A 134890-nucleotide genomic window follows, 5' to 3' on the forward strand; every position below is an offset into this window, starting at 1 on the left:
TACAATTTTTTGTCTGTTTGTTCTTGATAATATCAGAAACGTCTGGACGGATGTTGACGGGACTTGTCTCGCAGATAGCTAATGTTATAAGGAGTAACTTATTATAGAAAACTTATTTTCATTATCGAAATATTATTTCTTTTACGAAAAAAATTCAATTCCATACAGACGAAGGCACAGGTAACAGCTAGTGTTGAATATTTAAACAATATGTAATATGTATGCATAATTCCAGTTTTAAACATTGTACTTAGGATTCCTCGTAAACTGGTGATCAGTCGCGCCATTGGGTCAATGTTGGTAATAAAGTCGCGCAGTAATAAAGGGTTAACTCTTTCGCAATAGACTCCTCTTCAAGAGATATTATGTGTGGAAAAAACATTAGATTCCTATAAGGATGCACATTTCGTCGATGGTTCTCGCCTACGACCACTAGGTACTCACAAAACTGTCTAATTAGTATTCATCTGAGCGCGTGTAGTTCTCTTCGCGGTGGGGACGGGTTAATAGCCGACGCCGCCTCCGCGCCCAGGCATAATGTACCGAGTTGTGACCAGCGAGTGCCGTACGCTCGCCCGCCAAACTTTAATACGCTCTGTCAATATTTGAACTGCATTTACCGCTCCGCCGATTTCACCGTTGCAAGCCGAGCCGGTGGCTGGGGAGGCAAGAAGTCGGCATAGCTGTTTGACTTCGTATACGGCTGTGTCACTTCGAGCCAGCTCAATCCACCGGCTTTCTGCGCTACGAGACAATTTGAAGATGCGCGGATGCTCCCGTAAAGATAGAGACAGCCGGATCGCTCCCGTAGCGAACGCAGCGCCGTGCCGGGAGATCGCGTTTGACAGCTGTCATTTTCGCGCTTTTCTTTTCATGGTCGGACGTGGGAGGGATGAAAATCTTTATTTATATCACACACGACGATGTACCCGTAGAGTGCGACTGCCTGTTTACGTGAGTGACGAAACGATACGAAAAACACGACTGCAGAATGGCGAACGAGGAGGTGTTAGGTCCACGAAAGACAATGTTCGTACTAGTGATTGTTGTGGGATGTTTCGCAGTGTTGTGGCCCAGGATACTGTCTCCGTTGATCTTGGGCCACACGCAGGACCAGTTAAAGCCGAACAAGTTCGACCGGGAGGCAGGTAAAGTTGGTATTTTTAACACAAACTCAATGTCAATAGCGCTGGTCGCGGCGGCCGCTGTTCCGTCGGGCGGGCGCCTTATGATGTTTTTAATCTAATTATACGCTACTTACGGGTGTAAGTTGTAATTGACGACCATTTTAGCCGCCAGTTGTCGTGATTTCCATTGCAATGCTATGTATTAACGATTGGATTTCAACGTAAACAGTTACGTAGGTGTATTTGCAATTCGCAAGAGCGAGATATTGCTGTACAAATAGACTGGACCAGTTGTTGACTTTGGGCTATATGTTTACAAGACCATTCAAGCCGCGGTACTCGCGTATGAAATTAAAATATAAACATGATTGCATAATTTTCTTATTGTTGACTCTACTATTGGAAAACTGGACACCTTCACCTAAAAATGTATACAAATACGTATCTCGCATACGAAGGTTTCTAGAAAAGTCAAATATAAATAAAACATTACTTATCCTTCTGGAAACTTGTTTCACACCCAAGTGTAAATGACAGTTTAGACGAAGTTTTTTTATGGCGAGTTACAGAACAATATTCAAATATTGCTTGTTGCCTTCAAACCAATTATGTGTTAATTTTTTTTATTTATTCATGTGCATTATATAATATCATTTATTCTGACATATTATAAGAGCACTAGGGACCATGCAGCAGTTAAAAGCACCAAAAGTCAGGCTTTAACAAACTAATATCCATCTATATAAAAAATTATGTAGTCTATCAATATTTACTATAAATATTTGGTCTGCAGCGTTTAATTAGTAACTAGTTATGTTTCAAGGTAAAACAGTTTAATTTTAATACCTTAAGTACTTAACATTATTTAAAACGGATATAATTGTATAAAATTGATAGCAATTATATGTACATCCACAGGCAATATATATACCTGTAAATGTACTACTAATTACTACTGAAATGTACTACTAGTACTAATTTAACATTTAATAGATACTCATTAAAAAAGAAAAAATACATTTCTATGGTAATTTTCATATAAAATTTCATTTTGCAATAAATTAATCAAATATTAGATTCACAAAACACATAAAATATGTTCCATTATTTACAGAAAAAACAATAAAATACATATTCTTTTATTCATGTGTTGAATTTCCAGCCTAATATTGTTAGAATTTCATTACTAGTAAAATTATAAAATATTGTTTATTTCTCTAAACACAAACATTACACTGATCCCTGTGCAATGTTTTTAGACGCAAACATTACACAGATCCATATGCAATGTTTTTAGAGAAATAAAAATTATTTTATAATTTTACTAGTAATGAAATTATTACTTAAGTAATCATATTTTTAATGTTAGATATTATTAACACAAGTTGATTAGTAAATAATCATTAATAGGAAAATACAATTTTAATGAATTGCTTTGATAAAAATGTACAATCAATAAATAATGTATTATCAAGTAGAAAAATGGTGAATGGTTTTGTATGGCATTAGGTTAAATTATGAGTATATGACAATATTTGAAGGCTTCAGTGGTCTAGAGATTTAGCACACTGTTTACAGGTTCAATTCTTCGCACTATACAAAAATTTATTCATTAGTATGATTGTTTGTATTGCTCTTGGTGTTTTCTGTGTTTATAGTATGTATGTAAAATGTATCTATGTATTTATATCAGTTGTCTAGTGCCATAACACAAGGTTTGCCTTAACTTGAGACTAGATGGTGCTCTGTGAATTGTTCTCAGATATTAATATTGTAATTTTAAAATTATGACTATATTTTTATGTAAATCAAACCTTCCTTAATTGAACTACATGTAGAATGTTTCTCTTGTTTCTACCCTTCATGGTTTCTTGGTAGGTTCATTACTGTTATATATTGGCAGAATTCTTATATATGTTACCATTTCAATAAAAATAATTGGTTTATTACCTGACTACACAATTACACTAAACATTAAAATTAACATCTAAAACTCCATTTTCCAGTACTTGTAATTTATTAATTACTGCAGTGATATTATTAAGCATGTGAATACACACATATTTCATAATAAATATTATTGTCGTTGCTGGAATTCAAACCTAAATCATATACCAATGTCGACTCAAATTGATGTTTTCACACTCAAATAGCAATCAGTGAACACTGCCAACTGGATGTTGTACATAATTTTAAAGTGTGTTATATTCTTTACATATGTATTTACATGGGCAAAATATATATATAAATACATCTTTATATATAAAAATTATGTGTCAAATTATTCCTTCATGATGGACTCCTAAACTACTGGACCGATTGCAAATTTGATTTCTACATTGTGTGCAATTTGATCCAGCTTTAAAGATAGGATAGCTTACATCTCAATTTATAGTATTTTATTCAAGAACCTTAGCCACAGCAACACTTGGCCGGGTCTGCTAGTAATATATAAATAAAATTATGAATCCATTTTTTTATATCCATAATAGTTTATTAACTTGTTTGATTGTATTTCTGACAACTTCTTCTTTATTTTAAATAGCTGCCACCAATTTTGATCGGTGATTTTGCCAACATGGTTTGAGAGACACAGTGTAATTTTGTAACTGTGGCTTATTTCAATTAGCTCAGTAAGACTTGACAATTTCATTCGGGTGCTGTATATTATATTCTGATAACTTTCTTTAATAATGTAACTAGTAAATTTTGTTAAATATTTTATCAAGTGTCTATGACAATATCATTACATTTGCTTATGAAAAAGCATAAAAATTTGGCAATCTTTTTTATATATAACTGAAATGGTAGACAAACTGATTACCCACCTGATGGTAAGTTGTAATCACCACCTATATCTCTGTCATTCTTCATTCCAAGCTCATAATTCATGGGATTCTCAAACTTGGTTCCGTAGAATAGTCATCAGTGCTCCTAGTTCAGGGTATTATACTATCAAATAGTACCATAGTTACAAATATTATTTTGTAATAGTCTTTTGTACAAACTAAAACTACATGGCAGTCCCTTTGTACCCTAAAATTAATAACTACTTCATTTCACCAGTGAGCATTCCTTTATTTATTTAGTTCAGGCTACTGGGTCCATATTATAAATACCTTATAGACATGTGGGTAAATATCATACTACTATATTGAAATTCTCTTTGTGGCCACGGCACGGACGACGGTAATCTGCCACGTTAGCGCCGATACACCACCCCCTTCGGCCAGTAGTCCTCCTTCATGAAGGTGGTCAGCATGTTTGCCTTGAAACTCGCTTTATAACTCGATTTAAGTTCCGTCACCATCAATATCAGCTTACTCCTGGTCCGTATATAGTCGACAATGTCCTGCTCTACAGTATCTGAAGGATCGGCTAAAACACTTTCACACCAACATCGAATATATTTGTTTTATGGTCTGACGTTATTCTACGTCGTATACCTACTCTCTTTCCTGACACACTCCATCAGCAAATGATATACATCCTCTGTGGTACCATATACTTTACAAGTGAAGTTCTTAATCTTAAATTGATATATTATCTCACCCTACTTTGGCTGGAAATCTTCCAAATCTATATCCAATGTTATTATGTAGCCAATTTAGTTGCTTCAGAGACAATGCTTTACGGAGATTGTAAAGTGTATTAGAAATGTACTAAAATTTATTACATTGCAATTCATTAGTGTTTCCATGCATATCCATGTAGAGAATGGAACAATAATCATATTTGGTTATTATAACAGACTAGCAGGAGTCTTTATTTATTTATTTATGTAATTCAGACTACTAATGGCCTTTACAGACTAAAATACATATGAATGATATTAAAATTAATATAAAGTATATATATATATAAATTGTCTGTGTGATCACGGCACTTAAGACGGCAATCGGCCACGGTAGCGCAGATACACCACTCCCTTCGGCCAGTAGTCCTCCTTCATGAAGGTGGTCAGCATGTTGGTGACGACTTGGGCCACAAACGCCTTGAATACGCGTTATGACACGATTCACTGCGTCACCCTCAAAAACCCTGCGTTCTTTGTTGAAAGGACCCAACCAAAACTTAGTTTTGCCTTTAATTAAAACACTAGTGTGTATGTTTTCCAGCAATAGTTTATTTGCCTCTTCAATTGGCCTCTCAGCAGTCATACCTACCTCTCCTTTTACTGATATTCAGTATCTTAATTTTCAATTATTTTTTTTATTAAAAGTTTTGCACTCTTTCTTGGTGCTAAAGAGATCTGTAGCACTGAGACTTGCACAAATCTATTGTGTTCGCTCATTTTTTAGAGTTCGCTGCCTAGGCCCGTCAGAGACAACAATTGAAGGAGGTTCTTAGGAGCGATGGTTTTTCTCTCCTTCAATCACTTCCGCTTTTTACTTCCAAAGAAGATATTTCGTTTATGAGTGGGCTACAACCACATGGGGTCCTAAGGGTACTAGTAAACCAAATCGCTATTTACGTATATACAACGGTTTATTGAATTATTTCAAATTCTGTTAAACCAATAGTCAATAGAACTATACAAAATTCTACGATAATATTAACATAAAAAATACCTTATATATTTTGCCAAAAAGAAACCATAACTCGTATTACTTTTAGAACAACGCCAGTAGTACAATTTCCTTACGTTTCTAATACATCACATTATTATCTTCACTTCTCTTCATTCGTTCTCTACCTTTACTTTTAAGTACTTACAAAACTTACTGGAATTGTAACTTACGTTTTTGGAGTTTAACCAAATTCCATAACTTTACACCATTTGCACATGAAAACACCTTTACAATCATCCAATACCGATCAATGTAGTTCCCCAACAGGATGCTGTGACGTGATATTCGAGGCCCACATGGCCGTCCTGGAACTCATCAACGAGGTATGCAGCTCAGTGATATCCAAAGACGGGAAGCTGTCACCCCACGACGCCGCCGAGTGCAGGAAGTCCGTAAACGAAACGTGCGGCGTGGACATCGTAGCGTTCCTCAAAAGGAACGAGAACGTTGGGAAGACGACGAAAATGCTGCTGGAAACGTTGAAGAGCAGCAACAGTTCCTGTTTGAAAGAACATTTTGGGGTGCCAGCGTGGAGCGTGAGCACTCACACGGCGCTGAACTCGTGGACACTCCAAGATAGTTAGTGCCGTTGAAAGTTGACTAACACGCATGGTTTTGAAGGAATTGCTGCTTTGATTAACCTGGAATTTATTTAGACCTTAGCTAATTATAATCTCGTGAAAAATCAAAGTTAAGAATATAGATTTTTTTCGTTATGATAATGGTATAGTGCATCTACTTGCACTATCGGTATACGCTAGCGGGGTAGTAAAGTATGGCAAGATGAGAATGAGGCCAGGTCAATTAGCATATCGTGACGAATATACTAGGAATTAGACTTTGGTTTCCAAGGAGACTGCGTGGAGGTGGACCTTACTTGGTTAATTGATAGCAAAGGAGTCACTATTCTCTTAAAAATATAGATAGAAAACTTAGGAATATAGAACTATAAGTTAGGACTACAGTTATTGAAGTATGCTAGTTACATTAAAATCTACTTAGTTTTAAAAAGCTTGGAGTTCAACTTGAAATTATTGTATGAAAGGCCAATTAGTTAATTAAACACAAAATCAAATTAAAAATGTACTTTCTAATTTACATATATATATTATAAACGCGATGTTTGAGAGTATGGATGGATGTTTGTTACTCTTTCACGGAAAAACTACAGAACGGGTTTTGATGTAACTTTACAGCAATATAGCTTATATATCAGTATAACATATAGGCTATAATTTAATTTTTTTTTTGTAAATAGGCCGAAATATAGTGATAAAAGTCGAGTAATAGGGGTCAGCTTATATGTTTAAAAAGACTTTTGTCTGTGTAACGCTAAAAATATGTTTGTGTTCTCTTAGTTGTATATCTATTTGTATTGATTTTGTTATACTTAAATAAAAAATAGGGGTCAGATAGTATATACATATATATAATGGCAGAAAGTTAAGCAACCGATGTGAGAATACCCGGTAACGCAAGCTATGTATTACACCTGCTTAAAATGAACTTGTTGATGGAATATATCACAACACTATTTTTATGTAATGTACCAACACTATTTTAAACCTGTTTTGCTGTACAGGAGTGATCTATAATATTATTATGCGCTTGCGCAAATAACTTTGTTGACATGACATATCCAGCCGGGCTACGATGTGTTTATGACTGTTCGTACCAAAATTTGGCGACGTCTATATTATCTTATTTTTGACTAGTAATTCCCGAGACTTCGTCTATATGTATTTGTGACAAACCAAACGCCTATAATAGAAAAAGCGTCCATATAGCGCCATCTATGAGTTTGTTAGTTAACTAATTTACACAATTGTAAAAAATTAATTATTTTGTCGCTTTGGGGGTATTTTTTAGTTTTTTTTTTGTTAGTTTTCTTTAGTCTATATATTGATGCATTATTAATAATAACATATTCTGTAATTTTATTCTAATTTCTCTGTTTAACTGGTCATATATATATATTTTTTTATTTATTTTAGGAAGATTAACGGTGTAATTTTACATGTTACTTGTCATATCAAATTGTCCTATACCAATTAATAATCTTCGCCAATAGTAAATGGACAAACAGACAGTTGTTCCGTCGTCACGATTTTGTTATATGTAGAGATGTTTTGCAAAAATATTAATACTATAGCTTTCTTAACTCTAAACTTCTTTACAATGAGTTTAGGAATTGTTATTGTTAGTTGTGAGTATGTTTGTTACTCTTTCATGCAAAAACTACTGAACGGATTTTGATAAAATTTTAATAAATAAGTATTATACCTGTACCAGTAATATTCCTTATACATCAGAATAACACAGGCTATATTTTATATTGAAATTAATGCAGGTGAAACCACGGGTACAGCAATTCACAAACCAACCAACATGGCATCATACTGTATATACAAATACATGTAAATACAGTATGATGCCATGTTAGCTGTATGCTCTGTAGGCTTCAATACAAATAGACACATTAGCTTTCACAATGCAGCGTTTCAAGTAAGACCCGTTTCTAAGTAGCCCCGCCAAGAACAAAAGTTTTAACGCCACCTCGTCACCTCGTTAAGGTCACACGACCTAAGTGACAGGCGGCAGCGATTTCTGAAGAACTGAAAATTTATTGTTGAATAACATTTATTGTAAAGAGCTATACGCAAGTTCGATGCTCGTTTTTGTGTAGGTATAGGAGTGGTAGAAGAAAATAAATTTAATTATTAACAAATTATACAAAATACTTACCTAAATAAGTTTATTTTAATAATAATTATAATAACATATTTCTGCTTCTATTTCGTGCATCAGAAATTAATTTTATTTATTACATAATTGTCATTTTTTTTCAAAAAAAAGAAACAAAGAACCCCCGCAAAGAACAAAAGTTTAATTAGATAGAGAGATATATAGATAATTGATTTGTTTATGTCACATCAGCCCAAGTGGAAGGCGGTAGCGTTTTGTAAACGGCAACGCGTTTATTTGTAACAATTAAAATCAATTTTAACCGTTGCAGTATATAAATTTTGTTATTTCATTTATTTGTCTAAATTAAAAAATTTTTTCTAAAATAAAAGTAGCCTAAGTTACTCCTTATTACATCCATATTACAGCTACCTGCCAATGAAAGTCCCGTAAATCGGTCAACCCATTTGAGAGTTTGCCGGACCAAACAGACAGACAGATAAAAATTGTAAAAAATATTATTTTGGTGTATGTACCGCATTTATATTCATATGCATGTAGTAAAAAACGATTATTTCAATATTACAAACAGACACTCTAATTTTATTTATATGCATAGATGAATATTTTCTCACGATACAACATCATGGGGTTTTTCAAAGAAGGGTATATTAAGGATCGGTAACGTATACATTTCAAGCGTCCATAGGCTACGGTAACCGTTTACCTTCAGCTGTGCCGTATGCTTGTTTGCGGTGGTAAAAAAAATCGGACGCTCATAAAAACCTTTTATATTGTGTAGGATCAAAACAGCGAACATTAATAGCGAGACTATTGTGTTTAACCGCGCACCACTAAGCACTGAAACTGACGGATCGAACCAGCGACCGTTGGTGGATGAAGCGGTAGTTTAACTGCTAAACCACAACTCGTTTAAAACTGACAAGCCCATTCATTGAAATTGTAAATTGTTCACTCAACGCTAAACGGTTACACATGTGTTTAGCGGCTCTGAATATTGTTTCGTTTTGTTTATACAACTTAGTAACATTAATAGTGCACGGTGTTGCCATCTTTTCAGTTAAATTATTAATATTTATAAAAAAAATGTAACAAAAATTCATTCCCGTACCGGGAATCGAACCCGAGCCTCCTGGGTGAAAGCCAGGTATCCTAGCCACTAGACCATACGGGATATATTTTTATATTCGAAATTGTCGAGGTATTGACATCAATTGCTATTGTTAAGTATGGTTTATAACAGATGAATTTTTCCAAACGTTTTTTTTTCTTACAAAAAGATGGTACCAAAAAATTTTCCCGTACCGGGAATCGAACCCGAGCCTCCTGGGTGAAAGCCAGGTATCCTAGCCACTAGACCATACGGGATATATCTTTACAATCGAAATTGTCGATGTACTGGCACAATCGACTATCTGTAAGTATTTAATAGTTTAATACTGTTATAAATATATTAAAATGATTATCAAATTATCATAAACAACACTAATGTATATCCTAATTCTAATAAAAATACGATAATACGATAATGAATGGCAGGAGATATGGTATAAGAAATATATACCTTTTTCTGTCATTTGATAATAGTAATGTTTATTTATTTATTATACTTGCTGACCCCGCAAAAGTTCTTTTGCCATATAAATCAAAATCGATATTAAAAAATTAGAGTTCATACTTTATACGGAAATTTAGAGTTGCACTTTTCAATGCTAATTCATCATTACATAGTATAAAATAAAGTCGCTGTCGCTGTCTGTCCCTATATATGCTTATATCTTTAAAACTACGCAACGGATTTTGAAACGGTTTTTTAATAGATAGTTTTTTTATGGTTGGTAATGGAATGGTGCACCACTACGCTAACGGTTTACGCTGGCGGGGCACCAGTGGAGGATGATAAGTATGAGGTCAGGTCAGATAGCTTATCGTGGTAAATTCATGGTGAATTTTCACGATGGTTTCAAGGGGGTACCTTTGAGGTCAACCTGACGTGGTACATTGCTAGCAATAAAATCATCAATCCACATTACTAACAATTCCTTTTCACCTTGTCTACTGTTTCATTACGATCAAAAATGTTTTATATTAGTTGGCAACACTGATAGTACAGAAATGGCCTGTGAACTGCCATATCGAGTCCTTGGCCACATATGGCTTTTTAAAATAAATTAGATGCCGTATCTAACAATTGACAAATAGGGTGTTTATTCCATAAGTGTAAGTCATGCGTGGTGGTTAGTTAGGCTTTTTTTTTCGGACTACTCTAATGCTGTTGGCCGTAGCTGGCCTTTACAGCTTCACAAAAAAAATTATCTATATATTTGTATCAGTTGTCTAGGACCCATAACAGAAGCTTTAGCTAGCTTAACTTGGGTCTAGATGGCGCTGTGTGAATTGTCCTGAGATTATTATTATTATTATTATTATTTATTCTTTATTTATGGTCCCTTGTTCAATTTCTCCATTCTTTGGTTGACAGATAGGTATAGGAGCAGTTGAGCGGGGCAGTCTATATTCTGTGTATAACTAAAACTATTTCACAACTAGACATATCAATCAAATGCTGAGTCATCAGCGAACCCTGGAATGTGAATTAGGAAGTGACCATTCACAACAACCTCGGGTATTGTTCACTGCATGCATGTGTTTTAATCTATTTAATTATCTGTTACCATCCGCGCGTATATATACATGTATGTATATGTACTGACTGCGGTTTCATCTGCGTTAAATTTCAATATAAAATATAGGCTATGTTATTCTGATGCATAAGCTATATTACTGTAAAGTTTCATTAAAATCCGTTCAGTAGTTTTTGCGTGAAAGAATAAAAAACGTCCATACTTACAAACTATATTTTCGCGTTTATAATAGTACTAGCTCCTCGCCCCGACTTCGCACGAGTGTACATGTATTATACATATAAACCTTCCTCCAGAATCACTATCTATTAAAAAACACCGTCTCAAAATCCGTTGCGTAGTTTTAAATATTTAAGCATACATAGATTAGGGATAGATAGATAGGTTAAACACCGACAGCAACTTTGTTTTATAGTACACTAGCTACTCGCCCCGGTACATGTATAATATATATATATATATATACCTTCCTCTTGAATCACTATGTATTAAAAAAAAACGCTTCAAAATCCGTTGCGTAGTTTTAAAGATTTAAGCATACATAGGGACAGACAGCGACAGCGACTTTATTTTATACTATGTAATAATAATGAAGTATAGATTATCCAAAATACGTCAAAAGTAAATCACATGATACTGGCTGAAATTATTAGAAAACGTGCCGTAATAAGGTACAAAGGTGAAACGAATGTTTAAATGAGAATCAATCCGCCGAGTTCTGGGTAATGTCGTAACGAGTTCCGTTTTTAAATTTTGAATTTAGATTTACAATTCCACGAACTTTTATTCATACTTCTTTTTTTAAATATGTAGTATTTTTTTTTTAATTGTATAGGAAAATATAGCGGCTCAGGTCGGTAAGTTGCCGCGTTGTCGACAAGATCACTTTTAATTTTAAGATTTGAATGATAATACTTTTTATATGTATATGGTTCATATATTTTGAAACATGTATTGTATAGAGCAGGTTTTATATGGATGTCTAGCTGTTACCAGCGACATCGTCTACTTTTTTTTTTAGGTAATAAATAGTTTAGGAGCGTCCCCGTATACCTACAAACTATCTTTACGATAAATTTCTTTAAATTTGTTTCAGTCGTTTAGTCGTGAAAAGGCAAAAGACAGACAGACTTTCACATTTATAATATTTGTATGGGTAGTTTTGTATTTATAAAACAAACTTTTTAGCTACCCCGACTCGGATTAGTGAGTAGTGAGATTATATATGTGTGTATACATAATTCTGTTAGATATAGATATCGTACAGACCAGTGAAACCGACTAGACTACAAGATCACGCCTTCGGTAAACGAGTTCGAGGCTTGGTCTCGTATTTGCACACTCATTGTATGTAAATAACTTTCTTTTTTGACATCATATGTCATTACCGTAGCGCATGCGGCTCACTTGCATTCGTCACTCGGTAATCAATGAGGTTAAGCAATATTAGGATACGCCATTTCATGGATGGGTGACCGTTTAGTGGTTGCCACTCCAGCATTCCAAACTTCGATAACTTTTTTTTAAGCTGTGGTAAATCTACCTTTTGAATTGGAATTCTGTAAATCTTTTGAAACAATATGAGTAATGTATATCCCATCAAAAACATAAATGTGAAATGATAGCCGAGTTTAATATTATGATATATGCCTTGATTGTTGACTTCTACGACAAAAGAGATGAGATCTAAATGGGTGCCAAGTTCAATGGTCTGTCCTGAAATGTATTTATAACAATATAAAATATCATTTCTTCTTATAACTTAGGATAATATACTGTAGCCTAAGGTCTAACTTGGCCAGTTCTCATATACCAATTATTACTTTCGATTGCTAGTTACTATTAATATTAAAATAGGAACCTACAAGTAACATGTTTAGAACTTGCGAAGGCTACAGTATATTTCGTATATGAAAACTAGCCAAGTTAGACCTTAGGCTACAGTATATTATCCTAAGTTATAAGAAGAAATGATATTTTATATTGTTATAAATACATTTCAGGACAGACCATTGAACTTGGCACCCATTTAGATCTCATCTCTTTTGTCGTAGAAGTCAACAATCAAGGCATATATCATAATATTAAACTCGGCTATCATTTCACATTTATGTTTTTGATGGGATATCATTACTTTTTGTACATAAATTATACTAGGTACATATTTATAACTAAATTAATACCAAATTATTTTTGATAAATTACTGTATTTTCGTATATTTACGGGGTATAATTGTCTTTTTTTTGTGTTATTTTCTATATTTTCTTGTAACTTTCAAATGTTGAAGTCCAAAGCTAATTCAGTATCAGGAATTTTTGGGCAAATCGGGGCGGTATAACGTCCACAGATGGTTGTACTCTACAATAGAGCTCTCGTGACTTGGATCTAAATTGTTAAGACGTACCCCATCTAAGGTTTTAACTCTGGAGAGTCCAACGTAAACCTGCCCTTTATTAAATATGGAGGAGCCTATGTTAAGAAGAGGACTGCCAAAACTAAGGCCTTGTGATTTGTGGATAGTAATAGCATATGTTAAGCAAATACGGAATTGTTCTCTTTCAACATATACATTATTTAATATCTGAAACTTCGTATTGACACGTTATAGTTCGTAAAGACGATTATGTAACAAATTGACTGTTATATATTGAATTCTCAAGAAAACAATTTGTTACCAATGAGTTCTCATTCTCGAGTTAACTATACATTCCTACTTATAACTATACTAAAATTGTTATTAATTTTTGGTTTAAACTATTGTCTATACCATACGTATTTACTAAAATAATGTAATAATAATATAACCACAAATATATAAGTATAATTTAAGAAAGCTATAAATTTCGTAGCATAAATCGCAACCTTATAGGTTAGATATCGAGAAACAAAACATTGAGACATATGAGGGCGGCTGCCATTCGCTCGGACAGGTTCGCGTCAACGTTTTATCGCACCGCTCCCACACGTCGCCGCGGCGCCCTATACCGAAATGTCTATTATTTAATAATTATTTATAAAAATAATGATTTTACACTATCCATGTGCGCTAAATATTGAAATTATAATTAATACCAAATCTCAGTTAATAACATAATAAATACGAAATTCGACTATACTCCTAGTTATAAGTACGAGTATATTTTAGACAGAATCTAAATTATAGCAACTAGTGTTTACCGCTCAATGCAATATTTGAAGTTTGCTAGTTATCGACACTGATGTGAAGGGGTCAACGTAAATTGGTAATGATCGACGTTTTCATACAATATTAGTTTCAGTCCAGTACAAGATGAGATTTTTCGCCAGGGATCAATGTCAATTGGTGGCTATCGACGTTTTCATAGAATTTTAGTATTCGTCCAGTATAAGTTGAAATATAATCAATTAAAGTGAAAAATTGTAGTAAAATGATAACAATTTACCAGTTTCAGATTTTTTCCTTTATATTCACCTAATTACCTATCTGCATGCCAAATTTGAACTTCCTAGGTCATCTGGAAGTGGGTTATAATTTTGATCTATAGTTGATCAGTGATAAAAATGACGATTTTTGGACATTAATATCTAAATAACCGTTTGAGATATGTTTATGAAATTTGGAACACATATTTATCTCGCAGGTCTCAATATATGAACCAAATTTGACAGGTTTGTGTGATAGAGTTTTTGAGTTATGAGGGGGTCAAAAGTGGCTCCAAATGGTTCGTGTAAATATACACACGGTGCTGCAGGCCAGTTTACTTGAAACTCGGCTTGACACGCTGCCGCGTGTCTAGATTGAACATGAAAATTTTAGAGAAAAATCGAGGGTTGAAGGTGAGTAGTTTAAGGGAGCCCCTTACATCAACATACGTCGGTAAGGTGCTCCCTTAAACCTACACCCGGGTCACAATTCCTGGTAACTGCACGGAGTTTCCCTCTCTGACACGCAATGGACCTAAACACTCGCACGGTCAAACCATAGAATGCTAAGAAATATTAAGCACATTGATTTTAAAAAAATCTAATCCATCACATTCAATGCTACGTTTACATTCAGCCGCTTCCCCTGCCACTCGCGCTGCCGGAAACACTGCGACTACTGAGCGAGAGAGCTGAATGTAAGAACACGCAGCCACTCGCGCTGCCAGTCCTTTGACTCGCGCACGAACAACCGACAATTGAGTGAGCGCCGGGCAGCGCGAGTGGCAGCGTCAATGGCATGGGAAGTGTTTCCACTCGTGTTTACACTCTCTCATCACTGTAAATTGGGTATAAAATAAGTAATCATGGTGCTAAATAACAGTTGATATGTAACGTGTAAACGTGTATGTAAACTGTATCAGATCGAGAATAAGTTATATTTGCTGTTGTATATAATCCACTGAATATCTCCATCAAGAAGGTCTTATCTCTCTTTCAAAAAGTGTTTTAATTTTTCCATGACGTGTATATATTTAAATTACAGTGAAACGCATGAAGTATGTTATTTTGTTGAGAGTTAAAAGAAACGTGTATAACTAATTTGTTTTATATTATTTAGCACAAATTTTTATTAACACCTATTTAATAAGTGTTGATTGATGTGTTTTTGAAAGTATTAATAATTTTTTTTTATGGTTGATAATGGAATGTGTACCTTTCAACAAAAATAAACAATACCATGCAATAAAACAAAAAATCTTAGGAATTCACATACAGGATAATAATAATAATTAATAAAAAAAAACTTAAGATTTTTTTTTATTTATCTGTCATGCTGCAATCTTCCATGTTGATTATATAGATGAATATATAGGAAGATATAACAGATACCGTATTTTTTATGCATGATAATGGAATGATGCACCCGCCTGCGCTAACGGTTTACGCTGTCACCAGTGGAGGATGATAAGATGAACATGAGGTCAGGTCAGTTAGCTCATCGTGACAAATTCACCATGAATTTATTACGATGGTTTCCAGGGGGAACCGCGTGGAGGTTCATGGTACATTGCTAGTAATGGGGTCATGAGTCCTCATTACTAACAATCCCCTTCCCCCCATAATTATTAATTAATTTAATGTTAATTATGTCACATGTTATTAATAAAAATTGCATGGTTTGCTATTGAAATAATCTTCATGGAACTAAGTGTTTAAGGTAGCGTCTCAATGCATACGTTTGGTTATTAATATTAAAAGTAGTAGTGAAGTTATTATTTTTTTATATTTACGAACTATTCTAATGTTATTAGCCGCAGCTGGCATATACAGCTTCACCGGACGATAGAGGGCGAGTGCAGATGACACTCCAAACCCGCGGAAGGACTTATGGAGCGGCTGAAGGCCAACTCCCGCCTGACGGATACGACTTTAGTCTGAGGGCACCTAACCTCGGCCCAGGCCGTCAATTGCCTGATCTTCATCGCAGCCCGGAAGACGTCCACTGCTAGACATAGGCCTACCCCAAAGATCTCCACGACTATCGGTCCTGCGCTGCTCGCATCCAATGCCTTCCAGCGATCTTGACCAGATCGTCGGTCCACCTTGCTGGAAGGCCCACGCTGCGTCTTCCGGTCCGTGGTCGCCACTCGAGGACTTTACCCCAACGGCCATCTGTCCTACGAGCTATGTGCCCTGCCCATTACCACTTCAGAGTCGCAATTCTTCGGGCTATGATTGCCTGATCTTGCCGGATACAAATTTAGTTTGAGACTAGGAGTTCGAATCTCAGCACAGGCCGTTGTAATTTCGATCCCCGTTTGATTTGAACGGGGAATCGATCGGAGGGGCGACCGGAGGCGCCGGTGTGGACCGCCCTGTTGGAGTTACTTAAGTAGTACCATTTATAAAGTCGTTTGCATGAATACCTCAGTCTAGACTCAATCTTATATTATAGTCGCTTAGCAGTTTGTTTAGCCAACTCTGTTCCTGGTTATGGGTGAGGTATGGCAGTAACATTACAGAGTACGCAGGCATATCATTCCACAGGTTCCACAGGATCCATAACGAATATTGTGATATCTATGGTTCTTTATATGTACATACTTTACTTTCCATCAAAGTAAGAATGTATCGAACCGCACGTAAGCATTGAGACACTACCTTAATACGTTATAATAAAGTTATATTTACAATGTATACTTTTACAGCACTAAAGCAAGAGCGATCACCCATCCGAGGCGCTGGTCCGCATCCTGCCCTCCGCGAGAGAGGCCGAGCGATCCCCGCGGGAACGCCGCCGCCTCCAGCGAGGGCCCCCGTGCCGCTGCCCCCCCACGTCAGGGTACGATCCTCCCCCCTATCGGTCTACTTTGAGTTGGATATCAAGGTCAGTTGACTGAGTGGTAGAGTGATGGTGTGAGGCTTCTGCGATATGGCACATGGCTTCTAATACTGACGCTGATCTTCGTATTCAAAAGGTATTCATATCTGACGGACTTTTGTTTTAAAGGCGTACTATGTTAGAATATAAATTATTTAAAGAGACATTTTTAAAATTAAGGTTTGCCTGATATAAAGAAATGTACTTGCATTTAAATCAAATCCTCGATTTTTTACAGTATACAATCTTAATAGACTTGTAAGAATATTATTGATAGCTTTAATATAAGTATTTAAATTTTCTTAAAGTTACGAGTGCTATGGATAATGGACAAACATGCAAAAGAACCAAGCAGGGTTGGTCAGTTCATAATAACTTGTGAAGTAAGCGCATTAAATTAGACTAATATATCGTCTACTAAAAAAAAAACCTTTGCAGTCTGTTAAATTCATATTACATTTAAAAAATAAAACACGTATCTTTTTCATATAATTTTTTAGTCCATGCGGAGCCGGATAACTTTATTGAAATAATAAAGGTTACTAACGTTACAACAATATTTCTTTATAAAACTTTATTGTACCATTAAAATGACATACAAAAAACTAAATTTATAATTTATATTTATGAATTAAGAACATACAAATATCATATTTTGCTCAGAATTTTTACTCATTTTTCTAATTCATTCGTGTTTTTGAAAGACTTATGGAACAAGGCTATCTAATATGTTGGTACTTCGTTATCCATTTTATTCTTGTTCTTTCTAAATCATTTTCTTTTATTTTACATCAAATATTTTCTAATTTATATTAAACCTGACTTTACATATGTCAGTTATTGACACAAAGACTGTTTTGAACGCAGTTCTATATATTTTTAATCTTCAATTTTTTTATTCGCCAGTACGGTTTCCTCCCGCGTACACTTACAGTGTGGAATGAACTTTACCAAGGTTTTCTTACGACACTACAGCACGGGTTTTTTCAAGAGTATATTAAGGTTTCTTAAGGGTCGGTAACATGGACGGTACACCCCTGGTGTTACAGGCGTCGATAGGCTACGGTAACAGTTTACCATCAGATAGGCCGTATGCTTAATTGTCACCATAATTGTATAAAAAAAATCTTCGTCAGCTATTGTGAATTCGTCTAATATTTCTAACTCATAAAGCGGCTTATCAGCTTCGCCAGATCTAACAACTTGTGTGAGCATGGTATAATGTTAATTTCATTATTTTTAATTTGTATTAACAAAAAACATTTCCATATCCAATGTGATAACATAATTATTAAAAATAATTAGGTAATTGCTAGTTTTTATTCACACATTTCAACTTAAAAATGTAAAGGTACAAGAAAGAAAGAAAAAATATTTATACAGTGCTTTTCAACAATGTTACAATATATAAAAAATCAAACAAAAAAGTAAATAAAATCTCTATATAATTAAACTTATATACTGTTTAAATGTGACGCGGTCAGTATTTATATGTATAATTAGTAAAAATCACGAGATCTTACCACGTTTTATATTTATTGAGTTCCCGATATTTCGGCAGTGTTTCAACCGCCATGATCACGGGTAAACCGTGATCAGTTTACATATAAAACATGGTAAGATCCCGTGATTTTTACTAATTATACGTATAATTGAACATAATTTGACATGTTATCTACATTTAAATAAACATAAAAGAATCATTTTTTTCCTTCCACAAGCACAGAAATGGCTCCACTCAGCTTTATTGTATATCCTATGTGAACATACAGCTGGTTTTCAGTGGCACCAAAACGAGAAAAATAAATATATATAAAAAAGGGGAGAGAGATGGCACTATTTAAAATATTAATGATAATAATTAAAATAAAATTAGCACTAAAAATACAAACCCATTTTTTCTTTCTTTTATATGTAATAAAAGAAAAAATGAAATAACATAAATAAATATAAACATTAAACAGATATACAACTACTACAACAATTATTTGAAAGAGCAATACGCAAGTTGCTCGTTCTTGTGATTTCCGAATCAGCGGTAGATATTCTCTATTCTGATGTGGGCGCCATACAAAGCAATTTGCTTGCTGGTGAAGTGATGTAGTTTATAAGTTTTAGGGTACAGTGAAACTGCCATCTACTTTTAGTTTTTAAAGTCCCTAAATTACATAGAAATTAGAAAAAAAATCAATTCTAAGTTCACATACACACAGATATGCCGCTGCAGGTACAACTCGGTTAAGTGGGGTGCCGCTTCAAGGGAGGCTTATGACTGCGGAGCGCCATCCCAGACCATAACACACTTATTGACTTGTCCTTTGTGCCCTACACAAAGGAAGACCTACATAATACGACGGAATGCGCAAGGGTCCTCGCGGCGTTCTGGGGAAAATATATTTAAATATATGTATTTAGTTGCCGTTGAAACGAAAGAAGATACAGTAGTGAGCTAGCAAGTACTATGAGTAATAGGGTTATTACATCATCTCTCATATTGTTTGACATTTTTATATTTCTAAAACGATCCTCTCAGACGTGCATCATTATGTTAACGTATAGACCTGACTTGCAAATGAAAACTAATGTAGTACTATGTTCTCTCCATTTCTTTTAAAATGACATATTATGCGCATGCTATGAAGCAATTGTAACGTAATGTACATAACTAAACATTGTCCTATTTGAAGCAGGCGACTGTTCGTACGAATCAGCTGACGTGCTCTTCGACTGTGGTACAAGGGATAGGCGGGTTCAGTAAAATTGAACCTACGCGAATTTTATCTATACATATAAATAAAATGGAATGTCTGTTTGTAATATTGAAAGAATCGTTTTTTACTAGATGCATATGAATATAAATACAGTACGTACACCAAAATAACATTTTTTTTAGCTGTTATTATATAGTCTAAGCTGTTACACGCAAGCTCAAATAATGCCTATTCACACTTTGACTTGAAAGACCCAATGTTGTAAGAAGCAGGAAAAATAGACGCTGGTAGAGAGTTCCACTCTTTAACTGCTCTCAGTGTCTGTCTGTCTGTTTGTTCCGGCAAATCTCTGAAATGGGTGGACCGATTTTGACAGAACTTATTGGTAGGTAGCTGATGTAATAAGGAGTAACTTAGGATACTTTTAACTTAAAAATCTTATATTTTAGAATAATAAAGTTACAATTCCACGCGGACGACGTCGCGAATAAAGCTAGTATATTAATATATCCGTTATACTTGTGAACGGGTGCTGCTTGGGACTGGTCTGTTTTGGTTATGGCCACTATTTAGATAGACTATTTCCGTTTGACAAAGTTGCAATAGCATATGCTGGTGGTGGGGTGGTGCACTGCCAACTGACGGTAGATTTTGACATGGCATAAGAGTGTAATAATAATATTTCAGGACAATTCACACAGCGCCATCTAGTCCCAAGCTAAGCAGAGCTTGTGTTATGGGTACTAGACAACTGATATAAATACAGGAAACATTTTTTTGTAAATAAATACATAATATACATAGAAAACACCCAGACCTATACAAACAATCATACTCATGAATACAAATGTTTGTACCGTGCGAGAAATCGAACCCAAAATCAAATAGAATCAAATAGTAAAGCGGTGTGCTAAATCACTAGACCACCGAGGCTGTCGATGTAATAGAGCTATGTATAGTATGTAGCTCGAGCTACATGAATAAAGACTTTTGCAATATTTTGATGCAATTTGATAATATATGATGAGTAAAACCTCTTTTTACGAAAATTGCGAGAATATAGGAGTTTAAAATTTCATTCACTTTCAGTTTATATAGAGATGTAATTTTAATAAAATATTGGCATTCTGCACTTTATCTATAGAGATTAAAATTATACATTAAACATATATTAAAATAATAATAAATACATTATAGTCCCAAGCTAAACAGAACTTGTGTTATGGGTAACACAAGCTCTTCTGAGCTTGGGACTAGATGGCGCTGTGTGCATTGTACTGGATCATTATTATTATTTTCTTAGACTCTGATGGTATGCCTTTTTGAATATCGCCGAGGTTTTCTCACGAGACTATAGCATGGGGTTTTTCAAGAATGGTGTATTAAGGTTTCTGAAGAGTCGGCAACGCGCGCGTGTCACCCCTGATGTTCCAGGCGTGCATAGGCTACGGTAACCATCAGGCCGTATGCTTGCTTTGCCACCATAGTATAAATAAATATCGCGTATGCTTTTTTGCCACCATAGTATAAATAAATATCTCAAGATCTGCTTAGCTTGGGACAAGATTATTATTATTTTCTTATCATCGAATGGCACGTCCATTTTTAATATTACTGCATATTCAGCTGATGACTTGCGCCGCGTCTAGTTAGAAAGAGTCAACTGTTACGCGATGATGTCATATTCATTATTTTTGGGGCACCGTGATCTTGTGCCAGTGAGCGTACAGATGTGTCAACTCGAGTTAACTCGAGTTGAATTCTGGCAACTCGAGTTGGATGAATTCAACTTGTAAATGAATGAATCAAGTAAAAGAGCGAGAACGTGATTCTGTCATCCAACCGACAATGACATGAAATTTTCTGTTTTCATATCATACAATTTTCACTCGTCACAAATATTTCAGTATTGATTTGAGGTTGTTCTCATTGTTTTTCGCATATTCGTCCGATTATGTTATCATTAAAATGATTATGCGTTCTATAAGTTCTTCTGCGGATTTAAAGTGCCATTTCTACTGGCCTCCTTTAGTTCGGTAAAGCTTTCAAGGCTAGCTGCACCCAAAAACATTAGATTTGTTCGAAATAATAAAAAAAATATTTTTATTCCAGGTAACTCGAGTCAACTCGAGTTACCTGAATTTCAACTCGAGTCATGTTTATTACGAGGTAGCACATCTCTAATTGAGCGCTCTGCACGGCTCTTATCTTGAATCGCGGCTTCAAATCCCTTTATGGAGTAATAAGGGTCAAAAATGAGTTCATGTGCATTCTATTTTTAGTATTGTATAACAAATTAATTTTTTTTATTAACAAACTAAATCTACCTATTGTCCTATTTTTTTATGCAAACATACTTCGATACCTATAAATATATATTTTTTATTTCAAAAATGGAATAGTGCACACGTCTGTGCGGGACGAGTAGCCCAAACCTTTCAATAATAAAAAAAAATCAGAATAGACCAGTCTCTAATAAAAACTACGTACGATTGTTAGGAGCCGGAGTCTTGTTAGTACTTGCATTCTATTTTTAGTATTGTATAACAGATTAAATGTATTTTTAGTTTTTTTTATTCAAACACTTCGATATCTATAAATATACATATATTTTTTATTGATAAAAATGGAATAGTGCACACGTCTGTGCGGACGGGTAGCCCAAATAGATATAGAAATAATCTTTATTCAAATAAACTTAATATAAGCACTTTTAAATAGTCCAGTTTTTTTATTCTACCGGTCATTCGGAATGCAGACTCATCACAAGAAGAATGAGCAAGAAACTTGTGTGTTGCTCTCCACACATCTCAATAATAAAAAAAACAAATCAGAGCAGACCAGTCCCTAATAAAAACTACGTATGATTGTTAGGAGCCAGAGGGAAGGGACGTGTTAGTAATGTGGACTAATAACCACATTGCTATCAATGTACCATGTCAGATTGACCTCCACGTGGTTTCTGGGTACCATCGTGATAAATTCATGGTGAATTTACCACGATGGGCTAACTGACCTGACCTCATGCTCATCTTATCATCCTCCACTGGTGCCCTCAAGCGTAAACCGTTAGCGCAGGCGAGTACACCATTCTATAATCTATATCATTCATAAGACTGTTAGGAGTTGAATAAAAAGAAAAAGACTGAATAAACGTTCAGCTACAAAGAAACAGGAGCACGGGCGGGTTTTTTTTATGGATGATAATGAAATGGTTCACCCGCCTGCACTAACGGTTTACGCTGACGGGACACCAGTGGAGGATGATAAGATGAACATGAGTTCAGGCCAGTTAGCCCACCGTGGCAATTTCACCAGAAATTTAACACTGGTTTTCAGGGGGAATCACGTGGAGGTCAACCTGACATGGTACATTGCTAACAATGGGGTTAGCAACCCACATTACTCACAATCCCCTCCCCCCCTCGCACGGGCGGGTTTGGCAATGCAATTCGGTGGGTCGAGTCGAGGGGATGTGACCGCCATTTCATCTAAATGAAATGGCAGGTGAAACCGCGTGGTATGGCTAGGCTGTTTGTTATTCAAACGACTGAATTATATTTGAAGTTTGGGCTCTATCACATTGATGATTGATGTCACTTTTGTTTAATTTTAAAATTGCCGCCCAGCGGTCAGACAGGGCTACTCTGTACCAATAATTCAAATGATAAGCTCTATAGTGAGGAAAAATTATCATTACATAGTATAAAACAAAGTCGCTGTCGCTGTCTGTCCGTATGTATGCTTAAATCTTTAAAACTACGCAACGCATTTTGAAGCGGTTTTTTTTTTAATAAATAGAGAATTCAATTCACAATATTTTGCTAATAGAATGATTCAAGAGGAAGGTTATATATATGTATGTATAATAGATGTACACCCGTGCAAAGCTGGGGGAGTAGCTAGTTATTTTATAAATTATAAATTAAAATATCTTTATTCATGTAGGTCTATTACAGACTTATATATGTCAAATCTACCGTCAGTTTGGAGTGCGTTCAAGCTAAGACCAATTGACAAGAAACTCAGCTCTTATTCTTTTTAAATGAGTTTGTATATGTTTAAAAAATACAGATTGATTTTTAAATTCAAATCAGAGAGAATAGTGACTACCAGAATATGCTATTTCAATATTATCGTAAAATATTGACATCTCCCTTTCTCCTATTGGAATGGACGAGAAAACCACATAGTTTCAGTTTACTGTTTCCTCCTACAATGGTCTGATTGTTCAAGAGATTTCCAATTTGCGACGTGCTAGCAAGTGTAAAGACAAACATACTCCAACCGGTGGCATTGGGTGCGACCCACATCCGCGGCCTAGACATACAGCGTCAGAAATAACTAGGCAGTGACACTCCCGCGCATCTAGCTCATCTGTACGCATAGATAATGTATAATAGAAATCGTATGCGTCCTTTGCCTCAGGCTAATATTAAAAAAAAAGTAGATTAAAAACAAAGAACATCCTCTGTTCTCTTATAAAAAAGAATAAATTATTTTTTTTAAGTTTATTCTAAATACGAGTAGGTATTTGAAAATAGAACAATTGATATAAGAATGTAGCTCATCTACACATTTGAATATATTAATCAGAACTCGTCGGTGTCCTATGCTTTATGGTATTAAAAAAATAATAAAGTCGATTATTAAAAACACAGAACATCCCCTGTCCTCTGATAAAAAATAATAAATTCTTTTTTTGAAGTTTATTCGAAATATGAGTAGGTATTTGAAAATAGAACAATTTATATACGATCAATTGATATACGAATGCAGCTCATTTTTACGTTTGAATATATTAATCAGAACTCGTCGTTGTCCTATGCTTTATACTGGTATTAAAAAATAAAAAAGTCGATTATTAAAAACAGAACATTCTCTGTTCACTGATAAAAAAAAAACTTTTTTTGAAGTTCATTCGAATGATGAGTAGGTATTTGAAAATAGAACAAGCTCACTTGAAAAGAATAAGTGCTGAGTTTCGTGTCAGTACTTCAAAATCTAACGTCATTCTATCTACTCCCACGGCAAGCAGAGCTTGTGTTATGGGTACTAGACAACTGATATAAATAGTCATACTCATAAATATAAATGTTAGTACTGTGCAAGGAATCGAATCCGCGACCATCAGAATTTAAGCGGTATGCTAAACCGACCACCAAAGTCGTCAAATAACAAATAACAACATGACAGAAATAAATAAATGTAATAGCTACTTGATTAACTATAGTTATCAGAACAGACCAGTCCCTACAAGCAAACTAGTTTCTACCCAGCAATAGTTTGACGGCCTCAGTGGTCTAGCGGTTTAACACACCGCTTTACTTCCGACGGTCGCGGGTTCGATTCCTGACACGTTACAAAAATTTGTTCTTATGAGTATGATTGTTTGTATCAGTCTGGCTGTTTTCTGTATATATTATGTATGTATTTACAAAAAATATCTAAGTATTCATCAGTTGTCTAGTATCCATAACACAAGCTCTGCTTACCGTGGGACTAAATGGCGATGTTTGTACCTTGCAAGGAATCGAACCAGCGACCGTCGGAATTAAAGCGGTGTTAAACCGCTAGACCACCGAGGTCGTCAAATAGCAAGAATGACTGAAGTAAATACATAAATATAATAGTTACTTGAGTAACCATATTTATCAGAGCAGGCCAGTTCCTACAAGCAAACTAGTTTCTACCCAGCATATTTTTTTCTTATGAATGATAATGGTGGTGCTCCAGCCTGCGCTAACGGTTTACGCACGCGGGGCACCAGTGGAGGATGATAGGATGAACACGAAGTCAGGTCAGTTAGCCCATAGTGGTAAATTCACCAGGAATTTACCACCGCGGAGAGAACCTTATGAAGGTCAACCTGATTTGGTACATTGCTAGCAATGGGCTTATTAGACCACAGACAGCTTTCCGAATAAGCGGTAGATTAAAAAAAATGTTGACTATTCAAAAGTGCTTAAATTAAGTTTATTTGAATAAATGATTTTCTATTCTATTCTATTCTATTCTATTTACATTACTAACAAAATATTTCCCCCACCCAGCATATAGACTGGCCGTTACTAGTTTATACTGAAAAATGTTTGTCTAAACAGCACATCACGTAGAATCAATTTGCATTTTTCTTCACATATAAAGCGAGTACGTACCTGCGTCTCAGTTATGTAAATTACCAGATATTTTGTGACGGTCAACAGTTGTACGAGTTAACTGCACCTTGTATTATCACCAATTCACTTAGAAATGCTCTGAATAAAGAAAGGAAACCATTATTAACACACATACATACATGTATGACATGAAATGTATTTATTTGCATGAAATGTGATATAAATATTAAAAGAATGTCAGTATTAATAAAATTGTCCACATATTTCGCTATTGTTTTGGTAATATACAAATTATAAAATAGAATTATTAAATTTACATTTAATAATTATATTATATGTCAAATATAGGTAGATACGTAACATTTATTTTCGTTAGGTGACACCTAAAGATCAATATTATTCAAATATATCAAATAATACTATTAATTTTATTATCTAATAATTCTAAATAAATATAACTATATATATATATATATATATATATATATATGCACAGCTATCCTCAACGAGTTATATAAGATTTTGTTCTACAAAAGACACACCATCATTCATTCATAATTTAAGAGCCACGCTCTTGTCGGTGGAGCTCTTGCCACTTTCCGCGATCTTCCATCATGCTCTTTAATTCTTGATACTACACGACTCCCATTTTGTCCTCAATTCGTTTGACGTAGCTATTCCTTGGTCTTCCCCTCCCCATCTTTTTCTTCTATTTTCTCCTCAATAATAATTTTCATGAAATCATCGTGCCGTATCAAGTGTCCTAACATTTTTCCTCGTAAGACACACCGACGAACAATAATAAAAAAAAATTATTCATGTAGGTCTATTACAGAATCTTATGATATAAAATCAACAGCAGTTCAGGGTGCTTTAGACTTGTGCGATGAGTCGAAAGAAGTGAGATAATATAACTCACGCAAATAGACACGTATTATATACTTGTATTATGTATATTGGAAATCAGTCACCTTCATGATTCTAATTGGTGTTTAGAAGTTTCCAGGGCCGTCAAAATACTTAATAAAAAAAAAAGGTATTTAGATAAAAAACGAGGCCGAAAATTTATACAAAGAAGTATTTGAAAATGGAACTGATTTAAAATAAGCTATACGTATGCATAATTGAGAAAACTTTTTCATTCTCTCGGGTGACAACAGTTTCGCCAAGCTCCGTATATTAAAAATCTTTGATGGCCTGTCCTTTAGACTGGTATTAATAAATAAAAGATGATTGAAAGATTTATAAAAAGAACACTGTTTTGCATCTTATTCGAATTAGGAGTATTTGAAAATAGTAAAACTGAAACACGAACAAATGGTGTTCATGTAAATCATCTATACGTATATATAGTATACTTATATTAGAAATCTTATACGTTCTAGTGTTTAGACCAGAGGTTCCCAAACTTTTTTATGTCGTAGACCCCTTGCAGTTTGTCCCCCAGGGGTCTATATAGACCACTTTGGGATTCACTGGTTTAGACTGTTTGATCACTTTAATTTTAATAACACTTCTTCCAAATAGAAGTATTTGAAAATAGAAAACATTTGAAACACAAATTAATTACTTATTTTTCTTATGAATCTGTAAAATAAATGATTTTAGTGTTTGTTCGTACAATTAGAATACAGTAATTAACACTACGTTTTATCTATGTAACAACCTGTAATGCATCCAAAAAAATTTTGTATAATTGATGCAACCCTACAAAAATGCCGAAAATTGTTACACAGATTCGTACAAAAAATATTCTGTTCTATAGTCTATGGTCCACAGAGGTCATTCGTAGCTGCGTTTGTTTTTCTGTCGCCAATCATATTTGTATACTAACAATGCAAAAATAGTTTATCGCATCCGATTCAAAGCGTCATAAAAATACCATCATATTTTGATAAACGTCAAGTTTTGGCGAATTACGCAGTTCTGTATGAAAACAGCACTGGACGCAATGAAGGTTACCTAACGAGACCGATACGATGTAGACTCGCTTCTAAATTGTAGATACAAGAAATGAAATAAATTTATTTGCAGAAAACAGTTAGATAATGCTAAATTATCCAGGTACTAATATTATGGGTAACTGTTTAATTGCCACAATTTATGGGCATACAAATTTTAAATATGTTACAATTTTAAAGTAATTTTAATTAAGATTGTAGAAAATTTCTGAATTTCCGCTAATAATATTCAGTTCTATGGCAAATTTATTAATTTCTACCATTGGCCCTAATAACAATTTAGGGCAAATTTCTTAACTTCTGTCAAAAGTCCTTATATTCAATTATATGGAACATTTCTTAATTTCTATCATAAGTCCTAAAATTCGACTTTCTGGCAAATGTCTTAATTTCTCTCGAAACGCCATAATATTAAATTTTATAGCAAATTTCTTTATTGCAACCAAAAGGCCCCAATACTAATTTTAATGATGAATTTCTTTATTTCTGCCAAGAGCCCTAATATTAAATTTTTGGACAATAAAACTTAATTTCGGCCAAGAGTACGGCTCTATATTCAATTTTTGGACAAATTTCTTAAATTCTGCAAAAAGGCCCTAATATTCAATTTGAAACCTTTGTCTGATCGATTAGTCGTAAGTCGCAGTCGTCAGTTTGTCTGCAACGCACATCGCACACACAGGAAACCATCAAGCGCGATGTCGTAAATGGTGCGGACAGTATTTATAAACTCAATCAATCCAGTCTATCCGTCGGCGTTGTGTCGATCGATCGTCTCATTAACTATACTATTGTTTAATTAAAATTCATTCAAAACGAGCTTAGTTTTGTGATTTCTTGTAGATGCTTTTGTAACCATATTTATATGAACTTAGTGAATGGCATTTTTTACTTAAGTGTGTAAAGTCTTTACCAGAGGCTAAAGAGTGTTCATCAGAGTTAGACTGTAAGACGTCTGCGTCCCCAGTCTCACCTATTTCAGCTGCCAAGCAGCTTGCTTTGTAAGATATATTATATTTGGATTGTAGGGTGCAGAATAGGCAGTGAAATTACAGGATAAGAAGCACGACATCCTCGTCTTTTGAACTGAGAACGCATGAGTGGTATCGCGGGTGGCACACGATAACATAGTGTCCGTAGTGTTACCACGTACTATAATAGTGCGAAAGAGAGATTATCTATAAATCAAAATATTTGTCATCTAGCATTTAAGATAGACATTGCAATTTTTGTCCGAATCAGTCATGGTGACGTGGACGAAGAAATAGACCGAACTACCGAGCTAGTAATATATTAAACTACAAATAAAGGTGCACATGATGGACCTGATATTTTCCCCCAGTTAATCATTAGGATTGCGGAAGTTGTTTTAATACTACAACGTTGGCAAACAAGCATATGATCTGATGGTAAACGGTTACCGTAGCCTATGAAACATTAGGGCTGTCACGTGCGAGTTGCCGCATTTTCGTAACTCTTGCAAAAGGTCAAGAAAAGGAACGCTTTAGAGTTTTTAGCTGGTAAGAGACCGACAGTACCCGTCTACCTTTAAGGGGTCGGATCGGTCGGTCGGATCTCCATGAGGATTTTTGCCAAATTACAAAAAAATGGCCAAAAATATTTATGATAACTAGCTTATCCGCTTAACTAGGAGGATATTCTCCAATTTTTTTAAATGCCGAGATTTATGATAACTTCTAGCTTACGCAACTTTGTCTGCATCACACTTATCATTACTTGACATTTAGCATTGTATTTCGTCCAATTTACATACTATGTTTCTAAAATGTAGTCTATGTGTTATTCTGATGTATAAGCTATATTATTGTAAAGTTTCATCAAAATCCGTTCTGTAGTTTTTGCCTGAAAGAGTAACAATCATCCCATCCATCCATCCATACATACTCTAGAACTTTAGCGTTTATAATATTAGTAAGATGTACTGTTTCTATGCAGCCTCCTCCGATACCTGGTATGCGCCCGCCGTTGGGCTCCCCTGGAGGACCCGTGCCAGCACCCAAGTCTTCGATGGGCTTCGTGATGCCGATCTATACCATTTGCATCATCGTCTTCTTCGTCTATACACTTAGCAAGGTAAGTTGCTTTTTGCAAGAACCTTCTTTTATTGGGGGTTTTTGCAATTGTCAGGTGGTTAGACCTATAGCACTGCGTCCTACATAGATGTATTGTGCTCGCATTTTATCAAAGTTCGCTACACTATATGAACTGAAGAATCCTTCAAGGATATTCTTAGGAGTGATGGTTTTTATCTCCTAAGAGAATAGAGTATAAGAATCTTAGTTTATACCTTTAATGGGCGTTGATAATACCAGAGGTAGACTGTACAAAGTGGTCTGCGTAGTGTTTAGCAGACTGCTTTACTTCCAATGGTCTTGGGTTGGATTCTCAACCGTCAAATATTTGTATTCTTGAGTATGATTGTTTGTATCTGTCTGAGTATTTTCTATGTATTTACAAAAAAAAGTATTTGTATCAATTGAGTACCCATAACACAATCTCTGCTTACCTTGGGACTAGCTAGCGCTATGTTTTAATTGCCCAGGGTTATTATTGTTTAATGTGCTTTAACAAAATCTATCCCAAGGGATAAATATAGAAATAATATAATTTCTATTCTATTCTGTACTTTCAGATACTGTTCAAGCGTACAGCGACCGTGCCATATGAATCAGTGTCACCGGACCCCCAGTTCCGGCGGCGGGTGTTCCGAGACGACTCCAGGACCACGCCTGATAAACTAGGTACCGGTTCCACGTACATATACGTTCTATGCAGACGTCGGATTTGCGTATTGATTTTCGCCCTTAACGTGAATGTCGTAAAGTCCAATTTTCTTCCACAAAATTTTTCAAATATTGTGTAGAGATATGTGGCATAAGAATATGCCATGAATTAGTTCCGGTTTCGAGTGTTCCGAGAGGACTCCAGGACAAGTGCATTAAGACCACAGAAAAAGATTCTCTGCATATGTCGGCTCTGCAAATTGATTTTCGACTTTAATCTAAACATTGTAAGGTCCTATTTTCCGTCATGAAATTTCCAATCAGGATAATTTTACGAATTTTTGTAGAGATTTTATGAATATGCCATGAATCCGTTCCGGCGACGAGTGAACCGAGACGACTCCAGGACCTCGCCTGATAAACTAGGTACTGGTTCCACGCACTCATATGTTCGCTTCAGACGTCGGATTTGCGAATTGATTTTCGACCTTAATGTAGACGTCGTAAAGTCCAAATTTCTTTCACGAAATTTTTAATCAGCTTTATGAATTTCGTATAGTTAGATATAGGATATACGTATATTCCTTCCATCTGTTGCCTTCGACTTCGTATCCTATATATTACAAACTTTTATCCGTATTATTTTTATGAATTGGCTAGTTACAGACGCATTTTTATATCTCTGAACGACAAATGTCTTTGCGTTCAGATTTTGTTTCAAATACTCGAAACGAAGTTGGCAATACTGCACAGACAGTTATCATATGTCGAGTCACATACAAAAAATTGTTAACGGTAAATAATATTAATAATTTTAATTAGTTACCTTTAGTACTCATTACTTAATTCTATGATATAGCAAAACTTGCGGCCTAAATCTACCGCTAGCAGCTTGCTTTGCAGGCATCCATAGGCCGTATCTTATGGACGCCTGAAACGCCAGGCCACCATTCTGCCCATCTGATGATAAACGGTTACGTTACAATTTTTTTAAAGTAGTACCGTTTACCATTAAAATGTCCGAATGTCCATAAAAGTATATCATGTTTTTGTTTATTCTTGCATGCAGGCCCTAAAGAACGGGACACAAGTAAGTATATTTTATGATTTGATTATAAAAACAGGAAAACAATCTACTAGTAATAACGTTATCAAAACCGTATGATATTATTTCTGTGCCCGTTCCGCGTGCGATAAAAAAGTTTGTAATAATAAAAAAAGTATTGATAAAGTTGTCGCGATTTCAAAATTGGAACTGTACAATAGAAATGGACGCGGTTTGTATTGAATCCGCCTCGAATGACTGAATGAAATTTCTGATGCTCGTAGTGGATAATAATTTTAGAAAATCTATATAAATAAAAATGAATCGCTAAAAGTGTTGCTAACCACAAAATTTAAGACGCCAGATCGATTTAGATTTTGTTATATTTTGAAATTTGATGAAGATTCTGTTATATTAATATAAAAATTGTTAGGACAAACATAAACTCTATTTTTCTTTTTCACATACAAATAGTTAATTTAAATATGTATATACATTTCATAGTACGAATCTAGTAAAAGGAGGTTGCTGAGGTATGAGGTAGAATGGGGTTGATAAATCATTTCTATTAATAAGTATCTGTGGTTTATATAAATATGCACTCATTTCAAAATAACGTAATACGTAACAATTTACACTAAAAATAAAAACACTTTGTTATCTATGGAACCACGTGCAGTATTATAATATTATTCTAAAATATATATTATTCAAAATATTTCATATTTCTGAGAAAATTGTGCTAATCTAAGTAACTAAACCTTCAATATTTATCTATATAAAGAATACCAAATACGAAATTAAAAAAACGCAGTTGCAAACTGCTAAGTGAATATCCATGCAATAAAAGAGTAACTACACAGAGTGTAAACAATAACCTTGTATAGGGGACATCGAGTTGGAAGTGTTGAGAGCGCGCTTGGCGGAGACAGAGCAAGCGATGCAAAGGATCGTCGGTCAACTGGCGCAGCGTGACGCGGTACTGCCTCCCGGGGCTCGATCCACTCGCATTCTATCTCTCACTCACTCTTTACATAAAAAAAAACTACACAGCTACAAATTTATCTGGCCCGGTAGCTGAAACTGCAATTAATGAAAACTGGATTTCCATTTAATGGCAACACTAAATTTAGCAACAGCGACGCTGTCAAAGGCTTAGATGTGTTTGAGGAGCTGTGGATGGTTAATCGGAAGGGTATACCAACCGGAAACAATATAATATTATGCTATATACTTAATAGAAACCGCAGTCACGTGATCGTTTCGAGTTAATTTAAATTTCTTCTATTGATTATGTTCTTTAGGAAAATTGTCCAGTTTAATTATAGAATTTCAGGTTGGTACCTACAACATTTCCAACTCATCTTATTGTATTTGATATCATGTAAACTTGTATAACAGTCTTTAAGACAAATTATACATTTGCTTTAAAATTAAAGCAAATGTATAATAGATTATACATTTGAACTGAAATGTGCTAAGTGAACACACGTTTTCCTGAGGATATAGAAGAGTGAGTGAGGGATATATTGTGAATAGTATTGATTCCGTCTTAAATGCCAGTTCGAGACAACTTCAAATAAATTTGAGGTGTGATGTTTAGTGTAGCAGCTTGCGGCATGGTGTCGGTTACGTCTTTTTACGTTGATACATTTAATTTGCACGCACGAACAAAGTTATAGCATCCGGATGAGTGGGTTGTTAGACATTTAGTTATATGTTAGCGCAATGGAACTGTACGAGAAATGTGATTTTGTTTTAGAGAAAGTGTATTTTAATTTATACTAATTTAATTAAATTTAAACATAAGAACAGTATGCCCGTTTCTAACAATCTATATTGTAATAAAATATCATCGTGATCGAGGTAGAGTTTGTACAAAGTGATCTGCGTTGGTATCATTATCTCATTTATATAATTTTCACTGGCATAACCCTACCAGGTATTCCAGGGGACTTACAGGGGACAGATGCTGACCTTAGCCATCTGGAACGGCAACGCATGAGTGGTAACTCGCCACACAATGTTATGATGTTGTTCACCTATATGCAAGGCGACGGTTACCACTTACCATTTGGTGGGCCGTCAGATTATTTACCATTCCAGTTATCAACCTACAACCGTAACACATCCCAAAATAAGCTACTTGGTGGCTGACATAAAAAAATATTTCAGGACAAATCATACAGCGCCATCTAGTCCCAAGCTACGCAGTGCTTCTATTATGGGTACTGAACAAGTCATATAAATACATTTTAATACATATGAAAACACTCAGACAATACAAACTATTATACTCATAAATACAATTGTTTGTACCGTGCGAGGAATCGAACCCGGAAATGACTTTGTACAAGGTCTATTTCTATCATAATGATATATTGAATTTTTTTATTAATTTACTTTTTTTTTTATAAATGAAATTATTTTCTAAACAGTATCCTGGTTTGTGCTATCTATATTCTGTTTGCCACCCCCTAATGGGTTTTTTAACGGCCCCAATAATATTTGAATATGTTTGTTTAATATATTCGTTTAATTAATAGCAAATGTCTGGTAGAGAATGCCATCAGGCATTAAGTCACGTATACAATTTTGTGTGTAAAAGAATAAATCAACCAGATGATGATTTCTGTCGTGTGGATTTACCTTAACAACGTTTGGACCAAATTACAAAATGCATTAACTAAGATAGATTGTTTTTGGAAACTCGACTTTAAAGATAAATCTTTAAAATCGGTTTTGAAATATTTATTCATTTAGTTACACTAATTAAGCTCTTGTTAAGTCCGCCACATATACAATTTTGTGTGCAAAAGAATAAATCAACCAGATGATGATTTCTGTCGTGTGGATTTACCTTAACAACGTTTGGACCAAATTACAAAATGCATTAACTAAGATAGATTGTTTTTGGAAACTCGACTTTAAAGATAAAACTTTAAAGTGGATTTTGAAATATTTATTTATTTAGTTACTAATTAAGCTTTAGTTATGGGAATAAACTCTCCGGTAGAACGTTAACGGGTCATCACTACATAGTATAAAACAATGCTATGTATGCTTAATTCTTTAAAACTACGCAACGGATTTTGAAGCGGTTTTTTTAATAGATAGAGTGATTCAAGAGGAAGATTTATATATATAATACATGCATAATATTGTATAGAAACACTGATAAATTTAGATAGGAGAGCGATGTTGGAAATAAACATTTTTTTTTGTGCTTACATTGCAAACGTTGGCTGAACCCCACGAGATAAATCAAAATAATGTAGTACAGTATTGTACATCTTAAAAAGGTCAACAAAAAAGTCCACGATGGTATATGTCTATCTCTTAAGGATAACCCACAATAACCATTTGTTATCCTTTACATTTTACGGGAAAAAATGGCTTATTTACGAAGTGATTTTCAGTAATACAGCATTAATTTTTATACAATTAAGTACGTTAACATTGTCCATTTAATATAGATCAATATGGCCATTTACAGCATGTAATTTAAATGAATATTTCCGAAGATATTACAGCCAATTAAGTACGTTAACTTTGTCCATTTAATATATATCAAAATGGCCCTTTACAGCATGTAATTTAAATGAATATTTCCGAAGATATTACAGCCAATTAAGTACGTTAACATTATCCATTTAATATAGATCAAAATGGCCCTTTACAGCATGTAATTTAAATGAATATTTCCGAAGATATTACAGCCAATTAAGTACGTTAACATTGTCCATTTAATGTATATCAAAATGGCCCTTTACAGCATGTAATTTAAATGAATATTTCCGAAGATATTACAGCCAATTAAGTACGTTAACATTGTCTATTTAATATATATCAAAATGGCCCTTTACAGCATGTAATTTAAATGAATATTTCCGAAGATATTACAGATTTAAAATGCAGGGACATAACGGTGCGGCGGTACTGGCCCGGCCGGCGGCGCTAAACAAAACATGTTTGTACTGTCTAATGACAAAAAAGCTCTAAACGTTGTTTATAAGGACTGTAGTAGGTAGGTATATTTAGTATCAGCATAGCACCTGTGCGAAGTCGGGGCGGGTCGCTAGTATGTTATAAATGAAAAGACAAATATTCAGTGTGGAACAAAGTTCCACATATTTAGTTTCAGTTCATATCTAGTTGTGTAAGCTATACTTTTTTTTACACACACTTAGGTGGCAAACAAGCATACGGTCCATCTGATGGTAAACGGTTACCGTAGCCTATGGACGTCTGAAACACCAGGGGTGTCACATACGCGTTACCGACCCTTAAGAAACCTTAATATACCCTTCTTGAAAAACCCCATGCTGTAGTCTCTCGAGAAAACCTCGGCAGGTAGTTCATTCCACAATCTAAGTGTACGCGGGAGGTAGCTCCTCTGAAACCGCACTGTCCGAGACCACTTAGGTTGTTATACATATACGTTATACATTTCATCTCATAATTTTTACACTGCACTGAATAAAATATTTTTCTGTCTTTCTTCTTTCTTTCTAATTACATAAAAAAAACCATTGTCTACGGAACTCGTAGTTAAATTGGCTGAGGTCCAGTATACGCACGTGCGTTACATGAAATAAACTGATGCTACGGTCTATTTTGATGCGTCCTTCGTGTTGTGTTGATGACTATTTTTGTTTACTTTTTTTTTAAGAGCTTTGGGTATCTGTAATTGAAAGTTTTTTTTTGTAACCTTTTGCAGTGTCGTCTTTTAAGGTTGTTGAGAAATGTAACGTTTTTTGATTATCTTTATCACTGTAAGAAATAAAGTTCTGGGTTAGTTGCTATAGTTTTTCAAAACGGCTTTACTGTTTTAATGATATTTTATATGTACGTTCGGTAGATTTGAGAATGGGTTGTAATCTATTCTTTATACCCCAAAATAAGGCTACTGTAATGGATCGGTGGACTGTATAGGTGTCTAAATTATGAAAACACGTAGTTTATATAATAACTAGCTTTTGCCTGCGGCTTCGCTCGCGTTAATAAGTATTATTATTAGGTATAGTTTTTGCGGCTTTACAGTACTTTCATACAAATTTTCATCGTCTATTTTATCCCCTTAGGGGTGGAGTTTATCAAAATCCTTTCTTAGGGGATGCCTACGTCATAGTAGCTTTATGAATGCAAAGTCTCAGCCCGATGGGTTTATAATTGACAAAGTTTCATACAAACTTTTATCCCCTTGGGGGTAGAATTGATCAAAATCCTTTCTTAGCGGATGCCTACGTCATAACATGTACCTGCATGCCAAATTTCAGCCCGATCCGTCCAGTGGTTTGGGCTGTGCGTTGATAGATCACTATGTCAGTCACCTTTGAGTTATATATATTTAGATAGTATATTATTGTGCAGATGCGAAACTATCAAGAGACAATAATAGAATAATTGAAATGTATCAAAAAATATGACGTATAAAAAGAACTGTTCTAAAAATGTAGATTTAAAAATAATAAAAATCAAAATGGGCTTCGACGGCCAACAGCTACCACACCGTATTTTTTTTAAATTTAATCAACCAGCAATTCAAGTAGGTTTTAAGTCTTTACATAGTATAAAAAAATTAGTCGCCACTGCCTATTCGCTGATATCTTTTAAATTACAACGGATTGCAATTGCAACGGGTTTTAATGCAGTTGTCTGCAATAGATAGAGCAACTCAAGAGCAAGGTTTATTATACGTATAATTAGTAAAAAACACGGGATCTTACCACGTTTTATATTTATTTGCTGAGTTCCCGATATTTCGGTAGTGTTTCAACCACCATGATCACGGGTAAACTGAAGAGCAGCGGGTAGATGGAAAATGAAATCTTTTTATGGGCAGACATATGCGTCTACCTTCACACGTCTTCGTTTGTTGCTACTACTGGAACTCGCTCGATTCATCTCGGCAAACTGTACTCACAGTATCTTTACGTACATTTAATACACTTTTTGATCGCGTTTTTTGTTTTTGTTTAATTAAACCAATCACTGGATTCCAGGCATTAGAGAGCCTATAGCCGTCTTCTCGATTGAAATCTTTATATTTCTGTATTTAAATGGCCTCTCTAACCATTCTTGGGATATAATGCCGTTCTGATGTTAATACTTTTGGTTGGTGTAGTTCAATCCAGTGATTGGGTCCCGATCCCAACAAGTGTTCCGCTATGGCTGAGTTGAAACACTACCGAAATATCGGGAACTCAGCAAATAAATATAAAACGTGGTAAGATCCCGTGATTTTTACTAATTATACGTATAAATAATGACCGCGTCAAATTTAAAACAGTATATAAGGTTTATTATATGTATAATACATGTGTGTTATAGTATAGAACAAGCCGAGAAATTCAAATATTTGTAAAGCATGGGTCGGGTCGTTAGTTTATATTCTTCGACAAATATAAATATAAGTACAAATAAAAAAGATACTCCATAAGCATAGTTTATTGGAATTAATCAACCGTAGTTGATTCTCAGCAAGTATAATTTACTCTATAACATGCTAATCCAATATTATCTGTTATATTAAGTAATAAATAAGTTAAGTATAAAGTATCATATACAGAGTGGTTTTGTTTGCCACATCTAATCAAATCAAATCAATATATCTTTATTCATGTAAGCCTATTACAGACTCTTATGCTATGTCAAAATCTATCGTCAGTTCTGAATGCATTCAGGCTAAGAAGAACTGACAATAAACTCAGATTTTATGCTTTTGAAAATGTATGTACATTTTCAAAACATGTTTATTCTTCACATTCACAAAAATACAGATTTATTAATAAACTATTACCCGCGACTTCGTCCGCGTAAATAATGAAAAAATATTTAATGACCTAGCCCAATAAAAGCCGAATAAAAAAGTTTCATCGTATAATTAGTAAAAATCACGGGATCTTACCACGTTTTATATTTATTTGCTGAGTTCCCGATAGTGTTTCAACCACCATGATCACGGGTAAACACGGGTTACCCGTGATCATGGTGGTTGAAACACTACCGAAATATCGGGAACTCAGCAAATTATACGTATAAATAATGACCGCGTCAAGTTTAAAACAGTATATAAGTTTCATCGTTTTAGCTTCAAAAATGACGATACAAAATTCCATACAATTCCATCAACAGCCTCAAAAATAAGTTTCAAGCATTACATTCATTTTACCCCCTTATGGATATTTTTCTTTACTTACTTCGAATGTCATATATATTTATATTTAATCAACAGCCTCAAAAATAAGTTTCAAGCTTCTAGCTTCAAAGATGACTGTTCTGATTCTTCCATACAATCTTTCATTCCCCTTTCAACCCAATTTTCGCATTAAAAAGTAGCCTATATCCTTTCTCTAGACTATCTGTGTTCCAAATTTCATTTAAATCAGTAGTTTTGACGTGAAAGCGAGACAGATAGACAGACAGAGTTACTTTCGCATTTATAATATTAGAAAGGATATGATTAATTCAAATTCAAAAACCCGGCGGATGTTGATAAACTATTGAGTGTAATTTAATTAATTAAGAAATAACTAACTATGCCGATAATGTTTGGTATGATAAAGTTATTAAAATTCTCACTAATTGTAGATATTTTAATCCTTAACAATTGGCAAGCATTCTTACATCTATGAATAAAGATATACGTAGGTATAAAAATCGTGGGAAGGCCTCCAGCAAGGTGGACCGACGACTGGTCAAGATCGCTGGAAGGCATTGGATGCGAGCAGCGCAGGACCGATTGTCGTGGAGATCTTTGGGGGAGGCCTATGTCCAGCAGTGGACGTCTTCCGAGCTGCGATGATGATTATGATGATAGATATCTTCTAGAGGGAAATATTTTTAATGGTAAATGTAATGGTGCACCTACTAGTGCTGACGGTTGACAAAAAAAATTCAACTCACTGAAATAATGACATAAAAAATGTATAAGTTGAGTTTCTCTGTTATTCTCAACTGTAGTAGCTAGCAGAACTGGACGGTAGGGACAGTAATTAAAATTAGGCGTACACAATGGATTGAAAGGTCTTATGTGAATAAATGATTTTTGTTTAAAAAAATATATCGGATTAATTTCGTTTATCGACTATTACCATCAACGGAAAGTTAGAACTGATATTATAATGACGTCACAATGTCGTCGTCTCTCAGACTGTCATCAAAACGTTATAATAAATTTCAACATCTCTCCGATTAATTTCGGTGTTTACCATCAGCGGAGAGGTGATGACTAATGTTGTAATTGTGGCGTGCAGTTGTCACGGCCATATCGGGCCTGGTAGCGGAGGTGCAGCAGCAGATGGACGCGAGCTACGCACAGAACCAGCAGAGACAGGTCACTGCATGCACTCCTCACGCCTTCTGCCTCATCCATTCTCCTTACCTCTCATATTTTTACGTAACTGGAATGCTAGTCAAATTGATGGTATGTGGCAACCGTCGCCCATACAGGATACTTATCCTGTATCCTGTAAGACTTCTTAAAGAGGTTAGTCCAAGTTAGGAATACTCATGAAAGTCAAGTTTGACTGATAAATATAGAGGAAATTTAACAATAACACTGGACAATTCACACAGCGCTATCTAGTCCCAAGCTAAGCTGAGCTTGTGTTATGGGTACTAGACCACTTATAAATATATATAGATAATTTAAAAAATATGTATCCTTACAAAGAAGAAATTTACCATTCCATTAAACAACATTAGCAGATATACACACAAGATTATTCTTAAAGCGCAACGCCGATACGCAGTGAGCATTTATGATACTGAATAAATATTCTCAAGCAATAAATTGGAACAAATGAAAATAATTTTGAGAATGTTCATACAAAATTCGAAATTATTATTCTGGATTTCCACTTTATTTCTAATAATGACAGTACTTCAGTTTCATGGGTATTCAACCTGACTTTCGGCTTGGGCATGAGTTACCCAATTTGTCTATCATTCATACCTCCTTCTCATATTGCCTTCCTCCAAGTTGCCTCGAGTTTTATTTTCGTTTCGCCTTTCTTTTCTATCTTTACTATTATGATTTCGTTCCATAACGCATGGATTGTTTGTTTATGATCGTGTCTGTCTGCCTGTACCTAAGTTACTACGCCTTGACTAACCTGTGTCACTAAAATAGCGAAAATCACTCTCAATGAATAAATTTCAAATTATTGGCTTCTGCTGTAGGACACAGTACAATGTAATAGTTACTTGCACCTATATTCTTATCGCTTTTAGATAAATAGATTGAATAATAAATATCTTTATATTTTGATTTAAATGTAAAGATATTTATTGTTATTAAACAGACATTTAAAATAATATTTAAGATAAGGCTTATCGATACTTGTTAAACAGTTGGATTCGTGGTCGGATCCAGAATGCAATACTTCTTTCTTTATTTTTCAGTTTCATAGGATTTTCTTGACTCACCTGCCGATAGCTTAACTTACTCTTGACTTGTGTTTTTTATAATATATGTATGTAGGTATAGATTTCAACCGTAGGTAGATTAAAAATTCACTGTAAAATGCCGTCCGTGCGAGTCCCCCAGTCTCACCTATTTCAGCCAAGCAGCTTGCTTTGAAACTGTATTTCGGTTGTAGCGTGCAAATCGACTAGTGAAATTACGTTAGAAGTGTCATGATATCTTAGTTATCTGGAATAGCAACGCATACGTGGTACTACGAGTGTCACATGATAACGTGATGTCCATAGTGCTGTTCAGAATACAAGCGTCGGTTTTCGCTTACCATTAGGTAGACCGTCAGTATATTTGATATAGGAACTTTGGTAGCAATTTATAAAGTAGTTGCTAACAAATCTCATTTGAATGAATCCATTAAACATTTTTATTCTTTCGTATACATGATGTGCAAAAAGAGGTTCGTTCGTATATGACGTTACAAAGAGGCCATAAGGTCTTATGTTATAAATGTAAATGATAAAAATATAAGTAGTTCGATTTTCGATATTCATACGAATGAAATATCGCGACGTGATATTAGGTAGGTAACTGCACATCTGAATTGAAAATACTGTCTTTCTAAACAGAAACGTATATTATCTATACCAAAATGTATTAGTAACTGGAAGAGAACTTTGGAAACTATTGAATTATATACCGCAAAGAAATGGTAACAATGAAAGCTAAGGAAAAATAACATAGTTGTATCTTACATCCAGTACATGATGGAATTACTCAAACATTTAATTTTTGAAATTAGATTTTAACGTGATAACTTTAGAGTGGATTTTACAAAGTTTGTAACTTTGGAGTTAATCGAGTATAGCAATGAATATAAAACATCGATTATGTATCAATTGTACATCGAACACAATACCATTATTATCACTACTTAAAATACAAAATAATCTAATCAAATCTAATATTATTTTGTTTAATTCCGCGCAAGATTGTAATGGAATTAACAAAATAATGTAAAGTTTAAGTAGTAATGAAACGGACTTCCGGCAAATAAAACCTAATTCGATAAAATGGTATATAACCATTACATTACTTAAATAACATACTGAGAATATTGATTGTTATTCAATAATTGTTTTTTTATACCATTACATTACTTAAATTAAATACTGAGAATATTGATTGTTATTCAATAATTGTTTTTTTTATACCATTACATTACTTAAATTAAATACTGAGAATATTGATTGTTATTCAATAATTGTTTTTTTTATACCATTACATTACTTAAATTAAATACTGAGAATATTTATTGTTATTGAATAATTGTTTTTCTTCTTAATTAGTATATTTAATTTTTATTTTACAGCGTGCTGTAGTGCTTGGTTTGTCGTTATTATTTTTAATCAGCAACAACCTTGGTGTGTACAATGTAACGCATGAGTAACCATGCTTTAGTGTTAATTTTAGTGGACTTTTTATAGATATTAGTTTTCAATTAAATTAGGTTGTGTGTAGTTTGTTGACAGTTTGAATTTTTCAAAATGTTTATGTATAGCAAGCTTAAAAATAATATGCATATAATAAATTACATTTTTGGAAAATTAACTTTACTTTTTTAAATTTAAAGTCGATTTTCCAAGTTTTTGTGTGACATTTTATTATTAAGCGTGATACAGAATTCGCTTTTTTTTTCACTTAACACTGTTATAAACTTTTTTCACCGTTGTTACCAATTGTATGACAAGATAAATAAAATACAATGATATTTTTTATACCCTAATAAGCTTACATTTTATTTCTGACATTAGTACTCGTGACTGTAACAAAAATAACTTTAGGCTATAAAGAATATTACAAGAAACAGAACTCAAAAACTAAAATATAAAAGTAAATATATCTCCTTATAAGCAGAACTGTGAAAAAAGAGTGTTGTTGTTGGCTTTGATAATGATTATAATGCAAGTTTTTACTTAATACACTACTACTATTTTACTAATAACTTCTTTCGGTTTACAGGAAGTGCAGGATAATCATGCTCGTCCATACACCAACGGAACTATATTACACAATAGTGGGCCAGTTCATATTGTAGCTAGTGAATATAGAGAGGCAACCAAAGAAAAGAGCCCCGAAACTCAGAAAGAATCTTCACCAGATTTGAAATCCACGCCAGACCCGGAAGAATCTAGTCCACAACCAATACCAGAATCAAACGAATCTACTCCAGAACCTAAAGAATCTTCTACAAAATCCAGTGATTCTATACCTGAGCTAGAATCAAAAGAACTCACTCCAGAACCAAACGAACTTATTACAAATACTAATGTCTCTAGTTCCGAAATATTACAAAAACCAGACATTACAGAACAAGAAGTAGATTTCACAACGAAAGTAGATTCAGATCTTGTCAAACTAACGGAGGACATAGTTGAAAAAGAAATAGATTCGCTTAAGAGAGCTACAGAACAGTTCTTGGAAAATGTAAAAGAGGGTGATATTTTGGCAGTTTCTGAAAATAAACAAGAGAAACGGTCAACACCGGAACTTCTCGAGGAAGCTCTTAAAGAAGATTCTCCGATAAAGAGGCTTGAGGATGAAGAAGAAATTGAGGAAGAGGAAGTGGAGGAAGAAGAGGTGGAGGAGGAGGAGGAGGAAGAAGAAGAGAATGTTGAACCGGAGAATGCTAGCGTCAAGGTAAGAATCTACAAGATATTTTTATCAGTCGAAATTAATGTTACAAAGATGAAAGATTTATTTATCGTTCCTAATAGAAAAACTCAAAAATATTAATCCGATTATAAAACATAATTCATGTATTAAAATTTGTAATAACTGAGGGTATATTTTTCTCTAGCGGCGTTGTTGATGCATTTAATAAACAACAACAGACAAATAGGACAACCAGACTCATTTATAAACTATTTATTGAAAGTTGTAATTATTTGTGTATTTTTTATGATAGAGACATCCATTTAGGTATAATAGAATTTTCTGGAAAGTAATGGAAGGGCAAAGCTTCTATAATCTGATCTTTAAGAAAAAGAGCTATGATAGAGCTTTGACAAGGAAATTTGAACTGGGATTTAGAAGTACAGAAGTACAATGCCATTTTATTTGATGTGGTTGATGAAGTTAGTCTTCACATTGGAGTTACATTATATTATAAAAGGAAATGGCTTTCACAATGATGCAAAGAGTCTTGTGTTAACTTTTTCTTTTCTTTCCAAGAAAGGAAATCTTTGAAATTCGATTATGTTATATTTGTTAATATAATTTTGAGATTTGTTTAGCCTACGCTAAAGATAATTGTCGCATAAGCTTTTGTCACTATCAGAGTCGTGGCGAATGGCGAGCTTACGAATGTATGGTGATGCATTTATTATATACACGTTGCAATCTTTTCTATTTTTTATATTAGATGTAAATATATAATTTGTAGTTTAAATTGGAATAACATGTTTATATTTTCTTACATTATTTTGATATTTCACATTACTTTAAATAAAAATTGGACTCTTGAAACCTTCAAAGATTTCTCGTTTTAAATTTCAATTTTATAAAATTACAATTTTATATTCAGTTGGCTTTGATTCTAAAATACCATCAATTGACTATAATTTTGTGTCCAAATTTTGTACAGAAATACTTTTATATAAAAAAAGAGTTATGATATTTTAGTTGCTAAATATATTTAGAAAAGATTGACGATGTATCCTTTTTCAGAACTTGCTTCTTCAGCTTTAAATGACTACCGTATACAACAATATAAAGTTACAGTTCTGCTCTATGATATATCCAACAGATTCACTATACTTGATTTTAAATAAATTCAATCATGAAACTATTTGCACACTGCTGCTTTCCCGCCGTTTTAGTTTTTTAAATCAGCGTCATTTCGAAATTTGATAAAAAAATAGCAAATGCAATCATTTCACTATTTGCGTTTATAACGCAATGTTTTATGAGCTAGTTTATAATAATAATAATAATAATCTCAGGACAATTCACACAGCGCCATCTAGTCCCAAGTTAAGCTAGCTAAAGCTTGTGTTATGGGTACTAGATAACTGATATAAATACATAGATATATTTTTTTTTCGTAAATACATACATATTATACATAGAAAATACCCAGACCGATACAAACAATCATACTCGTGAATACAAATGTTTGTGCCGTGCGAGGTATCGAACCCGCGACCATTGGATATAAAGCGGTGTGCTGGACCGCTATACCACCAAGGTCGTCAATTATCGTAAACCGAACCGATGAAATTATATCCACTTTACGAGTAAATGCATTAAAAAATATTACTTAACCACTGTAACGTTATAATGTTGTATGGGTGTCATCATAGACTAATATAGAGCGAGGGCAGATAAACAGTAGCGAATAACTATAGGTGGTAGGCATGGAGCTTACCGCGCATGCGGCGGACGGCAGCTTGTGGCCGCGTTCGTCGGCCGCGCAGGCCAGTTCACCACCGGCCGCGCCGCGTCCGATGGTGAGGCCGCTCTACACCGTTCACATCATACAAACTCTTTACGATACCACTTGATGGTTTCTGCATGCGTCGTCCATCCATAGATTATGCCACAATTCAGTAATCCTCACCCCGCACTACGAAATATTCAAATTCAAAAATAATTTAATCATGTAAGACATTTTAGCCGCTTATGAACGTCAATTTTTTGTATTATAATTTTTCCCTACCGTCCAGTTCAGTATAAAGATCAAATTGAGAGGAACTGTTAAGAAACTCTATTAAATTACTTATTTTTTAAATCCCAGTTTATTTACAACGTATATTTATATAGGTGTCTATGTCAAAGTGTGTTTATTGTCAAGTGCAAACATATTCATGAGTCTGATTGTTTATATCCGTCTGGATTTTTCTATATGTAATATGTATATATTTATGTATTTAAGGAAATATATGTATTAGTTGTACCCAAAACACAAGCTAAGTCTAAGTCTAAGTTTACAAAAAATATTGTCCTCAACCAAAACTGTTAGCTATTATTATTATTTAAATGTGATAGCAATAAATTGAATTGGGAGGGTCCCAAAGAGCGGCAGGGGTTCCAAACTTCATAATTTTTACACAAAGTTTATTGAGTTCTCCAACTTATTGTTATATAATATCACTCTTTGACAACTGCTTCTATCTCTCCTCCTTAACGTGTGGCATCATTTATGGATGGTCTCTTATAACTTTCAATTATTTGTAGTCTCTCGGTGTTTGATCATATTCTATGTTTTAGTATTTCATAGTATAAAATGATAAGTATGAGTAAACACAAGCATGACTGTGTTAACTCATCCTTATTACTTCTAGTCTACTTCAATCCCAATTAATATACATCATTTGATTGAATTACCTTCTTATTTAACAATTATTACTATTAATTTCTATATTTAACATAGACTCTAACTTATATAAATATAGTAGTGTCTATATGTTAGTATATATTACATACACTCGTAGTGTTAGATAACATTCCAAAGCACCTAATGTTCACGCTCAATGTTGTAATTGCTCAATAATTATTAGATATTTCATATGGGTCTCGCTATTTACTTTCAACCAATGTTAAAGGACTTATCATACCAACCCTTATCGTTCTAAAAAGCAGCATATGTTCCTGAGTAATACCTGAAAATCAGGGTATTGTTGTCTGTAGAAAACAATACACTGAGGTGCTACCTTTTTTACGTATGGGCGATGCACACACATTACGTTACTCACACGTTTTTTATACTATATTGTATATTGTTAACTGCCCAATGTAATTGTGTATCTACCTCTTATTTTTTTTTTATATTACTGTGCCTTCTGTGTATCTTTAAAGAACTGGTCTCATTAAGGAGGATATCGTAGTGATACTATATGATGCTGGATTATGTGATAGGGTTTTATTTCGATTCAAAATAATGTTCTTCTCTTAGTTGCATGTTACGACATTTTTAGAATAAAAATGTTATTGAATTGTATTATACATGGACTAAAGTTTACAAGACTGGTACATCGTATTACTTACATTATTTTATTTTATTTTTTATACTACGATGGTGGCAAACAAGTAATTGGCCCATCTCAATTTGTGAAGGATGGAGACCAGGACGACGAGCAAAGAAAACGACACCGGTATAGTCGTAAAATATTGTGTAATTCCCTTATGTCATATAAAAACAAAATAATATTATAAAAAACATAAATAATAAAAAAGTTTTATAAAACAGTTTCCAACACAATTATTAGACTAGAAGTAAGAAAAGTTTGTGCGGTTTGAAGGTAGTTATTACTATTAATTAATATAAAATATTGAGTCAGTTAACTTAAAGTTATAATAATAATTAGCCCTACAATGAGAATTGTGATGGGTTAGTACATAGCGAAACTCATATAAAATGAATCAACGAAAAGACAGTACAAATGAAACTGCTTATTTTATACAATTTATTATTATTTACAATTAAATTGTTGAGCCAGTTAACTTAAAGTTATAATAATAGTTAACCCTATTGTGATAGTTGTGATGGGTTAGTACATAGCGAAACTCATATAAAATGAATCAACGAAAAGACAGTACAAATGAAACTGCTTATTTTATACAATTTATTATTCTTTACAATTAAATTGTTGAGCCAGTTAACTTAAAGTTATAATAATAGTTAACCCTATTGTGATAGTTGTGATGGGTTAGTACATAGCGAAACTCATATAAAATGAATCAACGAAACGACAGTACAAATGAAATTTCTTATTTTATACAATTTATTATTATTTACAATTAAATTGTTGGGCTAGTTAACTTAAAGTTATAATAATAGTTAACCCTACAATGATAGTTGTGATGGGTTAGTACATAGCGAAACTCATATAAAATGAATCAACGAAAGGACAGTACAAATGAAATTTCTTATTTTATACAATTTATTATTATTTACAATTAAATTGTTGAGCCAGTTAACTTAAAGTTATAATAATAGTTAACCCTATTGTGATAGTTGTGATGGGTTAGTACATAGCGAAACTCATATAAAATGAATCAACGAAACGACAGTACAAATGAAACTGCTTATTTTTTACAATTTATTATTATTATTTACAATTTATTACACTGTTTACTTTTGAAATAAAGGATATTATTATATACTGAGCAGTTTTATTTAGTACTAACATGTCTCTTTTTAATAATCAACCCTTTAGGGATTTCCAGACATCCCAAAAGATTTTTATTTACAATTTTAATCTTAGAGGGCTTTTCCTGATTTTGGCATATTAGCCATAATGTACCTTGGAATAGATCATTCCCAAGTATATCTAACGTCTAAGTACCCATGCATACTAATTGAAAAGTGATGAATATATGGACATCAATTATATTAAAAAATATTTAATAAAGTTCTAATTAAGGCTCAGTTAATACAGTTTGATGAAATCGATATTTCAAATCACTCACTTATGTAGGTAGACCTATTAAAAACTATATCATATTTCATCTGCCGTCAGTTTGAGTACTTAAGAAGGACTGACGAGAATCTCAGTCCTTGACTTGTCAAATGAGCTTACAAAAATACAGATGCATTTTTAAATTCGATTAGGGAGAATGTGTATATGTTACTGTATTATTGATCAAAGAAAATAATTTATCAGTGACAGTAACCCTATCAGTCCAGTCCCCATTAGTGTACTACTTATGGGGACTGGACTGGTATCAGTCCAGTCCCCCATGGGGACTGATAGTCTAGTCCCCATAAGTAGTACAAATGGACTATTAGTCGCTATGGGGACTCGACTGATAGTCCAGTCCCCATAAGTAGTACACTAATGGGGTCTGGACTGATAAGGCTGCATACATTAATCTTAACGTATTATTTAATTTTAATTTAGGTTTAATAGGAAACGTCACATGTATTCTTCCCAATCTCCTACCTACCTTAACATAACTATATTAATATAAAAAATATATATAAGTAAAAATAACAGCGAAAATACATTTTTAATTTAAAATAATAGCATTGAGTAGTCAGAAATATTAACTAGTGAAGTTATGAATATTAACATGGACTTTTATTACGGTGAGTATATTCATGTTATAAAAAATATATTTTGCTCGTTAACCTATGCTTTTGAGCCGTTATGGTAGAGCTGAGAGTATTGAAGTAGGCAAGTTTCTTCTCCATTATATTAAGTAATGATATACTATGTTCAGAAATACTATTTTCGAAACAAAATAAAACATGTGGTATAATTGCAGATATATTGGTATCAAGACAGATAAATAGCTAAATTATTATCTATGAGTAATTAGTAATGGGTAAGCATTGCAATATATAATCTACGACCCTTTTTAAATTAAATTAATTGTAAGTTTATTATGAAATGGTGCAACTCGCCTGCGCTAACAGTCTACGCTGGCGGGGCACCGGTAGTGAATGATAAGATGAGCATGAGGTCAGGTCAGTTAGCCCATCGTAACAAATTCACCAGTAATTTATTTTTTTATTTAACTTTAATGCACAAAAACAATGTGTACATATGGCAGACTTAACAACATGCGGCGTTATCTACCAAGCAACCATGAGTGGTGCAGAGAATGATTGTTGGCGGTGCACTAATATAGATGAGAAATGTCAAAAAAAAGATATATATAAATAAAAAGCAAAATAATTTAAATAAATTTCAATAAAAATTAATAATAATAATAAACATACATAAATTAATGTATAAATATAAACATAGATATATAAATAAATACATAATGATTTGATAATCAAATTATAAGTACAGCCTCAAATTGAAAGTAAGAAAATATATATATATATATAGAGAGAGAGACCTATAGGGAAATAACAGAAAGATGTGTAAAAGGTAGAAAGACAGTAAAAAAAGTTACAAATTTAAATAATGTTCCCGCAATTTCTGTTTAAACGAAATTTTACTCGTTAAAATTTCGTTTTTCTTAATTTATCACGTTGGTTTCCAGGGGGAACCACGTGGAGGTAATCCTGACATGGTACATTATTAGCAATAGGATTATAAGTCCACATTACTAACAATCCCCTTTCCCCCCCAATTAATTGTATGTATGCCTTTGCATATACTTTTACTGACTATTTATTCTCTGATTTAAAATATACTCTATTCAGATTACTTATTAGAATTACAGGCCTAGTGTATTATAATCTTTAAAAAAGTATCAACATTAAAAAGTATTAACATAACTCAAAATAAACTACACTACTGTAAGTATAATATAGTATTAGAATCGTTTGCCTTGACACCTAAAAAAATACCTATATTTATATACAGTGAAGAAATATTGATGAGAAATATTTTTTTAATACATTAAAGTATTAAAAAAAATTAACATACATATTATGTTTTTAAATTGTAGCCTATGTATATAAGCTACATTATTGTTAAGTTTCATTAAAATCCGTTCAGTAGTTTTCGCGTGAAAGAGTAACAAACATCCATCCATACTCACAAACTTTCGCATTTATAATGTTAATAATAAGATATCCCAACATATAAATCTAACACTGTACCCTGTAGTAGGGAATGCATATTATTCAGTAGCAGACTATATATTACCTGATATAATGGGATGTCTTTACTACCTTTAATTAACAGGGGTTGCTTGTTGTCTGTTATTTGACTGCCTTACGAGCGTTCTGCGCCGGAATGTCTTTTCTCTGTATTAATCCGTAGTGTGGCACTGCCGATTCCCAAACGTAATATAGTGGCGTCTACAAAATACAGTAGCGCTCCCAAAATACAGTCGCACACTCAAAACAGTGGCGCACCCAAAACACAGTCACTCAAAACACAGTCGTGAACTCAAAACAGTCGCACACTCAAAACACAGTCGCGCACCCAAAACACAGTGGCGCCCCCAAAATAGTAAAAACAGTATATATAAAAGAATCATAAACAATTCTCGATTTCCAGCACAAAGCTGAGGAGGTGAAGTCGATATTCCTGGAGACGGAGATCCCGCAGCAGTCGCGCGTGCTTGTCGCTGACTTCGCAGAGAAGAGAGCCGAGACGACCGCGCCGACTAAACATTCGCCGGTATGCATTTATATCTTTACTAGTTTATATTTTCTATATTTCATTTAACATTAACCCCCCATTTACCCCAATAACCTATTTAATTTCCATTCCCCTCCCTCCCTTCCAATTCCTTCCTCTTTTTCTATTTTATTACTTCATTGAATTAGTGCTAATCGGTAGTTTGTATTCACACACTTAAACTTAAATTGTAAGTAAGAATACATTATTTAAAAGAGCAACACACAAGTTTCTTACTTGTTCTTCTTGTGATGAGACAGCATTCCGAATGAGCGGTAGATTAAAAAAAATGTAATGACTATTCAAAAGTGCTTCAATGTAAGTTTATTTGAATAAATGATTTTCTATTCTATTCTATTTTATTCAAACGGGAAAAAAAATTCCTACGGCCTGAGCCGAGGTTCGAATCCCTACATTCAGTAAGATTCCCCTAAAAGGGGATCAAAATTAGAATAGTTGGAAAAAATAACTCGTCTACTTACAGCCGCCGGTCAGTTTACTCCTTAGGGGGTATTTCGACTGAAAAGTGAGATGTTTTTTTATATTATGGTTATTTTATTTTATTTTATTTATTTATTTATTAAAGGAAAACCAAGGCTATTCAAGTACATCTTAAATAAAATCAATATATATGTCACAGTAAGCCACTGACAGGCTTTCACTAATAACAATAGACTAATTCTTAAAAAAATTACATCACTACGTATAAAGGCATTATAAAGTTAACAGAGAATATGAAATTAATTAACAAGAGTACAGTAACAAATAGTAAATTTATAGAAATATATACATGATTTTCAATAATAATTAATTGTTATTTAAAGAAGGGCTCACACTTATTTGAGAGAAAAGATTCCGGTAGATTACGTTTGTAAATTACCATAATATTTTTTTTAATGAGCTATAATAAATAGTTTGATGGCCTCGATCGTCTGGTGGTGTAGCACACTGCTATGCTTCCAATGGTTGCGGGTTCTATTCCTCGCACGGTACAAATATTTGTTTGTTTCAAGGTGTTTTCTAAGCATATTATTTAAAAAATAAGTATTTATGTATTTATATCTATTGTCTAGTGCCTATAACACAAGCTGTACTTAGCTTGTGGCTAGATGGCGCTGTGTGAATTGTACTGAGATATTTTTTTTATTTTTCAGTTGGTTGTTAGCGGCAAAATGACATTATCACTTATACAGGACGCACCCAGGGACACGCCAGAGAGGGACCCAGGTAAACAATACATTATATTTAGTTTTTTTTAGTGTAATGTAAAACAAACTAACGCCCGACTAAGTCACGGTGGTTTCTAGGTCTCTTCTGTGTCTAAATACAGAATGTACCTAAATATATTGGCTATTTAAAAAATCAATTCAGTTCTTGCCAGTTCTTCTCAATTGAATTTGTATACTGAACTGGACGGTAGGGAAAAATATTTAATACAAAAAATTCATAAGTTGCTAAAATGTCGTACATGAATAAATGATTGCATGATTTGATTATTATGTAAATGCTAGTTGTTCCCGCGACTTCGTCCGCGTGGAATTTAATTTTATTTATCTAAAATAAAACTAGCCTAAGTTACTCCTTTTACTTCAGCTACCTGCCAAAAAAAGTCCGGTCCAAATCGGTCCAGCCATTTCAGAGACAGAGAGACAAAAATTGTAAAAAATATTATATTGGTGTATGTACCGAATTTTTTATATGCGCGTAGTAAAAAACGGTTATTTCAATATTACAAACAGACATTCCAATTTTATTTATATGTATAGATAATGTAAGATGTATACATAAAATAAATTAAAACAATGTGTATATAAATATTTCAGAGTCGACGGTCGACGATTTCACCACGGCAAGTGCGTTAACACAGCCGGCCGCCGAGGTATGATATTTTTTATTTGTTAAAAGTGTTGCCATCGTAGGTATCTAAAGAATATGTTTAAATTATTTTTCTGTATAATTACAGAAAGAAGAATTATCAGATGAAGAAATTGAAGAAGAGGAGATAGAGATAGAGGAAATCGAGGAGGAAGTAGAAGAAGAAGAGGAAGAGGAAGTGGAAGCGCCTAAACCGGAACCAAAGACAACCACGAAGAAGGAATGAACTGATAGTTGTATGGAACACTGATATAGGATTTAGTCACGAGTCATGATCATTAGAAAAAAAAATTAAAATTAATATTGCTTTTAATAACAACTTAAGTAATATAAGAGTGAAGTAATGATGTCTCAATTAGAATGAAGCGTTACATATGCGGTCTCTTTCTTTGTTAAGCTGTAAGATGGACGCATTTGAAAATGGAATCTTATTTTCTTTTTTCTGGCTCCGGCGAAATTATGGTGTAACTAGCTACTTTATAACCACAGTGCCAAATATTTTTTCCCCTCATACGTCTATCACTTTTTTAATGATGGAACAGGCAAAGATCTTTAGACCATACAGCTTAATTTAGTTTTAAAGTACTTCATGTACAGGTAAAGAAGCCAAAGGCCGTGCCAATATATTTTTTTCCCATATTCGACCATCTCCTTTTCAATGAAGTGCCAATAGATAGTGTGTGGCGCATAATTTTTTTTCAATATTTTTATTGAATTTTTAAATTTTTAACGGCTTTGATGGTCTAGTGGTTTCACATCGACATACTTCTGATGGTTAGGTTAGATTGTTCGCACGATGCAACCATGATTATTTGTATAACCAGTATGATTGTTTGTATTGGTCTGGGTGTTTTCAATATATATTATGTATCTACTAAAATAATTTTTAACAGAAGCTCTGCTTAACTTAGGACTAGATGGCACTGTGTGTATTGTTCAAAGTATTTATATTTTTAGGTTATGGTCAAAGGACATAATCCCATATCAGTGATGTAGTGTAATATAGACTCATGTATAGCATAAAATGATTTAAATCACCACATTTGCTTTTCTATGTATTTATTATTTCTACGTAAAATTATTTGCTCTCTGTCCCTGCTGCTACATTTTTAATATTAATTATTATAAACAGCAAGAGGTATGGTTGTTAAGTTTTATTTTTAAAATTTTATTATTTATGTTCTGTTGTCAGGTATAATGCTGAGTGAGTGTCACTTTCAGTGTTACCAGTAGGTTTAATTTCTAAAAGTTATATATATTATAAACTCTACTGGTATTGATATATTACTGAATAAATGGCATTATTATTATTATTAATTATGTTTTGTACACATTATATTAAAAAGGCTATTTACCGTTATAGTATTATGAACTCCGGATATTTAGATGTTGACCTGTGGCCAGAACGCTAATAGCAGCGTGGTTTGTTTTTTTTTATATTTTTATTGAAGGGTAAATCCTATTGTCGGCTGCTACAGATCTGTAGCACTGCGTCCTACATAGATCTATCTTTTAGATATATTTTTATTTTTATCCAATACTTATATTTTACATTGTTTTCTGGTATCTAAACTAAATAGAAACCTGTATCAGTAATATCTATACATATAAATAAAATTGTTCTGTTTGTAATATTGAAATAACAATTTTTTACTGCATGCATTTAAATATAAATATGGGACATACACCAAAAAACCACTTCTTAAAATTTTTCTCTGTCTGTCTATCGGTCTGTTTGTTCCGGCTAATCTCTGAAACGGCTGAACCGATTTTAACGAGACTTTTATTGGCAGGTAGCTGATGTAATAGGGAGTAACTTAGGCTACTTTTATTTTAGACAAATTAAATTAAATTCCACGCGGACGAAGTCGCGGGAACAGCTAGTTTTATAATATAATGTATTCTATAGTAATCATTAATAATTATTTCTATCAAGACAAATATCCCCTTAATATGACGTGTACAATTAAAAACAAGCGAAAAAAATATATATAATTATATTAGTGAAGTAGAGACTAGACAGCTATTGAATATTTTTTTATTTTATTTATTTTACATTTTGTTACTTAAGTAATAAAGTATATTTTTTATTGACATTAAATGGCAATGTGATTGTTTTTTTTTTATTAATCTCGGTATTTATGAATAGCTTTGAGGTGTAAATTTTATTAAATAGATTCGCTTTTTATAGTTTTATATCCTTGGTTTAGGCGATTTGGTTTGGTTGTACTGTTTATAACTATCCTTTCGTTGGATCAAATCGAAACAAAAGCCTAAGAAATTATAGAACTAAATATAAACATATAATAGATATGGGGCCGTTCAACTATTACGTAAGCACTACATCTTTACTTTGCTTATTTTGGATGACACGAGAGTAGGTGAGTTTAGATGATGATTACGTCATCGCTAGTTATTTACTTTTTTACACGAATGGCAACCCTCACATTGTCTTTGCTAAAAAAACAATACATTAATTGAAAAATGTTTAAGTAAGCATGGGGGAGGGGGTAAGAGCTTTGCTTACTTGTGCTGACAAGGGGGACGGAGGTAAATAATTGTAATAAATCTGCTTACGTAATACTTGAACGACCCCTATGTGATTATAAAAAGAAAGATAAATATTCTATTTAAGATTACAGTCGTGAATATATGTTTTAGAACAGCATAGTAAACATAATTTTGTTTTATTAACTATATAAATCATATCTATGCCATATTATTTAAAAAATATATTTCTTAATATTTGTAACTGTTAATTTGATTTAAATAAAAAAAAAATACAGCGTCTTTATTAAGTGTATTAACTAAGCAATGATATATTGTAATTAATTAATCAATCAAGCCAATCGCCTAAATGTGAATGCTACATTGGTCAATAGATTATTTTGTAGTTTGTGTGTAAATACGAATTTACAGTGTTCAAGTGTGTTTTGTGCCAAATTTACTTCTTGCTCATATTTATTATTCATGAGTCATTAATTGTGTCATCAATCATAGGACTTTCGAGTTAAATATAAATAGAGAAATGATAGAACAATTTTCCAATTCGTTTTGTTTTATCATAAACAAGAATTTAACAATATATACGCCTCTTTTATTTTTTATTCGATCCCTAAGTTTTTGTTCCTGTATTTTGTAATACATATTACACCCTACTCTGTACTCTACAGTGTAACCGCATATTAGGAATTATTTTTTTATTCGATCCCTGATTTTTTTTCTCTCGTTAAATTATAGGGAGAAAAATTTTGTATATTTTAACAAAAGGCAATTAATTTGTCTATGGACATTAGTGATGCTATTTATCAAGTTGAAAATTCTATTCTTAGAATTAATTATTTCGTATGATTATTATTTTGTCTGTTATAATTTCACGTTAAACCACTTCCTATTTGTCTTCCAATTCGTCCAATCGTTTCTAAGTCTGCCAATCCCAAATTTAAAATGTTTCTATTATGTACTTATGAGTCTTGTCTTCATTACCATTTTTTTAGATTGGATTTAAGGTAATTTATAGTAGCGTGAGTTTGGAATTGTATTTATGCATTTATTTATTTGCGGTATAAATATTTTTTGTTTATATCGCAAAGATATAATGGAGGACATCACTATAAATATTTATTATATAAAAATAATGTAAAGTTGAGATTATCAACGAATTATACTAAATTTTGCAAATTGTAATCAAATTTACAATTTATTGGTACTGAAAATGTTAACAGTATAATGAATCCCTATTTTTTTATTATCTCGAAATTAATCCCAAATAACGGAATATTCACTACCATCACGATTCTAATATACTCTCAGTGAAGTTGACCATGACTTGACTACCCCATCTACGCATAGTCGGGAGATATGTTTTTTTTATTATAACTAAAAGTAAGCAAAGCAGCAATACTAAACTATAAATACCAGTTTCTCGTCTACGTGAATAGTTTTTGTCACAAGTTACTTGAAACGGCCATATTTTTTTTATTTATAGATTAGTATGTCTATGTTTCAGTTTGAAGCGTAGAATTTAAAAAAGAATCCAACCTTTTTAAATGTATTCGTTTTATAAAATGAGAATTGGAAATTAAATTCTATACAGCCTGTCCTATTAAAGTCTATGACTTGCATTTTGCCGCGAAACGAAAACGTCGAAATGGAATTGAAAATCTTTTTAAATTTTCATCTAAGGCTAAGACCATATATGTATATGTTCATTCTATCTGGCTTGTTTAAAGTACGGTCTTTTTATGTTTTGTTTTTGTGAATATAATGTACGTACATATCTTCCTAAATATTGTTAGTAGAACTGCATATATTATATTTATGGTCAAGGAAAAAGAATGTAAGTAAAATTTTCTGAAATTTTCGAATTTACGTCATTTAGCTTAAAACATTAGTAAGTAATGCGGCAATGTCGTTTAATTAAGAAATAATGAATAATTTTTGAGACTAGTAAACTTATTACTTGTTAATGTTATAAGATAAACGGTAAAAAGAAACGAATTCTTCGGTAATTTTGACTTCTTTTTTATCTGTTTTTCCTTAACACCACAGATACATTTCATCTGCAAATTTGTGCACCTAGCAACGCGTTTCACATTGTGTCAACTCCTTTAGTGATGCTTGTACATTCCCATTCTCATTTTTATTTATTATAAATCATTTTTTTTTAATACAATTAAATTATAATGAACATACGAATTTAACATTACAATTAAATGTAGAGTTTTCGTTATGGATAATTTAACGATTTCTGTTTTATAGTTTTAAGAAATAAAAACTATTAACACAATATTATTGTTTTATTTGCGATTACTCCTACTCATATATATTGGTACAAATCATTGAGATGTTGAATATACCATGTCAAAGGAAATGTGCTATATTTTGGTGTTTTGAGGTAGATTTTATAGAAAAAGTTGTTTGTTGTCGCCTTTAGAAATTAACATTACTCTAAATATGGAATTTAATTGTTTTAATTCTATCTAATCTGACTCAAATGAAATAATACCTAATTAGATAAAATATAGTATAATACTATTTTATCTATCCTTAGTGATTCTTTGCAGTTAATATTATATCTCTTTTTCATGATATATCTCAAGTTTTGTATCATCTCAAATAATTCCTGTTCACAAAATAAAATGTAATTCAAAGCTAAAATGCTAACTTGTAAAATAAAATTGTACTTTGCAGCTTATATTATTATATCTTATGATATATCTCAAAATAATATTTACCATCCCTGTTTAATTTAATGGATTATTCTAATGAATAATAGAGAATGTATCTCAGGCATTAATATCATTTGACATGGACCTTGGCATGCGACAGTGTGTTTCTAAAGAAAAGAATAGAAAATAATTTACATTTTTTATTATAACACTTAAATTAACAAACTGATCATATTTACACTACCATCTCGCTTTATAAGACTTTCATTTAGAACCTGCAACAATAAAGAAATCATTTAAAAACATAGCATCATATATGTAAGAAAGGTGGAATGCACAAATGCTTTCAAACATTCAAAATTAAAAAGTAATAAACAGATCATTCTATATAAGAAATGAGGAAGGATGGTAGGGAAAAAATTTAAATTATAATGTAAAAATTTGACGTTTATAAGCGGCTAAAATGTCCTACATGAATAAATGATTTTTGAATTTGAATAAGAAGGTAATCTATAAATTTAGGTGTCACTAGTTTTAACCAATTTCTTACAATTTATTATAACTTTCCATTAACATGTTGTTTGGGATCCATAAAATGAAAAAAATACTCCCATAATAACATACTATGTTAATAAAAGTAAACTCACAAGCAATAATTAAAATATTTACAATTTTTTTTTTGGTTCGGTTTTTCCCTTTTTAGGGAAAGGCAAAAGGACTCAGCCCATACAGCCAAATATTTACAATACAGTATTATTCTTTTACAGGCTGTCAAAGAATAAAAAAAATGTACGGATACAAAAGTTCTGTCTGTTAGATTTATAATCTTTTCACTACAAAATGACTGTATAAATATATTAAATAAATTTGATATTAATACATATTGTATAATAAAAATAGACATATACATAGAATTTTATATATATATATATATATATTTGGTGCCACTGAAAACCAGCTGTATGTTATGTTGTAAATCTGAGTGGAGCCATTTCAGTGCATTTTTAGATGTAAATAATGATTACTTTATGTTTATTTTTAATTATCTACATGGTAAATTAAGTTTAATTATATGTACATTTTATTTGCTCTTTTTTTTTCGTTTGTTGTTTATATTGTATTTTTTACATTGCACTGAATAAAATATCTACTTCTAATACCTTTCTTACATAGGTTTTCCTTTGTCTGAAATTATGGGACAGAGGTGTGGATAATAAGAAAAATATATTAATACATAGTTACATACCTGTAGTAAAATTCTTGTATTCTTCCACATCTTTAACTAAACTCCAGTCATGTCTAACAGACTGGATAGTTTTTGTTGCGTGAGGTACATCAGGGAAGAACACCCAGCCCTCATTTACTGCGGTCTTCTTAATTACCGCAGCGGCACCGAGGAGTATAGCTGCTGGCACTCCAAGCGTTATCGACCTCTGCCAAGCTCCGAAAATGGAACCCGCGGCCGCTCCACCAAGGAAATAGTTTATTTCGTCATTCTTGCCCCTCACATTTTGAGCTACATTTGCGGTGACGGTAAACGCTGCTGCCATCCCAACGAGAGGACCAATAATGAATCCATAACGACCTACGGTGTTAATTACTCCTTTAGGATGAGAGAACATAAGCACGTCAAACGAAGCTGCAGCGAGACCCGTAAGCGTGGCATATTTGCTAGTTACAAAGGTTTTCTTAAAAATATCTGAGCCTTCCGGTGTGTCGTAATATTTGTAACTTAACATTGTTTATTTTATTAAATATTATTTTGAGGGAAATAGTTACACAACACCGCAGTAATATAAAATGTAGTGTAAAATTTATTGACATTTCTAACAGTGACAGTGACATTAGAAAATGACAGCGAACCTATTACTGTCAGTGACCATCTATAGGTTATATAGGTTATAAAATGAATATTAAATATTCAATCTATTTTCAATAACTTTCATTGCATGAGTGAAAGGTGAGACAGCAACAAGGTTGCCAGTGAAAGGTGAAAACAACTTGAGATTATTCATTATAGAAATTTATCCAAATTTTAAAGAAATCATATCAATCAAGTCAAATCATTAAGTCAGAATACAGTGCTATAAACAAACATAAATAATTGTCAGTATCTAACAAACAGTCCATATAAATTCTAACAATATTCCAAAAATTGATTTTCTTGTATGCCTGTAGCTGTGGAAATATCAAAATAATTTGGGTGTGAACGCAACGGATAGCAGTAAATTTTGCACATCCGTCAATTCCGTCATTAGTGTCAAAAGTATTAAAAATGGCGGCGGACGGTGACGAAGTGATAAGTGATCAGGAAAAAGTTAGAATTGTATCAGATTTTATTCTCCATTCACCACCTGGTGAGTTCAACGAGGTATTTAACGATGTCAGAGTCCTTCTGAACAACGATAGTCTTTTGAAGGAAGGTGCCAGCGGTGCATTTGCGTCATACAACAAGGACCAGCTCACGCCCGTTCGCCTAGAAGGCTCCGAACTCCATACATTAATAACCGATCATAATGAGCTCGGCGGCGGTAGATTCTTCGATCCACGCTCTAAACGTTCGTTTAAGTACGATCACTTGCGCAAGGAGGCGTCCGAATATGAACCGTATGAGCCAGATAGAGTAGCGGAGCCCTGGCGGGCTGCACTCGACGAAGAGCTGACGGCGTACGTGGCCGCTCACTACAAACACGGTTCTAGCTTAGTAGTGGGTCGGGCGCTCGAGTCTGGAGCGGTTTCACTCGTCGCATGTATCGAAGATCACCAATTCCAGCCGAAGAACTATTGGAACGGTAGATGGCGTTCTCTGTGGTCGCTCACCGTCGGCAGCGGCCCCGCGGAACTGCGGGGTATGCTCCGCGTGCAGGTGCATTACTACGAAGACGGGAATGTGCAGTTGGTTAGCTCTAAGGAGGTGCGAGCGCCTCTCGTGGCTACAGGGGAGGCGGCGACCGCCAAGGAGTTCGTCCGTGTTGTGTGTGATGCAGAGAATGCATACCAGACGGCTATCTCGGACAACTACAAGACAATGAGTGACACAACCTTCAAGGCTCTCCGGCGACAGCTGCCGGTGACCCGCAGCAAGATCGACTGGGCGCGGCTGGTCTCCTATACGATCGGTAAGGAGCTGAAGAGCCAATGATGTCCTGCCGCTGCGCTCTGAGCCGCAGCGGCTGCTCCATGCCTCTGTACATATTCGCGTAAGAATCTTGTTCAAATGTATATGGTCACCGGGGGTGTCCTGTCTCCCGGCGCGTATTTATCTATGAATATATAGAGATATCGCTATCTTAACTGTTGAATTTTATTGCGTTTTGTTACTCTCCGTATAGAAGGGTTACTGGCAAGCATGCAGCACTTTAAATTGGCCCATGATTGGATTACAATTATGTTTTTGGGCAACAATCAATCAACTGTCCATTTTCGTTGGTAGCACTGTACAGGATACGTCGTATGTAGGTGTGGAACTGCTTAGAGCAGTATCTCATTAGCTCTGTAGGACTGACTGAGACATTACGTCTGAAATTCATTAATTTATTTCCTTTCCAAGAATGATTGATTGTTGTGTAAGCAATATAAAGTTATTTGATTGAAAAATATGCATGTCAATTAAAAAAAGTTAAATGAAATCTATTTTATTTATTGTCATAATGTATGATTGATCATACATGTAGAATACTCGGGGACAGTCTCTCCACATCCACACCGTTGCATGTAGAGTGATCAGTATTATTTACATTGTCATTGAGTATTGCTTGCATAACCATGTTATGTGTAAACAGGACTGGACGGGCAAGGTCCCAAATGGTGCATTTAAATTGTAGTTAATTTAATGAATTGTCCACGTAGCTTTAACGCGACGTTTATGAGCATATAGCACAATATATTCATGAATATTATAATACAATTTGTAAACAGAGATACTATGTAATGCGGAGTGTTGCTCAAACGTTTGGTATGTTGAAACAGAGGAGAAACGAAGTTACTGTCCATACATTATGGCTAGAGAATGCGAGTGGTAATGTAACAATTTTTTTTTATATAATATAATAATTATTAGCTTCTATAAGTTTATTTTGTAATTATTATAATTATTTTTAATAAAGAACATACATTAAAAATTAAAGTATTCTGTAATGTATGATTAAATTCATTTGAATAAAAATATATATTAAAATGTTGCTAATGAGTATTTTCTTTCATACTGCTACCTCGTTGACTGCTTATCAGTCTTGTTACCTTAACGATATCAATTGGCAATCACTATCTGTAGTATCATTTCTGGGTACAGAAATTTATCTTAAATCTTGATAACTATTTTTGTATGCATTGCAATGGCCAACAAGCTGATAGCTCACTTGTAGTAAAAAACATATTATTCATCTCTTTCGAAGGAGAGACTGTGTGAAGTATAATAGGAATAATATTATTCCCGCTCCTGATGGAAGGCATTAGAAATAGAAATAAAAATAATCTTTATTCAAATAAACTCAATATAAGCACTTTTGAATAGTCAAGTTTTTTTATTCGGAATGCAGATTCATCACAAGAAGAATAAGCATGAAACTTGTGTGTTGCTCTTTTAAATAAATATTGATTTACTTATATTTAATAACAAGGAATAGGCATGCGACAATCAACATAGAAACAGCTACGCACTTACATTACATAGTACATATATTCAAAATAAAAGAAAACAAAATATCTTTATTCATGTAGGTCTTTTACAGACTCTTAAGATATGTCAAATCTGCCATCAGTGGAATGACTTCCAGATGAGAAGAACTGTGAAGACACTCAGCTCGTATTCATTTTACATACTATAGAAAAAAGTCACCGCTGATGTCTGTTCCCTTACATCTGTTAAACCACGCAACGGATTTTAATGTAGTTTTCAGATAGATAGAGTGACTCAAGAGGAAAGTTTATATGTACAATACATGCATGTTATCTATACATATCAATAAAATTTGAGTGTCTGTTTGTAATATTGAAATAACCGTTTTTTACTACATGCATTTGAATATAAATACAGTACATACACCAAAATAACATTTTTTATAATTTTTGTCTGTCTGTCTGTTTGTTCCGGCTAATCTCTGAAATGGCTGGACCGATTTTGACGGGACATTTATTGGCAGGTAGCTGATGTAATATGGAGTAACTTAGGCTACATTTTAGAAAAATAAAGTTAATTTATAAGCTAGTATATAATATAATAAAAATTTATCTCATATCTGTCTGCACGTGAAATAATAAAAAAATTTGCTTTTTTTATTGCAACTTCTCTCAAGCTGCAATAAAAATAAGCTATTTTTTTTACCTAAATGCTGTTTATTGGTGAGCTTCATCGAGGTAGAACTCAAAATAATGATTCTTAGCATTTTGGATGTGTAAGTTTGTGCTAATCTCAAAAATAGCTTAACCGATTTTATCGCGGTTTTCACTAATGTATTGTGGTAAGCTTCACTTAAAATGTTGTGATTTATTTTCTAATAGTTTTACAAAGTTATATAGTGTAGTACAAAGTCACGACTTCCAATAGTATTTGCCGGGACAACTAGTATAAATATACATTTATACTAGTTGTCCCGGCAAACGTTGTTTTGCCATATAAATTAATATAATGCTATAAAAAAATAGGGGTTGGTGATAGAACGGTGAAAATTTAGGGTTTAGGTAAAAAATACTTAGGTATTTTTTAATGACACGTAATAAAAAAATATAAATAAAACAATTTGCCCAAAAAATAAAAAAATAATGTTAGGGGTCGTCAACCCTTATCACTTAGGGGTATGAAAAGTAGATAGTAGCCGATTCTCAGACCTACTGAATATGCATAAATTAATAAAATTTAATATAAATCGGTCAAGCCGTTTCAGAGGAGTATGGTAACTAACATTGTGACACGAGAATTTTATATAAAAGATATTACTTTAATATATACGGTCACACGAACCATCGTATCATCAGAATTCATCAGAATAGAATAGAAAAATAGTTGTCTAAATATATATAACTCAAAGGTGACTGACATAGTGATCTATCAACGTACAGCCCAAACCACTGGACGGATCGGGCTGAAATTTGGCATGCAGGTACATGTTATGACGTAGGCATCCGCTAAGGAAGGATTTTGATTAATTCAACCCCAAAGGGATAAAATAGGGGATGAAAGTTTGTATGAAACTTTGTCAATTTTAAACTGATCGGGCTGAGACTGCATGCATAACTACTATGACATCCCCTAAGAAAGGATTTTGATAAATTCCACCCCTAAGGGGATAAATTAACGCGAGCGAAGCCGCGGGCAAAAGCTAGTTCACAATAAACTTAAAATAAAGCACTTTTAAACAGTCATACTTATTTTTTTTTAAATCTACCACTCATTGGGAAAGCTAAAGTGTAATCACAAAACGAAAGAGAAAGAAACTTGCATGTTGATCTTAAAAATGATGTTGAGTGATTACAAATTGTCAGGACAAGACGGTCTTCGCAGTCTAGCGGTTTGGCACACCGCTTTACTTCCCAGTCGGGGGTTCGATTCCTCGCACGGTGCAAACGTTTGTATTCATGACTGTAACTGATTGTATTGGTCTGGGTGTTATCTATGTACATTATGTATGTTTTTGAAAAAAAAAATGTATCTATGTACCTATTTATATCAATTGTCTAAATATAGTAGTCATAAACCGGCTCTACTTAGTTTGGGACTAGATGGCGCTGTGTGCGTGAACGGGTGCTGCTTGTAGGGACTGGTCTGCTCTAGTCACTATGACTGATTTCCTCTTATTAATTAACCAGTTGTTGTGTATACAATATTTTTTCTATTTGATTATTTAATTGAATTAGTGCTAATCGGTAATTTGTATTCACACACTTAAACTTAAATTGTAAAGTAAGAATAAAATTATTTAAAAGAGCAACACACAAGTTTCTTGCTCGTTCTTCTTGTGATGTGACAGCTTTCCGAATGAGCGGTAGATTAAAAAAATGTAATCACTATTCAAAAGTGCTTCAATGTAAGTTTATTTGAATAAATGATTTTCTATTCTGTGTGAGTTGTCCTAACATATTATTATTATTAATTATAGTCACAATTACCATTAAACAATGGTTTATTATCCCAAATGTAGCGGAAATGACATTATCACTACTACAAGGATACTAGTTAATTACGTCATAAGTAGTGTGACCATATGAATGAATAAGAACACGAGAATAATATTTTCTTCTTAATGGATGATAATGGATTGGTCCATCGGCTTGCGGTAACGGTTTACGCTGGCGGGGCACCAGTGGAGTATGATAATGTAACAATATATAATAATAATCTCAGGACAATTCACACAGCGCCATCTAGACCCAAGTTAAGCTAGCTAAAGCTTGTATTACGGGTACTAGATAACTGATACAAGTACATAGATAATTTTTTTTTCGTAAATACAAACACAGACCGATACAAACAATCATACTCATGGATACAAATGTTTGTGCCGTGTGAGGAATCGAACCCGCGACCATTGGACGTAAAGCGGTGTGCTAGACCGCTGAACCACCGAGGTTGTCTATTTATATGAAGGCAGGACAGTTAGCCCATTGTGAACAAATTTCCAGGGATTTGTCATGATAGTTTCCAGGGGGAACCGCGTGGAGGTCAATCTGACATAGTATTTTGCTAGCAATGGGTCTTCAGTCCTCATTACTATCAATCGTTTTTCACCCTAGAATAATGCATTAAAGCACTAAATATACTTTTATATTATGATATACTATCCCGCGACTTCGTCCGCGTGGAATTTAACTTTATTTTTCTAAAATAAAAGTAGCCTAATATATTCCTTATTACATCAGCTACCTGCTAAAAAAAGTCCCGTCAAAACTGGTCCAGCCATTTCAGAGATTAGCCGGAACAAACAGACAGCCAAAATTGTAAAAAATGTTAATTTGGTGTATGTTACCGTATTTATATGCATGTAGTAAAAAACGGTTATTTCAATATTACAATAAGAACACTCCAATTTTATTTATATGTATAGATTTTCCTCGTTTATGTTTATGTTACACTAAATATAAATAGATGACTCTAATAAATTATCTTTCATCTCATTACAAATGTAGCAATTTCTGGCAATAATTGGGACATTTTGTAAATAGGACTGTATCACCAAACCGGGGCGAATGGTCACTTTAATCGTTACACACATTGTTGATAAACAACTACAGTGTAATTACGTAAATGACCCGCGTAATTGTAATATTTTTATTTAAACATTTGTTTTTAATGTATTTATTTGTAAACGTTGTAAAGCGACTGGAGATATTAAGAGAATAATGAGAGAAAGCAGGAGTATAAAAGAAATATGTATGTTTTTTTATTTGAGAAGAGAATCCGTGTTGACTATTTGGAAGGACACGATAGCCGGTATATAACGGTTCTTGAGGCTTTTTTTCTTAAAGAGTTTTTTCTTTTATTTTTTTAATGTAAATTTTTTAATTATTTTACAGATTCAAGATAATATTAGATTTAAAAACTAGATTGAGGGCATTTTTATTGAATAAGTGTTACTATTCCGCAGATGATTATTATAACTTTATAATGATGACCATAGACTTATAAGGACCTTATTGCACTATGCTAGCTGACAACTAGATTTATTGCGTTGTATTATGTCGTAGACGATTTTCTGTAAAGTTCCTATTATCCTATCCTACACAATTTGTATTGTTTTGGATGAATAGATAAATAAATTGCTAAATTGCCCGGTCCTTGGATTTTTTCTGTAATTTAAATGCCGAAAAAGGTTTAGTGAAACATAACTAGCCCTACGAAAAGTTCTGCTGTATCAAATCGCAGCTGAAGTCAATATGTTTATAAGAAATAATGTCAGTGAAACAAATAAGTTTAATAAAAAAAAAAATGCCGCACAAGGCTACTATGCACTATTCGTAAGTGGTAACCGTCGAGCAGAGGTTCGAACCTTAGCGGTGCCCTCAGACTAAAGTCGTATCCGTCAGGCGGGAGTTAGTCAGCCGCTCCATAATTACTTCCGCGGGTTTGGAGTGCCATCTGCACTTGCTCATCGTCCGGTGAAGCTGTAAAAGCCAGCTGCGGCCAACAGCATTAGACTAAATTGAAAAAAACCTGTACCTCTACCTCGTGCTTTGTAATTCCTAAGGATTTCACTGCTATAACTGAAACTCGTCTTATAAAGTAAGCTGCTTGATGACTGAACTAACAAATTCACCAGAAACAACCTAAAACCTAAAGCATAACAAAAAATATACCTACGTATATAAAAACCCAAAATATATAAATACCGATAGTATAGGAAATAGTCTGTTTTAAAAAGTAAATTATATTAACTTGTAAGAAAATAAAAAATGTGAAAAGCCTGGAAGTTTATGTTCGGGAAAAGTATGAATATTAACAAAAAACCTAAAGCATAAACAATCCCACAGTATTGTTATGGCATGATAATGGATAGTGCATCGCCTACGCTAACGGTTCGGGTTGCCGGGCATCAGTTGAGCTGATAAGAAGAGCAAGAGGTCAGGTCATAACTGACTTGACCTCACGCCCGTCGTAACAAATTCACTAGAAATTTATAACAATGTTTTCCAGGGGTCGCTTGAAGGTCACTCTGACATGGGGTTATTAGTCTACATTATGCCTATCCCTTTCGCGTTTCCCCACAGTCCCACAGTCTCCTGAAAGCACTTGCTTGTAAAGTTGGGTTGGTCGACGTGTCCCATTCTGGGTAATTGAATCTGAGTGATGAATCTAAAGAAAGGGTGAGACAGTAATTAACTAACAAAAAAAAACTTTATTTGTCTCAAACAAAAACTAACATAATTGTTGTGTATATAAATAAAGTTTTTTTTTGTATAATAAAATTTAAAACTAATGAAGGAGACAAACAGTATATAACTCAGTGAGGGCAGTGAGTCCACTCTCTCTGCTATTCTGTTATAGCCTTTATCAGTAAAATAACACAATTCGACTATTATCTGAAATAAATAAATGATTATAGTTATTATTTATTTCAGACAATAGTCCTAATAAGATATTATTATAAACTAGTTCCTTTTTTCCTCAATTCTTGTACAGATTTACCGCTATAGCAAACGGTGTGTCACTCTTGATTAAATATTTGTGGACGATAACTGAATGTGATAACACCGTTATAGTTGACTCATACTTAACCATCCGACTATAATGTGTGTTAACTGCACACACGACGCTCCATTGGCTGACAAGCGAAAAGTGCGACTTTACTTTTATCCTTTTTTGACGGCCTCGTAGCCCAAGAGCCCACGACTGCCAGACATACGTCATTTTAGTAAACGTGAAAGTTCTTGTATGTGTGTCCCCAACACAGGTAAGAACGATCCCCAAACATGAAACCTGGATCGTGGTTCCTTTGTAAGGTACCAGGTAACAAAGGTGTAAAAAAAAATCATATATGAAAAAATGGAGCATCTTAAAATAACGAATTTGATATGAAATTGTATACACCGTTGTTACCCAATATACGGTTTCAATGAGTCTGGTAGGATAAGGAACCAAGAAAACTGTCTGGCAATTTAGGAAACTCAGTTTGAGAGAATTCTCAATAATATATATAAATTTCAGCTTTATTAAAATGACGTAAGTTTATTTATAAAATAGTATAGTTTAGGGGGATCCGGCGGGGGGTTGGAACCACACTAAGGGTCTGGCAACGAGCAGAGCAAGTTATAATACTGTTACGAGCAATATGTGAAAAAATGGAGCATCTTAAAATAACGAATTTGATATGAAATTGTATACACCGTTGTTACCCAATATACGGTATCAATGAGTCTGGTAGGATAAGGAACCAAGAAAACTGTCTGGCAATTTAGGAAACTCAGTTTAATAGTTCTTTCAATAATATATATAAAGTTCAGCTTTATTAAAATGACGTAAGTTTATTTCTAAAATAGTATAGTTTAGGGGGGTCCGGCGGGGGGTTGGAACCACACTAAGTGTCTGCCAATGAGCAGAGCAAGTTATAATAATGCTACAAACAATATATGAAAATATGGAGTTTCTTAAAATAACGAATTTGATATGATTTTTTTACACTTTTGTTACCTGGTACCTGCCAAAGGAACCACGATCCAGGTTACATGTTTGGGGATCGTTTTTACCTGTGTTGGGGACACACATACAAGAACTTTCACGTTTACTAAAATGACGTATGTCTGGCCGTCGTGGGCTCTTGCTCTATCGGAGGTCTAGTGGTTTAGCACACCGGTTTAATTAAGATGGCCGCGGGTTCGATTCCCGGCACGGTGCATATATTTGTATTCATGAGTATGATTATTTGTCACAGTCTGGGTATTTTCTATGTAATAATCTAAGGTCAATTCACACAGCGCCATCTAGTCCCAAGTTAAGCTACTTAAAGCTTGAGTTATGGGTAGGTACTAGATAACTGATAAATACATAGATTTTTTTTCTGTGTAAATACATACCTTCATATAATTTATGTATATATTTACGAAAGAAACAATATATGTATGTAAGTACAAAAAAAATATGTATTTATATCAGTTGTCTAGTATCCATAACACAAGCTCTGCTTACCATGAGACTAGATGACGCTGTGTTAATTGTTCAGGGTTGTTTATTTATTTTTCTTAAGCCCATGATAAGCTTGTCATCATTAAACTTAACCTTTTTCGTATATTGAACGTTTTTCTTAAACGTTAAACTCGTAACTGTTTTTTAATGGATGATAAGTGAATGGTGCACCTGCCTGCGCTAACAGTAAAGTGCCAGTGTCGCCAGTGGACGATGATAAGACCATGATGTCAGCTTAGATGTTATCTGTGGTTAGACCATCGAGACAAATTCACCAAAAACTTATCACGATGATTTCCAAGGGGACCCGAGTGGAGATTGACCTGACATAGTATATTGCTAACTATGTCAGGTCAACCTCCACTCGGGTCCCCCACATTGCTAGCAATATACTAATATTGCTAGCAATGTGGTGACTAGACCTTGCTACTGTCAATCTCCTCTTACCCAAATTACTTAAATTGTGTAAGTGAGTGTTTTCTGACAAAACATTGAACATATAACGACTGTTGCGGGTAAATGATACGATGCTGTTGGTCGAGAGGATGTATATTACAGATGATGATAAACTGACAATGTGTACATAGAAATAATGATCTTATATACTAAATAACAATAGGAAAATGTAAGGTGGAGTGACACAGTTTAAACACAGCAGTGCTTAGTAGACAATATTGAATTTGTCTTACTAGACATTATTAAATGCAATTATTATTTTGATGTATCTAGGTGACTGTGTCCCATAACGACGTAGAGTTTTAAGATATTTTATTATAAATCTGTTCAGCGATGTGTTCGAGTGGGAATGCGGATATAAATAGGACTGACTACCTACTCTATTTCGTTTCGACCTTTTAATAGAACGCGCGATATATATACAACGGAGGACATTTATATATGACTAGCTTTTGCCCGCGGATTCGCTCGCGGTAATTTATTCCCTTAGGGGTGGAATTTATCAAAATCCTTTCTTAACGGATGCCTACATCATAGTAGCTTTATGCATGGAAATTTTCAGCCCAATCTGTTTAAAATTGACAAAGTTTCATACAAACTTTCATCCCCTATTTTGTACCCTTGGGGGTAGAATTAATCAAAATACTTTCTTAGCGGATGCCTACGTCTTAACATCTACCTGCATGGCAATGGCTAATTTCAGCCCGATCCGTCCAGTGGTTTGGGCTGTGCGTTGATAGATCACAACGTCAGTCACCCTTGAGTTATATATATTTAGATTCACGCATTACGACAACTTACTGGAAGATAATTTAATTAATAATTTAACGGTATATTACCGATGCTTTTACGTCTTAATTGTCATAGTTACAAAATGGTCCACCAACTCAAAGTCGCTCAACGAGCTATAGAAAGGGCTAAGCTTGGAGTTTCTCTGAGGGATCAATTACGAAACGAAGTAATTCGAAGAGAACTAAGGTCTGGATCTAGCTCTCGTAAGGCAAGTTTATTTGCGGACAACGTTATAATTTATTTTTCATGCTGCTTTCTTGATATATGATAGCGTAGCGGTTTTTGTAATGATTGCCGCATGCATCCTCATGTAAAGTGCGAATACTGCAACAACCATATAGTAATTTTTGTAGCTGTGACGTGGTCGAGTGAAATGAGTAGTCATGCTCACTAAAATGTCCAGACATGTGGCGGCGTGGTGGGCCAGGTCATTGGGCTCCCTAAAATATGGTCGAGCGCAGTGATGGCTGGCTCATTCGTCATACTCGTGAACGAGTGCTGCTTGTAGGGACTGGTCTGCTCGTATCACTACGACTGATTTAATCTTATTATATATTTATATTTAACCCAAAAAAATTAGTGCTGGTTGGTAGTTTATATTAACACGTTTCGACTTGTAAATGTAAACTTACAAGGATTATTTAAAAGAGCAACACACAAGTTTCTTGCTTATTCTTCTTGTGATGAGACAGCTTTCCGAACGAGTGGTAGATTAAAAACAAATTGTTATGACTATTCAAAAGTGCTTAAATTAAGTTTATTCATAGTATTCATAGTAAGTATATCATATACATCTCTAAAGAGTCATGTTAAAACATGACATTTTCTATTCTAACAAAATAGTGCTCTGTTACTATGATTATAGGGTACCCCATTATCCTAATGTGCCCAGGTCCTGTAATAGGTGAAAAACGGCCCTGCATAGGTATAATAATATATCAGTATAATTAACAACAGCGCCATCTAGTCCCAAGGTAAGCAGAGCTTGTATTATGGGTACTAGACAACTGATAGATAAATTTATATACTTTTTTCTGTAAATACATACATAATATATATTGAAATCATCTAGAACATATAATATAATATATGAGAATAGATAGATTAAACAACTAAACGATTAGGTACTATTAAATGACAAACGTGCATGGCAATAATAGTTCACTCACGGGATTTTCACTTAATGTTAGGCATAGACATGTACTTAAGTACACAATATAAAATAATTGGCTATAAAAAAAAATCTGTTGATTTTCTTGCCAGTTCTTCTCAATTGAATCTGTATTTTGAACTGGGCGGAAGAGAAAAAATATTAATATAAAAAAATTAACGTTCATAAGCGGATAAATGTAGGAATGTAGGACTACCTACATGAATAAATTAGATTTGAATATTGAAAAGTATTTTATAATTAACTAGATGTGCACGCGGTTTCACTCGCATTAAATTTCAATAAAAATTATGATGCATAAGTTATTTTACTGTAGTTTCATTAAAATCCGTTCAGTAGTTTTTGCAGTCTCACTCACAAACTTTTGCGTTTATAATATTATTAATTATTAATATATAAGTTCGTTTTGTCTTGTAATCTATTTTGTACAGTCATGTTTCTAATGTTTTATTCCTGTGCTGCCATATTTGGCTTAACCTACGGAACAATGGAAGTACGTAGTACCTACATATTGGATAAATACAAATGTTTCCTTGTTATTTGTTGAGTAGGCAATTAAGAAAATTAACTATATTTCGTGACATATGAAACTCATTGTATTGATTTATCTAGGTATAAATGAAGATCGCTCTTAATTAATTTTACTTCATTATGACTGTACCCAGAAATGAAATGAAATTATTTATTTGCGAAATATTAGTATAGAAGGTAAGTTGTTACATAAAAATATTATTGATCAGCAATAATCAAATATATCAGGATATCACGTTATCACGTGACGACCCCACTACCGCTTGTAGTTACGATTCCGAAATTATTCTGTAATTTCACAGCCCTATTCTTCTCTTCAACTAAAATATAGCTTACATATCAAATTGCTTGGAGTCTGGGGTTTGAGGGACCTATGCTGACGTTTTGTTTCCGAAACAGCTTAAAAAAGCAAGCTGCTTGAAATGGGTAAGACTGAGGTACAAGACTGATTACAAAGTCAACCTCAGTATCATGAAATAAATAATAATAATTTCTTATCTTTGCTTTCTCTTTCCACCCAAAGGAGGAGTAGTTAGCTAAGCGACAATACCGCCTTTTTTTTTAGTTGTTATTAGAGTATCCAGATACGTAAAAATTAGAAAAAGTAATTCAGTTACTTTTGTACTCTGTGCTTATATTATTTCTTAATCTTATCGTCCGTTTCCGGTGTTCAAATGAAGAAAATACAATTGTCGTCTACCTTTTTTTTTTTTACTAAAAATCTAAGTGGCCATCATCCCCACATGCAGTTCAGTTATTGCAGTTAATATATACTATTTTGGGTGTTTTCTGTATTTGGCGCAATAAAAAGTATATATAAATAAAATGAGATATTAAATTCATTACAAAATCTACCTCGATATTATGAAATAAATAATAATAATTTCTCAACTTTACTTTCTCCATTCACCCAAAGGTAGTCTGGAAGAGATTGCTTAGCGATATGACCGCTTTTTGTATCAGTTAATGTACATTTAGATAATATTTTATTTATTTTTACAAAGAGTATAAATAAAATGGAATAGAAAACAAAAAATAAATTATATTTAAGTACTAATATTATAAATGCAAGTCATCTTACGTTTTTAAATGTTTACATTATATTTATTTCTAATCTGTCTATTTTTAGTATAAGTTATAATTGGAAATTATATTTTTTTAATCAATAAAAGTAAGTGTATATTAAGCAACATAATTTGTCACTGTTATGTGATGTGATGCGTTCAAATATTACGTAAGTAAGCAAATTTATTGTTTGATTTATTTATTTCCTTTGTTCAGCAGTGGACGTCTTCCGGGCTCAGATGATGAAGCAGATGTATTACAATTATTTACCCCCTCCCCCATCCTCCTTGTCAGCAAAAGTAAGCAAAGCTTTTACCCCCTCACCCACATTAAACATTTTTCAATTAATGTGTCAATGTGAGAGTTGCCATTCGTGTAAAAAAGTAAATTACTAGCGATGACGTAATCATCATCTAGACTCCCCGCACCCCTATAGTGCTTACGTAAAACTTGAATGGAATAGATATCGTAACGAATCCCATATGTGGAGACTGCTTTTCTAGTGGATAATGTTAATGAATTTAAAATTCATTCAATGTGACAATATTTATATGGAATTAGTTGATATAGTTTGTGTTAATGTTATAAATGCGAAGATATGTCAGTCTGTTTGTTACCTCAGTACTAAAGTGTTAACGGAATTCAATGTTTGACATGAAGATAGTTTCACTATGACGGATGCTATCTTATATATAAAACTAGTTGAGCCGCGAAACTTTGTTTGACTCGCATTTCCACAATTTTTGCTACACGTTTGGCGCGAAGAATGACTATGAGAACTGACGTCAAAGGAAATGAAAAGAGCCTAGCCAGTGTGTGTGTGTGTGTGTGTGTGTGAGAGAGAGAGAGAGAGAGAGAGAGAGAGAGAGAGAGAGAGAGAGAGAGAGAGAGAGAGAGAGAGAGAGAGAGAAAGAGTGGGAGAGAGATAATCGCCGGTTTAATTTGTATCAGATAATTCCATCTAAAATTAGCGGATTGCAATAATTTACTCAAAATTTGAATAGTCTAATATTATTGACTACTACCTTTTAATCGTGTCTGATTTTTTAGGATAGCATATGTCTAGCCACGTAGTACTCTTCACGTCAAATTTCATTAAGATTCATTCAGCTGTTTAGTCGTAACAAACAGTTAGACGCCTTCTCTTTTTATAATATCGGGATGAAGTTGTTTTTTAAATCGTCCATTGTGTTTCCCTAGTGTAATTTATTTATACAACGTCTATAAACATAAAGAATATTTAAATTACTATTATTACAAATAAATAATAATTTAACGCAGTTATTTATCCGTTTGGTGCGGTGTATCTTCTATATTTTCTGTAATAAGGATTCCTTTGATAGTATGGGTAAATTTGTTGAGTGGGGTGCATTTGGATACCTCTGTTCACCCCATTTCTAGGCATCATGGGGTGCTGCATTCCTGTAAAATAGGGGAATTATAGAATTAGATTGTTCGTATCGGTCTGGGTGTTTTCTATGTGATTAAGTATGTATACTAAGTAGTAGGTATATCTATAAGTTCTCTACCCATAATCGCTTTGCTTAGCTTCGGACTAGATGGCGCTATGTGAATTGTCCAGGGATATTATTATCATTTATCACGGCAGTAACTGTTTGCTATTTAGGATTTTAAGTCAAGTCTTTTGGGTTGATAATTGTACTCATTAATACCTGGTGGTAAAGCTACTGTCATAAAATTCGGCGGTGGTAACACGACAACGGGAACTGGTCCTTCGATCCCGGATGGTACTTCTAGATCTTTCTCCGTATCTATGACGTGGAAACTCGACAGAGTTGGATTCTGAATAGGTTCATGACTTTCTATCATATCATCTCTTTCCTCTATTGTATGGGTCATTTCTGTAGTTCTCGTAATTTCGTTAGCAATAATTGTTTTTCTATTGTTAACTTCTACAATATTTTCTTGCTTATTCTCTTCTTTAACTTCTCCGTTTATGTTATCATTAAAATGTTCTCTATCGTTATTTGTTTCTTGTTTGTTTTCAACGAGTATGATTGAGCTTGGATCCTCAATATTTGATTTAATGTTCTCATATTTCACACTAACTTCTGATTTGTTTGTATTTTCATCTACATTTCTAACATTATCAACTAATTCTAAACCTAACGTATCTTCAATTGGTGCTAAATCTTCTTTATCCGTAGCGTTTTCTGTATCTTTTGCTACTAATGGCTCATTAACTTCAGAATTATTTGTTATACCTTGCGTTAAATTATCATATCTGGGATAATCGAAAGGTGAACCTTCAGGTATATCCTCAATGAATTCGTCCATAATTGCTATACCTCCAGATAGTGTTCGCGCTTCGTTGAATAAATTATCTGATGAATTGTATCGGTTGGTTTCTAAAGATATTCTTGGTGGGCAATCTTCAGGTATTGTATACATCTGTAAGTAGAAGAAATATAGTCAATAATAATAACTGTTGAGGATGTTGAAGAAAATATTAAAAATTTTTTTTTCATTGTTGCGTTGCGGAAACAGGAAGGGCGGCAACAAAAATAGTAGCTGCAGTTGGGCTCGCTCGCACCTACGTTCGCCATATTGCGCGTTTATTTAAATTACATTAAGAACATCACATATTAAACATTTGTTTAAAATATTTAGACATTTACGTGTCGTTTACACTCACCTCCCCAGCCAGCCCAGCGGTCTGACTGCCATCGCTGGGGAGGTGAGTGTTCATCTCCCCAGTGCTGGCAGTCAGACCTCGTAGGTATACGTGCGACACGCACAGCTGACCTTCTTAGGACCCCAGACTTCAGTTTTATGTTACATTTTTATGTGACTACTCTAATTTTACCATCTCTGCGCGGTAATACTGTTTGAATTATGCTCTTCGGTCACACATTTCTCGGAGAACTGGGGTCTACCACAAGCACAAGTTCTCTTTGCAAGGGTCTGTGCTCTTTTGGGCTATTAAAAATTTACGTGTCGCCTACAATAACCTTGGATCGTTCACACAGCATCATCTAGTTCCAAGCAAAGAAGAGCATGTGTTAATTACGGGTACTAAGCAACTTAATATTTGTTTTTTTAGTAAATATCTCGGTGGGGTAGCGGAGGCGGCGTAATGCGGAATCCGCCTCATTCGCCGTCGCGGGTTCCATTCCTCACACGATGCGTTTGTATTTATGAGCATGGTTGTTTGTATGTTATGTGAGCGTTATGAAAGTTTGTGTATTATGTAAGCATTTATAAGAAATATGTATGTAAGTATTCCTATCAGTTGTCTAGTAGCTATAACACAAGCTCTGTTTAGCTTTTGACTAGATGGCGCTGTGCGAATTCTTCAGTATGGTAGATAAAAAAGTGGTGAAAAAAGCACAGTCTAAGATGATATCCAATGGCAGATCAGCGTGGAAGTTAAACATATGCATCGCTAGCATGAATTTGGTAATCTCATTGGTTATTAGTGGACTAATAACCAATGAGATTACCAAATTCATGCTAGTACTAATAAATATAATAATAAGTACTAATACTAATAAGTACTAATAAATCTAAGACAGTACCACAACACTCACTTTCATCGCTCGTGTTTCTATCCTTCCCCTGCTAAATCTGGTAAGAGCCTGCTAGTGCTGCATTAGATACACGAAATACTAGAAAGTATTGAATTTAGAGGTTGTAGTTTTAGACAGTCCAAAATTTATTTATTGAAGTATTTATATAACTTACCAAAGTAAAAGTACATATGGCAGACGTAACGCATTATAATATTTTGTACCAGTCAACAACAGGTTGTGCAGAGAAAAATTGTAGGCAGTGCAAATATAATCAACGAGAAAAACAATGTCATAAAAAATATTTAAACACATACATATACATACAATATTGTACTGTATTTAAATATTTAAATAAATAAAATGCTAAATTGCGCTTCACATTCAATTAGGCCGTTCCCGCCATTTTTACAATCAGGCTCTGTCAACTGCACAGAGTACGTTATGAACAAAATTAATTATGCCAAAGACTATATATGCTGCAAATATATATAAAGCTATAAATAAATATTAATAAAATATATAAATCAAAATCTTTTAGAAGATAGACCAGAGGTTCCCAAACTTTATTTTATCGTAGGCCCACCATTCTTACCTAGTATTGATTTTTTTATTGAAATTTCTAACTGTAGTAAAGTTTAGTCTTAAAAAAATAAACGCTGTCGTAAACTCCTTGCAGTTTGTCTTAGACCCCTGGGGGTCGATATAGACCACTTTGGGAAACACTGTTGTACTGACCTGCGTATCATTCGGTTTTGGGTAGACCCTCAATTCTTACCTGGTATTGATTTTTAGTAATTTTCTAACTGTAGTAAAGTTTAGTGTTAAAAACATAAACGCTGTCGTAAACTCCTTGCAGTTTGTCATAGACCCCTGGGGGTCGATATAGACCACTTTGGGAAACACTGTTCTACTGACCTGCGTATCATTAACTGAAGGTCTATAATAGTCCATGACCCGAGCGTATGCTGGCTTGGTCCTGGTCTTGGGGCCTATGGCATGTACTTTGTAGCATTGGTGACCTCCACTGCCCAGGGTGTCGCTACCGTCGTGGGTGGCCAGGTAGAAGGTCGTCCGGTCACTCTTTGTACTCAGTTCTATGCGACGCAATACTAAAATATGAATAAATTTATTATTATTACTGTACTGTAGCTGTACCCGCGACTTCATTTGCGTGAAATTTAATTTAATTTTCTAAAATAAATGTAGCCTAAGTTGCTCCTTAATATATCAGCTACCTGCCAATAAACGTCCCGTCAAAATATATAAATTACAATTAAAAAAAATATAAATATAAAATAGATACACAAATAGGTACATAATAATAATAATAAGTAAGAAAAATAAGTCAATATAAATATGATGTATGGATGTTAATCACTCTTTCATGCAAAAACTACTGAACGGATTTTAATTATATTTCACAGTAATTAGCTTATACATCAGATTAACACATACACGCTTATACATTAGCATAATTATGTAAATTGGGCGAAATATAATTATAAATGTCAAGGAAATAATTTTCCTAGGTCCAAACTTTTAAGATCGCAAAGTAATGTTTGTACTGTGCGAGAAATTGAACCCGTTAGGAACCCGTTGCAAATTGAACAAACATATGGCAAACCTAGGCCTGTGCACAACAAAAATCTGCAGATTTTGCTAAACTGAAGAGGAAACGCTACTACAAATCCTATGTGGTTGTAGCCTACTTTGTATAAACGTAAATACGTAATATATCCATTGGAAAGTTTACAGTACATCGTGAGGAGATAAAAACCATCGCTTCTAAGACTATCCTTCAATTCCTGTTCCTTACGGGTCTAGGTAGCAAACTCTGAAAAAGGCGAGCACAATAGATCTATGTAAGTCACAGTGCTACAGGTCCAAGCAGCTGACAATAGTCCAAACAACCCATATATATATATACCGCTACATCACTGAGGCCGTCTAAAATCAAGCTGGTTTTACTAACAGGAATTAGGCTCTCGTAGCTGCGAGTAGAGCAGTTGTACATCAGCGTTGTATCCTCCCGGGAGAGTCATCTCTAGGAGCACCATCTCCGGGAACAGTCCGCTCCACATTACGCATGCCTGGATCAAAACAATAGTATTATTGGCAATTGGCTCAGGACATTCGTTTGTACCTTTAATTTTTTTTCCGACCACTTTAATACTGTTAGCCGCAGCTGGCCTTTACAGCTTCACCAGACGATAGGGGGCAGGTGAAGATAGTACTCCAAATAAAAGGAAGGACTTATGGATATTATTCGTACTCTCAAATGGGTTAAAGCTGAAAATCAGTGTTTTGTTCATTGAACAATGTTCCACGCTGAGCTTCGACCTTTTTGTATTGCTACAGATCACACATAATAACACAATTTTATAAATCTTATGTCGTATTATGTATTGTCTATTATTCTTATGAACATGTTGTGTGTGATTAGTAACAAACCAATAAACGATATATCTATCTATCCTGAGAGCAATGCTAGGGGTTCGAACCTGGACGTAGGGCATCGTAATTTTTTTTTTATACTACGATGATGGCAATCAAGCAAACGGCCCACGCCTGAAACACCAGGGGTATGACTTGCGCGTTGCCGACCCTTAAGAAACCTTAATATACCCTTCTTGAAAAACCCCATACTGTAGTCTCGTGGGAAAACCTCGGCAGGAAGTTCATTCCACAATCAAGTCTACGCGGGAGGAAACTCCTCTGAAACCGCACTGTTCGGGACCACTTAGGTTCCAGCTTGTGGGGATGAATTCCCTGTCGATGGCGAGCGGTGCGGTGGTAAAAGGTGGCTGTCGGCATCATGTCGAACAATTCCTCAGAACACAGTCCTTTGTATAATCGGTAGAACACACAAAGCGAAGTGAAGTCTCGCCTCAAGCTAAGTGGCTCGATACCGCCAGAGAGATTGGGATCATAGACAATTCTCATAGCACGTCTCTAAACCGAGTCAAAAGGACCGAGATAGTATCCAGGTGCTCCTGCCCAAAGATGAGAGCAGTACTCCATGTGCGGCCGAACCTGTGACTTATATAAGAGATGTCTCTGGTCCGCAGTGAAGTACCACCTCGCTCTATTGAGCACACCGAGCTTCTTGAATACCAGCTTTACCTTTTCTTCCAGGAGAACTCAATAGTACTAGAGATGTCGACACCAAATTTTGTCTATACTATATTTATATATCCTTTTGATTTCCTATACATGTCATAATTTTTATTGCTATTCCTACCATAACGAAAGTATACCTCAATAACAGCGGCACATAGGCAGCTACTGTTGGTGCAGTGGAAGGCGCCGTCCGTGCGGACGCTCACCTGCACCGAAAGCACTTTGTCCGTACTCTCGCTTGCAGACAGCGTGTGGTAGGAGCGGGTGGCCTGTACCACAGCACAGCCGGATCCTGAATAACATATAAAATAAATGACCCTTGCGCCATCTAGTTCAAAATAAGCAGAGCTTGTGTTATGGGTATTAGGTAATTGATATAAATACTTAGATATCAGTCATACCATGTGTCATGTCTTATCATATCATATCATGTCATGTCATGTCAAGTCATATCATATCATGTCATGTCATATCATATCATATCATGTCATATCATACCATATCATGTCAAGTCATATCATAACCATGTCATGTCATGTCATATCATATCATATCATGTCATGTCATATCATGTCATGTCATGTCATGTCATATCATGTCATGTCATGTCATATCATATCATGTCATGTCATATCATACCATATCATGTCAAGTCATATCATAACCATGTCATGTCATGTCATATCATATCATTTCATGTCATATCATGTCATGTCATGTCATGTCATGTCATGTCATGTCATGTCATGTCATATCATGTCATGTCATGTCATGTCATGTCATGTCATGTCATGTCATGTCATGTCATGTCATATCATATCATACCATGTCATGTCATATTATTAAAGATACCGTTTATAAAATGTGTTCAATCATCACCTTTTACAGCAATGCTGAGTTGATCAGCCGCCTCCAGTCTGATGACATCAGGCACCTTTATGTTGGGTAGTAATTTGACAGTCTTGGTGACAGTGCTACTGCGGGCGGTCACCGTCAAGTTTGTTGGGGTTAGTGGTCGGACTGATGACCATTCCGTTAGGGCTTCTATTGCCACTAACGTATCCTGAAAGTGAACTAAAATATAGAGAACTTGTTGAATAGTTTGATGGATTTCGTTGTCTAGTGGCTAGCTGACTTCTTTAAATTCGTTGGCCGTAGGTTCTATTCTCGATAGATGATATAGAGACATTTGTATTCATGAGTATCGATTGTTCATATTTTGTTGTATTTTGACGGCTCCAGCGGTGTAGCGGTTTAGCTCATCGCCTTCCTTTCAAAAATTGCAGGTTCGATTCCTCGTACGGTACAAACATTTGTATTCACGAGTATGTTTGTTTGCATTGGTCTCTGGGTATTTTCTATGTATATTTACAAAATTATCTATGTATTTATACATATATTATAAGATTTATAATTAACTGAGTAATATAAAGAGGCGGTCTTATTGCTTGAGCAATCGTTTGCAGACAAAATATTATAGGCGCCGCTGGATTACTAAAACTAAAATAAATAACAATACACATTATAAAATAAAAAAAAAACTCGTATCACTTTATTAACGAAGTCTACACTAACAGCAACTAAGTGACACGAGAATTCTATATATATAGATGAATATAAGCTGCATTCGTTCCCGAGTATGACTGGTGAGAGAGGTGTCACCTGCGTGGCCACGAACCCGCCGGCGGGGCTCCTGTGCGCGGACAGCCAGCGCACGGCGGCGCGGCCGGAGTCCCCGAGGGCGCCGCCCCCGCCCGTCAGCGCCCGCAGCGCGTACGACGTCGCCTCCACCGACGTCGCCAGGCTACCTGCCCACACCCGCTATCACAACTGACGGCCTCGGTGGTCTAGTGGTTTAGCACACCGCTTTACTTGCGATGGTCGCGGGTTCAATTTCTCACACGGTACAAATGTTTGTATCCATGAATATGATTGTATCGGTCTGGGTGTTTTCTATGTATATTAAGTGTGTATTTACAATAAACATGTTTAAATATTTATATTAGGTGTCTTGTACCTATAATACAAGAGTTTGGTAACAAACACTGCGTCACGAGTATGTAATATATTTTCTCACGAGACTACAGCATGGGGTTTTTCAAGAAGGGTATAATAAGGTTTCTTAAAGGTCGGCAACGCGCACGTGGCACCCCTGGTGCTTCAGGCGTGCATAGGCTACGGTACCCATTTACCATCAGATGGGCCGTATGCTTGTTTGCCACCATAATAGTATAAAAAAAAAGATAATAGAGGTCAACCTGGTTTAGTTAACATTACTAGTAATGGAATCATTAGTAAAGATAACTAGCGATCCCTTCTCACCATATAAAGAGCGAATATACTAATTATAGAGGGAAAGTAATTAATAGTAATGTGGACTAATAACCCCACTAGCAATGTACTATATCAGGTTGACCTCCATGTGGTATCCCTGGAAACCATCGTAATAAATTCTTGGTGAATTTGTCATGATGGGCGATCTGGCCTGGCCTTACGCTCATATCATCCTCCACTAGTGCCCCGCCAGCGTAAACCGTTAATACAAGCGGGTGCACCATTCCATTATAATCCATAAAAAAAAATGCAGTATTCATAAGATGTATCCTCTCTCTCTCTGCTCCCCTATGGTTCATTGCTAGCAATGTCTAGTCCCCATAACTTACAATCCCTTTTTACCCTATACTAAATTTTAGATTATAAATAAATAAATAACCCTGGACAATTACCACAGCGCCATCTAGTCCCACGGTAAGCATAACTTGTGTTGTAGGTACTAGACAAATGATATAATTACTTAGATATATTCTTCTGTAAATACATACATAAATAGAAAACACTCAGACCAGTACAAAAATACTCATGAATACAAATGTTTGCATCGTGCTAGGTATCGAACTCGCGACCATAAAACGTAAAGCTGTGTGCTAAACCTAGAGACCAACCGTTAATCCATGAGAAGGAATTCAACTGTTATTTTAAAATTCTTCCTAATGAATGTCGACAAAATAGATTGTTCTAAAAGTTTGTAATGCGAATTACAGCGAATTATGTCGTAATTTTGAACTAAGTTTGTGAAATGATAATTTCCTCATTAGGATATTTTGAAACAACTAACGTCATTCACGTACATCGTCCAGTGAGTAATCTATACATATAAATAAAATTGGAGTGTCTGTTTGTAATATTGAAATAACCGTTTTTTACTGCATGCATGAATATAAATACATACATACATCAAAATAACATTATTACAATTTTTGTCTGTCTAGCTGTCTGTCTGTTTGTTCCAGCTAATATTTGAAATGGCTGGACCGATTTTGACAGGACTTTTATTGGCAGGTAGCTGATGTAATAATTACTCCTTATATGTAATAAGGAGCAGCTACCTGCCAATAAAAGTCTACATTTAATTAGACTACATTTAACTTTATTTTCCTAAAATAAAAGTAGCCCAAGTTACTCCAAATTAGGCTACTTAGCTGCCATGCACCACGCCCAGTTGTATCTGTGGTCACGGCGCGAGTGAATGTCCATCGTTTCGAAAATTATCTCTTTGACAGGCATTTGACCTCACCTCACGTATTCAAATACCGGATCTACCGAAGGTGGATGTTCATCGAAGGCATTAGCAGAACAAGGTACGTGTGTGCATTATTATATTTGCTACTAGCTTTTGCCCGCGGCTTCGCTCGCGTTAATTTATCCCCTTAGGGATGGAATTTATCAAAATCCTTTCTCAGGGGATGCCTACGTCATAGTAGCTTTATGCATGCAAAGTTTGAGCCCGGTTTAAAATTGACAAAGTTTCATACAAACTTTCATCCCCTATTTTATCCCCTTGGGGGTAGAATTAATCAAAATCCTTTCTTAGCGAATGCCTACGTCATAACATCTACCTGCATGCCAAATTTCAGCCCGATCCGTCCAGTGGTTTGGGCTGTCTGTTGTTAGACCACTATGTCAGTCACCTTTGAGTTATATATATTTGCTCTTGTCTACGAGTGTTTGAACATCGATTTATTCGTATACGTTAGTCCCTATGTAGCATAAAGCCACCGCTATTTCGGTTTCTTGCGAATGCTACAACTAAATATCATCGTAAATTCACTCACTCGTCTCCCACCAGACATAATCTCCACTTCTTCTCGCTATCTTCAACAAGTCCAGCAGCTCTCCCAACTCTTCCTCTTTCTCCAGCCCGTCCAGATCAGCCTTCTTCTCCGACATTAAGTACGCCTCATTAGTTTTCTTCAGATCGTCTTCATATTTCCTCAATCTCATAAAGGTGTATCCTAGCAGCGCCTGCGCATACACTCTTGTGGGAGTTTTGGTCTTTAAAGGAGGCAGTGCTCGGAGACATGAGAGAGTGTTCTGGACCACTCGATAGGGGAGTGTTGCGGAGCTTTCTACTAATGATGTGATGACGTATGCAGTTAGAGCGACGTTGGCCACTTCTCCCTCTTCGTTTAAACCGCCCTGTGAAGATGTACAGGCTATTATAACTAAAAACTAAAAAATTAAAACTAAAGTATGGTCGAGCGCAGTGAGGGCTGGCTCATCCGTCATACTCGTGAACGAGTGCTGCTTGTAGGTTCTGGTCTGCTCTTATCACTACGACTGATTTAATCTTATTGTGTTTTTATATTTGAGCCTAAATAAATTAGTGCTGGTTGGTAGTTTGTATTCACACGTTTCGACTTGTAAAATGTGAACTTACAAGGATTGTTTAAAAGAGTAACACACAAGTTTCTTGCTTATTCTTCTTGTGATGAGACAGCTTTCCGAATAAGCGGTAGATTTAAAAAAATGTTGACTATTCAAAAGTGCTTAAATTATGTTTATTTGAATAAATGATTTTCTATTCTATTCTATTCAATTAGAAATAAATGACTAACATTAAAACAATTTAATTTATGACGAAATTTATTTCATATCGAAATAGTATTAAATCTTATCTTTACACAGTATAAAATAAAGTCGCTTCCGCTGTCTGTCCTCTTAGATCTTTTAAACTACGCAACGGATTTTGTAGTAATGGATTGAATTAATTGAAACTTGTAGTACTAAACGTGTACCATTTTGTGGAATCTCCTACAAAATGATTAAATACCAATAATGGCTCCACTATTGAAAAAAATATAGGCTGTAATCCGCATACCAAGCAGTTCGACATTGTCTACCACTCTTGATTGTATAAAAAAAGTGATATGATGGTCACCAACTTTCTCATTAGACCACGATCATAAAACCACTATATTAAATAGAAATTTCATTCCACTTACTCTCAGTTCTTTATGGAACACCTGCCCTTCATTTCTGAAACAACCGTTCTCCATCTGCTGTTCCAGAAGCCACTTTTCAGCTCGGTCTATCGCTGGTGGCTCTGGTAGATCTGGTGAGAGGACCTGATAGAGATTATAATATTTACTAGAGTTAGTATATATTGTAATATTTACTAGAGGTAGAGAGTAAAAACTTATCTGGATACCTTAGTCTCATCTATTACAGCCAGCATACAGTTTGCTTTGTAAGATGTGTTTCGGTTGTAGAGTGCAGATTTGCTCGTGAAATTACAGAATGAGTGGAATGACAGCTTAGTCCTCTGAAATGACTACATATCACGAGTAAGACATGATAACATGATGTCCGTGGTAGAAGTTGTTCGTGTTTATAGGCGACGGTTACCACTTACCATCAGGCGGGCTGTGAGCTTATTTGCTATTCCAATTACAAAAAAAGAAAGGAAATTATACACTATATTCAGAGGAGATAAAAACCGTGACTCCTAAGGATATCCTTCAATTTTTGTCCCTGGTGGGTCTAAGTAGCAAACTTTGGAAAAGAACGAGTGTAATAGACAGCAGATCGCAGTGATACAGGTCTTATTAGCACCTAAAAATAGCATAAAACCCCAAAATAATAAAAAAAGGAGCTCTTGTACATGACGATCACAAGAGTCTGTCGTTAAGCAGAATATTTAGCTTTAAGCCAGAAACAGGTCACGGTGACAAATTTCTTTCTGGTCCAAAACTTCTAAGAAAACTGTGTAAGCTTACTGACAGAAGAAACAGTTGTGATTCCGAGGATAGGTTGAGCAGTAGTATGCTCCCTATCATGTAAAAACATCAGCCATTTCCTCGCAGTTCAAATTGCTATCATATCATAAGCTTATTTGCTATTATTTGTACAAAAAAAGAAGCAGTTGTACATCGTGATCACAAATGGCGTATCTGTCGCGTGGGTGTACTCACTAAGAAGTCATGAATAGGTAAGAATAGCCACCTTATGAGCTCTTCGTAAATATCTCAATGCGAATGCAGTCAGCCAGGTCGAGGGTACAGAATCTGATCCTCCAAACGCGCTGAACCCTCCTGACGGGTGGACATACTGTAGTTGACGAGTAAATCCTGTAGAATAAAATAAAATGGTGTAAGTTTATGCCAATATTTAATTGTAGAATATAATAGTTCCACAAAAAAAACTGGATGTCGCTGTCTCATTTATGTCTACATCATATCTTATGTCTACATGGCGATGGCAAGATGTTATTGGTTTAGATCATATTACATAGAACGTGTCATGATCCTCCCCTCTGGTAGATCCACCGTCCAATTCAAACGAGGATCGAAAATACGACGGCCTGATCAGAGGTTCGAACCCCTAGCGGTGCCCTCAGACTAAAGTCGTATCCATTAGGCGGGAGTTGGCCCAAAGCTGCACCATAAGATTTTTCTTTGGTTTGGAGTGCCATCTGCACTCGCCCCTATCGTACGGTGAGGCTGTAAAGGCTAACTGCGGTCAGCAGCATTAGAGTAGTCCGAAAACAGTCAGGAGCGTATTTTTAATACCGAATATACGTCCTTGGGTTTCACATACCTATAAGATAATTTAGATCTAGTACAGTTAAGAATAGAGTACAGTATTGAGAGATATAGTAGAATACTAAATAGAGTACCTCTAGCGACATGTTCCTTCGCAGTGACTGCAGCAGGACAGGTGGGCTCCAGTTGTTCCAGTGCCAGTAAGTTGGTGGCGAGTCGCGCCATGTTTTGTTCCCCACAGCCTCGCGGCAGCAGCACCAGTGCATCCGCGTCCTAGAAAGAGAAAGACTAATTCCTCAAACTCAACAAAGCTAACTCTCTCAATAGGGGGGGAAAGGGGATTGTTAGTAATGTGGACTGATGACCTTATTGCTAGCAATGTACCATGTCAAGTCGACCTCCACGCGGTTCCCCCTGGAAACCATAGTGATAAATTCTTGGTAGATTGACAGATTTGTCTCGATGGGCTAACTGACCTGACCTCATGCTCATCTTATCATCCTCCACTGGTGCCCCGCCAGCGTAAACCGCTAGCGCAGGCGGGTGCACCATTCCATTATCATCTATAAAAAAAAACTCTCTCAATACAAAAAAGAGATAGATAGACCTGCCCAAAGGCAGTGTAATGCTCGACTAGGAAATCCCTTAATAGACTGCGACCCAAGTGGGCTGCTGCAGGTACAACAAACTTACTGCAAACAAAGGTCCAGCAATATCGCCCACTGCCCAAACAGTCAGCATCTCTGTACCGGGCACGGCGTCTACTGCCGGCCAATTCCAAGTTACGTAGGACTTTCCAGACTCCAAGCTTCCTGTGCAGGCATAATGTAAAATGTAATTGTAATTAAAATTTATGCAATTGTAATGGTAAACAAGCTGACGGCTCGCTTGATAGTAAGTGGTAACTGTGTGTCTGTGTTTATATTATAGTTGTAAGAAACCCGTTACTTCCGTTATTTAACCAATTTTATGGTTAACTACTAATAAAATGCGGTTATAAACTATTAGTTATCCGACTGCGACTAAAAAAATAATAAAGATCAGTCTTTTTTATTGTGTAAAAAATCTGTCTTTTAATTGATGATGAAAAAGATAAATGTTTGAATTTTAAAATAAGAAGGAATGAATTTTACCTTCACCGCAGAGTAATGCGGACCGGTGGTCCTGTACTGGCACACCCTCTGGATCCACAGTAATTTTAATAATTACTTCATCGCTGAAATTAGGTAATTTTATAGATTAATAACTGATTTTGTTCGCATGGAAAAAATAAAATGTTCAAAAATAAAAGTAGCCTAATTCCTTGAAACATTAGCTATCTGCGAGTGAAAGTTCCATCAAAATCTGTCTAGCCGAAACACAAAGGCAAGAACGTACCTGACGGCGGGCGCGGCGGGCGCGCAGGCGTGGTCGCGCACGGCCCGCGCGCGCAGCTGTCGTCGAGCACGTACCTGACGGCGGGCGCGGCGGGCGCGCAGGTGTGGTCGCGCACGGCCCGCGCGCGCAGCTGTCGTCGAGCACGTACCTGACGGCGGGCGCGGCGGGCGCGCAGGTGTGGTCGCGCACGGCCCGCGCGCGCAGCTGTCGTCGAGCACGTACCTGACGGCGGGCGCGGCGGGCGCGCAGGTGTGGTCGCGCACGGCCCGCGCGCGCAGCTGTCGTCGAGCACGTACCTGACGGCGGGCGCGGCGGGCGCGCAGGTGTGGTCGCGCACGGCCCGCGCGCGCAGCTGTCGTCGAGCACGTACCTGACGGCGGGCGCGGCGGGCGCGCAGGCGTGGTCGCGCACGGCCCGCGCGCGCAGCTGTCGTCGAGCACGTACCTGACGGCGGGCGCGGCGGGCGCGCAGGTGTGGTCGCGCACGGCCCGCGCGCGCAGCTGTCGTCGAGCACGTACCTGACGGCGGGCGCGGCGGGCGCGCAGGTGTGGTCGCGCACGGCCCGCGCGCGCAGCTGTCGTCGAGCACGTACCTGACGGCGGGCGCGGCGGGCGCGCAGGTGTGGTCGCGCACGGCCCGCGCGCGCAGCTGTCGTCGAGCACGTACCTGACGGCGGGCGCGGCGGGCGCGCAGGTGTGGGCGCGCACGGCCCGCGCGCGCAGCTGTCGTCGAGCACGTACCTGACGACGCGCGGGGCGCGGCGGGCGCGCACGGCCCGCGCGCGCAGCTGTCGTCGAGGTCGCGCGGCGGCGCGCAGGTGTGGTCGCGCGCGCGCAGCTGTCGTCGAGCACGTACCTGACGGCGGGCGCGGCGGGCGCGCAGGCGTGGTCGCGCTCGGCCCGCGCGCGCAGCTGTCGTCGAGCACGTACCTGACGGCGGGCGCGGCGGGCGCGCAGGCGTGGTCGCGCACGGCCCGCGCGCGCAGCTGTCGTCGAGCACGTACCTGACGGCGGGCGCGGCGGGCGCGCAGGTGTGGTCGCGCACGGCCCGCGCGCGCAGCTGTCGTCGAGCACGTACCTGACGGCGGGCGCGGCGGGCGCGCAGGTGTGGTCGCGCACGGCCCGCGCGCGCAGCTGTCGTCGAGCACGTACCTGACGGCGGGCGCGGCGGGCGCGCAGGTGTGGTCGCGCACGGCCCGCGCGCGCAGCTGGCGTCGAGCACGTACCTGACGGCGGGCGCGGCGGGCGCGCAGGTGTGGTCGCGCACGGCCCGCGCGCGCAGCTGTCGTCGAGCACGTACCTGACGGCGGGCGCGGCGGGCGCGCAGGTGTGGTCGCGCACGGCCCGCGCGCGCAGCTGTCGTCGAGCACGTACCTGACGGCGGGCGCGGCGGGCGCGCAGGTGTGGTCGCGCACGGCCCGCGCGCGCAGCTGTCGTCGAGCACGTACCTGACGGCGGGCGCGGCGGGCGCGCAGGTGTGGTCGCGCACGGCCCGCGCGCGCAGCCCGAGCCCCGCAGCGGCAGGCAGCAGCGCGCGCACGCGCACGGCGAGCGCGGCGGAGGCCCGCGCTGCGACGCACGCCGCCTCCACGTATCGCGCCGGCACCTGCAGCGTGGGACCAGCCATAGCCTGCACCTGGACCTGCGTAGTTAGTAGGGCACCGTCATCAGTTATTTTGCCATTCCAGTATATATACCGAAAGGTTTTTGTACTATAGCTGAAAATTTGTGTTGTTCCTTGAGCAAAAAAGCACACTGAACTAACCTATTTGCACCGCCGGGGCATTAAGAACTAGTGGTTATAACGAACTAGTGACGCACTGTGGCGTATAATTTTCGTTTTAAAGTAATTTTTTTATAAGAATTACCGTATTATAGTGCGTATTAAGATTTTTCAGTCACGAAAAAGTGTTACCGTGACGTGGAAGGGGTTGAAGTTTCACTTATTTTAAGTTTTTAGTACTGACAAGCTGTTATTCGCAATTACGACTGCGTGGAATTTTTCATTAAATGCATATACGGTATATAAAGATAGTATATACGGGTTTTAAATAGACAAACTTTTTTAATTAATAAATAAAAAAGTTTATCTCATTGTTCTTGCTATACTTTAAGACGGCTAGACTAATTTTGACGAGATAACATTAGCTATTTTCACTCGCAAATAGCTAATGTTATAAGGAATAACTTAGGCTACTTTTATTTTAGAAAAAATACGGCTAAATTTCACGCAGACGAAGTCGCGGGAACAGCTAGTTTTTTATAGTATTATATTTCATTCCATGTGTGCTGGGAAATAATGAATATTTATCTATATATATTTTATTTATTTGTCTTTTATATAGGTACTCACACTGAGAGGATGGTGCAGATAATTAAAGATTCTGTATCGTATCACAGTCTCGTCTCCTTGTCTGAGTCGCTTCGGTGCATCAGCGTGGATGAAAAACTCGCGAAAAACCTGCCAGAAATATAATAAGGTTTATCGGGATCATATCTTATGAAAAACTAAAGGATATGTAGAACGAGTATGTATGCAATAAACGAATTACGCAAATGGCCGTGATGTGACGTGAGGTTAATGATACTGATTTATTTATTAGAAAACCAATAGCTTACAATTTAATCCATTAAATCAACAGTACATTTCTAGAGATGATAAAGGATATAACAGATTTTTAGTGACTTAGCAAAAGTAAAAAAAAAAAAACAAAATATGGCAAATGTAATAAACATTATAAATAAATTTAGAAGTACACATCAAATAATATAAATATTACAAAAAATAAACGTAATAGAACACTTACTTTAAGAATGATGAATACGATAATTGTATCTGAATTAGAAGTCACTTGTGTGTGTGTGTGTGTGTGTGTGTGTGTGTGTGTGAGAGAGAGAGAGAGAGAGAGAGAGAGAGAGAGAGAGAGAGAGAGAGAGAGAGAGAGAGAGAATGTGTGTGCATGCGCCTGTGTGTTTTTTATGTAGTGTAGCAACACAGTTTCTACACGTGCCCCCATCCACTTCCTAGAATCCTTATCGCACGGCATGTGTAACATTAGAAATGCAGCTGCGTGACCTTCAAGCCATCGCTACCTGCAGCTTGCGCTTTTTTACAGTAAAAACACTTAAATTGGCGCCCCCGGCGCCGCCGGGCGCCCCTCCGATCGATCCCCCGTCCAATTCAAACGGGGATCGAAATTACGACGGCCTGAGCCGAGGTTCGAACCCCTAGTAGTGCTCTCAGACTAAAGTCGTATCCGTCAGGTAGGAGTTGGCCTTCAGCCGCTCCATAAGTCCTTCCGCGGGTTTGGAGTGCCATCTGCACTCGCCCCATAACGTCCGGTGAAGCTGTTAAGGCCAGCTACGGCCAACAGCATTAGAGTAGTCCGATAAAAAAAAAATCTCTCGGCTGTATAATTATAAGCTCCCAGGTTCTCGACAAAGTAGGTCATAAACCTAACCCTAAACGGGCGTGTACATAAAATCCTTAAAGTATAACATGTATGTATTTTTGAAAAAATAATCTATGTATTTCTATCATTGTCTAGTACCCCATAACACAAGCTCTAGCTAGCTTATCTTGGGTCTATTGGAGCTTTGTCAGTTGTTCTGAGATTATTATTGTTATTGGTAACTGATATTTGACTAAATAGCTTAAGACGAGTGTGTTCGCACAATAAAATTACCGTGCATCATCATCATCATCATCATCTGCTTCTTCCTTATCCCATTTATTTGGGGTCGGCGTAATATGTTTTTCTCTTCCATTCATCTCTGTTCGCAGTCATTCCGTTATTTACTCCCTTTCTCACCATATCATCTTTCACACAGTCCATCCATCTCTTTTTCGGTCTTCCTCTACCCTTATAACCATCCACATTCATATGTAACACCGTCCTTAGGATATGATCTTCATTCCTTCATTCCATTCTTCATTCTTCGTACAATTACTAAATAAAATTACCTTCAAAGTAGCCGGTGCCGACACAGCCACTCCAGTCTTAGTGACGCACATGGCCACAGCATCGTACTTGCTGATCGAGTCAGGAGCAACAGCGTTTACGGTGAATGAACCGTTGTCTCCTACTTCTATCAGTTTCCATAGCCAGCTCTTTCAACAAAACAGATAAAAGTTATTAATATTTATAGGAAAGTGAGAAAGTCCAAAGATAAAAGGAATAGCTTAAAAGGAGACAACACAAGTGGTTAAAAAAGACTAGAGGTGGGACAAAAATGTGTAATCTGAAAACAGGAGTTTGAAAGAGAACTAATAGAAGATTAAAGAATCGCAGAGATGTGTAAAATTGTTTATGATATGTATTTAAGTTGAAAATGCAAATGCTTTTTGCATTAAGAAAGTAAAATATAAAATAGTTTTTCATTTTGTATTTCACATACTTAATGAATATGTGAAGCAAACACTTTGTACCCCTTTTCACGAAAATTGCGCATACTTGGGAGTATAAAATTTCGCACACTTATATATATATTTTATATAGAAAAGGAGTGCAGAATGTATATATTTATTCAAAATAATGCATAAAATATATATTTAGATCAATAAAAAAAAACAACATAACCATGTATTAGCTATAGATTTGCCGGATTTTTTTAATTGTTCTCTTTTATTCCTTGTTTATTATATCATACATATATTACATTATAAATATGAATATGTGAGTTTGGGACACCATAAGTGAGTATGTTTGGAACTTATAAAGCTCATTTAGTTTTTACGTCAATAAATAAATATTTACCTCTGAAAAATCACTCCTTGGTATTGTGGCCTCTATATCAATTAGAGGTGCCGGTCTAGGAATGCAGCGTGTGGAGGGAACTACATCTCCACCCAACAGTCGTATTCCGGCTGCAGCCAGCCAACTTGTCATCAGATCCAGTCGATTTGTGGGAAGTTCTGACATGTCTGAAGCTGGAAATTTAGATGTGTTAAATGACACTGATTTCGGACTGTAATGATGTGTACAAACGGTATGTGGTAGGGCTTTTTACCCCCTCCGAAAGATCCCCCGTTCAATTCAAACGGGGATCGAAATTACGACGGTCTGATCCGAGGTTCGAGCTCATAGCGGTGTCCTCAGACTAAAGCCTTATCCGTCAGACGGGAGTTGGTCTTCAGCCCCTTTATAAGTCTTTCCGTAGTTTTGGAGTGCCATCTGCATTCCCCTGTTATCGTCCAGTGAAGCTATAAGGGCCAGCTGCGGTTAAGTATTAGAGTAGTCCAGAGTAGTGAAAGGATGTGTCAGGTAAAGGTAGCTATTTACATGACTGCCTTGAGGGAGGCAGTCCCCCAATCCAAAGGCCCCGTAGGTGTGCGCGTGTACCCACACGCCTCCACAATGGAGTAGGGCGAAATAGGTCGCCCTTACCACATAACGAGATGGGGCCTGCCCTACAACATCTACAGGGCGGGCCGTCGCCGTCGGAGCTGGGGAGGAAATGCACTTGCGTATCCCCTGGCTCCGGCATAGGCGCTCGTAGGTATACCGTGTGGTTTTTGGTGAGTACAAATCTCACACACCGCCCCGCCCTCCCTCCGGCGGGGTGACGGTCTTTTGAAGATTTTCCACACCTTAAAAAAAAAGCTATTTACATGAATACTTTTTCTTGCGTGAATGTCGATTCGTGCGTAAGAGTCATCGTTTTTTTTCGGTGTACTGCAATGCTGTTGGTCACAACTGACTTTTACAGCTTCACCGGACGAGTGCAAACGACGCTTCAAATCTGCGGAAGGAGTTATGGAGCGGCTGAAGGCCAACTCCTGCTTGGAGGATACGACTTCAGTCTAAGGGCGCCGCTAAGGGTTCGAACGGCTCGAGCTGTTGTAATTTCGATCCTCGTTTGAATTGGACGGGGGAGCGATCGGCGGATAGTGACTTACATAGGAAGCACTGTCGGGAGGCGTCGTACTGCGTGAGGTTGGCGCGGTAGTGCATGTGCCTGCGCAGGGCGGCCAGCAGTGGGGGCACGCGGGGGGTGGAGCCCCCGGTGGAGCCCCCGGCGGAGCCCCCGGCGGAGCGCCCCGCGGCGAGCGCGGCCAGCGCGCACACGGCCCGCGGCTCCGCGCGCACCACCAGCCGCGCCGTCCGCCCCGGGGACACCACCGGCGGGGACCACGACACCTCCACCTGCATACATTTGAAATAGTAACCCTGGACTATTCACACAGCGCCGTCCAGTTCCGTACTGAGCAGAGCTTACGTTACGAGTACTAAAACGGAGCACAATGTCTAATTCTTATGATATTTTCTTTAACCATAATAAAAGACGGCGAGCATTCATTCTCCTTTTTCTTCTTTTTTATATAAAACTAGCTGTAGCCGCGACTTCGTCCGGGTGTAATTTAACTTTATTTTTCTAAAATAAAAGTAGCTTAAGTTACTCCTTATTACATCACCTACCTGCCAATAAAAGTCTCATCAAAATCGGTCCAGCCATTTCAGAGATTAGCCGGAACAAACAACCAGACACAAAAATGTATGTACCGTATTTATATTCATATGTATGTAGTAAAAAACGGTTATTTCAATATTACAAACAGACACTCCAATTTTATTTATATGTATAGAAGTATAGATAATTTCTTTATAGTTATAACTCTATATACTTCAAAACTCCAGTGAGCTACGCACTTGAGTTTTGAATGTTTCGATATCTAAAATGTATGAATAAAGTAAACTATAAGTATGTAAAATATAGGCAATGAGAATGCCGACCATCTGGCAAAGTTAGGGGCAAAAACCGTCCAACTGGGCCCCGAACCCTTCTGTGGTGTGCCTCGTTGCCTAAAACTGGGACATCTCAAATTAATAACCAAACGAGAAGCACTGAATCACTGGCAAGAAATGCCAGGATTAACACATTCAAAAGACCTAATATCAGGCTTCTCGACCAAATACTCCAATAGATTACTGCTATTGAGTAAAAACAACATATGCATGATGACTAGGGCCCTCACAGGACACTGCAAATTAAACAAGCATATGGCTAAACTAGGCCTATGCACGACAAGTATCTGCAGATTCTGCCAAACTGAAGAGGAAACGCCGCTTCACATCCTATGTGGTTGTAGCCCACTCATGCATAAACGAAATATCTCCTTTGGAAAGTTTACACTCTTTCCCGAGGAGATAAAAACGATCGCTCCTAAGAATATCCTTCAATTCTTGTCCCTGACGGGTCTAGGTAGCGAACTCTGAAAAGGGCGAGCACAATAGATCTATGTAGGTCGCAGTGCTACAGGTGCTACACATCTGACAATAGCCCAATAAATCAATCCAATAAAAAAAAAAGTGAAATATAAATTAATAAACGACCTAATCACATACCTTATTACCGAAGCATTCTTCCATGTCAAACTGCTTACTCGCACTAATCAACTCGTCCTTATAATAAAAATAAGCGATCAGATGACTCTCCGGACACATTTGTTTCGTTAGCTTGATTTGCAGCATCACTCTTAACAAATGGCGGTCCAGTAGCGAATCTGTCGTGTCGAGTGTCACCCCGTTTGTGTCCAGTTTTGGGATATTTGTATTATAGCAGTAACTGTCCTTGGGCATTGGTTGGAAGTGGTCACTCGAGTTTGCAAGCACGCATTGTGTGGTCGTACCCCAACGGAAGATCATTCCACCACGTGTGATTAGCTGAAAAGAGACGAAATATATGGTGGATTTTTTTTAACGGATATAATTGAATAGTTCTTGCACCTGCGCTTACGATTTATGCTGGATTATGAGACGTTTGAATCGTGCGCGAAAAAAACGCGAATAAAACGTGCACGTGACACCCCTGGTGTTTCAGGCTACATAGGCCATAGGCTACGGTAACCATTTACCATCAGATGGGCCGTATGCTTGCTTGCCAACATATTAGTATAAAAAAAATCTGTTTTCTGCCAGATTAAGGACATACTCTGACACTATGCTGTAAAACCTTACGCAATTACCATAAAACGAATGCGCGTAGGTAAAACTAGTTTGTTGTTATTACGTAAGCTGTTATTAGTGTAGTGTATACGTACCTATTTATGTTGAGATATGTTTGAGAAATAAAGAAATATTTATTCATTAGTCCTCACATGTTTGCATATTACAAGGAATCGAACCGCATCGAAAGTAAGACGTCAGACCACCGAGGCCGTCCACGTATACTCACGACGTAGTGCACGGTGAGCGGGCGCGTGGTGTCCCGCAGCGTGACGTAGAGCGGCACGGTCGCCCGGTCGCGGTGGCCGGGGCTGGCCCGCAGCGGGCCCAGCGCGGCCACCGCGCCGCCGCCAGCACTAGACCACCGAGGCCGTCCACGTATACTCACGACGTAGTGCACGGTGAGCGGGCGCGTGGTGTCCCGCAGCGTGACGTAGAGCGGCACGGTCGCCCGGTCGCGGTGGCCGGGGCTGGCCCGCAGCGGGCCCAGCGCGGCCACCGCGCCGCCGCCAGCACAAGACCACCGAGGCCGTCCACGTATACTCACGACGTAGTGCACGGTGAGCGGGCGCGTGGTGTCCCGCAGCGTGACGTAGAGCGGCACGGTCGCCCGGTCGCGGTGGGCCGGGCTGGCCCGCAGCGCGGCCCAGCGCGGCCACCGCGCCGCCGCCAGCACTAGACCACCGAGGCCGTCCACGTATACTCACGACGTAGTGCACGGTGAGCGGGCGCGTGGTGTCCCGCAGCGTGACGTAGAGCGGCACGGTCGCCCGGTCGCGGTGGCCGGGGCTGGCCCGCAGCGGGCCCAGCGCGGCCACCGCGCCGCCGCCAGCACTAGACCACCGAGGCCGTCCACGTATACTCACGACGTAGTGCACGGTGAGCGGGCGCGTGGTGTCCCGCAGCGTGACGTAGAGCGGCACGGTCGCCCGGTCGCGGTGGCCGGGGCTGGCCCGCAGCGGGCCCAGCGCGGCCACCGCGCCGCCGCCAGCACTAGACCACCGAGGCCGTCCACGTATACTCACGACGTAGTGCACGGTGAGCGGGCGCGTGGTGTCCCGCAGCGTGACGTAGAGCGGCACGGTCGCCCGGTCGCGGTGGCCGGGGCTGGCCCGCAGCGTGGTGGCCCAGCGCGGCCACCGCGCCGCCGCCAGCACTAGACCACCGAGGCCGTCCACGTATACTCACGACGTAGTGCACGGTGAGCGGGCGCGTGGTGTCCCGCAGCGTGACGTAGAGCGGCACGGTCGCCCGGTCGCGGTGGCCGGGGCTGGCCCGCAGCGGGCCCAGCGCGGCCACCGCGCCGCCGCCAGCACTAGACCACCGAGGCCGTCCACGTATACTCACGACGTAGTGCACGGTGAGCGGGCGCGTGGTGTCCCGCAGCGTGACGTAGAGCGGCACGGTCGCCCGGTCGCGGTGGCCGGGGCTGGCCCGCAGCGGGCCCAGCGCGGCCACCGCGCCGCCGCGCAGCGCCGGCAGCTCCAGCGGCGCCGCCCGCACCGAGCTGTCGTTGTACAGGGTGGCCTGCAAATTGTAACTACTGTATTCAAATATAATCAACTATGACAGCATACAAGTCCCTTAAATAAACACATTTTTTGCGTTTACATTGCAAACGCTGGCTGAACCCCACGAGATAAATCAAAATAATGTACTACAGTATTGTACACATTAAAATGGTCAACAAAAAAGTCCGCGATGGTATATGTCTATCTCTTAAGGATAACCCACAATAACCATTTTTATCCTTTACATTTTACTAGAAAAAAGTGCCTTATTTACGAAGTGATTTTAAGCAATACAGCATTAATTTTTATCCAATAAAGTACCTTAAATACATTGTCCATTTAATATAGATCAATATAACCCTTTGCAGCACGTAATTTAAACGAATATAATAGGAAAGGACATATTTCCGAACATATTACAGATTTAAAATGCAGGGACATAACAGTACGTATCGGGCCGGCCAGGTGCCGCCATTACACTCGTGCGAAACTGGGGCGGATCGCTAGTCTATTGATAAATGTATTAATAAACTCTTCGTAACTATTCCGAGACGGCTTGACCGATCGAAATCAATATTCACTAAATAAAAAAGCAAATGGTTGACTTACCTGAAACTGATATAAGTCGCTGTCGACGTGAGCTGAAGAGAACATGACTCGAGCGACACCGGTATCATCTGTGACCGCGTCGTTGCAGATCTGTGTTGCATTACTTGTTGCAACTTGGTGCAACATTGTCGTAGTGGTGGCCGAGCGACATACGCGAACATGTTCATTTACACCCGGCTTGTTGTCCCAGCGAGTTGCTCTTACCTGAATAAAATAAAAATCAACCATTTGCATGTGAGACTTCAAATATTCAGTGCGGAAACTTAACCACTGCTACTGGAAGCGTTACGACTTTCTCTATTGGTGATCAAATACCGATCGTTATCGGATATATATTTGACAGCCCCGATCCTTCCGATGGTCGCTGGTTCGATTCCCCGTACGTAAAGCGATGTGCTAAACCGGTAGACCAACGAGGCCGTCTAAATAATAGAATAGAAAATCCTTTATTCAAATAAACTTAATTTAAGCACTCTTGAATAGTCATAATATTTTTTTTATCTACCGCTCATTCGGAAATCTGTCTCATCACAAGAAGAATGAGCAAGAATCTTGTGTATTGCTCTTTTAAATAATTCTTGTAAATAAAGACAAACTTGCTGTCCCCAAGTATCGTTTAGAAAAAGTTAATAGGTCTTTTATGGGAATAGGCATAAAAATTTCCAATAAGATACCAAATTATATGTTGGAATTACCCTAAAATAAATTCAAAACATCTGTTAAATCATATTTACTGAGCAAGGCCTATTACTCACTAAACGATTAGGTACTTGAATAACGAGCGTGCATGGCAATAGTTGTTCATGCACTGAATTTTCATTTAATGATAGACATAGACACCTCGTCATCATACTCGTGAACGGGTGCTGCTTGTAGGGACTGGTCTGCTTCAATCACTATGACTGATATCCTCTTATTAATTGTTTAACCAGTTGGTTATATATTCAATATTTTTTTCTATTTGAGTATTTAATTAAATTAGTGCTAATTGGTAGTTTGTATTCACACACTTAAACTTAAAATGTAAAGTAATAATAAAATTATTTAAAAGAGCAACACGCGAGTTTCTTGCTCGTTCTTTTTGTAATGAGACAGCTTTCCGAATGAGCGGTAGATTAAAAAAATGTAATGACTATTCAAAAGTGCTTCAATGTAAGTTTATTTGAATAAATGACTTTCTATTCTATTCTATTCTTTACTTTATATATCTACATTTCTTCACTTCTTCTCGAACATTCCGTGGCATCACTACCAAATTCAGTGTACAATAAATTCTAACCATTTTTTATTTCATTAATACAACAAGTTAAATATAGTAATATTCCTCCAGCATACAACATATATATAGAAAACTTGTTAGAAGGATAGACATATATATATACCTTTAAAAAGTAAGGAATTCCTGGTGAAATGGCAGTGCGGTGTTTAGTTTGGAACTCTAGTGATATGGCTTGATCCACTACTTGGGATATCACGGTCGTATTCTGCCAGATACCAGTTCCCGTCTCCTGAAATTAGAAAAACATACTTATATTATTACTATACTAGTATACTAGTTGTACTCATATACATATAAATAAAATTTGGAGTGTCTATTTGTAATATTGATAATATTACAAATAGATAACCGTTTTTTACTACATGCCTATGAATAAAATAACATATTTTACAACTTTTACGAATATAAACGGTACATACACCAAAATAACATATTTTTGTCTGTCTATCTGTCGGTCTGTTTGTTCCGGCTAATCTCTGAAATGGCTGGACCGATTTTGACGGAACATTTTGGCAGGTAGCTGATGTAATAAGGAGTAACTTAGGCTACTTTTATTTTAGAAAAATAAAGTTAAATTCCACCCGGACAAAATCACGGTTGCACAGATATTTTTATAATTATTATATCTGTGTAGCTTTTAAAGATAAAAAAAAAAGTTATTATTATTTCTTACTATTATAGCTAACTGACCTAACCTGACCTCATCTTATAATTCTTCACTGGTGACCCAACGTATTCCGTTAGAGTGGATCATCATACCTGACATAAATTATTTGTCATCTAACCTGCAGCAACAGAAGTCACACTAATTTTACAGTAATTTAATTTATGCGTGTAATGAAAACAATCCAAAATGTACCTCTTTTGTTCACTATATTTCATATAGAGTTTTGATATTATTATTTTCCAAATAATCAGAAAGTCTAAATTATTTGATGGCATGTCAATGACCCCATTAACCATTTTTTGGAAAAAATGGCACGTTGATGCATAAATGCTCGCCTACCCTGATCTATAGTATCCATAACACAAGCTCTACTTAGTTTGGGACTAGATGGCGCTGTGAAATTGTCCTAACATTTTTTTAAATATGTATTTATTTTGTACCTGGAAAGAGAAATCAGCAATCACAACATCTGGGGAGTCAGGATCGTGAAGTCCAATTCGCTTGGCAGCAATAGCGTGGTGATGACAGGCGTCCGGTGCCCGCAGCTGTTCAGCTGTTCTGATGCCCCCGCTGCTCGTGAAGCCGGCACCTCTGATCCTGATCACTAGCATGCCTTCCGTTGCTTCACTCCATGGATATCTGATGATGTGGAACTTTTTTTTAATGATACTGTACCATATCTTACTAATATTATAAATGCGAAAATTTGTGAGTATGGGTGGATGTTTGTTACTCTTTCACGCAAAAACTACTGAACGCATTCTGATGAAACTTCACAGTAATATAGCTTATACATCAGAATAACACGTAGGATATAATTTAAAAACATATTATGATAATTGCGAAAATATATTGATAAATATCAACTAAGTGTGATGCAAGCGAAGTTGTGCGGAATGCTCTTGTACAGCGCTGTTCAACAGAACCCTTTTTTTCCAAGTGTGAACAAATGAGTGAGTTTTTTTAATATCAAAATATTAAATAAACCCACTCTTTTCATTTTAAACACATCTTAAAAAGCAAGCAGCTCTACGGCTAAAATGAATACGCAATTTTCAATTCTAAAGTTATTGGCCGCAGCTGGTGTTTACAAATTCGAACGATAGGAGGCTAGTGCAGATGGCACTCCAAACCAAAGGGAGGACTTATGGAGCGGCTGAAGACCACTGCTCGACTCCTGCCTGATCGTTGGGGGTTCGAACCACAGTTTAGGCCGTCATTATTTCGATAGCCGTTTCAATCGGAGTGTGATGGATTGGATAATTCGATGATGTTGTGATATATGATATATGATAATAGGTTCTGGGACAGCAGGTACATAGGACGAATGGATTTATATATAGAAATAAAATATTTTAGGAAATTTCGAAAGAAAAATATAATGTCACTTTTTTGCAATAATAATTTTATAATACATAACTTTTTAAATATAAAAATTAAACTAAAAAGAGGTTTCATAACATACACCCCACCTTGCGTGTGCGCAATGCTAAAGAACAACAATAAAATAAAAATAAATCACAGGTTTAGACGTCGAGGCAGTTTCACAGGACGACCAGAACGTGTTGTCTTCTCTCAAAACCCTCCGTGTTATGAAACCTAAACAAGGTTTCATAACACGGAGGGTACAAAGTTCAATTTCGTAATATTCTCAAGATTTTTGACTTAGCTCATTTACTATACTAAATAATATTATTACTATTCTAAATAATTCTCTCTACACTATGTTAAGTTAAAGTTCAGTACAATCTAGTATGTCAAAAAGAATAGCGACACTTTTATACATATTTTTTGTATTCAAAAATATTTAAGTTTTTTTTTCTCATTTCTTTATGTACACAACAGCAGATGTACCAAAAATGTTTACAGAATGTTGGAGGGAACTGGCCTTCGTGGCACAGGTTCACCTAAATCGAAAGCCAGGGCTAACTATATTTAATTGTACCGTGCATTTATTAATAAAGTTTATTATTATTATTATCCAAATATTCTCATCTCCCCTCTAGGAGAGGAGATGGCAACATACCCCCGGTAGAAGCACAGTCGGCCGGGGTTCAGGGCCCCAGGGAGAGAAACCGGCGTACAATGCGGGCAGAATCTAACAGCACCGCTTTCTGCATCATCTTTATTATTATTATAATTATATTATTAATAATATAAGGTTACTGTACCTAACACAAACAGTCCAAACCAGTCTCTCGCTGGTCCTTAAAACTTTAGCTGGATGGAGAACGCTCATTTGAAAAGGTGGTAGTTCATAGTTGCCCACCAAAAACACAGCTGAGCCCTGAAAATGAAATATTGGATTTTACGTTCATCTTTGACTTACTTTATTTTATTGGAAAGGCAACCGGCCCGCCTGATAGTAAGTGTGTAATCTGAAGTGGAAATCGCGTATATGTAGGCATTTGTATATATATACATATAAATAAAATTGGGGTGTCTGTTTGTAAAATTGGAATAACCGTTTTTTACTACATGCATATGAATATAAATACGGTACATACACCAAAATATTTTTAAATTTTTTTTTTAAATAAACGTAGCCTAAGTTACTCCCTATTACATCAGCTACCTGCCAAAAAAAATCCCTTTAAAATCGTTTCAGCCGTTTCGTAGATTAGCCGGAACAAACAGAACGACAGACAGACAGACATAAATTTTAAAAAGTGGTATTTTGGTGTATATTCTGTATTTATATTCATATGCATGCAGTAAAAAACGGTTATTTCAATATTACAAACAGACACTCCAATTTTATTTATATGTATAGATGTATAGATATGTATAGATATACTGACCTGAGATCCATCTGCAAGTTTGGTTCTGACAGTCCATTTTCCAGTGGGAGCCTGTTCATCGATGTTGTATTGTACTTGCGCTATACCCATCTGACTGGACACGTTCGACCACTGATATGCGCGGGCGCCGTCCCAAGCGCCGCTTGGTCCTTCGAGCCAGATTTCGTTGATCTAGAAATTTATAAATGTTCCATTCTTATCCATTATAAAAAAAACTAGCTGACCCTGTAAACATTGTTTTGGCATAAAATTAAAATCGAAATTAAAAATAGGGGTTCATGGTAGAAGAGTAAAAATTTTGGGGTGTATCTAATTTTTAATTCCACATTATAAAAAATAAAAATAAAATATTTTGTAAAAAAAAAAATGCGAGGGGTGGACAACCCTTATTACTTAGGGGTATGGAAAATAGATAGTAGCCGATTCTCAGACCTACTGAATATGCATATAAAATTTATTAAAATCTGTCAAGCCGTTTCGGAGGAGTATGGTAACTAACATTGTGACACGAGAATTTTATATATAAGATATATTAGTACAGTAGAGATAATTAAATTAATTAATTAATTTAATAATGTTATGGTAATTGCGTAACGTTTTACAACAAACTACCAGAGTCTGTTCTAAATTTGCCTGAATAAAGATTTGTATAAAAAAATTCCTTTGTAAAAAAGCATATTATAAGAATAGAATAGAATAGAATAAAAAATCATTTATTCAAATAAACTTAATTTAAGCACTTTTGAATAGTCATAACAATTTGTTTTTTATCTACCACTCGTTCGGAAAGCTGTCTCATCACAAGAAGAACGAGCAAGAAACTTGTGTGTTGCTCTTTTAAATAATCCTTGTAAGTTTACATTTACAAGTCGAAATGTGTGAATACAAACTACCAACAAGCGCAAATTTTTTGGGTCAAATATAAATATGCAATAAGATTAAATCAGTCGTAGTGATAAGAGCAGACCAGTCCCTACAAGCAGCACTCGTTCACGAGTATAACGGATGAGCCAGCCATCACTGCGCTCGACCATATTTTAGGGAGCCCAATGACCCGGCCCACCACGCTGCCACATGTCACATTTTAGTTATAAAATTGAAGAGTTAGTTAAGGATAATAATGGTTTTTTATAGGAAAACTTAAAATTCAACGCTGATAATATTATCTGATTGCACTAAGAATGAGAGCGTAGCGGTTCTATGTTGTTTATCGTATGCCTCTTACTTGTTATTGTGTAATTATTTGTAACACTTAAGTTTCTTGCTTATTCTTCCTGTAATGAATCTGCGTTCCGAATGAGCAGTAGGATCAAAAATATGACTATTCAAGTGTCTGTGTTGAATTTATTTGAAGAAATATTAGAAATAATCTTTATTGAAATAAATTGGATAATCTATACAAGCTACATGACCCATATTATAAATACCCTATGGACTAACATACATATGAAATAATAAAAAAGCATTGATAATGTAAGTTTTATTATTCCATCGAATGACATTTCGTCCACCCAACAGAATACACCTGCTATGGCTGTAGCTGCTGTAGTTAGGGCTGTCGACTTTATTTAAAGAAAAAATATAATTCTTCTAGAACTTGTCTTGTTTAACTCTTCTTTTGCCATCGTTTAGCAATTATCTGGTCTCGAAGTGTTTGTCGTAAGTCATGTTTGGTGCAAAATCTAATTAAACAATGTTATTGTTATATTTGTATTTAGATTATAAAAATATAGTACTTCTGATATGGTATATGTATGTATACAAAAAAAAAACAGTACTTAAGTAAATCAAATCAAATCAAATTTATATGCGATAAACATTGGTTGCAATTGTAGAATATAATATCCCATAATGTTTTGCCTCAATGGGCATGGAAAATATTAAATAATTTAATTAAAAAAAAATTGTCAGGGCAATTATAAATACATGTCATTATTATTCAAATCCAAATTCAAAAATAATTTATTCATGTAGGAAATTTTACTCGCTTATGAACGTTAAAGTTCAGTATATAGATCCAATTGAGAAGAATTAATTTATTATTATTATCACATTATTATACATTTAACTCGTTTTATAGTATAGTGGGAACCCTAGCTGTACTCATTATCCGGACACGGAGCCTCATGGAGGTCAATAATAAATATTTGCATATCTACATTGTATATGTAGGTATCATCCGCGAATCTGTGTCAGTGTTACGCTAAATACTAGACATGCGCATAATAGTTCACGATTTGGAACGTTCGATAGTTCGCAGCTCTTGTACGCTCTAGTTCGTTCGCTCCTGACTCGTGTCCGAGAAATGCAGTAGATTATCAGTAAATATAAGTGAATCTCACTTATATTGATTGATACGGTTTAAGTATCTTTGAGTTTTTCATGCTGCAAATCAGGCTTCTAGTGTTCATAGTACGTTCTTGCTTTTATTGCGATATGATGTCTAAATATAAGAATAAAAGATGAAAAATTGTAATTTGTATTTGTTTCTTATTTTATATCTTCCACTATTTTATAAAATAAATGTTGTAAAATATGATATTATTATCAGATACCGCAAATATGAAACCGCAAGTGTCTATTTTTTTTGCCATATAAGTATAGTTGGAGACGAAAACGATTAGAAAGCCTTTGCCAAGCAGTGAAATACTAATGAAGTTTAAAAAATTGTATTTTAATAAACATATTAAAGAGTGATCTGCGAAATAGTTCGCATAGTAGTTCTTTCGGAGCGCTGTTCCGAACTAGTTCATTCGTAAATTACACATGACTATTAAATACATGTCATTTGCTTGTTCATAATAAGGTTATTGCAATTGTAAGCGTTTTATTATGAACTTCTGTTCGAATTTATAGCTGTATGGTGACAATGTCGTTACCTGCTTATGTTTTTTTTTTCACTTGAGCGTCGTTTATTTTTATACGAATGTACTAAACAATTGTGTGATTTGACATATATAGATTAAAAAAAAACTAATTTCGTCAGCGATTTTGTACGCGTAATTTTTAGGTTATTATTTTATTTTTGTTTGCTAATATTCTTACTTACAAACGCGAAAGTTTGTGAGTATGGATGGATACATCAATCATCCATCCATACTCAGATGGATGACTGTTAATCTTTCAACTTCAACTTTCGAACCGCTCGGTGCGTTTAGTATAAATTCTAACTCGTCTACTCAAATCAAATCAAATCATTTATTCATGTAGGACATTTTGGTCCGAACGTAATTTTTTTTGTAAATAATAAGGTGTATGAGTATATACGAGGAAGTTTGAAAGTTGCACCAGTTATAGACAAGTTGCGAGGTAACAAATTGCTGCTATGGGCATGTTATGAGGAGGAACGAGGTTCATGTCTTATGGAAAGGTGTATAATATGAATGTGGATGGATGGAAAGAGGGGACGCCCTAAGAAAAGATGGATGGATTGTGTGAAAGATGATTTAATAAAAGAAGAGTATGCTCAGATATGACGACCGATAGAGATCTGTGGTAGAGAATGACATACTGCCGACCACAAATAATGGGATAAAAGTATGGCAATTAAGTTAAGGAATACGATGATAATGTTTCATTACACTAATAATGAGTGCGTAGCGATTTCTATGTTGATTATCGCATGCCTCTTACTTGTTATACTGTAATTATTTATATAAAAAAAACATCTATTAAAAAGAGCAATACACAAGTTTCTTGCTCATTCTTCTTGCGATGAATCTGCATTCCGAATGAGTGGTAGAATCAAAATATGACTATTCAAAAGTGCTTGTAATGAGTTTATTTGAATAAAGATTATTTCTATTTCTATTTTGGCAATGATGTTTTTTCCCTACCGTTACTCACCAACCCTGTTGCTGCTCCAAGATGAGCTTTTAATGCGAAGACCCGTATCCTCAGGGTGTCTCCAGGCTTGTACCGCGCTCGGTCAGTGTGAACCAACAGCAGCTTCCCGCCGGATATACGAACTGTCAGCTGCCGTTCCCATGTGCATATTGCTTCTGGATATCTGCCGAACAGTTGTTTCTTAAAACAATCATACCCTTCACGACTCTTATCCTTAATGGAGTAGACTGAGGCAGTACAACGATCGACGTAGAGATATTTTTTCATGAACTATAATATCATTTATTTCAGAATATTTATCATTATATAGTATAAAATAAAGTCGCTGTCGCTGTCTGTCCCTATGTATGCTTAAATCTTTAAAACTACGCAACGGGTTTTGAAGCGGTTTTTTAATAGATACAGTGATTCAAGAGGAAGGTTTATATGTACAATATAATAAATGTACACCCGGGCGAAGCCGGGATGAGTAGCTAGTGACCTATATAATAAATATCTGATGAACTAACCTCATATAAAATAACTACCAGACCTGGCCAAGCGTTGTGGCTAAGGTTCTCGAATAAACAATATTGCAAAAATAAATTCAGATAATAATATAAACTAATACAAACACATAGTTTTTTGTTTTCGTATTATACATAGAATTCAGACCGATACAAACAATCGTCATCATTATCATGAATACAAATGTTTATGCTGGGGAATCGAACCCGCGACCATCGGAAGTAGGGTGCACTAAACCGCTAGACCACCGAGGCCGTCTATGTATTTATTCCTAAGAATAATGTAATCTATTCAAATCAAATATATCATTACATAGTATAAAACAAAGTCGCTGTCGCTGTCTGACCCTATGTATGCTTATATCTTTAAAACTACGCAACAGATTTGGAAGCGGTTTTTTCAATAGATACTGTGATTCAAGAGGAAGGTTTATATATATAATATATGTACACCCGTGCGAGTAGCTAGTTACATAGTATAAAACAAAGTCGCTGTCGCTGTCTGTCCATCCCTATGTATGCTTAAATCTTTCAAACTACGCAACGGATTTTGAAGCGGTTTTTTTTAATAGATAGTGATTCAAGATGAAGGTTTATATATATAATACATGTACCCGAGTCGAGTAGCTAGTGAGTTGCTACAAGCTTACAGAATACCTCTGCTGAAACTTATTTATAGCCCCGGTTTTGCGTGTCATCAGCACAATTACGACTACTTCTTACCTCACGTTAACTATTAAGTCAGCCTTTGTGTTCGGCTTCTGAGGTACGGCAATTTCAAAACATCCACCGTCACCTGCAAAAAGAAAAACGAAGAAAAAGAAATGAATTACTTGCATTACAATACGAAAATTTGTGAGCATGGATGAAATTTTTTGTTACTCTTTCACGCAAAAACTACTAAATAGATTTTTTTTTTATAATACAGTACAATAACCGTTTTTACCTCCTTGCATATGAATATATATATGGTACATATACCAAAATAACACATTTTACAAATTTCGTCTGTCTGTCTGTTTGTTCCGGCTAATCTCTAAAATGGCTGGTCCGATTTTGACGGATTTTTTTGGCAGGTAGCTGATGTAATAAGGAGTAACTTAGGCTACTTTTATTTTAGAAAATTAAAGTTAAAATCCACGCGGACGAAGTCGCGGGGAAAAAGCTAGTTATATATAACACAGATTATCTAAATAAGTAGACCAATTTTACCTGGCGGCAGTTTTCTTGATATCGTTACCGGATTCTCGTCCCCCGTCCGAAGTGTGAGCAGCACATGAACAGGACCTTGAGTGTGGAACCTGGAGATGCAAGCTCGGTTGGTCCCGCCAGCTGTGAGAACCCCAGGGACCAGGAACAGATGGTTCCGGTCCGTGCAGGGGTTGCTGAAAGGTAGAGGTAAGGTCAGGTGATTTCTTGTTTTTTTAACACAGGGGACAAACGAGCATGCGGCTCACCTGATGGTAAGTGATAGGGGTTGCTGAAAGGTAGAGGTAAGGTCAGGTGATTTTTTGTTTTTTTAACACAGGGGATAAACGAGCATGCGGCTCACCTGATGGTAAGTAATTACCGCCGCCCATATGCACCCGCAACATCAGGGGAATTGCAAGTACGTTGTCGGCCTTTTAAAAAGGAATAAGCTCTTTTCTTGAAGGTTTCAATATCGTATCGGTTCGGAAATACCATTGCTGGAAGGTGATTCCACAATGTGGTTGTGCGTGGCAAAAACGTTTCTAGAAAACCGCATTGTGGAGGACCGCCATTCATCCAGATGATCAGGATGGTAGAAGTTCAAGTATTACGTAAGCAGATTTATTACAATTATTTGATAGAGATATTCAGTGGATTACGTATACAGTTGTAAATATAATTTACTTCGTTCCGATTGCAGTTGCACGTTACATACAAACTGTTACTTAGCAACAATACTTATTTTAAATGTGATGGATTATACTTTTTCTACTTCAATCAATGTGCCTAATACGGTCCCTTAATCCATTACATTTAAGACATTCTACATCTCTACATTTAAATAACATACATAATATAAAACAATATACAGAAGAGTAAACAATAGAACTACTAGCAAAAAACATATCCAAAATTAAATCTGTTAAAATACTAACAATTTCTGTTGGACCTATTTACTTCGTTCCGATTGCAGTTGCACGTTACATACAAACTGTTACTTAGCAACAATACTTATTTTAAATGTGATGGATTATACTTTTTCTACTTCAATCAATGTGCCTAATATTATTTACCCCCCCCCCCATCCCCTCGTCAGCAAAGTAAGCAAAGCTCTTACCCCCTCCCCCATGCTTACGTAAACATTTTTCAATTAATGTATTGTTTTTTTAGCAAAGACGATGTGAGGGTTGCCATTCGTGTAAAAAAGTAAATAACTAGCGATGACGTAATCATTATGTAGACTCCCATAACACCCATGTCATCTATACATATAAATAAAATTGGGGTGTCTGTTTGTAATATTGAAATAACCGTTTTTTTTTACATGCATATGAATATAAATACGGTACATACACCAAAATAACATTTTTTACAATTTTTATCTGTCTGACTATTGGTCTGTTTGTTCCGGTTAATCTCTGAAATGGCTGGACCGTTTTTGATGGGACTTTTTTTGGCAGGTAGCTGATATAATAAGGAGTAACTTAGGCAACGTTTATTTCAGAAAAATAAAGTTAAATTCCACATCTATTTGATACTATAAATGATATAAGTATTTTTATCAGTTGTTCAGAACCCTTAACATAAGCTGTGCTTAGCTTTGGACTGGTCGCCCTCGCTGTCTGTCCGTCCCTATGTAAGCTTTAATCTTTAGAACTGCGCAACTAATTTTGAAGCTGTTTTTTTAAATAGATAGAGTGATTCAAGAGGAAGGCTTATATATATAATACATGTACACCCGTGCGAAGCCAGGGCGAGTTGCTAGTGTTATTATAAAATAACATTCTAAAACTTGACTGATGATTTTCATCTGTATCTATATATATATGTACTAACATTGTATATTTAAAATAATTCTGTATAAAAAAATAAAAAAAAATCTATTAATAACTTAGCAATAACTACTAACAATAGCCCACTGTGGCAGTTATTGTATAGTTATATTTGAAATTATTTTATATTTCCTGACGGGCCTAGGAAGCGATGTCTTAAAAAATGGCGAGAACAATAGATCTCCATAGGGGGGAAAGTAGATTGTAAGTAATGTGGAGTGATAATCTCATTGCTAGCAATATACCATGTCAGTTTGACCTCCACGCGGTTCCCCCTGGAAACCATCGTGATAAATTCTTAGTGAATTTGTTACGATGGGCTGACTGACCTGACCTCATGCTCATCTTATCATCCTCCACTGGTGATCCGCCAGCGTAAACCGTTAGTGCAGGCGGGTGACCATTCATTATCATCCATAAAAAAAAATAGATCTCCATAAATCGCAGTGTTATAGGTCTAAAACACCTAGTTATAGCTCTAACCCCTCAAAACAAGGCAAAAACCTATGTTACTGTATCGGAATTAGTTTCCAGAGACCAGCATGAGTGTTTGAGTAGCTTTGGAAGATCTCACTAGAAGACCAATAATGAGAACTTAGTTTATGACGTCATAAATTCAAAATGGCGGCCGCAATTAAAAAAAAATTGGAAAACATCTATGTTAATGAAATAAATTTATTTATTTTTTTTTTTTGTAACACTTTATTGCACAATAAATACATTTAAATTAACTAAAGATACACGATCTTAAAAAAAATATATATAAGATGTACAATGGCGGACTTATCCCAAATGAGGGATTTCTTCCAGTCAACCTTTGAATGACTGAAAGGAATTGTGGAGTGGTGGGACTATATATATACATGACAATAATAACAAAGGAAAAAGAAGCAAACGCATTATATAACTATAATATATAACAACTAGAATATTAAATAAATATTTAAGTATAATATATAATTACATATACCTATATATATATAAAATAATAATAATAAAATAACAAATGTATAAATAGTAACAGCAGAAATATATAAAAAACAATATTACTATAAAAAAAAATATATATATATGAAGAATACTAAAACAGCGCATCTGCAGTGTGACTCCAAAGTTTTTTAAGGCGAGCCTTAAAAGAGTAAACCGATGAAGACAATCTGACCTCCGTCGGCAAAGCATTCCAAAGTCGAGCAGACTGTATTGTAAAGGAGTTAGTATAACAATGACTCGTATGACACGGTATTGCCAAAACTAGATTATGACTGGAACGAAGACGGTCATCAGTCCGTAGCCGGAATCTTTCCTGCAGGTACATGGGCGAACTAGAGTTGTAAAGGATCTGATATAAAAGGGTAAGCAAATGGATGTTACGACGGTCACGAATAGGAAGCCAATTAAGTTGCTTACGATAGACAGACATGATCAAACTTATTATATTTTTTTATATTATTACTTATTTATATTACTTTATATTATTACTATTACTAAAAAAAAAAATGGCCCCCGCAATCACTACTGTGACTAACATCGCTATATAAACAAAAACATAAAAACCGTACAAAATTACTAATCACGAGAACTGAACCGGTATATTCTTTTGTTTCTTCTTGAGAATAAAGAGTTCTTATTAAGTTCATGAACGGATATGGGCACAATGGCGGGATTCTTGTTTTATTATAACATATAAATATTATTCAATTAAAAAATCATACGCCGGTCCCTCGCCACTGGTATTGCAAGAGACGATGTCAAGAGACCGGACGGTATGAGTTTGATTCCATGGAAGATGGGCCGGGTGCTGGTATGGGATGCAGCCTGTTCAGATACGCTGGCCCCATCCCATCTACGTGGAACCAACAACAGAGCTGGTGCGGCGTGTGAAGCGGCTGAAAAAGCCAAAGCATATAATTACAGGGGTCTAGGCTCCGAATATGATTTTGTCCCATTCGGTGTCGAGACCCTTGGTCCGTGGGGTCCTAGCGCTATAAGACTTTTCAAAGAAATAACGAAAAGGTTAGTCGACATCACTGAAGACCGAAGAGCTGGCAGCTACCTTGGACAAAGAATTAGTCTAGCTATTCAAAGAGGGAACGCTGCCAGTATCTTCGGAACTTTGCCTAAAGGGACCCCTTTTAATAATATATTTTAGTTATTGTATTATATTTTTTTAAGCTTTTTAATTGTAGGTTGTAGTTGTATAATTAAGTTATGTAAATGATATAATGAGTAATTTCTTACTTATACTCGTATATAATAATTATTTAAAGAAATTAAAAAATAATTTGAATTGAGTACTTCCTTTTTTTGAAGTCAGTCATAAAGAACAGATTCAGTTATGTTGTGCTCATTGGATTAAGTACCTTCTCCTTTTTTCAATACGGTTGAAAATATATTTAATATTTTCAACCGTAGACAGACCCGGCCATGCGTTGTTGTGACTAAGGTTCTTGAATAAAATAATATTGCGACTATAAATTGAGATGTAAGCTATCCTATCTGTCAAGTTGGATCAAATTGCACACAATGTGCAAATCAAATTTGCAATCGGTTCAGTAGTTTAGGAGTACATCGCGGACAAACAACGTGACACGCAATTTTTATATATAAAGATAATATAAGCAACACACAAGTTTCTTGCTTATTCTTCTTGTGATGAGACAGCTTTCCGAATAAGCGGTAGATTTGAAAAAAATGTTGACTATTCAAAAGTGTTTAAATTAAGTTCATTTGAATAAATGATTTTCTATTCTATAAAGACCGTACGAAATTACTAATCACGAGAACTGAACCGGTAAATTCTTTTGTTTTAAGTTTTTTATTCTAGAGAATAAAGAGTTTTTATCAAGTTCATGAACGGATATGGGCACAGTGCTGTTAATATAGCTGAGAACATGTGTTATCGTCAGTGGTTTTGTTTAAAATTAATAATATTGAACAATTATATATGCGAAAATGAATCACACAAATGATTTTTATTTTTACACTAGCTGTTCCCGCGAATTCGTCGTGTAATTTAACTTTATTTTTCTAAAATAACCTTGATAGGTTATTTTAGAAAAATAAAGTTAAATTATATATAAAGTTAAATAAGACCCGTCAAAATAGGTCCAGCCATTTCAGAGATTAGCCGGAACAAACAGACAGACAGATGAAAATTGTAAAAAATGTTATTTTGGTGTATGTACCGTATTTATATTCATATGCATGTAGTAAGAAACGGTTATTTCAATATTACAAACAGACACTCCAATTTTATTTATATTAATTCAATTAAAAAAAAATATTCGAGAATGTTCTCGATTTTTTAAGTGCGTTATAACGAACAGATTTATTTACATTGGTCTCATTTGCTTCTTCATTTAAAACAGTCAGATAAAACAAACGTAACACTATCTGCAATTCACGTCGGCCACTTCATTCAGAGAAAAACATATCCAATTTCCCACTGAAGGAGCCCAGTGCTGAATAAACTTCATTCGGATCGCCATTGTTTTGTTTCATTTGTTTGCAAATTGCCAAGACTAAAGGCGTTATACAGCTTGTTTTGCTATTGGCGAGGTGAATTTTCATTTTACTGAATATCTACGCAGAGAAATGAAGAATAAGGAAAAGTTTCATTATTCTCTCTCCATTCAAATGGATCGGGGAAATGATTATATATTAACTGACCTGCGCTAGCAATCGCGCTGTATTACACATAATATCTTTTTAAATTATAGCCTATCACATAGGCTATGATTCTGATAGAAATGATTTTTTTTAATGAATCATAATGGAATGATGCGTCCAGCTGTGCTAACGGTAAACGCTGGCGGGGGCACCAGTGGAGGATGATAAGATGAACATGATGTCAGGTCAGTTAACCCATTGTGGTACATTCACCAGGAATTTATCACCAGAGTTTTCTGAGGAAATGCTGTGCCAGTGGTTTTACCCGCATGTTTAGCCAATATTATTCAAATTCAAATTAAAAATCATTTATTCATGTAAGACATTTCAGCCGCTTATGAACGTCAAGTTTTTACATTATAATTTTTTTCCCTACCGTCCAGTTCGGTATATAGATCCAATTGAGAAGAACTGGCAAGAAACTCAATTGAATTACTTTTTTTTTAAATCCAGTTTATTTACAATGCATAGGTATTTATATAGGTGTCTATGTCTAACATTAAATGAAAATCCCGAACATGAAAACTATTGCCATGCACGCTTGTCATTTAAGTAATCGTTTAGTGAGTAATAGGCCTTGCTCAGTAAATATGATTTAACAGATGTTTTGAATTTATTTAAGGGTAATTCCAATATATCCTTTGGTATCTTATTGTAAAATTTTATACCTATTCCCATAAAAGATCTATTAACTTTTTCTAAACGATACTTGGGGACAGCAAGTTTGTCTTTAAATCTAGTATTAATATTATGAATATTGCTGTTTTTTGGAAATAAGTCAAGATTTTTATGAACATATAGGATATTTGAATATATAAATTGAGAAGCAACGGTGAGAATATTTGCCTCTGAATTTCTCTCTTAATGAGTCACGACTCTTCATACAGTAGATCGCTCGAATGGCACGTTTTTGTAACATGAATATATTTTTAATATCTGCCGCTGTTCCCCATAATAATATTCCATAAGAGAGTAAACTATGAAAATAACTGAAATAGACCAATCTAGCAGTATCAGTATCAGTGTACTGTCTAACCTTACGCACGGCAAAAGCTGCTGAACTCAATTTCGCTGCAAGACTTTGAATTTGTGCACCCCATTGTGTTTTATTATTCTGATGTATAAGCTATATTACTGTAAAGTTTCATCAAAATCCGTTCAGTAGATTTTGCAAAGACGCAAAATTGTGGGTCCATACATACTCAACAACTTTCACATAATTTTTTTTTACTGCATTTTTAGCCGACTTCAAAATAGGAGGAGGTTCTATATCCGATAGCAATGTATGTCTTTATGATCAAACCAATACCTGTCTAGAAACAGTGTTATCAGTTCGCAATCTAGATATTCCATAGAGTCAACTGCCAGCTTTCTCGACGTGCGCCGCGAGAGGAAATCTGCCGTGATTATTTAATTTCTCGCTCGTGGGAATCTGGAGGGTCTCAGTGAGATTGAATTAATTAATCTTATTACTTGAATATTAACTCGGCCTCGGTGGTCTAGCGGTTTAGTACACCATCTTCCCATGGTCGCGGATTCGATTCCTCACAAGATACAAACATTTATATTCATGCGTATAATTGGATCAGTGTGGATGTTTTCATGTATTTACATATTTATGTACCCGCAAATTGGTCCGCGTGGAATTTAACTTTATTTTTCTAAAATAAAAGTAGCCTAAGTTACCCCTTATTACATCAGCTACCTGCCAATAAAAGTTCCGTCAAAATCGGTTTAGCTATTTCAGAAATTAGCAGGAACAAACAGACAGACAGACAAAAATTGTAAAAAAATATATTTTGGTGTATGTATCGTATTTATATTCATATACCTACATGTAGTAAAAAACGGTTATTTCTATATTACAAACAGACATTCCATTTATTTATATGTATAGATGTATAGATTGACAAAAAATATAGTATAAATTTGTATCATTATTTAGTACCCATAAAACAAGCTCTGCTTAGCTTGGATCTAGATGGCGCTGTGTGAATTATCCTTGTACATATTAGGTATATCAAAACATAAACCGTCCTCATAAACTTTAGGAATTGTCAGTAGTGTGGTCTGTTGACTCTATTGCTAGCAAAGTACCATGTCAGCGTGCCTCCACGCAGTCCCCCTGGAGACCATCGTGATAAATTCTGTATGATTTTGCCACGATGGGCTAACTGACCTGACCTCATCATCCACCACTGGTGCCCCGCAGCGTAAACCGCTAGCGCAGGCGGGGACATCATTCCATTATCATGCATTAAAAAACCTTCATTTGATAGTTGAAAAAAATATTAACATTAAAAAAAAAAAACAAAAAAACCACTCGACAATTAACTAATAATCTTAAGTAATATTAAAAATAAATTTTAAAATTCCTTTTTGCCAGTTGACTAAAAATCTTAATATTAATAAAATAATAATATATATGTGTATGTAATACCTGGTAATGTTATCTGATAATCCAGCTGCTATATAATATCGTGAACACAATGCCAAAGTTGATAAAACAAACCACATTTTCGTATCAAATTATAATTCCTTGATCATTATTATTAAAGTTTCAATATTGATTTATCAACGGTCAACAAAGCCAAAGTCTCCCGGTGCCAAAGCCTCAAAACACTATTAATTAACAGTGTATAAAAAAAAGACAATTACACTACTATACACACACTTGACACAATACTTTTCGCGTAACAAAAGAAGGAAACGAACTAACAAATAGAATTTGAAACAACACGCAAAAACTATATAGACTTTAGTCTATGGAAATCAAAAGCGTAATTAAAAACAAAATATAGTGATGAATTTCTAAAACGTAATAACACTGGCACACTAGATTCGTAATAAAAAAATAGTATTCGAATGCGTCGATTTAAAACAAAAAGGGCATGAACTTAAATCTATGGAAAGCAAAAGCGTAATTAAAAACAAAATATATCGATGTATTTCTAAAACGTATTAACACTGGCACACTAGATTCGTAATAAAAAAAATAAGAATTCGAATACGTCGATTTGAAATTCGAACTAGTTTTGTAACGGAAACGGAACCGGTGCGTCCAGCGGGATGCGCGGGCGCCGACGACTAGACCGGTGTTGGACGCATGCGCAAAGGTCGCCGCGAATGTTGAATTATGTGCAGATGTACACAACTATTTTTACCGCTAAGTGACATTTTTATTGTTTTAATTTAAATTGTAGAGTCAAGAAAAAAGTCGCATAAGATGCGAGTTTTTAATTTGAATCTATACTTCTGTTCGCTTATATCTTTTAAATTACGTAACGGATTGTAGTGCAATTTTTAGCAATAGATAGAGAGATTCAAGAGGAATGTTTATATGTATAATAAATGTACGCGTATCTATATCATTACATAGCTAAAACAAATCGCTGTCTATCCTTATGTATGCTTAAATCTTTAAAACTATGCAACGGATTTTGAAGCTGTTTTCTTTAATAGATAGAGTGATTCAAGAGGAAGGTTTGTATGTATAATATATGTACACTCGTGCGCAGCCGGTGCGAGTTGCTAGTTACATAGTATAATATAATACATGTACACCAGTGAGAAGCCGGGGTATTTCGGGCGTATTCTGTATAAAAAAAAAATGAATCTGATCATGAAAGATATCAGAAAAACCACAATCTATTATGAGGGACTTTATCAACGTAATAGAAGTTGAAAAAATCATTATTTATATACATGGTTTTTTACATACGTGTTTTTGTGCGCGATAATTTTAGAAACTGTTTAACCGATTTTGGTGCATTTTAACTAAAGTAACTTTCATTTAGTTTTTGGGCCATTCAAAACTGTTGCAAAATTAAAGTAATAGCTATTGTTATTTTTTTTGGAACTACTCTAAAGCTATTGGCCGAAGCTGGCCTTTAGAGTTTCACCGGACGATAGAAGGCACTCCAAACCCGCGGAATGACTTATGGAGCGGCTGAAGGCCAACTCTCGCCTGACAGATACGACTTTAGTCTGAGTGCACCGCTAGGGGTTCGAACCTCGGCTCAGACCGTCGTAATATCGATCCCCGTTTGAACGGACGGGGTTCGATCAGAGGCTGAATAACGTGGGTACGTTCATATCGTAACCAATTCTGAGATTAGCATCTACCATTTTCATTGTTTGTCACGGTTCATTTACCTATTTTTTTATTTGTATGTTATGATACTTCGTCTGCTTTTTATTTATTTCTTTATTCAATTCAGCCTATTAATGGCTGACATTATAAATACTTTATAGACTAACATACATATGAAATAATATTAAAATTTGAGATAAACTGAAGCCCATATCCACTCCACTGCCAATCTATATTGATGTCAAATTTCATTGAAAGATTCAGCCGTTTAGTCGTTAAATACCAACAGATACACTTCAATCATTGTATCATCATATATAAAATGTATAATTTCTATTTTTAAAGTATGTACTTCCAAATTCTGTACTAAACAAGTAGTGTAATGTATAAGTATGCCTGGAATTTAATATCCAGGAATAGTTATTACTATAAAAAAACAACTTCAGCATTTACAATACAATATTGTTATTAATTTGTAAAGATATTCACACAATTATGAAATAAATAGTACCGATAAAAGGTTACACACCCCTGGCTGGGTTAATAGGTCGATCATCGACCGCGTTAAAACAACAAATACAATTTATTTGTATGGTCATTTTAAAACCATACAACTGATTGTCAATGGATACGGTTTTTACGTATTTTGATTATGGTCGAGTCATGATAACTGAGTTTCATATGTTTTCGTAGTAGATAAGTTAGATTTTTTTAATATGTATTTTGAATGGTAGTCTAGCAGTTTTACACACCGCCTTATTTCCGATGGTCGCGGGTTCGATCCTCGCACGGTATAAACATTTGTATTCATGAGTATGATTGTTTGTATCGGTCTGGGTGTTTTCTATGTATAATATGTAAGTGTATGTATTTACGAAAAAAATATCTAGGCATGTATTTGTATCAGTTATCTAGTACCCATAACATAAGCTTAGCTAGCTTAACTTGTCTAGATGGCGCTGTGTGAAAAAAAAAAAAATCATTTAATATTTTTTATGGAAATGTATTTTCGTTTTGTTTTTGCATTATACAGCTTGGTAACAGCATAAATAATTATGATAAATTAATGGACCAATTAATTACTGAATACTTCGCCCAAAATCCATAGATCTATCTGTGATCTTATTTGTGATTGAATTTAGATCTGTAAATCCTATATATTTATATAGGATCTATAGATCTAAATTCAATCATAAAATCTTAATTTTACGTATTTATCTAAAATTAAGAGAATCACGGGATCTTACTACGTATTACTTATTGTTATTGAGTTCCTAATATTTTGGCAGTGTTACAACCGCCATGATGACGGGTAAAGTGAAGAGTAGCAGTAGATGGTAAATAAAATTATGGCCAGACTTTGGCTGTATAGGCTGAGTCCTTTTGCCTTTCCCTGAAATGGAAAAATCAAACAAAAAAAAATGGGCAGACATATCCGTATACCTTCATACGTCATCGTTTGTTGCTACGATTAAAACTCACTTTATACTAGGGTTGCCAAAACCTTAGGCAGCCCCCTAATTCGATGGCCTCGGAGGTGTGCGCCTGTACATGCCTCCACAAAGGAGTAGGGCGAAATAGGTCGCCCTAACCGTAACGAGATGAGGCCTGCCCTACAACATCTACAGGGCGAGCCGTCGCCGTCGGAGCTGGGGTCGAAATGCACATGTGAATCACCTGGTTCTGGCATAGGCGCTCGTAGGTACACCGTGTGGTTTTTGGTGAGTACAAATCCCACACCGCCCCGCCCTCCCTCCGGCGGGGTGACGGTCTTTTAAAGAATTTCCACACGTTAAAAAAAAAATAGGATTGCCAATTCCTTGGAGGGGCGCATGGGCGCCTCTGATCGCCGCAAGGGCCTGAGGTGTGACCGCGGGGACGGTCGCATCTCCAAGAAAAGCCCGAGAAGGTGGCGCGCGTATCCCTGCGCCTTCTCGAGAGAAGTGGGGTGGACCCCCAAAATAAAAGCGAAGGGGCTCGCAAACTAAAGCGGGCCGACGCCGCCTGAGTTGCGGTGGACTGACATTCGATCTCGCGACTCCGACTATAGGCGCTTCGTCGGGATACCTTGGAGTTTTTAGTGAGTAGGAGTCTCACAGTACCCGCTTGCCTCCCCCGGGGCGGGCGATAACTGATACAAATACATAGATTTTTTTTTTTTGTAAATACATACATATTATATATAGAAAACACCCAGACCGATACAAACAATCATACTCATGAATACAAATGTTTGTGCCGTGTGAGGAATCGAACCCACGACCATCGGTCGTAAAGCGGTGTACTAGACCGCTGGACCACCGAGGTCGTCAATAATGCTATGTCTAAAAGAAATACATGTTTAATAAGAAAAATGTCAATTTGATAATAATAAATTTACAGGTCATGTCCATTATTACACTTATTTTATAATTCAATAATAATAATAATATAATAATAACACTTCTTTAATAAAAAATCATTTTGTTTGCGATTAAAATCATCCGTATATAATAAACTTTTTAAATCTATAGGCAAGTTATTATATAATTGTATGGACTGGTAGTTCATTATTACTTTATTATACATAAATGAGCGTGTCCCTAATTATTTAGTACTTAGAATTTCGATATTCACTAAATTCTAACAATCTATACATATAAATAAAATTGGAGTGTCTGTTTGTAATACTGAAATAACCGTTTTATACTACATGTATATGAATATAAATAAGGTACATACACAAAAATAACATTTTAAAAATTTTTGTCTGTCTGTCTTTTCCGGCTAATCTCTGAAACAACTGGACCGATTTTGACAGGACTTTTATTAGCAGGTAGCTGATGTAATAAGGAGTAACTTAGGCAACTTTTATTTTAGAAAAATAAAGGTAAATTCTATGCGGACGAAGTCACGGGTACAGCTATAATACATATGTATAACAATTCATTTAATCTCACTTTCTTTAATATCGTTTATAGAGCCATCTTGCGTAGTTAATTGGAACAACTGTATATTTAACTACTCTTTCAGCATGTGCTTACGTATGTACTTACTTTGTAATTTCGCTTCGCATTGGTAGATGGCGCTAAACAGTAATTTGTATAATATCAATTTTATCATTGTATCTTACAATTAGTGAAATAAATTAGTATAAAATGTTAATTTTTTTTCAGATAACAAATAAACATATAAAAATTCTAACTGTTAATGTTTCTGCCTCTATAATATTGGTAAAGTTATCAATAAAAACTCTTCTCATATATTTCTCATACATATAGCTATCAGTTACATTTTTATTATATACAAGCTGGTACCCGCGACTACGTTCGCGTGGAGTTTAATAAGTTTTTATTAAAATATATACAATTTTTAAAATAAAAGTAGCCTAAGTTACTCCTTACAAAAATTATCTATTTGCGAGTGAAAGACACATTAAAATCGGTCACGCCGTTTCAGCGATTAGCAAGAAAAAACAGACAGAAAATAAAAAAAAAATTTTATGTTGGACTTGTAACTACCGTATATACTTTCATATACATTTAGTGAAAAGCTGTTAATTTGAAATTACAAACACACGCTTCAAGACAGTTTTATTTATGTAGATAAGTATATAATCCACGAACAAGATAACTCAAAAACTACTTATGGACTTTATTTTCATAATTGTCAATATATTTTCGACCGAATTTTAAAAATGGAATCTCCTTCTTTTATTTTCTATCTTATTTTTTATTTTAAAAATAGTTTTAAATAGGAAAAAGTTCTAAAGTAACAAAAAAAACGAGATTCCATTTTTAAAATTCGTAAATATATTGATCAGTATGAAAATAAAGTCCATGGTGTGTCTGTACAAATATTATCATTAATCGATTTATTTTTAACAAACGCAAAGAGGCGAAGGAATTTGATTTTATTATGCCAACCCACTTCACGGCCAGGAAAACACGTACATTAGATGAAAAAGGAGCAAAACACGAACTTATTCCTTTTGTCCTTATGAAAGCGAGCGTCGGATTTTGGCAAATAAACCTCGCTTATACTCATAAATAACAATAAAATCGTTTCTTTTTTTTGGCGCGCAAGGCATGCATAAAGATTAAACATTCGGCTGGCATTAACTCGCCGCCATATTTTATTTTCGGCTGAATGTACAATATAGCGAAGTGAAAACTGGGCAATAATAATTAATTTTTATTTGGCGCTGACGCCGGGGTGGCCAGCATTCAACGCTTGGAGTGTTGCCAGGTGGGGAATACCAACTGAATTTTTAATGGTGGCAATATTAAACAATTGAGTTAGCTCTTTTTTGTGATGTTATAATAAGTGCTTTTTTTGATTGCCTTTCGTGGTGTTTGCATTTTGTTTCTTTCCTTTCACTATACTGATGAGTGTTTTTATGGTTGGCAATAATATGTTTTATGGTTAGTACGTAGTTCACAATTTTATATTTTGACGACCTCGGTGGTATAGCGGTTTAGAACCACTTTACGTCCGATGGTCGCAGATTCGATTCTTCGCACGGCACGAACATTTGTATTCATTCGCCCCGTATAGCCCCCCCCCCCGTATATGTAGCTTTTTTTTTTTTTGTGGATGATAATGGAATGGTGCACCCTCCGGCGCTAACGGTTTACGCTGGCGGGGCACCAGTGGAGGATGATAAGATGAGCATGAGGACAGGTCAGTTAGCCCATCGTGACAAATTCACCAGGAATTTAACACGATGGTTTCCAGGGGAAACCGCGTGGAGGTCGACCTGACAAGGTATATTGCTAGCAAATGGGGATATCAATCCACATTACTAACAATTCCCTTCCCCCCCGTATATGTAGCTACGCCACTGAATTTTATTTCAGTTCAAGGTTAAGATAAGGCGCATGATATCTTATGTCCAATTTACACTCAGCCCGACTGGGCAGGGAAGTGAACAGCGCGAGAGCTGCGTTTCCAGCTGCGTCACCCTCAATGTCAGGTTACTCCTGGTCCATATGTAATCGACAATGTCCTGAGTGGTATCCTGGGCGTCACATAACGTGATGTCTATAGTGCTGTTCATGTTTTTTTTCGGACTACTCTAATGCTGTCGGCCGCAGCTGGCCTTTATAACTTCACAGGACGATAGGGGGCGGGTGCAGATGGCACTTCAAACCAAAGGAAGGACTTATGGAGCGGCTGAAGGCCAACTCCTGTCTGAAAGCTGGTCATATATGTATGTAGGCAACTATTACTATTACCATATATTTATAACATACATATATATATATATATTATTACGTGGGTCGTCTTGCTGGCCATCCAATTACGTAAAAAAATATTAAGAAGATAAACGTACTACTCTATGGTACTTAATAGATGAAATAAATATTGTTTGTATAAGAAGGTTACGCTAATTAGAGATGAACCCAGTATTCCTAGAAAGATACACACGATACTTTCTTAATAATATGAAATATTATAAGACTCACACAGAGCAACACACAAGTTTCTTGCTTATTCTTCTTGTGATGAGTCTGCATTCCGAATAAGCGGTAGAATAAAAAACTTGACTATTCAAAAGTGCTTATATTAAGTTTATTTGAATAAAGATTATTTCTATTTCTATTTCTACTCTTTTATTATTTTCTTGCTCAAATGAAACGCAAGTACGTAATAATTCCTTGTTAGTACTTAGTAGCCGATTCTCAGACGTACTGAATGTGCTTATAAAATTTCATAAAAATCGGTCAAGCCGTTTCGGAGGAATATGGTATCTAACATTGTGACACGAGAATTTTATATCTATACATATAAATAAAATTGTAGTGTCTGTTTGTAATATTGAAATAACCGTTTTTTCCTACATGCATATGAATATAAATACGGTACATACACCAAAATAACATTTTTTACAATTTTTGTCTGTCTGTCTATTTGTTCCGGCTAATCTCTCAAAAGGCTGGACGAGTAGCTGATGTTATAAGGAGTAACTTAGGCTACTTTTATTTTAGAAAAATAAAGTTAAATTCCACGCGGACGAAGTCGCGAGTACAGCTAGTATAAAATAAACTTAACTAATCTTACTACATGGATTTATATTTTGTTTAATTTTGCTACCATTACCATGTGTTACCACCACAAACATTCAGTGCGGAAATCTGACCACCGCTCTCAGGTACCGTTACCACTTCCTGTAATCAAATTTCGACATTTATTGTACATTATTATCTACATATAATAATAATAATCTCAGGACAATTCACACAGCGCCATCTAGACCCAAGTTAAGCTAGCTAAAGCTTGTGTGATGGATATACTAGACAACTGATACAAATACGTAGATTATTTTTCGTAAATACATACATATTATACATAGAAAACACCCAGACCGATACAAACAATCATACTCATGAATACAAATGTTTGTGCCGTACGAGGAATCGAATCCTCGACCATTGGACGTAAAGCGGTGTGCTAAACCACCAGTTCGTCGTCATATAAATGATGAATTTTCATATAAATTACGCGGGCGTAGTTGGGAGACGATGCTAGTATAATATTTGATGCCAATATAATATTACAAGATTAATTTTTATTCAAATAAGAAAATTATAATTTCAATTGGACTGCTCTTCAAATCGCAATCAAATTTATTTGTGTTCAACAAACGTTGGAAAATGGGATCTAATTTAGAAACGACAAAAATAAAAACACATACACGTTCTCGTGCCTTCCTGAAACTCTTATATGTAATGTGAAGCCATATCACTGTCTATTGACTTCGAGAGTTTATGGTATCTGTGGTTTTTGTTGTCATAAAAATAGATTTTGGCGGGAAATCATTGAATGTATTGAAGCGTCTAGAAAGGTGAAACCATATGAATATTTATTTATTTATTAATTTGCATTCCATAGTGTTTCTTTTATAAATGATAATGGAATGGTGCACCCGCCTGTGCTAACGGTATACACTGGCGGGGCACCAGTGGAGGATGATAAGATGAGCATGAGATCAGGCCAGTTAGCCCATCGTGACAAATTCACCAAGAATTTATCACGATGGTTTCCAGGGGGAACCGCGTGGAGGTCGTCCTGACATGGTACATTGCTAGCAATGGGGTCATGAGTCCACTTTCCCACCATTCCATAGTGTTACAATAAAGGTTGCAATAATATTATTATAAGATCACTATGGACCCTGATGGGCGCAGCAAGCTACACTCATTGTACCCGAGTCTACTTTACTTCAGCAACTATAATTATTGCTGTACCTATACGAATTAAAATTTTTAGTTGATTAACCACACTCTATGGAACACAAATTAATTATAGCCCATCTATATCATGAAGATTAGGATTTGTTTTTTTATTTACAGTTGGACGATTAACAAGAGTTATTTTAGCTAATTCATCAATTGATGTAAGATTACATGATACTTATTATTAAACTTATTCTAAATTTAGTAATGACATATTGTAATTTAAATAATGTAAATTAAATATTGTAATGGGTGAAAACTGTGATTGGTACAGTTTATGCTGTAAATAATATAAATGACGTAGTGCAGTAACTTGAAACAGTCATGCTCGCTATAAAGTTCAAACTTGTGGTAAACTTCAAACGGGTCGATGTGCTCCTTCTAATATGTTTGAGTGCAATGATGGCTGGCTCATCCGTCATACTCGTGAACGGGTGCTGCTTGTGGGGACTGGTCTGTTCAGGTTGCGAACACTGATTAGATTTTTGATTTATTTTATATAGCATATGCTGGTGGTCACTCTATTCTCCCAAATTTGAATTTAAATGAAATAGTATTATTGTAAATATGTACAACATTAAAAAAAAAATACGAGCTGAGTTTTTTGTCAGTTCTTCTCATCTCGAAATCATTCCGAACTGACGGTAGATTTGACATATCATAAGAGTCTGTAATAGACCTACATGAATAAAGATATTTTGAATTTGAATTTGATACTATGTTTGTATGTTTGTAATAATTAATAATTAAAAATTAAATAATTAAAATATGTGAAAGCCACTGTGCTTTCACATATTTTAATTATTTTGCATAATATTTTTCAGATTCATAAGTTATCTGTCAAATATTCATGGAGATTATAATAACATTTTTTTTTATTTTTGTTGATCTTTAGATGAAATTTATTGTTATCTGTGGTTTTTATTGTTGTAAAAATAGATTTTGGCGATAGATCAGAGTCTAGAAGGATAATAAGGAAATAAAGCTAATATAAACCATATGTAAGTTTGTCGACCTCGAGTTGATATTTTGTTATCTGTGGTGTTTTGTTGTTATAAAAATAGATTTTGGTCATCATTAAATGTATTGAAGCGTCTAGAAAGGTGAAACCATATGAATATCTGTAGATCTTGAGATGAAATTTTATATTATCTGTGGTTTTTGTTGTCGTCAAAAAAGATTATGGCGGAAAATCTCTGATTTTCCGAAGATTTCTAGAAGATTTCTAGAAGGATAATAAGGAAATAAAGCAAGAAGTTTAAAGGTAGACTAGGCTGTACGGTCAAAGGATCTTTGCCTGTTCCAACATTGAAAAGGAGATGGAGGAGTATAGGGAAAAAAAGAAAATAAAGCTAATATAAAACATATGTAAGTTTGTTGACCTCGAGTGGATATTTTATTATCTGTGGTGTCTTGTTGTTATAAAAATAGATTTTGGTGCGAAATCATTGAATGTATTGAAGCGTCTAGAAAGGTGAAATCATATAAACATCTGTTGAACTCCGGATGAAAACTTATGTTATCTGTGGTTTTTTTTGCGTAAAATAGATTTAGGCGGGAAATCATTGAATGTATTAAAGGGTTTGGAAAGGTGAAACAACAGAGCAATTAACACTAGGTTTTATAAGAATAGAATAGAATAGAATACAAAATCATTTATTTAAATAAACTTACATTGAAGCACTTTTGAATAATCATTACACAGTACATTACATACATCTACCGCTCATTCGGAAAGCTGTCTCATCACAAGAAGAACGAGCAAGAAACTTGCGTGTTGCTCTGTTAAATAATTCTTTTATTACTTTACATTTTTAACTTTAAGGGTGTGAATACAAACCACCAATTAGCACTAATTCAATTAAATACTCAAATAGAAAATATATTGAATATATAACCAACTGGTTAAACAAGCAGCACCCGTTCACGAGTATGACGGATGAGCCAGCCATCACTGCGCTGACCATATTTTAGGGAGTCCAATGACCCGGCCCACCACGCCGCCACAATTCTGGACATTTTAGTGAGCATGACTACTCAAAACACTAGACCACGTCATAGCTACTTACAAGAGAAAAATTCAACCTGTACTTCTAAAAATATTTGCACAGTTTCACACAAAAATGTTTTGTATTAATTGAAGCGGGCGTGGATATGTGGATAAAGCATATAAAATGAGTCTATGCAAATACACGATGGTGAAAAAAATATTATATGGTTGTTAAAACAGTAGCAAATCTGCTGTGAGCAGTACAATGCTCGAACCCACAGGCGCCATCCTCAACCACCACTGGTCGACGTCAAACGTTGCGTCGATGACGGCATCACAATCGACCAGTGAGAAGCACCGCTCATCACGCGACACATATGAGCACCAATAAAAAGGATAAATACTCCACCCCTATGTAATTAAAAAAAAATTAAGTTGTTGCAATAAATGCTTCATGAGAAGAGGTCACAGTTTCATTTTAAAACACTTTTCCTAACCAAAAAACAAATTAACAATCGTTTATTTGTTTGTTACTAATCACACACAACATGTTCATAAGAATAGACAATACATAATACGACATAAGATTTATAAAATTGTGTTATTATGTGTGATCTGTAGTAATACAAAAAGGTCGAAGCTCAGCGTGGAACATTGTACAGGGAACAAAACACTGTTTTCTGCTTCATTATTACACAGATTCCTACAAAAAATATTTGGTTAGTAAAACAAGTGAAACCATATGAATAATAATTATATGATTTCAACAGACCAACATTGTGTTGGTCTCGAGATAAACTATAGATAGATAAAATGTTGTCTGTGTATTTCTATATTATAAAATTAAAACAAAAATGTGCGGGAATGTGTTGAATATATAAAAAGATCTAGAGAGGGGAAACCATATGTACATATTTCTGTTGATCTCCTGTTCAAGATGTTAGAATCTGTGGGTTTTAAAATTATAAAAATATATTTTGTCAGGAAAACATTGAATGTATTAAAATGTTTAAAAAGGTAATATATGTGTGCATTTTCGTTGATTTAGAGATTAACGTGCATGTTATCTGTGGATTACTGTTATAAAAAATATAATAGTAAATTTTGGCGGAAAGTAATCGAATGTATTAAACATGATTTGTCACCCGATCGCTCGGATTGATATCCTGTGTTCTCTCTAAATCTATAGATCTTTACAAGTTCATTTATATATTTTTTTAAATTCAGTTATGGACCCTCGACTAATTGGCCACCATGCGTGCTAATTTCTCGGAACAGATTCGCATAATTATTAGATTCAGTTCCAATTTTAAATATTGTCTTAAAATAGGTTTTTTTTGTTTACGCTAATAGAGAGTGTAATTTTACGAAAAATAAGAATTTTTAATAATTGATGATCGTGATTACCAGAACATAAGACTACATATAAATATGAAATACGTATATATATTATATATTCCCTTTTCTTTAATATCAAACGTAATATTTCCAACTAAAAAGTATTGACAACTTCAAGCAAGAATATCAAAAGTTCTTAATCGGTCTGACGCTAAATTTATATCTACATTTATTATGATATATTACATTTTCTTATATTTAATAATAGACTCTAATATATGTGTTTAGAGAGCTTTTTTCTTCGCTGTAAGGATATCAAGTTCGGAAAAAATTACTTAGTTGGTATTATAAATATTATCTTACTTCTCGTGATTTGTGGTCTCGAGAGTTTCTGTTATATGTAACTTTCTATTGCGATGATTATATATCAGTTATATTTTTATTATTTAATATGAATATCAAACACGCAAATAGTAAGATCTTGATGCATTTCTTGAGCACCAGCTTTCATTTCCTCTTTGTCCTTGCTTCTCTCCGGAAGCCAGTCCGCCAAGCTTGTTTAAATTGCCCACTATCCGATGGGTCTGGCCCAGTCCAACACATCAAGAGTGGATCTCATGGAGCTCTTTACACCAAGTTAATTAAAAAAATTATCATTGCAAAACGTTGAAAAAAGCACTAAAAAGTTCACTAACATTTAATTTAAAACAACGTTTTTTGATACTATGATTGTTACAAACGGGGATCGAAATTATGACGCTCTGAGCTGAGGTTCGAACCCCTGTACGACTATACTCTGAGGTCACCTCAGAGTAAAGTCGTATCCGTCAGGCGGGAGCTGGCCTTCAGCCGCTCCATAATCCTTCCACTTCCACCAAGGTGTGGAGTGCCATCTGCACTCGCCCCCTATCGTCCGGTGAAGCTGTAAAGGCCAGCTGAGCAGCTGAGATTTTAACAAATTCTAACTAGAGATTAATCTCTAGTTAGAATTTGTTAAAATCTCTTAGAAATATGTTACTCTGTAGAAATATAGTAGTATATAATGGTCAAGCGGGTAGCAAGTTCTATAAAAAAAGAGGTGAATTTTGTTTGAAAATCATTTTTATAATGATACTAGAGATCAAGCTTGCTTTATAGATATACTAGCTTCTCGCCCCGGCTTCCCCTGGTTGTATATGTATTACATTATTACAAATAAATCTTCCTCTTAAATCACTCTATCTATTAAAAAAACCGCTTCAAAATCCGTTGCGTAGTTTTAAAGATTTAAGCATACATAGATATACACGACAGACAGACAGCGACAGCGAAATTGTTTTATACTATGTATTGATTTCTTGAATAATTAATTATGAGAGTTGAAATTATGTCTTTTATTTTATGTTTAAAAGAAATATTTTGAGATGTATATTGCAGTTATAGCTGCAATAATAATTAAACAGTTCAAATTCCTTTTAGTTCTTGTAATTACTCATAGTACTAGTGTTTTATACTATGTAGTGATGGTACTCTGTGATGTAATCGATAATTAGATACACTTAGCGATGCATCGAGTATCAATCGAGTTTGCACTCGAACTATTTTACATAAAATACAAGTAATTAAGTTACAGCGCCCGTTCGAGCGCAAACAATCAGCATATTGAGAGTATTAATCGGGCGATATTGTGAATTTTAACGGTAATTGTGTACAAACTTGTTTATTGTGAATTCACTGGGTGTGAACATTATAATACCAAGTGTGAGCTGGTAATTAATTAATTAAAAACGCTGGACAATTCATATAGTGTCATTTAGAGTAAAGCAGAGCTTATGTTATGGGTACTATAATACATAGAACAGCACTACAAAAGTAATCTACATATAAATAATATATGACCCGTGCAAATACGTCTATATCTCACTTACTTGACATTTATCATTATATTCTCCTAATTTACATAATATATTTTTAATTTCGTCCGTTCCGTTGTAATTTCGATCCTCGTTTACCACCATCATTGTATAAAAAAAAGTTGTTTTAAATTCGATGTTGAACTTTTTAGTACTGTTTTCAATGTTTTGTAAACTGCTATGCCTGGGTCACATAATGCGGAATGAAAAATACAGTCTTCTGCAATTAATAATACAAGGAAGAATTCAGGGTTGCCGAAGACCAGGCACACGTCGTACTTCCTGGTTTGGGTTGAGTACCAGGTCCCTTTTTAGGACCGCCGCGGACAAATTAAGATCGCCATAATGATCGCCAACCTCCGATAGGAGATGGCACCTAAAGAAGAAGAAGATTTTTTAATTACATCATCATCATCATCATCTCAGCTCGGAAGATGTTCACTGAATAAGGGCCTCCTCCAAAGATCTTCACGACGATCGGTCCTGCGCTATTTGCATCCAATGCCTTCCAGCGATCTTAACCAGATCTTAACGTTGCTGGAGGCCTTCCCATGCTGCTTTTTCCGGTCCGCGGTCGCCACTCAAGGACTTTACTGCCCCAACAGCCATCTGTCCTACGAGCTATGTGGCCTGCCCGCAATTCTTCGGGCTATGTCGGTCACTCTGGTACTTCTGCGGATCTCCTCTTTTCTGATTCGATCACGCAAAGAAGCTCCGAGAGAAGGCTATGCCTTCTCCACTGTGACGTGGTCGTGTGGAATGAGTAGTCATGCTCACTAAAATGTCCAGACATGTGGCGGCGTGGTGGGCCGGGTCATTGGGCTCCCTAAAATATGGTCGAGCGCAGTGATGGCTGGCTCATCCGTCATACTCGTGAACGAGTGCTGCTTGTAGGGACTGGTCTGCTCTTATCACTACGACTGATTTAATCTTATTGCATGATTATATTTGACCCAAAAAATTAGTGCTTGTTGGTAGTTTGTATTCACACGTTGTTAAAGTATCATAATCCATAAAATAGTATTGTTTGCATGCAGCGCCAATAGATGGCGCTGTAACAAAATTGAAACTCGCTAACGTTTCGTTTTGTACAAAGTCCATATGTATTTTACTTTATACCATTTTTTGTACTTGTATTTGAAACCGACCAATAAACATTATATACACGAGTGTAGTGTTTTGGTTTATAGTACCCTTAGGACCTTGTGGTTTTAACATTTGGTCCTTAGTTCGAGTCGGATTTATGACTGGCGCTAGTTACTAGCCCGGTATTAAAAAACACTGGTTCAAGTAAACCAGTACGCACCTAGGGGCAGTGGTTCGCTGCTCGGGGCGCCCCTCATCAGGTGATTGGTGCCTATGGTGGACCAGTCAGAAGGACCTGAAGTAACAGCAGAGTGAGGAGGAGCATCTTCAAGGCAGAAAGAGACAGCAGCGGTACAACCAGGGTGCGGCGGAGGTGAAGGAGGAGAGGAAATTTCGGCTGAGTGGTAAAGTGTGAAGTGAAAAATTGTGAGTACTTTTAAATATATTTGTCAAGCTAAAGTGAACCTTATTTCAAAGAAGACCGGAACTTTAATATTTATAATTGTAACTTTAAAATTAAACTTAGAATTTGCATGGTAGTTTAGACTTAGAATAATTTTACAAACTCTGTTGAGACGGGGAACCTATGCCCGATTTTACCTAGGTTGGTAAACATTTTAAAACACTTGTAATTTTTTCGTGATTTTAATATAGGAACTTAAAATTTTCTAAGTGTTTAATAGTGAGTAAACACTTGTAAAAATTAGTGAATAATTATACTACGGAACTTGCGATTTTAATAGAAACAAAAAATATTAGATTAAATTCATCTTTAAAAATATTATTGTTGTGCTGTGTTATTGCTATATTTGTTTTTATAAAGTTTATTTTGTTATTTGTTAAAATGGAAAGTCAATTAAATCTACAGGAAGATGTGCTTAGACGTATTAGAAATTCATTTAAAAGTTATAAAAAGGCTTCTGAAGAGTGTGTAACAGAGTCATATATTGAAATAAGAATAGATATTTTAGAAAGTCTTTGGTTAGAATTTTTATGTAATCATAAAGATATTGTAAAAAACAGTCAGTACAAAGAAAGTTCATATTTTAAAAATAATTATTATGATATTACGGAAGAATTGTATATTGAATATAAGTCAGAGTTAAAATGTGTGTTGTCGAAATTAGTGCAAAGTAAAAAGTGTGATACTACAGATATTAGTTCAAATAAGAATGTACAATTTAATTTACCTAAAATTACTATTCCAAAATTCTCAGGGGACTATTTACAGTTTTCTAGCTTTAAAGATTTATTTTTGTCACTAATACATAATAACAATTCTCTAGATAAAGTTCAAAAATTGCATTATTTGAAAAGTTGTTTAGAAGGAGAAGCAGAACAGCTTGTTAGACACATACCTGTGTCCGAATTAAATTATGATAGGTGTTGGAATCAACTTGAACATAGATATAATAATAAAAGATATCTATCGCATTGCGTAATTAAAAGGTTATTAAGTCAGAGAAGTATCCAGGTGGAATCCGCAAATGCATTAAAAGGTTTGTTGGATACTACTACAGAATGTTTAGAAGCGTTAGGGAATTTAGATGTACCAGTACAGACTTGGGATTTAATTATTATATATTTGATTACGTTAAAATTAGACAACGAAACGAAACGGCAATGGGAATTATCTATTTCGAATAGCAATGTGACAGATAACTTACCCACCTTTAATCAGTTTAGAGAGTTTATATGTAATCGTTATAGAGCTTTAGAATTCATTGAAAATGAGGATGTAACTAAACCTCAAAGTAACATTTCGAGAACAAAAACATTTCATGCGATAACAAACATTGGTTGTTTGTTTTGTACCGAAAATCATCGCATTATATTTTGTAAAAAATTCGCAAAGGAAACATCCGATAGTCGTCGTGAATATGCACAAACTAAAAAATTGTGCTTCAATTGCTTGGGAGTAAATCATTCAGCCAAATTTTGTAAAGTAAAGGTAACGTGTCGCATATGCAAACGTCGCCATCATTCTTTATTGCATCCTAAGGGTAAAGGAACGAGTAACACAGGTATCAATGAAATTGAGGGAGTCAGGGAAGAAACAATCAGGTCAACTGTTGAGAATTCCATGGTAACAGAAAAGTCCGCTGCCTCAGCTGGAGAGTCACCAGCTGTTGTTTCATGTTTCTCGACAGATGGCGCCTGTGGGCAGGTTTTATTACCGACTGCTTTAGTGGGCATTGAAACAAATCGCGGTATAAAAACTGTAAGGGCGCTTATTGACCAAGGCTCTCAAGCCTCCTTTATCACGGAGGCCGCGGTTCAATTATTGGGTTTACGGAAAATCCCAATAAAGGGTATAGTATCAGGAATCAGTGGAGATTCTCAATTACGTTCGAAATCAATGGTAAAAATAAAAATGCACTCTTTGTTTGATAAAAATGTTATTATTCAAGTAATTGCTTATGTTTTAAAGTCAATAACAACCCTATTACCAACAAAAACAGTG

At 35.7% G+C, this 134890-nt stretch overlaps 4 protein-coding genes and 2 non-coding genes across 12 annotated transcripts; 2 read left to right on the forward strand and 4 right to left on the reverse strand.

The window, feature by feature from the left end:
- Nucleotides 1-848: 848 nt before the first annotated feature.
- LOC131842198 (resistance to inhibitors of cholinesterase protein 3) lies at nucleotides 849-54926 on the forward strand. 7 transcript variants are annotated; one of them, XM_059190733.1, is made up of 13 exons: nucleotides 849-1148; nucleotides 5966-6277; nucleotides 17164-17342; nucleotides 30084-30221; nucleotides 30781-30889; nucleotides 31941-31961; nucleotides 32804-32895; nucleotides 43363-44040; nucleotides 45750-45851; nucleotides 51309-51431; nucleotides 52586-52658; nucleotides 53255-53310; nucleotides 53395-54926. In XM_059190733.1, the coding sequence occupies exons 1-13, from the start codon at nucleotides 992-994 to the stop codon at nucleotides 53530-53532; spliced, it is 2178 nt and encodes a 725-aa protein (XP_059046716.1). In that variant the 5' UTR covers nucleotides 849-991; the 3' UTR covers nucleotides 53533-54926. The 7 variants fall into 7 exon arrangements, with proteins under 7 accessions (XP_059046716.1, XP_059046744.1, XP_059046750.1 ...); XM_059190761.1 differs by having other exon boundaries at nucleotides 17164-17297; XM_059190739.1 differs by lacking the exon at nucleotides 32804-32895 and adding an exon at nucleotides 40175-40254 and having other exon boundaries at nucleotides 850-1148.
- On the reverse strand, nucleotides 9507-9578 carry Trnae-uuc (transfer RNA glutamic acid (anticodon UUC)). The gene has a single exon. It is a non-coding gene; the product is annotated as a tRNA-Glu (tRNA).
- Trnae-uuc (transfer RNA glutamic acid (anticodon UUC)) lies at nucleotides 9701-9772 on the reverse strand. Its single transcript has one exon. It is a non-coding gene; the product is annotated as a tRNA-Glu (tRNA).
- Nucleotides 54927-58680: 3754 nt separating the features above from the next.
- On the reverse strand, nucleotides 58681-60294 carry LOC131842287 (NADH dehydrogenase [ubiquinone] 1 alpha subcomplex subunit 11). Its single transcript, XM_059190826.1, has 2 exons — nucleotides 59724-60294; nucleotides 58681-58752 (listed from the first exon to the last, which is right to left on the reverse strand). Exons 1-2 carry the CDS (start codon nucleotides 60214-60216, stop codon nucleotides 58742-58744), a joined length of 504 nt encoding a protein of 167 aa, XP_059046809.1. The 5' UTR covers nucleotides 60217-60294; the 3' UTR covers nucleotides 58681-58741.
- Nucleotides 60295-60744: 450 nt separating this feature from the next.
- On the forward strand, nucleotides 60745-62605 carry LOC131842275 (F-actin-capping protein subunit alpha). The gene has a single exon (XM_059190815.1). The coding sequence runs from the start codon at nucleotides 60753-60755 to the stop codon at nucleotides 61617-61619; it is 867 nt and encodes a 288-aa protein (XP_059046798.1). The 5' UTR covers nucleotides 60745-60752; the 3' UTR covers nucleotides 61620-62605.
- A 12684-nt stretch (nucleotides 62606-75289) lies between these two features.
- On the reverse strand, nucleotides 75290-117902 carry LOC131842295 (pregnancy zone protein-like). Its single transcript, XM_059190837.1, has 29 exons — nucleotides 117251-117902; nucleotides 109331-109503; nucleotides 108842-108914; nucleotides 107613-107775; nucleotides 103767-103937; nucleotides 103137-103252; nucleotides 101406-101604; nucleotides 100402-100527; nucleotides 99020-99223; nucleotides 98247-98426; nucleotides 96300-96617; nucleotides 94853-95099; nucleotides 93711-93883; nucleotides 92918-93064; nucleotides 91307-91414; nucleotides 90402-90595; nucleotides 88711-88793; nucleotides 88271-88389; nucleotides 87712-87850; nucleotides 87039-87163; nucleotides 86039-86161; nucleotides 84869-85232; nucleotides 82419-82564; nucleotides 81636-81819; nucleotides 80894-81048; nucleotides 79609-79726; nucleotides 78552-78745; nucleotides 75777-76515; nucleotides 75290-75525 (listed from the first exon to the last, which is right to left on the reverse strand). The coding sequence occupies exons 1-29, from the start codon at nucleotides 117325-117327 to the stop codon at nucleotides 75389-75391; spliced, it is 5295 nt and encodes a 1764-aa protein (XP_059046820.1). The 5' UTR covers nucleotides 117328-117902; the 3' UTR covers nucleotides 75290-75388.
- Nucleotides 117903-134890: the final 16988 nt, after the last annotated feature.

This window comes from Achroia grisella, unplaced genomic scaffold (genome assembly GCF_030625045.1).
Source record: "Achroia grisella isolate CSIRO2021 unplaced genomic scaffold, CSIRO_AGI_Agris_v1 utg1080, whole genome shotgun sequence".
In the NCBI taxonomy this organism is placed as follows: Eukaryota; Metazoa; Arthropoda; class Insecta; order Lepidoptera; family Pyralidae; genus Achroia; species Achroia grisella.

Excerpts from the sequence above, each read along its gene's own strand:
- LOC131842275 (XM_059190815.1), top strand. The coding sequence starts at position 60,753 with ATGGCGGCGGACGGTGACGAAGTGATAAGTGATCAGGAAAAAGTTAGA.
- LOC131842198 (XM_059190733.1), top strand. The coding sequence starts at position 992 with ATGGCGAACGAGGAGGTGTTAGGTCCACGAAAGACAATGTTCGTACTA. Across the intron at positions 30,890-31,940 it reads GACCACGCCTGATAAACTAG|GCCCTAAAGAACGGGACACA; the intron begins GTACCGGTTCCA and ends TCTTGCATGCAG. Across the intron at positions 53,311-53,394 it reads TAACACAGCCGGCCGCCGAG|AAAGAAGAATTATCAGATGA; the intron begins GTATGATATTTT and ends GTATAATTACAG.
- LOC131842295 (XM_059190837.1), bottom strand. The coding sequence starts at position 117,327 with ATGTGGTTTGTTTTATCAACTTTGGCATTGTGTTCACGATATTATATA. Across the intron at positions 76,516-78,551 it reads CTTCAGTTAATGATACGCAG|ATGTATACAATACCTGAAGA; the intron begins GTCAGTAGAACA and ends TTCTACTTACAG. Across the intron at positions 75,526-75,776 it reads GACAGTAGCTTTACCACCAG|GAATGCAGCACCCCATGATG; the intron begins GTATTAATGAGT and ends CCTATTTTACAG.
- LOC131842287 (XM_059190826.1), bottom strand. The coding sequence starts at position 60,216 with ATGTTAAGTTACAAATATTACGACACACCGGAAGGCTCAGATATTTTT.